This window comes from Lissotriton vulgaris, chromosome 5, assembly GCF_964263255.1.
Source record: "Lissotriton vulgaris chromosome 5, aLisVul1.2, whole genome shotgun sequence".
In the NCBI taxonomy this organism is placed as follows: Eukaryota; Metazoa; Chordata; class Amphibia; order Caudata; family Salamandridae; genus Lissotriton; species Lissotriton vulgaris.
Genome location: NC_141693.1, coordinates 1,114,588,812 through 1,114,732,990, shown reverse-complemented (window position 1 = coordinate 1,114,732,990; position 144,179 = coordinate 1,114,588,812).

The following is a 144,179-nucleotide window of genomic DNA, read 5'->3' as shown; positions in this document are numbered from 1 at the left end:
GTTCATTCTGAAAGTCCATATTCAGGTGAATTAGTTATTTAAGTTTATGGAGCAATATTTTCAGAAGATTTGATGCAGGGCTGGAACTGTTTGTTTGTGTATGAGGCAGCCGCTTATTAGTGCATGAGTAGACAGAGCTCTGCATAGAGGAGGAGGGAGTATTTTTAAAGCAGAGTGGATTTGATCAACATGAGCTCTGAAGATTTACAGGTTGGTTAAACAGTCCTTCCTACATATTGTGGAATGTATGAAGACAAAACTGGTGCCACACATGAGTATTTGCACAACAGAGTTCCCAGTGTTAAGGTTTTTGTCTAAGCTTCATTTCAAGGCAAGTGGGTCATTCCAGTCCATTCAAACACCAAACACAATGCTCTTAACCTCACTCTTGATGTAACAAATGACTTTCTAACTGTAAAAAGTGATCTCACCAAGGGCATGACATTTTAACTTACCAGCAGCATTGCTAATGAATAAAACTCTGGATACATTGTGAGCTCTTTGTTTGGCATGTGTTGTAATTGGAAGATGTGGTTCGAATTCTTCTTTTTCATTGTTATAAATATTGTGATACTACAAATACACAAAAACCTGGGGGTCTAGCATGAAACAAGTATGTTTCAGGAACCATACACTATATAAAGTCTATAAAATATTAGCTAAATATTAGAATGGTCTTAGTATAAAGTTTAACAATCCAACGCATGTAACCACCAGCAAAAGTAGGTGAGACCCAAGATCCAGAGATGGATTACCATCAAAATCTTTTTGGTGATCTGCTTTTTCTCATCTGGTCATCCACAGGGCTGGTGTGTCTCTAGGTCAGTGAGACTTCTTCCAGGACCGCCTGGTAGGACTGGGGTCAAGCCCACAATCGCTTGTTTGACCATGCGTGGGATCACCAAATGGAACAAAGTGCAGTGCAAAGGGTGAAAGTGTAAGGAAAAGTGAAGTTAAAAAAGAGTAGAGAACTCACAGTAAGAAAACTTTAATGGCTATCAGTCTCTTTCTATTTAAAAACAAGAACAGCGCAAAAATGCAGTATAAACAAATGACTGCTTAGGGGCCAACATGTTTCTGCCAGATAGGGGAAGTACTCCCTTGGCTTTCATCAGGGCCTCTGTTCTTAAAGACTTTTGCTACTGCAAGTGCAAACCACACTCAAAAACAGAAAAGAAATCAAATTACAGTGACATCTTTAAAGGATATATCTTCCTATCCTGCTTGTCAGCTGGTGTGTAAATCACCTACAAAAATGCTAAATGGTATAAGTGCATAGGATATTTAACAATATAATACAGTTTAAAGAAGGAGCATGATAGTTCCTTACTCACCCTTCTCGACAGGGGAAATTACCTCACCTGGATCAAACTCAGAGAAGGGAGGCCACGCTCTAGGGATAAGAAAAGGCAGTCCAAATCAAGATAAAGCAAAGAAGAAACTGGGCTTATCTGCTTGTTTAGAGTCCCTATCAATGTCTTATCCTTAGCTTAATATTCTGACAGCCAGTATCCAGCTAAGCTCACCCAGAGGTACAAGAACTACATGATCTTGGTAAATAACTATCTTTAGTGATATAAGCTAGGGCTCCCAGAATATCTCAGCCCCATATCACAGAGGTTACACTCACTTCTCTGTCGTTGCCCCGAGCTAACTCTGAGGTTGGGGGAGGCAACGTGTGGGAGGAGTAAAGCTACATTTATTGGTGCATCTGGCATAGTCTGTTCCTATCGCTGCGTGCTGTAAGGACACGCCTCTATCAGTGAACAACAGCTAGAACGCGCCAAAACTAGCCCATTTAATGGGCTCCTATTTTTAAACACTCATGTTTTCAAGACGCCGCTTTGTTGGTCTCTCGCGCCCGCTAAACAGAGGTTTGTTTTGATTTATGCGGCGTATTGTGTCAATGCTTCTCGACACGTATTAGCCCGAGATCTAGATTGAACTACCAACGATGGGAAATGTAGTTCAAGTCAAAATCGCGCGCAAGCATGGGACATAGAACTACAAGTAATGGTGCCTATTTCTAAAATAGTTTTTAGGCATTGTATTAATTTATTTGTTGTAATGTATCTTTGGTGTTTTTGAAATTTAGTATTGATGGTGTACATATTGAACACTTGTATTTATTGCGCACATTGTTTTCTGAATGCGTTGTTTGATAACTGTTCTTTTGATGACATACAAAAAAAGAAACAAAAAAGTTCAAGAAGATAAAAAAACATAAATAAAACATTGATCGCTCAGTACTTACAGGCTTGGTGTGATCAAATGAGAAAAAAGTAAACCTGACTGGTCATCTGTTTTGTTTGGTATATTTGAGTGGTCCAAGCCCGTCAGAGACAGGACCCTAACCTTCCTTGTTGCCCTGCTTGTATACTTACACAGCAGGGTACCTAACATGTAAAACAGTGGAAAACAATGGTTGTCATCCAATGCGAGTCGGACCGGCTTCTGTGGTATTGTCGGAGTCGGATGGGCCCCCCGGTACGTGGTCACTATGACTGCTGCATTATAATACATGTGAATGCACAGAAATCCATCCACCATGACCGGTCCGACCCAGACAGAGTATTTCGACCGCAGTGGTCTCGGAAGGGACCAATGGAGGCTGTCGTACAGCGCAGCTGCGTACGGACTGCTCACCCAATTCCAATGCGTCATCCAGATGATCCAGGATTGGCGGTCCAACCACCTCATGAAAACAGGCAGAAATGTAGGGATAAAAACAAGACAAGCACCTTCACGTAGCTGTCAACTACCTATGCCACAATGGAGCCCATGTTACATGCGATACCAATACTCTACCTATTTGCTCACGGACAAAACACTATTCATCGTGGACACCACCACTGGTAAGTGATAGATCACCATGGCACTGGGCACAAGTCGGGGGGTAGGAGTCACATACCCCTCATAGCTCACTGTGCTATATTAGAAGGATCACAATATATGAACTCGTAGCAGCAAAACTATCTCTGGCTACAAAGCAGTAGCCACGTACTCATTGACATAAAATGAAAACCTGTCATCTACATATAACATGATGTGTTTTGCAGAAGACACATGAACCTACAATACTACTTTTATTCATATCTTGGACTAGACAAAACACAAATTTCTCCATCCAAAACGTTAACCTCAAGGCAAGGCCTATGTCAAATCTCAATATGCACTCAAATGTACTCATAATATACCTGATAAACTTATGTGTCATCGCTTAACATCTGATGTTTCTTATTGTGAGGTCATTTCGAGTGTGCTCATATTCGGTGATGCCACATGGGATCTCATGCATCAAGAGGCACCTAGGAAGTAGAATACAGGAGCAAGATTGAGCAGAGAAAGATGAGTACAGGGATTTGGAGTATGTTAAAGGATACCTATGCACTGATGGGTGTGAGGATAGGTGAGTAGAGGGAGAGGATTATGGAAGGGTGAATGCAAAGGATGAGGACATTCAAGGATGAGTATGAAGAGAAAGGAAGGTGGTCAGAGAGAAGGGTGATGAGCAAATGGCCAGTGGTGTGTGAGGGACTAGAGAATGAGTGTAAAGATACTAGAGGTTCATCATAAAACAAAAGGGACAGTCTTGGAGAAAATTCAATGAGAGCAAAGTGCCAATGAGTGCCTTGTGTGAAAGCGGAAGAGATTTTGATGTAGGCAGCAGCACATTTCCACTAAGTTACATATGTCATCAGCAGTGCATTGCGTGGCCGCAAGTTATAGTTAGCTCTACTAACTATAACGGCCGAATTTCTCCGGTTTTGTCTGAGTGAAATATCCAACTAACTATAACGTCCCTAAACCTATGTTTTTTTCGTAAATTTCCAAGGTTTTTTGAATGCTAATTTCTAACTATACCTTCCCCTGAAACCTATGGGTTTTTCAGTGAATTCCTAAGGTTTTTCAAATGCTAATTTCTAACTATGACGTCTCTCAAATATTTTCTAACCATAACATAGCAGTCATGTTTGCAAAGTGGTGGATAAAAGTGACCATGGCCTCCAAACACCTCTTAGCAATCCCACTGTGTGGGATTTACTGGAGGTAATAGGATGGGATAGTTAGCCCCCATCGTCAACCTTGGGGGCCAACTACCCCTCCTATTACCTCCAGTAAGTCCCACACATCTGGATTGCTAACTTCTCATACCAGGCCTCGCCCCCTTTCTCCACCACTCTGCAGACTCACCTGCTGGTGTGTTCGGGGTTGATGGATTACGTCCCCTTGAATGCTGAGTGTCCCTGGGGGCCAACTAGCCCACCAGGTACCTCCAGTAAGTGCCACACAACTGGATTGCATGGAGGTGGTCCGAGGCCACACCCCTTTTTACACCACTCTGCAAATGAGGCTACCAGCACACTGCTGCTCAGAGGATGAAGCCCACTTGAGTCCTAAGGTTCTCAGGACAAAAGAGGACCTCATCGCCCACCAGCATTGTGCCAAAAGGAGTGTTTGTAGAGTGGTGTAAAAAGGGACGTGGTCTCGGACCACCTCTCTGCAATCCAGCTCTGTGGCGCTTACTGGAGGTACCTGGTAGGCTAGTTGCCCCAATAGAAACTCTCAGTAGTCAAGTGGAATAATTCCCCAACTTCAAACACAACAGGGGGTGCATTTGCAGTGTGGGGGTGGGCCTCCGGCAAGATGCCTTATTTTTTTTAATATATGTTTTAGAAGGAGGCTATGTGGCCCCCCTTCTTTTAGCATATATGGGGTCCCGGTGACCCCATCCCCCAGGGCCCACCCTTAGCGTTGGGGACAGTGAGGGGAGCCCCAATGCCCCCACGGTCCCAGCCGGCTCCCCACCTCCTGCGGGAGCCGGAATTGCTTTTGCACAAGGGGAGCTGCTGACATGCAGCTCCCTTTGTGAAAAAGCAATCTGCTTTTCTTCTTGGAAGCGACGTGTCCAAAAAGCAAAGCAGAGTTTGCTATGTCAGGGTGGGAGTTGTGCTACCAACCTGTCATAGCAAACAGCAAGGTCCTGGGGTTGGACACCCCGGGACATTGCAGCAACCGGCCCTTGGGGTGGTAGTCCCCAGGGCCATTAAGGGCACCCCTCCCATCATTTGAAAAGCCCTGGGAGGTGGTGGTCTCTAGAGCTAGGGGGCCATCACAGACCCCCGAATTTAAATAAATAGTGCCCTAGGGAGGTGGTGGTCCATAGGCCAGTGTGGGGGGGCTCGAGCCCCCCACACACATTATTTATTTCATCCCTGAGGGGTGGCAGTCCCTGGGGCTTTGGGGGGCCCACGAGGTCCTCCACCCTATTATATTAAAGCCCGGGGAGGTGGTGGTCCCTGGGGCTGCGAGGGCTACTGAAATGAGAATTGCCCAAGGACCTGGCCCACCATGGGCTTTAAAAAAAAAAGCGTGAAAGCCTGCGCTTCATTTTATTTTCATTTTCGACGGGGTTCAAGCACCCAGCAGGACCTTGCCAAGAATAGGGGGAAATATGCTTTTTCTGGGCATGGGGGTCCCTGTGGCACCCCTGATCAGGTCTGAGGGCGGGGGGGGGGGGGAGGGTGTTTTTACCCTGCCCCCTTATTTTGTTTTTTAATGTATCTCTCCCCTTTTTTTTCACTCGTTCCAAGGCACAAGATGGCTGCCAATACTTCCTGGTTTAAAGTGTTGGCAGGCAATCAGAGGCAGGCTCGTGCTCAGGAGGGCTCAGCCAATCAGATCTCACAATTCTCTAATATCTATTTCTGTAAATCTTTAAATATCTCAAAAACTACTGAACGGATTTACACCACTGAAAAAAGAAAAACTTGCTTTCTGGACTAAGAGCTATTGCTCTGCCAAATTTGGCACACAGGCTTGCCACTTGGTGCAGTGAACATAGGTACCCCTGCTACGGGCTTCCATATTGTTTCTGGCTGTCTGTTCATGGTGGGATGACCGCCGCAAAAAGACAGGCGGAAAGGGATATCGTAATCCCTACAGAGGTGTCTGCTACGGGCCCCCAAATCCGTTTCCGCCTGTCTTTTCACGGTGGGATAACCGCTGCAAAAAGACAGGCGAAAAGGGATATCGTAATCCCTTCGGAGGTGTCTGCAAGGCACTGCCGCATTGCTGCCCTATGTTTTGGTTCCACAAGGTGGGTGGAAAAGGACCGCTGTGCGGAACAATGGCGGGCGGTCTTTGCATCTGCTAGGCTTCCCTGAAGATTCCCCCACCATCATAATCTGGCAGGGGGAAAACTGCTCTCAGATGGCGGAGGACCAGCCACCACACGGCTGGTGGTGGAGGTCCCTCCGTCATCGTAATGAGCCCCTAGGTTCTAACTATAACTACCTTCTTGCGACTGCCAGTAGGTAATACATATATATATATATATATATATACTCAGTCAAAATCAGGAAATTGTCATAAATAAATCTGACAAGGGGGGCAATATAGTCTTGTGGAGAAAGGAAGAGTATATGGCCGAAGCCATGAGACAGCTTAATGACCCCTCCTGCTACGAAAGATCAAATGGAATGGCCTATAAACGGGCCAAAGACAATTTGAAAAAACTGTTAATGTCTTACAAAAGAACCAATTTGATCTCCCAAGCAGAATTTGACTACCTTCATAGAGAACATCCGGTCATACCGATATTGTATTTGATCCCAAAAATTCATAAGCAGAAAATCCCCACCCCAGGCCGCCCCATCATAGCGGCCATTAACAGTGTGGGGGAAAACATCTCACATTATATAGACTTTTTTCTGCAAGACATTGTCAAAGAGTTGCCCAGTTACTTAAAAGACACAGGGGACTTTCTCAACAAACTCAATTCCATTCAATGGCGTGAAAATTGGTGTATTTTGACTCTAGACATAGAGTCCTTATACACCTCCATAGATCACACGAAAGGATTAGACGCTATCACACACTATCTTGGTTTTCGATCATGTGAATATTATGCACACAACAAGATGTTATGTGAACTGATAGATTGGTGTTTAAATAACAACTACTTTATGTTTGCTAAGAATGTCTGGAGACAGGTGCGAGGTGTGGCGATGGGATCGTGCTTCTCCCCCAGCTACGCATGTTTGCATGTGGGCTGGTGGGAGGAGCGCGGTCTCACCGGTACCCCCGGATTCGATAAGGTTAAATACTGGAAACGGTTTATTGATGACGTTTTTTGTATTTGGGAGGGGGATGAGGAAAGTGCGAAAGTTTTTGTTGATGCATTGAATCAGAATAATGACAACTTGTTCTTCACGGCCCACATCAGCAAGGAAAAAGCAGATTTCCTAGATGTTCATGTTACTGTTACCAACAACATTGTAGCTACGTCATTATATCGCAAACCGACGGCTGGCAATAGCTTATTACATGCTAGTAGCAAACATCCCCAACACGTCATCACCAATATTCCCTATGGGGAGCTGCTTAGAGTTAAGAGAATTAGCAGCACTCCTGAAACCTTTGAACATGAAGCTCAGATCACTATAAATAGACTGAGAGCTAGGGGATATAACAACAAGGTCCTCAATAGCGCACTGAGACGATGTCGAGCTAAGTCTCGGGAATCTCTTCTGACTTCTGAATCCGTGGACATGGAATCAGAGAACCCTGCCCCTCGCCTTGTGCTAGCATTTAGCAAGCAAGAAAAACAAATAAGGTCCATTATGAGGAAGCACTGGTCCATTTTGCGCACTGACAGTATCCTGGGTGACATCATCCCCAGTACACCTGTCATTACGTACAAAAAAGCACCCAGTATGCATAACTGTCTGGTCAAGAACAGCCCTGAACTAGGTAATGGTAGCGCTTGGCTGAAACAAAAAGGTTTCTTTAAATGTTCCTCGTGTAGGGCATGTAAATTTGGTGTTAACACATCATATTATTTTACACCATTCAGCCCTAAGAGGAAAGTCATCCGGGGTTACTTTAATTGTCATAGTGAGTTTGCAATATATGTCCTGACGTGCACCTGTGGCCTACGATATGTGGGCAGTACTAAACTACAGGTGCACGCCAGGATTTTGCAACACTTGCGAGCAATTGTAAACAATGACAATACGTACCCTGTAGCACGTCATTTCAAATCCACTCATAATAATGATTTGTCCAATCTTTCATATTATGTTATTGATGTGGTTGCGCCACTTGTTAGAGGAGGTGACAGGGAAAAACTGCTACGAAAAAAGGAAACTGAATACATAATTGAACTAGACAGCAAGTACCCGAATGGGCTGAACACCACTGAAGACTTACATCATTTGTTATAGTCTCACTATTCCTATTGATCTCATATGGGGTTTTCTCTGTATTTTTCTCCTTAAGGTCCTTCTGAACACAACAACTGATACCAGATGGTGCCAGGCCTGGCACCACATGGGAATCTACAAAAGATTCATTTATCATACGGACCTTGATGTATATAGCTTTCCTGTATATAGCTTTACTCAATCCATTAATAGAATAATTTGGGGACTCATGATTTTCAGTCTACCTATAACATGTTTTTATGTTCACAAGGGTGCACGTTCACCAGATTTTTAATTTAGTTCACGTTAAGATTCATCACTAGTGAGTAACGTAATATCAGTCTTGATTTACTATTAGCACATGTATATATTGATTCATTTCATTTTCCTGAAGCACACACATTGATATGTTTACTTTTCGAATATAATGTTATGCAAGTCGAAAAGGATGTAAATTTTGTAAATAAGCAAATAGTGTATATTTTTGTAAGATATAAATATGTAGATTTGTACAGAAGTAGGTACATGTACATAATTTTGTATTTTTGTATATAGATAAAATATATATATTCATATATTTTTCTAAATGTACTTAGCAGGATTCGAATTCAATGGAAACATTTGTGTGTAGAATTGTTATATATATATTAAGGATGTTTTATACATGGCTATAGATCAATATGATATTGTAAATGCATTCATGCAGATATAATTTTTCAAAAGTTTATCAACTCTGATAAGTTATTTAATTATATATACAGAGGTGTGCACGTATTTTCTCAATGAAATACGTGTTTTTTCTATGTCTACACCTTTGAAACTCACGTCAATGGGTGGAGCATCACTAATTAGAGAAAAAATCTGTATAAATTTGTAACTGACCAGGTGCGCAGTGTGTGACCAAGAGCACGAGTTGCTCGAAACGCGTAACCGGAGAGGTTTGAAATAAAATCTCCTTGAATGCAACCTTGGGTCCGTGTCTTCGTTCCACAGAAGTGTGGTGTTTTTGAAGATTGTTTCTGTTCATATATATATATATATATATATATATTCCACAAACAGTCGTTCTCCTTTCTCTCCAAAGAACGATGTCCAGGCCACAGCTTGATTCAGAAAACTGTTTTATTCACAAACGCACTCGACACGTTTCGGGAACTGAGTTCCCTTGTTCACATCAGTGATATCATTTCAGATGTCATCAGTGATGTCATGAGTGATGTCACTGACCATGTCATGAGTGATGTAGTATATGACGTCATCAGCAGTGCATTGCGGGCACGCGAGATATAGTTACCTGAACTAACTATAATGGGGGAATTTCAATGGTTTTGTATGAGTGAAATGTCCAGCTAACTATAACGTGTGAAACTTATGGTTTTTTCAGTGAATTTGCAAGGTTTTTTAAATGCTAACTCCTAACTATAACGTGGCTCAAACCTATGGTTTTTCCACGGAATTTCAAAGGTTTCGTAAATGATAATTTGAAATGTGTTAATTATTATATTTCTTTCTTTTTATACTAAATTCCTAAATTTTTCTTACAAATACTTATATATATATTTTAAAAGTTAGATTTCATATTTTTAATGTAAAATAATAACAACAGTAAATTCAAAAAGTTTTTTTTATTACTGTTTTTATTCCAATATATTAAAATTAAATTCTATATAATTCCTTTGCCATTGTGTTTTTTTTGGTTAATCGTACCGTACGCGTACAGTGATCGCACCATCCTTTGTACGGTAAATCGTCGTTACGAATGCGCTTTGACGTTACGTGTCGCATCAACGTTTCCGTGTGACGACATATACGGCACCTCATACGAGTACGGCGTTTAAGTTTCTAATTGTTTAAAAACATATATTTATGTATTTATTGAACATATTAAGGGAAGACATTATCTGACATTGTAAAGCCCTGCGCCAGTAGGAGGCTTTCCTGCACAGGGGTGGGGGGTAGTGTTCTGCAGCTTGAACGCCTCCTAAAAGTGACTTAGTGAAGTCTATAAGATTACATTCAGTCACTTTTTGGCTTATGCTGCGTCAAAACCTTGCACCTGCTTGAAGCAGGTGTCAGGATTGACACAGCATTGTGAGCATAGGGACCCAAGAGCTTTGGTGGAGCTGTGTTACGCTTGCAACCCAAGTCAAGCAATGCGTCGCCTTCACAACACAAATACATCACATATCTGTGTCGTTTTTGCCCCATAGTACACCGCATTGTAAATATGGTGCATCGATACTGCTGATGTCACAGTACACAATAACTGGCATATCTCAAGGAATGTACTACTTATTGTACATCTGTTGATTAGTGTTTTAATGTACTGAATGGATTATTACACACTGATCAATTAGTCACTACAAAACTATAATAGGAGTTACAGAGTGTTTAGTGGAACTGTAAGAATAGAGATTGGGGAATTGAACATATAAAAGACAAATTTGCAGCTGCATAGAACAGTGCATGTATAGTCTATAGGCATTTAAAGCACTCCATGCCCTAAGGCCCACTTTGCACCATGAGTACTCGAGTACTAGCTGAATGATTACAATTCAGCAAGGAGAGTGTCTGCCTCAATGTATAGCAGCTTCACCTTTTAGAACAATGTATAGATAAGCACATACTGCTCTATGATTAATTTCAATACTGAAACAGTAGTGTGAGAGTGTTTGATGAAACTGTAACAATACAGACTGGGGAATTGAAGGTATAAAAGGCAAATTTGCCGGTGTATAGAACAGTGGATGCACATTCTATAGGGATTTGAAGCAGTTTATGCCCTAAGGCCTACTTTGGTGCATGAGTACTTGGGAGCCAGCTGAATGCTTACAGTTTTACAAGAAGACTGTCTGGCTGAATATATAGCACGTTCACTTTTATAGTGCATACATAAGAACATACTGCTGCATGCTAAAATACTAAAATTACTTGGGTACTGAGTGCATGATTACAGTTCTGCAAGGAGAGTGTATGATTGAATTTATAAGATCTTTATTTTTAGCACAGTGCATAGATAAGCACATTCTGCTGAATAGCTCAGTTATGTTATGTTATGTTAATGGGCATTTGTTGAGCGCACTGTCACCATGAGTTTCCTGGCGCTGATAGGACACTGAAACTGAGCAGGAGGGATTTTATTAGGGGTGTTGGAAGAGCAGATTTTTTTGGAGACTTCCTAAATGATACAAGGGAGTATGAGGACGTAAGTGAGAGTGGGAAAGAGTTCCATAACTTGGGGGCCAAGTGAGAAAAACTGAGGCCACCTAATTTGGTAAGTTTGAACCGGGGAATGGCTAGAAGCTGAAGGTGAGTGGACCTCAAAATTCGGGAGGGGCAGTAGGGGGTAACCAGGGACTTCAGAAAAGCAGGTGAGGGACCAGTCAAGGCTTTGAAGACCAGGCAGCCGACATTAAAGGCTATTCTTTCGCTAGCTGGTGGCCAATGTAATTGATGTAGCTGACTGCCATCTGGGGATTTTAAATGCCAGTCTGGCAGCCTGGTTTTGAATGATCTGTAACCTAGACAGCAGAGATTTGGAAAGGCCGAGATACAAAGAATTAGAAAAATCCAGACGAGACATCACCAATGCTATTAGGACTTGTAGCAGAGCTTCAGGGGTCAAGAGGTGGGCAGCTTTCCGTATCCTGTGTAGTTGGAACATGCAGGAAGATGTTACGGCGCTCACCTGGGCCTTAAGAGTGAGCTCAGAGTCAATAATGACACCAAGACTCTTTACGCAGCCAGCAGGGGAAGGAGATGGACCAAGCTCAGATAGCCAGTATTGTGGGCCCCAGTGGGAAGCGCTTCTCCCAGGGAGAAGGAGCTCAGTTTTCCCAGGGTTGAGCTTTAGTTGATTTTGGTTCATCCAATGCTGGATGTGTATCATGACCGCCTTGAAGTTGGTGACGGCGTCAGGGGAGGAAAGGGGAAAAATTATTTGTAAATCGTTCGCGTAATTGAATACGGTGACGTCCCAACTGCCCAGGGAGTGGATGAGAGGCTGAAGGTACAAATTAAAAAGGAGGGGGGAGAGAGAAGAACCCTGGGGAACCCCGCAAGATGAAGGTGCACTGGTGACGCTGAAGGGACCCAAACTGACTGCTTGGAATCTACCCTCCAGGAAAGACTTGACCCAGGACAAGGCAGGCCCGCAGACTCCGGCGGACTCGACACGGTGGAGTAGGATGTTGTGGTCCACCGTGTCGAATGCCGCCGACAAATCCAGTAGGACCAATGCCTGGGGGCGACCTCTGTTGGCATTACATCTGAGGTTGTCCAGCACGGCAAGGAGCACAGCCTCGGTGGAATGGGCTGGTCTGAAGCCGGCCTGGTTCATTTCCCGGAAGTTGGACTCCTCGATGAATTGCGAGAGGCAAGTAGTCACGTGTGCCTCCAGGATTTTCGATAGGTAGGGCAGGAGAGAGATGGGCCGATAGTTGGCAAGGACCGCTGGGTCCGTGCCAGGATTATTTAGCAAGGGCACCAGTACAGCCTCCTTGAAAGATCTAGGGACTGTGCCGGAATTGAGGGAAGTGTTGAGTAGGGGTAGGATGCAGTGCAGAAAAATGTGACAGATGTCACGGAACACAGAAGGGGGACAGCAATCCTTGGGGGAGCCAGATTTCACCTGAGTGGCCAGCTTAGCTAGGGAATCGGGGTCGAGTGTGGGAAAACAAATCAGAGTGGAGGTGTTAATGGGAGGAGCTGCAGCTGTGACTGAGAAAGGGGAGTGAGGGATGGAGTTTTTAATTGCCAAGATCTTGTCGATGAAAAAGGTGTTCAAGGCATTGCTTTACTCTGTGGAAGGGGGCAGGTTCGGGAGTGTCCTGGTGTCCGATGTTAATTCGCCGAGGACCTTGAATATCTCTTTGGATTTGTTGGGGGCTGTTGATATTCTGTCCGAGAAGAAAGCAGACTTAGTTGTGATAATGGCTTTTTTATATGCTTTGCGTGCGAGCACGTACACCTCCCTGTCTGTACTGGAGTAATTAAGCCTTCACCTGCGCTCCAATTGGCGCAGCTCAAGGTGTTGTAATTTCAGTATTGAGTTGAACCATTTGTGGGATTTACTATGGCGTGAGCGGGGGAAACGGGACAGAGGGGGCGAATTTGTCACTAGCGGTAGTAAGCCAATGGGCAATATTAGCATCCAGTGTGTTGAAGCCTGGATTGTTACTGGGTGGGGGCCGAGTCTCCGCAAGGAAGGAGAGAAAGGCAGAGGACTCAAGAGCGTTCCATTTCCGAGCAATCCCGCCCTCCAGCGGGGGTGGCTTGACCAGGCCCTTTACAGAAATGGAGAAGTCGATCAGCGAGTGATCAGACCAGACGCAGGGAGAGATATTCGAGCCAGTGAGAGATACCCCCTGCGTCCAAATGTGATCCAGGATGTGGCCCCCGGTGTGAGTGGGGGTGGTGACATGCTGGGTCAGGTTTAAACTGAGGAGTGCCTCGAACAATTCAGTCGCGTGGGGGCCTGCATCGGCATGGTTGAACCAGTAATTGAAATCACCGAACATGGCGATGCGAGCAGAAGAGGTCATCAGAGCGGCGAGCTGTTCACTGAGGGCGGCAGGGAACAGGGGCATAGAGGTGGGGTACGATATAGGACGATGAGAGTCAAGGCACCTGCTTCCGTTGCCAGGCTGATGACAAGATTATCAACCTCAGGAAGACATAGCGAGGAAGACGCAATGAATGTCAGATCCTTCCGTATGATTGCCGCCACCCCCCCCCGCCACGGCGAGCTGTAGGCCGGTTGGCATTCAACATGTAGTAGTTAGGGGGCAGAGCAGCCAGAATGTCAGGGAGGGAGAGGTCAGACAGCCAGGTCTCAGTAAGCAGCAGGACATCGGGGTTCTCAGCTGTCAGCAGGAGAAAGATATCAGCGTGGTGTTGGGGAATGGAACGTGTGTTAAGGTAAAGTATACGAATAAGAGTCTCGGACGGGGTGGAGACCAACAAGGGTTTATGGGTAAGCCTGGGAGAGGGTATATCAGCCGAGATGCAGAGGGATACAAGGCGGTCCCAGAGTGTAGACAGAAGGGTGCAAGGAGGGTGCCGTAGGCCTCTAAGTGTTGCAGAAGAGAAAGTGATGGAGGGGGCGGCGCCCCGGGGCCCTGGGCCCGTCTGGCCGCGGACGGGCGCAGACGGGCTGGACTTTGGCGCGACTTCGGCGTGCTGACGGCGTGCCCGCTGCGCCCGCCCGCTGTGCTTCCTGTAGGGGGGCGCCATTTTATAGGGCTGATGGCGTGAGGGGCCGAGCGCTATACCGCTCGCCTAGTGACCCTCCTCACCCAAGATGGCGGCCAACTACGAGTCCCGGCAGGACTTTGATCTCCTGCAGGGGCCGAGTGGTGAAGAAGGGGAGTAGATGCAGCGCAAATAATGCCCAGCGCGCTACAACAGGAGTACCTGCACAACAAAAATTTAATTAGAAGCACAATAGGTAAAATTGCATTAAAATGCGCGGAATGCGCGAATTACATCAAGCGAGTAGCAGAAATCCCATAAAGTCACTAAAGTAAGCCTCGAGCATCCAATCAATTGGGAGGCCGAGATGTTATGACTTTTATAGGGCTGATGGTGTGAGGGGCCGAGCGCTATACCGCTCGCCTAGTGACCCTCCTCACCCAAGATGGCGGCCAACTACGAGTCCCGGCAGGACTCTGATCTCCTGCAGGGGCCGAGTGGTGAAGAAGGGGAGTAGATGCAACGCAAATAATGCCCAGCGCGCGACAACAGGAGTACCTGCACAACAAAAATGTAATTAGAAGCACAATAGGTAAAATTGCATTAAAATGCGCGGAATGCGCGAATTACATCAAGCGAGTAGCAGAAATCCCATAAAGTCACTCAAGTAAGCCTCGAACGTCCAATCAGTACAATACGGAATCAGCAATCACAGAGAGTTTGCTGGAAGTGTAGGATATAGACTGGGAGATAGAAGCTATGAAAGACAAGGTTGCCAGTGCATTGAAAAAAACATACGTAGTCTATAAGGGTTTGAAGCAATCCATGCCCTAATGCCCACTTTGCACCATGAGTACTTGAGTAGTAGCTGAATGATTACAATTCTACAAGCAGAGTGTCTCAAACCATTATTATTTTATAATAATACATTTATTATTGTAACATCTCATAATGTAATAAAGCTTCTAAAATAATTTCATCAGGTATTTCATTTTCCTGGTTATCAGTTTCAAAAATCATCTGATGAATGTCAATGTCATCTACTCCTTCCACAAAAGCATCATCCAAGGTTCCATCTAGAAAATCACAGCTGATATCTCCAGCATTCATTTCTTCCTCTTCAATGTTGCTGTTGTAAAAGGTATGTTCGGCTCTTCTACGACACTGCTATCAATTTGGAAATATTCATCCATATTGTTTTGTTGATTTTCCATAGTGAATTTCTTATATTGTAGATCCTTGTACAAAATTATAAACACTTTTTTTAATCAATTTTCCTAATACAAAACACACAACTAGCTTTATCGACTAATTTCCCTTTAAAAAATATTATAAAAATACCATTGTCAACTATTTTATAACATTATATAAATAGAATCTTTAATATGAATGTTCAGTTTTTAAGGTTTCTTAAATTATCAAACCGATATCACTATCGAAAAAAACCCAGGCTGTTATTATAATATGCAGTACTAAAAAAAGTACAATTTGTCTATTTACCTTACCTGGTCGAAAGTATCAGATGTGTTGTAGTAAAATGCAAAGAATTCTGGTACACTCAGTATATTTATATTGTAAATCTTTCAACTGTATATAAAAGATACAAACCATCTTTGAACACTTATGCACTCTATCCATGTTTTGTTATTTCACCTCTGTAGAAGCACACTCCATAGGCCATTTTTAACAGTTATTTATACTTACCTTAAACATAACAAATATTAATAAAATTATATATTATAAAATTAGCATCTGTGGAAGACAAAAAAAATAAAGTTACAATATATCCTTTACAACACCAAATAATTTGTAAAGCATTTCATTTGCCTCTTTTGCTGTTCTCAGAATATATTGAATTTCACTAGAAATAGTGAGTTTAATAGTACTCATCACATAACAGCGGGCAAAAAAAAGACAATCAATAAAATTATCTTTAAAAAAACCCATTCAACATTCTCAATAACAATCGAAAAAATTGAAATAAAACATATGTTAAATGTTTTTTTCAAACAACAATTTCCTATGTAACTATGAGATATCTCAAACAATCCTAAAATACCAAAACACTATCATTAATTTTCATACATCGTAAACAAAGTTACTTTTAAATATATGCTGAGAAAATATACAACAAATAGTCCTTAATGGTGTTACATACTTTTCAAATAAAAAAAAAGAGAGGTAGGGAAAGAAGTGAACACTCTTAGTCCCCACTGTAACTAGAAAGAAAACAACAAAAGAGTGTTCCTTGGTTTGGAGACACAAAAGTGAAGGAGCACAAGAGACCAACAACACCAATTAGGTTTGTTTAGAAAGCCCTCACTCACCGACCTGGTCGGTTACATGCTTCATCATCGTGCCCCACTGGGTGTGACCGAATGTCACCCCAGTGTGCTTCAACGCCAGATTTACTGCGGAGCGGGTAATGTGAAGGTGTGAGGGCTAAGTGGTGAGTTACGTGAACAGAGTGAAGTGGTGAGTTAAAAATGCCTTTGTATGTATAAAAAATTGATTTAATGACTGATCAACAAGGGCAAAATTGAAAAATGTGTTGGTAAACATGGCCAACTAATTTGGATGGTCTGTTTCCAATAACATTAAGTGATAGTGAATGGTCAACATGTTTCTGGCAATGTTGGTATAGTTAACCTGGCATTCGTCAGGACCTAAAGTGAATAAACCCCGGCGGTATGGGCACGCTAAGGCCCACCCTACCAAGGGACGTGAAAGTAAAAAATGTCTGTCGAAGTGCAAAATAAAAGGGGGGCTTCACCGAACAAAAAGGCGGGAGGCACACACCCTACTTGTCTCAAGGTTAGAGACAACAAAAATTAAATGCATCTGTGAATGCAAGAGGGTACAGACAGACACAGAGAGACAAACAAACAATTAGTTCTTAGTCAAAAGACCAACAAATTTAAAACCGGTGACTTGTACTCACGTGGGCTACCAAGTGCACAACACACGACTAGTAGCAGAGGTGCGTGGCTCTGCCTGTGGCTGTATCTTAATTATATTACTTGATAGCATTAACAGTGTCAAGCCAGTCTCACATGAAGTACGTATCATTTGAGCACATAAATACAATGCCCATCAGTGCGTGTGTGAAATGTCATGCGCTGCGAGGATGATACGTGACATAATGGGGAATGGCGATACGATAGTGAACCTGAAACGTAACACGCTCACTGTAAACAACCAAGCGATCAATGGGCCAAAGGCCAGTGACCACTAACCCCATTCAAGCGTGGTGAGATAAACAGGTTCTCACTTCAAAAGGGATGAATTTTCACCCCATAGGCCGCGGGAGGGGGCTGACGGCGTATTTGGCACATCCTGTAAAATGGGAAACGAACCAACAAAGGAACGGGCTTACTATAGAAGCTTCAAAGTACTTAGCTCTTGTGGTAGAATGTGGCCGGGACAGTACTCACGCCCACGACGCCAGGCACCCGAATGTCCACCTGAGCAAACCTCAGAACTGGGTCTCGCCGATCCGGACCTGGGGAGACAAGCCGGTATATGTAGCGGGGCTGGGTGAGCAGCGCGCGCTCTTCCGGGTTTGGGCGTGGCCTGAGGCGCGCATGCGTGGAGATTAGCCAATAGGCGTAATCGCCCGGGATAAACAAACCCGCAGAGACATTCATAAACTAGATAGCGCAATGCGTTGTATCAACATGGAAATGAAGTAGCTATCGATAGCGCAATGTGTTGAAGTGGCTCTTAGCGGGAGGCATAAATATGATATGCCCATGCTGATAAAGATTCCGAATATTTGCAATATTTATGTCGGCAAAATTAGCACAGTCGGCGGGATCTCACACTATTTGAATGGTGTGGCATCATATGGGATGTATCTGATCAGAGTCTGACTACTGGGGACATAACTGTTGACATCATGTGTCAATGTCAATGGAGGGAGAATGAATTGCCGGTATGGTGCCCTTACAACAGCTACTCATAGATGTTAACTGAGTGTGGTGCGTGGAACAGTTCGCACAAAAAATGTAACTGGCAGCAAAATATGGCGACAGACCATCTACAGATAGTCAAATCAGTAGTCAGAAGTTTTACCAGGGACATTTTACTTGCGAATAGAACCCCAAGGAATATCATCATTAAGACCATTTAAGTGGGTGCCGAGCCGATACACCCATCGTGGTAAACAGACATAATATCGATTCCAAAATATCGATTGGACAAAATATCGAGTAAAAAATATAGACTGGACAAAATATAGACTAGACAAAATATAGACAACAAAAATATTGAGTAATATCGACTAGAATAGCCAAAATATCGAATCAAAAATATAGACTAGACATAATATAGACTAGATAAAATATAGACAACAAAAATATCGAAAATAAGGTAAGTTATTAATATTTAATAATATTTGTGTAATATAAATCTGTAGCGGGTTGTGGGTTTATAGGGGAATAGGGTGGGAAGTAATTTAATTATAAATATTAATTATGTAAATTTAATCTAATTGTTAATTAAATAATAATTGGTAATTAATTAAAATCTAATTGTTAATTAATTAAAAATGAATAATTGATAAATAATTAATTTTTAGTAATTTATTTTCTGTAGCAGGTTGTGTGTTTATAGGGGAATAGGGTGGGAAGTAATTTAATTATAATTAATAATTATGTAAATTTAATCTAATTGTTAATTAAATAATAATTGGTAATTAATTAAAATATAATTGGTAATTAATTAAAAATAAATAATTGATAAATAATTAATTTTTAGTAATTTATTTTCTGTAGCGGGTTGTGGGTTTATAGGGGAATAGGGTGGGAAGTAATTTAATTTTAAGTAAATAATTATGTAAAATAATTATATTTTTAAATTAATTATTAATTGGTAAATAATTAAAATATAATTGGTAATTAATATAAAATAATTAATTGGGAATAGTAATTTTCACCCCTACGCTATCCAACGCTTTCCCTACTGTTGCACCCACTGGAGTTGGAATAGTAATTTTTACCCCTACGCTATCCAACGCTTTCCCTGCTGTTGCACCCACTGGAGTGGGAATAGTAATTTTTACCCCTACGCTATCCAACGCTTTCCCTACTGTAGCACCCACTGGAGTGGGAATAGTCATTTATACCCCTACGCTATCCAACGCTTTCCCTACTGTAGCACCCACTGGAGTGGGAATAGTAATTTTTACCCCTACACTATCCAACACTTTCCCTACTGTTGCACCCACAGGAGTGGGAATAGTAATTTATACCCCTACGCTATCCAACGCTTTCCCTACTGTAGCTCCCACTGGAGTGGGAATAGTAATTTTTACCCCTACGCTATCCAACACTTTCCCTACTGTTGCACCCACTGGAGTGGGAATAGTAATTTTTACCCCTACACTATCCAACGCTTTCCATACTGTAGCACCCACTGGAGTGGAAATATTAATTTTTACCCCTACGCTATCCAACGCTTTCCCTACTGTAGCACCCACTGGAGTGGGAATAGTAATTTTTACCCCTACGCTATCCAGCGCTTTCCCTACTGTTGCACTCTTTGGAGTGGGAATAGTAATTTTTACCCCTACGCTATCCAACGCTTTCCCTTCTGTTGCACCCACTGGAGTGGGAATAGTAATTTTTACCCCTACGCTATCCAATGCTTTCCCTACTGTTGCACCCACTGGAGTGGGAATAGTAAATTTTACCCCTACGCTATCCAACGCTTTCCCTACTCTTGTACCCACTGAAGTGGGAATAGTAATTTTTACCCCTACGCTATCCAACGATCTCTTTAATGTAGCACCCTCTGAAGTGGTTACATTAAATTTAAACCTTTTGCTATGCTACAGTAAATATATTCTATATGTTTTATTAATAACATGTATTTATATATATATATGTATTATTATTATTAATTTTTAAAGTTACATTAATTATGTAATAATGTTACATTTATTTATTAATTTTTACAATGTTTATATTAAATATATTTAATATTATAATAGTTTTAACTTATTTTAAAGACATAAAAAAATCGATATTTTGACAGTCTATATTTTTAACACTCGATATTTTAAACTCAATATTTTTGTACTTACCTTAGTGAAGATAGAAAGTCGATATTATGTCCCTCGATATTTTTTCATCGATATTATGGGAACTCGATATTTTGGTAGTAGATAGTATTTCAGTGATCCACCCATTGTTGCTCCTTCTCAAAGAGCCTATCAGTAATGTTGGGGCCCCCGGTGAGCTGCTCGATGACAGTTCATCTCAGGTCATTGGTGGTATGGTTGGCTTGTAGGAAATGGTCGCTCATCTTGGTGGTGGTTTTCTTGCACCTAATGTTGCTCCTATGTTCACATACCCTCTGTTTGACCTTCCTGGTAGTCATACCCACGTAACGGAGTAGAAAGGGGCATGTGATAAGGTAGACAACATTGGTAGAATTACAGTTGGTGTGTGATTTTTGCCACCATGTTTTGCCTGGTTCCAAAGACAGTGATTTGGTGGCCGTCGTCAGATGGCACACAGAGCAATTAGCACAGGGATAATGGCCGGTGACCTTGGGTAGATTCCATGCGTCAGTGATGCTGTGTGTTGGCGTTGCAGTTGGTTCTTTTGGTCTGGTATGAACCAGAGAATCTTTTAGACTTCGTCCTTTCTTAAATGAGAACAGGGGTTTCTGCCAGTCCTTCTTGGTACTAGAGATGATTTCCCAATTTTTATTAATGGTTTTTTTCATTAAGTTGGACGAGGTACTGTAGGTAGTGACACATGTGAGAGGAGGTTCCGCCGTGGTTCTTATAACAGGTTCCAATAGGACTTCACGTGGCTGGTTGCGTGCCCGTTTGAATCCTTTGTTTAGGATATGGTTAGGGTAGCCTCTTTGTTGTAATTTCTCAGTTAAATCCGTTGATTGTTGTTTGAAGTCATCTGTGCTGCTACAATTACGCCGAATCCGAAGATATTGCCCATAAGGTAGGTTTTCCCTCAACGGGGGCGTGGGTAAAAGCTGGAAAATTGCAGCAGGTTATTTTTTTCAGTGGCTTTATAGTGAGTTTTGGTGGTTAGAGTCGTCCCACTGTTAGTTATCACTATATCAAGAAATACCACCTCCGTGGTGCTTACTGTATGAGTAAATCTCAGATATCTGTCAATAGTGTTAATCCATCCGAGAAATTCCATACTTCCTTGCCATATGAGCAGCACATCATCTATGTAGCGTTTCCAAAAGCAAATGTTCCTAGCAAAGGGGTTGTTAATAGACTGAATGTTCTTGGCCTCAAAATCAGACATGTACAGCCCCGCCACACTAGGGGCAAAAGTACTGCCCATCGAAGTCCCAGAGCATTAAAGGAACATCTGTCCTTTATACGCGAAAAAATTCTCTTTGAGTGCGATGGTGGCACAGTCTATTATGAATTCTCTTGGAGTGGTATAGTCCCAGGAAACTGCGTTGAGAGCTGCACTTAGGACTTTGATCGTCTCATCTTGAGGAATACTCGTATACAGGCTCTCGATGTCTAGAGTAGCCAGTATAATTGAGTTTGCTTCAAAGGACATGGTCTGTAGTTGGTGGAGCAGACTCTTGGTGTCATTTAGGTATGTGGGTGTATTTTGAACAATGGGTTGCAGAAATTGATCACAGAAAGTGGACAAGGGTTCTAATAGAGACCCAATGCCTGACACTATGGGTTGGCCATGGGGCGGTAGTTTGTTTTTGTGGGTCTTTGGCAGTGTGTAAAAATAAGGGACTATGTTTCTACTGGTGGAAATGAAGTCCGCCTCATTTTTTGACAAATATCCATTAAGTTCAGCTTCCTTGACCATGTTGGTGATTCGATTTTGAAGATCAATAGAGGGATCATCAGTGAGGGGAGTGTAGTTGTTAGTGTCATTCAGCAGCTCTTCACATACTCTCTCGTAGCCAGTGGTATTCTGGATTACGATCCCTCCGCCCTTATCGGAAGGTTTTATGGTGATTTTGTTGTTGTTTTTGAGTGTTTCCAATGCATGATACTCTTCAGTACTGAAATTCCCATATGTCTCAGGTTCTAGGCTAGTTTCCAAATCAAGGAACACTGCTTGTTCAAATGCTGTAATAGCAGCAGGTACTGTGTGGGGAGGTGGTATAAATGTCGATTTTAGTCTCAGGCCAGTGTCACCTTTGCGTAAGTCTGCATTAGGGTCTTCCTTCCCTTGAAAAAAGGCCTTCAATTTCAATTTCCGGAAGAAGTTAGTTAGTTCACAATGTAGCCTGAATTTGTCTGGGCGGGCTGTTGGTACAAAGCTTAGTCCTTTCTCTAGGACCTGTTGTTCAATGCTTGTCAGTTGTAGATCCGACAAGTTTGTGATTAGACTTGTTGGTTGCTTGTCCCCGGTTGTGGTGTTTTGCTCCTGGTGTGGTTGCCGACTGGATCGTCTGTCTGCCAGGATACTTGGTTGGGTGTTCGTCTGCTTTTGCCTCTCCCTCTCCGGCCCCTCTCTAAAAAAGGCTGTTGGTATTGATTCTGGGGATGTGGTTGGTGCCACCCTGGATTCCAGCCCATCATAGGGAATTGTGGGTGGGGGAAGGGGCAAGGCGGGGGTCCAAACCCAGCATGTGGTGCCATTGGCCAATTCGGTACATGATTATGGTTCTGGTATCTCTGGTTCCCTCGGTTGCCCCTATTCCCTCGTCTCCGTCCTTGTTTGTAGGAACCGGTACTGGATCCACTGCTGTTGGAGGAGTTGTCATCTGAGAGGTCTGAGTGATTGTTGCTCTTGGCTGTCACCGTGAAGTTGGGATCAGCATAGGGGTAAATTTTATTAAATTCGAACTTTTTGAAGTCCTTCTGAAATTTTGTTATTTTTGCCTGCATCAGATTTTCTTTATACTTGTTGAGTTCACGGTTGATCTCATCAAGCTTCTTCTTGTATCCGGTCACTGTCGTTCTAAATTGTGATTCGGTTTCTTGAATTTCTATTAGCAGGGCCTCTGAGAGACGTAGGGCAGTTTTGATTATAAGGACAAGCCAATCTCGCGTGCAATGCCACGCGATCATGGCCCATTCTTTGCGAAACGTCGCATACCTTTCCACATGGCCAAATAGAATTTCTCAAATGTTTAGTAAAGAAGTTCCTCAACAGTAATCCTCAGCATCTGTCTCCCACCTTTCAGATCCAAAACCACCAACATTATTTGCAACGTCCTTCAGGGCTCATCCCTCAACTTGATGCTATTCAACATCTACATGACATTCTTACACAAGTGGCCCGCCATTACAACCTCAACATTATCTGCTAAGACGACGACACCCAACTCATCTCCCTCACCAAGTAGCCACATACCACCGAAAGACGTAACTAACTGCATAAGAATCAACTCTCTAAATCTCATCCCGGACAAACACCTACAACGAGTCCAACGACTCCAGAACACCTCTGCCTGACTGATCATCAATGTCCCCTGCCGCAGCCACATCCCCCACCACCTCAGACACCTACACTGGCTCCACGTCGACAAGAGGATCAACTTCAAGCTCCTCACCCTCACTTACAAAGTACTCTACAACACCAGTGCAACCTACCTTAACAGCAGTAATCCTGATAGGCCAAATTTTGTTTTTAAAATTTTGGCTTTAAAAATATTAGGTAAGAATTTGGTAACTCTTTAGGAAAATGTTGTTTAAAAACCAATTGCCTATCTTTACAATGTATCTAACCTTTCAGACATTCTAAATAAACAGTGTAATGTCCAGATGTTGTAGAAGGTCCATCATGAAAAATAATTGCAACAGCTACAAAAGTTCTTCCTGATATTGATACTTGAGCAGCTACAACATTTTTAATTAAAGTTTTTAACTTTCTTCCATCAGTTCTACAACGTTACAGCAGTAAAATGACATACTGTCCATACATTTGTATAAATAATGTTGATGACATTTCTTATTTACATTGGCTACAATCCATGTTTTGACTTGCTCTTCTAATTAGATAGTTAAATGACACTGATTCACAGTCAGGTAAAGTCAAATATATAAATCTTTCACTGTCAATGTTACTGCTACATGTAAACAAACAATTTTCACAGTCATGTTGCCATTTATAAGAAAGCCCAAAAAGGTATTCAATATCTATACCTTCATCTTCCAATACAACAAGCATATACATTAGAAATTCCTGACAATCTTGTAGAACCAGAACGTATGTCCAAAACATTTCAAATATCAGAAACACTTTGTATTTTACTTTTATTACTACTACATTTCTCATAAACAGAATACAACAACGAACAGAATATTTTACAGATAAAGTTCTCACTCGAGACAAAGCAACATATGCCACACCTTCTTTAAACACAGTACTTCCAATATTCAATAAAGCACTATCTACACTTAAACCTTGAGATTTATGAATGGTCACCGCGTACGCCAAAGAAATAGGAAACTGTTTTCTGCGAGCATACAAATCTTTTACAAGCAAAAACCGAGCTGAACAACGGCTAAATTGTTGTACTTCTTCAATTTCATCAAATATGATTTTCAAAAATTCTAATCCATCTCTATTTACATAATTAACAAAATCAATAATTTTACCCATTGCTCCATTTACTAAACCTTTTTCCACATGCAAATTAGGTCTTAAAATTAACCTACAGATTACACGTGAATATAAATTCTTCTCTAAACCATCAGTGTTACTTATCGATTTCTATAAAGAATCCAATTTCCTCTTCAACATTTCAGTCAAAATAATAGTGAGTCCTTCATGTTCTATTTTATCAATAGCTTCCAATTTTATAATTTCTTCATTTTCCAACTGTGACATTTCTTCATTGAATATAGAACATTCACGCAGTGTTGGCATTAAGCAGATTACCGATTTGTTTTCTGCAATTCTCATATATATTTTCTCTGGGACAATATTTTCATTTGGAAACAAATTAGAAAGTAATCGTCTCTGTAAAGCTTCTTTGCCATATTTATTCACCTTTCCAATTCTTATATCTTGAAGAATAGTTCCATAATCAGCATCATTTGCCTGTCACATATTTGTAATAAGTTCCTTGTACTCAAAATATGACCAAATGTTTACATTTCCAATGCTCCCCAAAGACTTTCTGGTATCTTCATGCGCCAGTGTTTTAAACAATGGTTGTCCTTTTACAGGATTAAGTTATAGTAGATCTCCAAAAACTATGTCGTGTTTTCCTCCAAATAATATGTCATACTCTGTTTTAAGAATTTGCTGCATTCTTAAATGCATAAAGATCAAGCATTAAGTTTGATACCATGCTTACCTCATCAATAATGACAAGTTTCATTTTCCTCAAGACTCTTAAAACTTCACAACAAGCTTCTGCAGATAGCTTGTGGTATTCTAATTTGTTTTCATGCTCTACTGGTAGCATTAATAAACAATGTAAAGTAATTCCTTTAATATTGTGGGCTGCCAACCCAGTTGGAGCAGAAACAACACAAGACAAATGTGACTCAGTTGTTTTCAGTAGAAAAGTTGTAATTTCTTTAATTAAAAAACCTTTTCCTGTTCCAGCTTGTCCACTCACGTACATTCGGATAGGTTGAAATGATGAGCAAGAGCACTCTTTCTTCTCATGAAGTAATCCATGGTCAATCAATTCTCTTATTTGCTCATATATTTGATTCTGCTCAACATTTAGTTGTTCTTCCAAGTTTCCTAAGTTTGTTACATCTCCTTGAGCTTGATACATTGCTGTTTCCACCTTTTCCATAGCAGTTGCTACTTCATTTTGAACAATTGGTTCTCCTAGTGGTTCCCGACTCAACGGAGCAGAAGTTTGACTGTCTTGAGAACTGTCTCTAGCAATCTCAGCTGCAATTGTAGCTTCTTGCTCAATTTCGTCGTTCAATATTTTCACATAAATTAGCAAAAGCAGGACATTCTATAGTATATTTACTTGCGTTGAACACATCTTCATAGCTCTGAATATCTCCAAGTAATTCCAATTCTGAACGTAACTTCTAGAAAAGTTTCAAAAGAGCTAAATAGTAAAATTCCCATTTGTCTTCAGTTTCGCAACTCAGTTTGCGGTGATTAATCAAATGTCCTTTTCTTTGTTTCACCAAACATCCTTCAGAACCAAACACAGCATATATACCATTATTGATGTTTTCTATAACATTCTGTTAAAAAATATAATTTTGAAGCACTTCATAAAGACACATGTTTTCAAGATAATTACTTCTATTTGGATAATATGTATCCAACATATTTGTTTTCACAATATCTGTACTTTCTGGCTCTTTTTCAGCTAAATATTCATTTTCCTGTACAGATTTAAGTACTCAATTTCGCGTTGCAGCAAGACCTAGACTCACCCAAATGATTCTTCTAGATTTGGAGTAAAGACTTGCAAATGATAAGCGATCTGAACATTCATACGCTCCAATTTCTCGATGAGATAACATCTTCAAATTCTAACTATATCATTTCTTACTTAGACTCTTCTCGTGGGAAATCTCTTCCCACATCTCCCTAAATTCTGTCTTTTCTGATTTTGTTATGTAGGATGTTATATATCGAGCAGCAGCTATGGAATTGTCTGCAACATATTGAATGTCCATTTTAGCATTCCACATGGACAAAATGACTGGGTTGTAGTCATTTATGTATTTTGACTCTTCATTTCTTTTTAAGTTGTAGGTATTTTTGGGAAACTTTCTTGTGATAGTATGGCGCAAAGATGACATAAAACTGTTCACTCTTCCTTCGATATTATAGGACGTGGAAATCCAAAACGAAATTTTGTGTAGAACTTGTCCTTAGATTTGTACTTTCGGCGACAATACTTCCCACAACGATGGCTTTGGAATCGTAAGACTTGTTGTCTTAAGTCCTTATCTTGTGTACTTTTGGGTATATCACATGTAGCATATTCTTCAATAAAAGATAGCACAGTATCATCTAATTCAGTTCCAAATTTTGGAGCATCTTTGATCCACATTAGCATATGTATGTGAGGAGCACCTCTCGCTTGATACTCCTTTCTCCAAAAGAAATCCAAAACCTCTCCAAGAGGAGGATTTTTTTTATTGGTGATAAAAGATATCATAGCTTCAAATCTATGATTGAAGTACCTGCATACATTAACTGGATCCAAAGAGCACAATTCTCCAGTTGTCTTGTATTCAATATTTAGTATATTTGGATTTGCTTCACGAAGAAATTGAAGTAAATCATCCTAAGCATATTCAGCACAGCTTAGAGTAAGGAACCATGTAGAAGTTCCTAAGTTCCTTAGCATACATTTAAGTTCTCCATGACGATGGTTCCAGTACTCATTAGTACCATGCTGACATGCCATTAGATTAATTAGCTGAGATTCCAAAACATTATCTTTCTGCTGTACTTTATCCATAAATTCCTTTGCCGAAAATGTTGATGGTGTACACCTGTTTTCAATATATGATTCACTGCATGAGAAAGTCCAGTCAAGTCACTCTCGAACAAAAGATGAAACCAATACGGAATACATTGTCGAAATCTTGGATCTTCTGCATACAACCTTGATGTCCGGTATTCAGATGCAGGAATCTGCACAGGTCGGTCATCATATCGTCCTCCTTTTCCTTTTGGAAACAACTGAGGGAAACAATGAGCTTCCAAGCTTTTTTCCCATACACTAATGGGACTTCCCTTTGCTTTGCTTCTTTCATTTGGAATAACTCTATTATATTCCCTATCACTTCTTTAGAATGAAGTGGATGAATATTATAATGTTCTTAGATCTCTTCAGTTCCGGACTTCTCTACTTTTTCAATTTGTCCAGATGTGGAATCACTATTTTCTTCTACATTTATTTCTTCTTCTCCCAAACACACATATTTATAGTATTGATTATTTTTTACAAGATACAACGTTGCCTTTTTCACTTTCCTAACATCCACTAATTCTTGCCAGATTTTCTTACTCTTAGTAGGAGCGTCATTAACTAAAACAACTAGAGGTTCATCTTCAACGTTTTTTATACCAATTGTTTCAATATTTTTCAATAAATCTAAAGGCAAATACACAACTCTTCCCTTTAATCCTCTCTGTAAATCTGAAGGAGGCAATTTCCCTGTCTTAGGCTCCATTCGAACAATAGACTGAAATGGATGCACACATTGAATAGGAATATACTCACAGATATTTAAATCCTTTAGTGCAGAAGGAATATTTACCAACTCAAAATTATTATGCACAGCTCTAGCAGGCATTTTGGTCTCGTCTAATTTGTTATAACAATATTTACAAATACGCTGATCAGAACCCAGATCAAAACAATTCTCTACCAACAAATAAGTTGTAAAATCCTTCCACTCATTTTTATTTTCCTTTTCACTTTTTAAATACAAATCATTAGTCCTGGTCTGATTTTTATAATGAGTTTGTCGACAACAGATACAGGAATATTTTGTTTGGCCTTTTACCTGAAATCACCTTAAACTTTGTAATTTCTTGCTCAAAATGTTCTACACTACAACATTGTACATTCTCTTCCACATTGTCTTCTATTAATGTCTCAGTTTCTGCACTATCTTCCTGAGGACCAAAGTAACTAACCTGAATTTCATCACAAACATTTCTTACATCTGATACAGGTCCATGCAAAAGAGCACTGTTCAACTTTTTTAATATTAGTGCTGGACTTTTTGCATAGTACAACATTCTGACTAATTTCCTCATTTAAGTATGATAACCTGCTAACATCCTGAAATGGTGAAACACACTTTGACATACTTTTTTAGATAGACAAGCCAGAGAAGGACCTTGCAATCCAGTATTTTCTCTCACTCTGCAAGGGTGTAGTCTTTGCAACATCTTAATCTTTTGTTTAACACTTTCCTTAGTATAGTTATGTAAATATTGCCTAAAAAACAAATAGGTTCCTGCCGTACACTACAAATACTACTGCAATTCCAAGTGTACACTGGAGCTTTAGGATGTCTCCCTAAAACTTCAGCAGTTAACACCTTTTCTGCATTTCTAGGAACAATGTTCTCTTTCTCAATAGGACAACCATTTCTAACCTCATAAGCACGACCACTAGTGTCAACTGCATGCAACAAATCATTACTCTGAAAATGACTCTCTTCATTAAAAAAAGCTCAGAACTTGAACTATGTTTCAATTCACTCAAAAACACTTTTAATTACTCTTCTCCACTTACTTTTGGCCTTCATTAAATGGATTGGCTTATCTAGTGATCACATTTTATTGATTACTAAAACAAATAATTTCTTTTTCAATTCCAAAGCTTTCCCAACTACATTTTCTATATGTTTCTTCTTATTATAAAATGCTGTTTATTTTTACATTTCTTAAGTTCCTTTATCAATTTTGACACAACTCTATTCTAAAACATTTGTTTCCTAATTTCCAGAACTAGGTTTTTCCTCCTTTTACTATACACTGTTTTTTCTGAAGTTGATTTTCCATGATTGTTCTCTTTATTCTTCTTTTTCTTTTTCGTTGCAGATATACTAATAGTATTTTTCTCTTTGTGCACACTACTCTTAGTATTTAATATTTTCCTCAGAAAAGTCTTCGTTCTCTTACCAGGACTTTTTTTCTTTTTGTTAACACATTGTTCTTCACGTAAATTTTGTGGATGACTTCTCTTTAAATAAACACCTTTCTTTTGTTGTTTCATCTTTTGTGCTTTTGTAGACGTGATGATTTTTTTTCAGTGTTGATAAACAGAATCTAATATAAAAAATATATATAACATTACAAAAATAAATATAAAGAGAGACAGAGACAAAAATGTGGAGAAAAGACATATATAAGAGAACACTGAGTGTATACAGAGAGAGGGAGTATTATGAGGAGACAGTAAGAACTATGAGGACAGTGGTGAATATAAAGACAACAGAGAATATAAAGAGTAGGAGAAATATGCAAAAAGAGGAGCAAGTATAAAGAAAAAAAGTTAAAGAAAAGGAGAATATAAGAAAAAGAAGATAGTATAATGAGAGAGGAAGGAGTAAGACGAGAGAGGAGGGAGTATGAAAAGAGAGTGTAGAAAATATGGAAAAAGGGGCGAATATAATTCCTTAATGTACACATATGCACAATGTGATATTAGACAAAAAACATATGAGACCATTCAGTTTTCTATTTACTACTGAAAAACGTTTAAGTGACTAGACATATTCCATGTATATAATTATTACATTTCAGTGAACAACCCTGACTCATTTTCCAAATACATATGCAATTCTCTACATTAATTCTGCCAACATTACATCAAACAGACACAATAAAACAACAAAGACTCACAAGGGGCTTGTAAATCTGCCCAGAGTGTATACAGTGGGAGAGAAAGGAGAAAGAGGACGGAACAGGGAGTATTAAGAAAAAATGAAATATGAAGAGAGACAGAAGAAAATGAGGAGACAGACGGAATAAGAGGAGAGACAGGGAAATATAAAGACAAAGAAGGACAATATGAAGACAGAGGACAATATAAGAAAAAGAGGGTAATACCAGCAGAGAGGAAGGAGTAAGAGGAGAGAGAGGGGAGTACGACAAGACAGGGTAGAAATTATGGAAAAAGGGGCAAATTTAAATCCTTCATGTACACAGATGCACAGTGTGATATTAGAAAAAAAATACAAGACCATGCATTATACCAAAACACATTTACGAATGTAAAATGTTTAAGTAACTATACACACTCTATGTATATAACTACTACATTTCAGTGAACAACCCTGACTCATTTTGCAAATACATATGCAATTTACAACTTTATTTTTGCCAACATTACATAAAAAAGTGACACAATAAAAAAAAACAAAATGCGCAAGGGGCTTGTAAATCTGCCCAGAGTATATATATAGAGAGAGAGAGAGAGAGAGAGAGTAGAAAGAGGAGAGAACAAAGAGTATGAACAGAAAAATGAGGTATGAAGAGAGAGGTAAGAAAATGAGGAGACTGCTGGAATATGACTTGAGACAGGGAAATAGAAACACAAAGAAGGGCAGTATGACGACAGAGAAGAATATAAGAAAAAGAGGGTAGTATCAGAAGAGAGAAAAGCGTAAGAGGAAAGAGGGGGAAGTATGAGAAGAGAGGGTAGAAAATATGGAAAAAGGGACAAATATAATTCCCTAATGTACACAGAAGCACAATGTGATATTAAACAAAAAAAATAACACCATGCATTATACCAAAACACATTTACTACCATCAAACGTTTAAAAAGGGGGGAATATAATTCCTTAATGTACACAGATGCACAGTGTGATATTAGACAAAAAAATATGAGACCATGCATTTTACCAAAAAACATATTCAGTACTGTAAAACGATTAAGTGACTGTAAACATTACATGTATGTAATTTCTACATTTCAGTGAACAACCCTGACTCATTTTGAAAATACATATGCAATTTACAACATTATTTTTGCCAACATTACATTAAAAAAAAGTGACACAGTAAAACAACAAAAACGCACAAGGAGCTTGTAAATCCCCCAGAGTGTATTTTTCCAAGAGAGAGAAAAGGAGAAAGAGGAAAGAACAGAGAGTATAAACAGAAAAATGAAGTATAAACAGAGAGGGGAGAAAATGAGAAGACAGCTGGAATATGAGGAGACACAGGGAAATATAAACACAAAGAAGGGCAGTATGAGAACAGAGGAGAATATAAGAAAAAGAGGGTAGTACCAGAGAGAGGAAGGAATAAGAATAGAGAGAGGGTTGTATGACAAGAGAGGTTAGAAGATTTGGAAAAAAAGGGCACATATAATTCCTTAATGTACACAGATACACATTGTGATATTAGACAAAAATATATGAGAACATGCATTATAGCAAAACACATTTACGAATGTCAAACGTTTAAGTAACCATACAAATTCCATGTATATAACTACTACATTTCAGTGAACAACACTGACTTATTTTGCAAATACATATGCAATTTACAACATTATTTTTGCCAACATTACATAAAAAAGTGACAAAATAAAACAACCAATATGCAAAAGGGGCTTGTAAATCTGCCCGGAGTATATATAGAGAGAGAGAAAGGAGAAAAAGGAGAGAACAGAGAGTATGAACAGAAAAATGAAGTATGAAAAGAGAGGTGAGAAAATGAGGAGACAGCTGGAATATTAAGAGAGACAGGGACATTTAAACACAAAGAAGGGCAGTATGAGGACAGAGGAGAATTTAATTAAAAGAGGGTAGTACCAGGAGGAAGAAAGGAGTAAGAGAAGAGAGGGGGAAGTATGACAAGAGAGGGTAGAAAATATGGAAAAAGGGACAAATATAATTCCTTAATGTACACAGATGCACAGTGTGATATTAGACAAAAAATATGAAACCATGCACTTTGAATTTAAATATGAGAAAGGAGAAAGAGGAAAAAACAGGGGGTATCAAGAAAAAAATGAAATATGAAGAGAGAGGGAAGAAAATGTGGAGACAGAAGGAATAAGAGGAGAGACAGGGAAATATCAAGACAAAGAAAGGCAATATGAAGACAGAGGACTATATAAGAAAAAGAGGGTAGTACCAGAAGAGGAGTAAGAGTAGAGAGAGGGAAGTATGACAAGAGAGATTATAAAATATGGAAAAAGGGGCAAATATAATTCCTTAATGTACACAGACACACAGTGTGATATTAGACAAAAAAATATGAGACAATGCATTATACCAAAACACATTTACGAATGTAAAACATTTAAGTAACTATGCACATTCCATGTATATAACTACTACATTTCAGTGAACAATCCTGACTCATTTTGCAAATACATATGCAATTTACAAAAACATTTTTGCCAACATTACATAAAAAAGTGACACAATAAAACAACAAAAACGCACAAGGAGCTGGTAAATCTCCCCAGGGTGTATTTTTCCAAGAGAGAGAAAAGAGAAAGAGGAAAGAACAGAGAGTATAAACTGAAAAATAAAGTATCAACAGAGAGGGGAGAAAATTAGAAAACAGCTGGAATATGAGGAGACACAGGTAAATAGAAAGACAAAGAAGGGAAGTATGAGAACAGAGGAGAATATAAGAAAAAGAGGGTAGTACCAGAGAGAGGAAGGAGTAAGAATAGAGAGGGAGAAGTATGACAAGAGAGGTTAGAAAATATGGAAAAAGGGGCAAATATAGTTCCTTAATGTACACAGATACACAGTGTGATATTAGACAAAATAATATGAGACCACGCATTATAGCAAAACACATTTACGAATGTAGAACGTTTAAGTAACTATACACATTCAGTGTATATAACTACTACATGTCAGTGAACAACCCTGACTCATTTTGCAGTTATTTATGCAAGTTACAACATTATTTTTGCCAACATGCCATAAAAAAAAGTGACACAATAAAACAACCAAAATGCACAAGGGGCTTGCAAATCTGCCCAGAGTACATAGAGAGAGAGAAAAAGGAAAAAGAGGAGAGAACAAAGAGTATGAACAGAAAAAAGAAGAATGACGAGAGAGGTAAGAAAATGAAGAGAGAGCTAGAATATGACGAGAGACAGGGAAATTTAAACACAAAGAAGGTCAGTATGAGGACGGAGGAGAATCTAAGAAAAAGAGGATAGTTCCAGGAGAGAGAAAAGAGTAAGAGGAAAAAGGGGGAGTATGACAAAAGAGGGTAAAAAATATTGAAAAAGGGACAAATATAATTCCTTACTGTAAACAGATGCACAGTGATATTAGACAAAAAAATATTAGACCATGCATTTCACCAAAAAACACCTTTAGTACTGTAAAACGATTAAGTGACTGTACACATTACATGTATATAATTACTACATTTTAGTGAACAACCCTGACTCATTTTGAAAATACATATGCAATTTAAAACATTACTTATGCCAACATTACATCAAATAAAGTGACACAATAGAACAACAAAGACACACAAGGGGCTTATAAATCTGCCCCAAAGTATATGAAAGGAGAGAGGGAAGAGTAAGAGGACAAATCAGGGAGTATGAAGAGAAAGATGAAGTATGAATAGAGAGGCGGGAAAATTAGGAGATAGAAGGAATATGAGAAGCAACACTATTAACTACTCCACAACTATTAACATTCTACATTTTTTAGTACTGCACTTTATTACACAAAGGTGACTCACTAAACAAATTAAATTATCAAATGATTTTATCACAATAGTTATTCAAATGCAGAGAATACATTACTTTAACTAAAAAAAAAAATGAACCACATACCTTACCATACAACTTATCACCTCACCTTTGAAATTGATTTCTAGATTAAGAAGAATGCCAATCACACAGTAGATATTCTTATACAGAATCTCTCTAGTTCAGTGTTTGCAGCAGAACCAAGAAGTGGTACATTTTCCCTCTCAATTTACACATATATACATGTTAATAACAAATGAAAATCCTTCACACATTAATTCAAAACGAAAGACACATTTCTATTGGTTCAACATTTCAAACCTTTCCCACTGACATAACTCTCCACCCTACCCCCAACAGATCATGCAAAAGTCAACTATCAACAAAGGTCAAAAGTTCAGCACTCTATAAAACACGGCTTCTCAACTTATTTAGACTATGCATAAGCACTTACTTATAAGTACCAACAAAAAGAAAAGGTCCCATTAGAACCAACCAACACATAAACTCATAAACTTGATAGATATCTATAAATTATATATTTTTTATTGATTTTTTCTTGCTTCCGTACACTTATGGAACGACTTACAGAATTCGCAGTGTTTGTTGTCCATACGTGCATGATACGCATACGGTAAATCTACTGTAAAAAATAAATAGCCTCTATCACTCATTTTCTAAAAATCCCCAGGGACCCAATCCCTCGGGGCTCAAATATAATGTTCAGGACTGTGGGGGGAGCCTCAAAACCCCCACAATCCCATCCAGCTCCCTGCGTCCTTCGGGAGCCGGCTTTGCTTTTCGTCAGAGAGAGCAGCTTACATGCTGCTCTCTCTGACGAAAAGCAATCTACTTTCCTACTTGAAAGAGAGCTCTCACACTACCATAGAAAACAACAGTGTCCTGGGTATAGACACCCCGTAACTCTACATTTGCCGGCCATGGAAGGTGGTAGTTACCAGGACCATCAAAGGCTCAGCAAAAGCCATCAAAGATTTTGACCTTGGGGATCATTGTAAAACCCCTTAAGCAGTCCTAGGGGGTCAAGAAGTCCTATAGCAAATAGCTAACTTTTCCTATCAATCTACACACTCAATCTACATACCTTTATAAATAAAATAAAAAATCACATTTATTCCCACATTAAATCAAATCGAAACACACTTTTATATTGCTTGAACTTTTGAACCCTTTCCAACTAACAAAACTTTCAACCCTTCCCCATTCCTCATTCTGCCAGTTACCATAGAAACACTTCAGGAACACCTAACTGAGCACACAGGTGAAAAGTTCATCATACATTGTTGCAAATTAAAACAGCAAGTGTGCTTGACTTGAGAATATACCAGCTTATCTTATGTAACGTTATTTTCTATCAGTTTTTATTAACCAATAAAAATCAGACTTTTAAAAAACAGAAACATGCATCCTAGTTTTGTGTAGAATATTGTCAAACAACCAATCATTTCTTTTCTTTTTTCAAAACTGCATGCTGTCCACCATTTTAGAAAATCTTACTTTTCAAACTGCCATTTCATTTACAGAGACCATTTGAGTGCATCCAGACCTCTCTTCAAGATGCTTAGAGTGTGGATTGTGAGACACAGCTATATTTTCTGGAGCCAAAGGTACGCAGAACAGAAAGGAATTCACAAAGACCTAGGTTTACCAAATGTACACATTAAATGGATTGGACAGAGAGGATTAAAGTGGCACCAATTGATGCCATTGGTGAAATCCTTTTTACATCTCCAACACCCTGACCTCATAATTGTGCACTGTGGTGGCAATGACCTAGGCACTTTGACAGGGGTAGGTCTGGAAATGCTTATGAAAGACACATTTGGACAATTGATGACACTTTTCCCCAAAACCACCTTTGTCTATTCTAATATATGCCAAAGGCAGAAATGGAACTGGTCCAACCACTATTGTCCACAGATTGAAAAAGCTAGGAAACATGTGAATCAATCTGTTTCTGCCTTTCTCCGAGACTATAGAATGGGGTCCATCTGCCACAACAATCTCTGTTTCAATATGCATGACATCTATAGGAGAGACGGTGTACATTTTACAGATGAGTGAAACAGAGTCTTCCTCTTGAACTTTAGACTCTGCATTGGTACTTACTTGTAGCTAATAAAATCTCCCAATAAACACAAGGGTTCTTTTTAGAGTCACCCAACATCTAAACACATACACTTCATAAATATCTGACTACTCTTATGGGACGACTTCCAATCTTCACACTGTACGTCGTCCATACGTGTATGATACGCGTACGATAAATCTAACTTAAAATAAAATAGCCTCTATCACAAAATTTTTATAATCCCCGAGGACCCCATCCCCCGGGGCTCAAATATAATGTTGGGAACCGTGAGAAGAGCCCCAAGGCCCCCACGGTCCCAGCTGGCTCCCCACTTCCTTTGGGAGCCGGCATTGCTTTTTGTCTCAGAGAGCAGCTTACATGCTTACATTTTTCTTTCAAAGATGACTTCAAGAGTTATACATTTTATAAAATAATATAGTACTGCACGCTTAATGAGAAAAGTCAGCACAATTATGATAGAATATAAAAATGAAAAAAAATTCAATACTTTTACACTCAACAAACTCGTAAACAGAGTACACAGTTTAAGTTAAAAGCACCCTACCACAACTAGTTTTTGAAACGCACTGTACAATAAAATACGTCACAAAATAGGCTACATACATGGTGACTGTATCGTAACTTCACATAGAAAAAAGAAAGCCAATCAAAATTAGCATGAAGAACATAGATGGAAGTAGCCAACAGCCAATCAAATTTTTTGCAAAATCTGTCGAAGGAAAGGGATTAGTCGCTAATACGTTTTCTTATAATCCTTCACAACCGATCAAAAACAAGTGTAAAAAGTTTTTGTTTTTAACATACGGGTAATCAGATATATGGAAAGGGGCGACCATTCGGTCCCCCCGAACGTATGGTGGAGTACCACGATCCCCCCGGGAAGCCATCTTGGGCGGGAGGCGAGTCTCGGCTGGTATGCCCGAAGCGGCGTAGCCGGGGCGCGCCTTTTTCCCGCCCTAGAGTGGGTTGTCCTAGACACTGACGCGGCCGGCCACGCCCTCGGAGGCAGGCGGGGGCAGGTTTACGCCCGCCCTGAAGACGGATAAAAGGAGCAGAAGCCAAGAAAGCATCCTCTTGTTCCTGTGCTCTGAAGCTGCACCTCCCCGCTGCACGTGAGCTCGAGACGGAACGAAGAGCCAATTTTGAGCGTTGTAATCTTTCTTTTGTCTTACAGATATTCCGTCTGAGAATGCCCAAGAAAGTCGGGAAGCGGGTCAGTACCGATCAGATGCTCCGCATGCTCATGAAGGAGGTAGCCGATTTGAAGAAGCAGGTGGCGGCTAAGGACGGGGAGGGAGGACCGAAACGGCCTTTGCCGGGAGCAGTCCCCGGTGGGAGAGGCAAGAGGTCCAGAAGGGGGGCACTCGGGGGGGAAACCCCGGTTCCCGATACCCCACTTGAGGAGCCAACCCCGACGCCGAAAGAAGGGAATCCGATCCCCGTGGCGGTCACCCCTGTGAACGGGGAGGATATGCCTCCCGAGTTAGCGGCACAATTGGCAGCGTGGTTGGGAAAAGATAGCGAGGGCACCACGGCTGACGACGCCCGCGCAGTAATGACGCAACTGCGGGAATCTAGGGAGGCTGCGAAGGCACCATCTTCTGTTAACGCATCAGGCCCAGGTTCGGTGGCAGATGCAGCGTCTGGTTCAGGTAAGCGGCCATTGCCGATTGCGGGGGAGGGGTCTGTACCTTCACGAAGGGAAAAGGTGGCTCAGCATGTTCCACTGGAAGTTAAGGAAAAGATTTGGGCGAATAAGTATGTGAACATTTTTTCTTTACTTACCGATCATTACGAGATGGAGCATGTAAAGAGCCAAAAGGAGCTCATGCATCCGAGTGTTTGGCGCGCAAAAATGGCCGCCTTTAAGGTTGACGAAAACATTGGTACTTGGGGCAGAGCATGGGGCATTTTTACCTCCATCATGGGAGAGCGCAGGCCCGAGTTGTTGACCGAGTTGCCAATTTATCAATCACGTATCATGGAGTATTCCATAGCATATGGGGGCAATCAGTGGTTCTGCTATGACAATCTTTTTAGAAAAGCTAAGGAACACGACCCGATTTTGACTTGGGATTGTTACGACTCCGTGTCATGGCAAAAAATGGAGAGTACAGGAATGTTGAAGGTACCATTGTTAGGGAGTAACGGGGGGGAATCTTCCCGCCAGAACTCTGGGACACCCTTTCGGACGGGTGCAGGTAACGAGTACCACTCGAAGCCGAGTGGCAACACAGGTAAAAGGGGGATCTGTTGGAATTTTAACAGAGGGAAATGTACGAGGCCCCAGGGGTCATGCAAATTCAGACATGAGTGTGGGGGGTGTGGGCAGCCATCCCATCCTGAGTCCATGTGCAGAGCCAAAACGGGTGATAACGGTGGTAAGGGAGGCGCCAAACAGGTCTGATATAGTCCGAGGGGCGCCTTTACCTACCCCGATTGATACCATGGCAATGATTCCTTGGCTCAACGAATACCCGGATCATGCTTCCGCTGGGGTGTTACGAAACGGGTTTTCATATGGTTTCCGCATCCCAGTGGGGGATTTTCAAGGTGTAGCAAATTGTAAGAATCAACTGTCGGTCTTGCAGCACACGGCGGTGGTACAGGTAAAGATTGGGAAAGAGGTGACGCGAGGTCGCGTCGCCGGTCCATTCGATTTGCCACCGGTTGCTAACTTTGTTTGTTCCCCTCTAGGGGTGGTCCCCAAGAAGGACCCGGGTGAGTTTCGGCTGATACATAACTTGTCAGCCCCACGTGGTCTTTCCGTGAATAACGCGATAGACCCGGAAGTGTGTTCGGTGCGGTACGCATCTTTCGATGAGGCCGTTGCCATGTTGAATCGCCTGGGGCCCGGGACGCTGATGGCAAAATCGGACATCGAGTCAGCGTTCCGGTTGCTCCCGGTACACTCAGACGATCAGCGTCTCCTTGGTTTTCAGTTTCAGGGTCGCTATTACATGGATAGATGTATGCCAATGGGGTGCTCGATTTTCTGTGCCTATTTCGAGAAGTTCAGTTGTTTTCTGCAATGGGTATTCACAAGGAAGACAGGTTTTCAACATGTTATGCACTATCTCAATGACTTTCTGTTTTTGGGGGCAGCCGGGGATCCTGAGTGTGGACAGGCTCTACATGAATTTCGTGTCTTAATGAATCAATTCGGTGTGCCATTGGCACCAGGTAAGACTGTGGGTCCCTCGACCTTGCTCGAGTTTCTGGGGATCGAGCTCGACTCGGTAGAAGGTTGTTTTCGATTACCCAAGGAAAAAGTGTTAAAATTCAGGTTATCCCTTGAGACATGTATTCGTGCAACAAAAGTAAACCTGCATCAATTGCAACAGGTGGTGGGTCAGTTGAATTTTGCCCTGAGAGTGATGCCGATGGCGCGCCCCTTTTCCCGTTCGATTGCACAAGCCATGGTCGGCCTGAAGGAAGGTCATCATCGCACGAGGCTCTCGGCAGAGGTTCGCCAGGACATGCGCATTTGGTTGGCATTCCTGGCGGATTTCAATGGTCGAGTTGTCTGGAACAGGCCGGCGATGTCCTCCGAGGAGCTGGGGCTGTGGACAGATTCGGCGGGGAGTATAGGTTTTGGTGCCATATTTGGCGCACAATGGTCGGCTCAAAAATGGCCGTCATGGTGGCACGAGTGCGGTTTGACAAGTAACATTGCTTTTCTCGAACTTTTCCCTATTTTGGTGGCACTGAAAACTTGGCCCGAGGGGTTCCGTGATCACTCTGTGGTGTTCTGGTCTGATAACATGACCGTGGTTGAGTGTATAAATAGTCAGGCAGCACGATGCAAATTGATTCTGAGACTGCTCAAGGAAATTGTATTGTTATGCATGCAACTGAATGTACTGTTTAGGGCAAGACATGTGCCGGGGGTGATGAACCAAGCGGCTGATGCGCTTTCTCGTTTCCGTATGCAGGCCTTCTGGGGTTTTCTGCCCACAGCGGACCCGGTGGCGGCACCCTTTCCCGAAGCTCTCTGTTCTCTCGGTGCCCCGAACTACAAAACCTCGTGGGAGAGAGTTTAGCACCTAGGACGAGGAAGGCATATGAAGGGGCGTTCCGTTCCTATTGGGCCTTTTTGGGTACTGCTAGGGGGGAACTTTGGGGTCAGGAAGAGTTTGTAGTGAAATTTCTGCTCTCCTTACGTCAGGCAGGCAAATCAGTAGCTACGGCCCAGAGGCATCGGGCCGCCATTTCCTTTATGGCAAAGGCTCATGGGATCCAGGACCCGACAGCGTCTTTCGTTGTGCGGAAAGCGCTACGTGGGTGGCAACGCCTTGAGGGTCGCAGAGTAGATGAGAGGCACCCGATAGGTCTGGATAGGCTGACCCTCTTATGGTCCATACTCCCGGCAACGTGTTCATCCCAGTACGAAGCAGTGTTGTTCCGAGCCGCATTTGCACTAGCATTCCATGGGGCTATGCGGGTAAGCGAATTAGTGGCGAAGAACAAGCGGGATACGATGGGGGGATTGTGCCGGGAGCACATTCAGGTCAGGGGGGAGACGATGACGGTCTCGTTTGTTAAGTCCAAATCCGATCAGGGTGCAATCGGGGACTCCGTAATCATTCAGAGGATCCCCGGTTCTTCCATGTGCCCTGTGGTGTGCGTAGAGGAATACTTAGCGCAGAGGGTGGCAGCATGGGGGGGGACCTTGTTGCGACACGCTGACGCCACCCCACTGACGAGGTTTCAGTTCCAGAGGGTGCTTGCAATGTCGATTTCGGCCGCGGGCTTGAACCCCGGCGAGTTCGGGACCCATTCCTTTCGGATAGGGGCTGCTACTGAGGCTACAGCCAAGGGTCTGAGTGTAGAGGAAGTAAAACGTGTGGGGCGTTGGTCCTCGAACTGTTATAAAAGGTATGTGCGCTTGCACATGTTGTGAAGCTGTAATGATATACTCACGCTTCTTGTCTTTGTTTGGTTTTCAGTTGTGCAAGCTTACGAAGCGGGGCGGACTGTGCAGTCGACCCGACACCTGGGGACCAGCGGTCAGAAATCACCGACTCCGGAAAAGGAGGTGTGGGTCGTGGGCCACTCATACGTGAGGCGTGCCGCGGACGTATTCAAAGCAGGTGATATGATTCACGTGGCTGGGGAATACGGGTACAGGGTGTCCTTCTACGGAAAGGGCGGGCTCTGTATTGACCAGTTTCAATCCTTTTTCGAGGGTTTGTTAGGGCGGACAAGGTCACCGCCGTCTATAATCATAGTCCATATTGGGGGCAACGATCTGGTGGCCACTGGTAGACGACTTCTTCTTGAGGCAATGCTTTCCACAGTAAGTTGGTTGGCAAGAAGAGTTCCAGGGTGCACAATCGCATGGTCCCATATGATCCCACGGAAAGTGTGGCGGGGGGCTATTTCGGTTTCTGCTCTGAATCATTCCGTAAGGAAAATAAATAACAAAGTGAGTAGATTGTTTCGTTCAAGTACACTGCATTCTGTTTCGCATGGTTGTATCAAAGGGGACAGTATGTATTCGGGGGACGGGGTTCATTTGTCCCGGGTGGGGAATGAGTTACTCATAGGAGACCTCATAGCTTGGTTGAAGGGTTTAAAACATGACCTTTAGGCAGGAGTGGGGGGTCCGGATAGCCGGTCAACTATCCGGCCTGTGGCGGTAAGGTCATGATCGGTGAGCAGTAATTGGAAGATCCCTATGGGGGGCGTCACCCATTACGGATGGGAGCGCTCGGGGGAGGTGGCCAATTGGCCCCTCAACGGGGAGGCGGTCCCGTCTAAGGATAGGCCGCCGGAAGGAAAGGAAAGGTGGTCAAGGCCCCTTCCTGGATAGGAGGGGCTACGGGCCCTCCTGGGGAATTTCCCGGGGCCAGGACATCTGCGACGGCAGATGGGTAAGTTGTGTGGGGTGCGGGAGGGGGTTTATGCTACCTTTTAGACACCTCACACGAGTCCTCGAACGACCGTTAAATGGCGTCGAGTTCATTGGGGCCCCCGTCAAGTCCAAGGGAAATTGGTAGATGCACTTGAGGTACGCCTCTGTGCGGTCGCTCCCCTCACAAGTGAGGGTGGTATTTCTGGTTTAGGGATCTGACACCGGTTACGACCTTGCCGTTGGCCCTTAACGTTAGGATGTACAATTTCAAGTCAAATGTTTTGTAGGATGTTAGTTCGGCTAGGAGAACCTTTGTATTAGAGATCTGTTAAGGTTAGCCAAACATCGTAATGTGGAAATGAAATTGTACATAATATGAAACTGTTATTTTAATGTTTTGATTTTGTTTCATATTTTAATAAATACGGCCGGGAAGGGTAACTCTCTTCCCGCCTTCCAAAAGTTCAAGAACTGTTTCCGGTTTCCCAATTCTTGGGGATTGTGTTGAGAGGGGGTGGCGGGTATCTCAGCCATATGGAAAGGGGCGACCATTCGGTCCCCCCGAACGTATGGTGGAGTACCACGATCCCCCCGGGAAGCCATCTTGGGCGGGAGGCGAGTCTCGGCTGGTATGCCCGAAGCGGCGTAGCCGGGGAGCGCCTTTTTCCCGCCCTAGAGTGGGTTGTCCTAGACACTTACGCGGCCGGCCACGCCCTCGGAGGCAGGCGGGGGCGGGTTTACGCCCGCCCTGAAGACGGATAAAAGGAGCAGAAGCCAAGAAAGCATCCTCTTGTTCCTGTGCTCTGAAGCTGCACCTCCCCGCTGCACGTGAGCTCGAGACGGAACGAAGAGCCAATTTTGACCCACCCACCAGCCCCTGAGGACAGCGAGTTGTTTTGAATAAAGTTGTGATATAGTAACTGTTAGAACGGGCTGTCTCTAGTTGGCAGAGGTATACGCTTCTGACAAATAGGGACACTCCTTTTCTAGTCAGGGCAAGGGGATCACACCCTTCGATAACCCCTGCTCACCCCCTCGGTAGCTTGGCAGAGCAGTACAGGCTTATCTCAGAGGCTGTGCGTTAAGCAATTATGACCACATACAGTAACACAGTGAATACACTACAAATGGACACGACACCGTAGTATTATAAAAAGAAGTATTTTTATATAAGACTTAGCACAAGACCAAATAACGGCAAAACTGTACACAATCGGAATAAATACGTTCGGGAAGGAAAAAGGATAGTTCAAAGGTAGTTTCTTCTTTAGCACAAATAGTCTTTTAGTAACAAGCAAATCTTCTTCTTGGAAACACAGTTCTTTAGCAACAGGGTAACCCACACGGGGGCTACACGACGTCAAGGCAAAGTTAATCCAAAGGTTCGACGTCGACCGCGAGGAGCGCTGCGTCAAGCCTGGAGTCACACGGACCCCCAACAACACAGTACCTTTAGGAAAATGAAGCACACGATGATCAGCGGCGTCGAGCAATCCGGCGTCGCGTCTTCGGTGTCGATCAGGCCTCAGCAGGCGTCGTCGATGATGCGGTTGCACAGAGTGAGCAGCGCTCACGGCGTCGAAGGGCACACGGGTGATGCGATCAGCAGCGGCGCAGACACGAGGTCCTCTGGAGCTAGAGCCGTACTCCCACTCACTGGCGTTGCTGCTGGCGTCGGTCGGGCCCACCGTCCGGTCGTCGTGATTGCTGTTCCTTTCAAAGGTGCTGGATTTACACTTCCAGCGAGATAGCACTTTTAGCAGATGAAGTCCTTTAGCCCTGTGACTTCAGCAGGAGACTGGCACTCTTCCAGCCCTTGGAGATTTTCTTAGCAAGCGTGAGAGTACACACACAGTTCCTCTCTCCTGGTTCCTTGGCAAAAATAAAGAAGCACTGCAGGATTCCACCAACAGCAGCACACTGGCAGAAGGGGTAGGCAGTCCTTTAGATCAGCAGGCTTCTTGTCCTTGGTTACAGGGTTCCTTGTCAGAAGTGATCTGATTTCCTAGTTCAGGGGTCCTTCTCTTATACCCCTTTTCGTCTTTGATCCCTTTGTCTATGCCGGGGGTTTCCCAACATCCTGGGTCTGTGGTGGGTGGAGCTAGGCAGTAGCACCTGGCCTATTCATTGAGCCTGGCCGGGTCCTCAGACGCCCCGCAGGAGGTGGAGCCAGCATTGATACCGGCCGGAGCAGAGCTATCGCCCTCCTGGCAGGAGGTGGGGCTAGGATCGTCCATGGCAGGTACAGAGCCATCAGTCGCTTGGCAGGAGGTGGAGCCAGCATTGTATCAGGCAAGGCAGGCTATCAACAACTACTCTCCCCCTACTCTCAGCGTAAATGTCCCACTCATCCCACACTGACTCATCCAGACCTCTTGGAGCCACCCAGCTCCCGTCACACACATGCAAGACCAGCAGAGACCAGATATGGTTAGACAAGAAAATGGATACTTTCTAAAAGTACCATTTTCGAACCCAGAGTCCAAAAACCATCCACACCACCGGATGCGTAATTAAACCCCGAGTTCAGGGATACCAAACTCGACATTGCACCGTACTCTCCGAGCCAGCTAGGATCATAGCATTAATAATCCCGGCGGCCCATTCTAAGCAATGGAGAGCAGGCTACCTCGCAATAGTGAAGCACGAAGATGGCGGCACTTCACTATCAGGACATGCCAACTTGGTCAGGCTTGTCCTACCTTACGCTTACAACGCACCCTGCCCACGGCCTACCATAGGGGTGACTAACATGAAGGTAAGGGAAGGTTGGGGCTGGCAAGTAGGTATACCTGCGCAGCCTGCGTGACAGTACAAGACTGCACGTGGGTCTCGCAATGACCGACCCGTAGACATTCTTTTACGAGGCCGCTCCTGTGGGTGGCACAACACGTGCTGCAAGCCCACGAGCGGCATTTGCATTTACAAGCCCCGGCACTCCTGGTGCACTAGACTAGGGACTGACAGTAAACCAAATAAGCCAAACATGGATACAATAGATACATCAATTTAACATCTGGAGCACTTGCGCTATGGCACTGAACAGCAGTGACACGGCGCCCAAAGCATATACCAGCAAAACATCGTAAAACAGTAGAGGCAAACAGAAAAAATGGAGGAGAGACTCAAGCCAATGATGTCAGGTCTAACACGTGTCCCCTCCAGCTGAAATGTGGGGAGAACTACCCTTAACCTAGGGAGTCCTCATCACTAAGGCGGAAAAATCTGGACAGACCATCAGCATTGGCGTGATCTGTACCAGGGCGGTGTTCCACCGTAAAGTCCATCCCCTGTAGAGAAATGGACCACCTCAACAGTTTCGGATTTTCACCCCTCATGTGCATCAACCATCTGAGGGGCCTGTGGTCTGTCTGAACCCGGAAGTGAGTCCCAAACAGGTAGGGTCTCAGCTTCTTCAGCGCCCAGACCACAGCAAATGCTTCTCTCTCTATCGCACTCCACCTCGTTTCCCTGGGAAGTAACCTCCTACTGATGAAGGCTACAGGGAAGTCTCGGCCCTCTTCATTCACCTGAGCTAGAACAGCCCCCACGCCATGCTCTGAAGCGTCCGTCTGAACAATGAATTCTTTCGAAAAGTCGGGTGCCTGGAGTATAGGTGCTGTGCACATTGCAGTTTTCAGGGTGTCAAAGGCCGTTTGACAGGCATCAGTCCAGATCACGTTTCGTGGCTGCTTCCTGGAAGTCAGCGAAGTCAAGGGGTGCACAATGTTACCGTAATCCTTGACAAATCTCCTGTAATAACCCGTGAGTCCTAAAAAGGCTCTCACCTGCGTTTGGGTTTTGGGCGGCGCCCAAGCCAGGATGGTATCAATCTTGGGTTGCAGGGGGGCAACCTTGCCGCTCCCTACTTGGTGCCCCAAGTACACCACAGAGCCCTGCCCAATCTGGCACTTACTGGCTTTGATTGTGAGGCCTGCTCCGCGCAGGGCCAACAACACTTCCTGGAGGTGGCGCAAGTGTTCCTCCCAGCTGGCGCTGAACACTGCGATGTCGTCCAGGTAGGCGGCACTGAAGTCCTCCAGTCCAGCCAAGACCTGGTTGACCAACCTCTGGAAGGTGGCGGGGGCATTCTTCATCCCAAAGGGCATCACCCGGAACTGGTATAGCCCATCTGGTGTGGAGAATGCTGACCTCTCTTTTGCCCCATCAGTCAAGGCGATCTGCCAGTACCCAGACGTTAAATCGAACATACTAAGGTACCGGGCAGCCCCCAACCGATCGATGAGCTCATCAGCTCTGGGGATGGGGTGCGCGTCAGTCTTCGTGACCGAATTGAGCCCTCGGTAGTCCACGCAGAACCGGAGTTCTGGTGAAGCACCAGGCGCCGCAGCCTTCGGGACCAAGACCACTGGGCTGTCCCAAGGACTGCTAGAGGACTCAATCACCCCTAACGCGAACATTTTGGAGACCTCCTCCTTAATGTACGCTCGGACCTTGTCAGTCACCCTGTAAGCCTTGTGCTTCACAGGAGGGCTGTCTCCGGTGTCAACGTCATGGACACACCAATGCGTGACACCCGGAACCAAGGAAAACAGATCCGGGAATTGTCCCAACAGTTGGCGACAATCCTGTTTCTGTTCAAGGGTCAGTGTGTCAGAGAGGACCACACCATCCACTGACCCGTCTTGCTCTTTAGCGCACAGGAGGTCAGGAAGAGGCTCACTCTCCTCCTCCATTCCATCATCTGTAGCTAGGAGCATGCCCACTTCGGACCTTTCTAAGTGGGGCTTCAAACGGTTGATATGCAGGACCCGCAAGGGGTTCCTGGGAGATTTCAAGTCCACCAAGTAGGTGACATCGCTCTTCTTCTCCACAACCTTAAACGGACCAGTCCACCTGTCCTTGAGCGCACAAGGTTCCACAGGGGACATGACCCACACTTCCTGACCAGGCTGAAGCTCTACCAGAGTGGCATTCCGGTCGTACCAACGCTTCATCTCCTCCTGGCTGGCCTCCAGATTTGCCTGAGCAAGTTCTCTGAAGCGCCGAGTCTGGTTCTGAAAGGCCAGCATGTAGCTGTATACATCCTGGGGAGGTTTCCTGGGAGATTGCTCCCAGCCTTCCTTGACCAGACTCAGAGGTCCTCTTACCGGGTGACCGTATAAGAGCTCAAAGGGGCTGAACCCTAGAGACTTCTGCGGCACCTCACGGTAAGCAAACAACAGGCATGGCAAGAGGACGTCCCATTTCCGCCTCATTGGTTCTTCAAGACCCATAATCATGCCTTTCAGGGTCCGGTTGAATCTCTCAACCAGCCCATTCCCTTGAGGGTGGTAAGGAGTGGTGAACCTGTAGGTTACCCCACACTCCTTCCACAGAGACTTCATATAGTTCGAAATGAAGTTGGTGCCTCGGTCGGACACCACCTCTCTGGGGAACCCCATTCGGGAGAAAACACCCATCAGTGCCCGTCCCACCACGGGGGCCGTCACTGTTCTGAGAGGGATGGCTTCCGGGTACCTTGTGGCATGGTCCACCAAGACCAGGATGAACCTGTTGCCCAGGGCTGTCTTGGGGTCCAGGGGCCCAACAATGTCAATACCCACCCGGTCAAAGGGGGTGCTGACCACTGGAAAAGGTTGGAGGGGAGCCTTCTGCTTCCTTCCGCTTTTCCCACTTGCCTGGCAAGTGCGACAAGTCTTGCAATGGATGTCTACATGCCTACGCATCTGAGGCCAATAAAAATGGGTGACAAGCCTGTCATAGGTCTTGTCCTGCCCCAGATGTCCAGCTAACGGTACGTCATGAGCCAAACCCAGTAGGAAGGCTCTGAAGCGCTGGGGTACCACCAGCACACGGGCTGACCCAGGCTCAGCAGCCTTAGGCTCGCTATACAGGAGGTCGTTCTCCCAGTACACAAAATGTGATCCTGACTGATCACCTGAGGATTGGGCCGAGGCCTGCTGCCTCATGCCCACAAGAGAAGGGCACTCTTTCTGTTCCGCACAGAATTCCTCCCTGGAGGGACCACCGTCCTGCTGCCAATGGGTCAGCTCGGGCAGATCTCCCAGTTCGGCAATTTGTTCCCCTGTGGGCTCCAGGGCATCCCCCTCAGGGTCTACCTCCTCCTGGACCACGGGATCTACGGGGGCCGGTTTCCCGCGCCTCCTGCCTCTTCCCTTTACAGCTGGGTCCTGGGCCGTACTTTCAGGCTCCGGGACCCCATCAACACCCTTACTCGCTGTCATCGAACGAGTGGTTGCACACACCCACTCTGGCACACCTAACATCTTTAAGTGCGCTGCTCTCTCCACCTTAGCCCAAGGTGAGTCTTCTAAATCATTGCCCAGGAGACAGTCGACAGGCATGGCGGGCCTCACAGCAACCTGAAGAGTACCTGAAACTCCCCCCCATTTAAAGGAAACCTGAGCCACCTCACACTCTTTCTGGGAGTTGTCGGCAGCTATCACGGGGTAGAATGCGTGGGGAACCACCTGCTCTCGGGACACCAAGTGACACTTGACAGCTGTCACACTCGCTCCGGTGTCTCTGAGGGCTTCCACTCTATGGCCATTAATGGTCACCCACTGCCTATATTTACTAGTGTTACTAGGCAGAGGGGGTGGAGGGACCATTTGCATGTCTCCTAGCGAGACCAGGGACATTTCTGCGGGACCCCTCCCACCATGGACAACCATCTCTTCCCCTCCCAAGGCTACACTTGCCAACTGACGAGGGGGTGCACGCGGCGGTGCATTCGAATCCTTTTTGGGACACTGGGGGTCATAAAACCGGTGTCCCACCTGCCCACAACCGTAGCAGGTTAGGGGGCCCCTATGAACAGGTTTACTCGTCGGGGCCCCTGACTTCTTCTCAGGGGGAGGCTGGGAACCCTTCCCTTGGTTCCCTTGGGGATTACTGTGGGGCCCTTTCTGAGACTCCTTATGTTTTCCCTTGTCCCCCCCACTCTTCTGCTGGGGACCCTGCCCACCTTTGGCTGAGTCTCCCACTGGACCCTTGTGGACCCTGGTACTGACCCAGCGGTCCGCCTCCTCAGCAAGTTTTCTAGGGTTAGATATCTTGCTATCAATCAGGTGCTGGCGCAGCTCTTGAAAACAGTTATTAGACAAGTGCTCCCAAGCAAACAAATCATAAAGAGCTTCATAACTTTCCACGTTGCTGCCCTTTACCCAACCATCCATGGCTCTGCAAAAATAAGACACATATTCAACCCACGTCGTACCAGGCAACTTCTTACATTCTCTAAAAGCTTAGTCTGTACTGCTCGGGGGTTAAGCCATATCGCAACATTAAAGCATCTTTCATATGAGCATACGACATCCTATCCGCTACAGGCATGTCTAACAGGGTATCTCTTCCCTCCTTCACAAAGCGACCCCACAACCCCGCTCCCCAATTCTTCTCAGGGACCTGGTGGGCCAACAATGCTAACTCATATGCTTTAAACCATTGACCAATATCTTCATTCTTATTGTAATCTTTGATCACATCTTTCGGGAAGTAAAACTTACTTTCTGCAGGCTCGGATGGAATGCTGCCACCAGAGGGATTCAACTCTAACTTTTTAGCTTGGATATCCAGTTCCCTCAACCTGGCTTCACGCTCCAAAGCTAACTTCTCTCGTTCAAACTCCAACTTTTTGATCTCTAAATCAGCTTCCCTTCTACCTCTCGCATTTTCTAACTCCAACTGCCCATTTATCTTTAGCCTTGCCATCTCCATGTTGTAAGCTCGCTCCTTCGCCCTTTCTTCTCTTTCTTCAGGGGAAAGACCTTTGGAGGAAACACTGCTTCCGGGAGAGGGCACAGGTCCATTCACTGGCACCTCCTCATCCCCTTCCTCTGTGGGTACCACCACCACATCAGAGGGATTTCTGGACTCCCACCAGGCCTGTAATGCTTTATAAAAATCATCTTTTCTCGAGAGGCCGGAGGTAGGAACTTCGAACTGGTTGCAAAAGTGTTTCAGCTCATCTTTCTTGTATTTCTTTAGCTTACTCCTCTCGAACTCTTCCACAACAACGATAGGAGGGGCAGTGACTCCGTTGTCACTCATGGTTAAAACTGGCAGTGTTCAGAAAATCAAGTTTCAGGAAAGCGGAGAACAAAAATAGAATCCTTCCAAATCAGATTGTGACTGCGTTATGGTCTGCTTTCACTATGTAGCGCACACTAATCACTGTACATGGGTCATAAATGCAAAGTCCAAATCCTCACCGCTGACCCACCAATGTTAGAACCGGCTGTCTCTAGTTGGCAGAGGTATACGCTTCTGACAAATAGGGACACTCCTTTTCTAGTCAGGGCAAGGGAATCACACCCTTCGATAACCCCTGCTCACCCCCTCGGTAGCTTGGCAGAGCAGTACAGGCTTATCTCAGAGGCTGTGCGTTAAGCAATTATGACCACATACAGTAACACAGTGAATACACTACAAATGGACACGACACCGTAGTATTATAAAAATAAGTATTTTTATATAAGACTTAGCACAAGACCAAATAACGGCAAAACTGTACACAATCGGAATAAATACGTTCGGGAAGGAAAAAGGATAGTTCAAAGGTAGTTTCTTCTTTAGCACAAATAGTCTTTTAGTAACAAGCAAATCTTCTTCTTGGAAACACAGTTCTTTAGCAACAGGGTAACCCACACGGGGGCTACACGACGTCAAGGCAAAGATAATCCAAAGGTTCGGCGTCGACCGCGAGGAGCGCTGCGTCAAGCCTGGAGTCACACGGACCCCCAACAACACAGTACCTTTAGGAAAATGAAGCACACGATGATCAGCGGCGTCGAGCAATCCGGCGTCGGGTCTTCGGTGTCGATCAGGCCTCAGCAGGCGTCGTCGATGATGCGGTTGCACAGAGTGAGCAGCGCTCACGGCGTCGAAGGGCACACGGGTGATGCGATCAGCAGCGGCGCAGACACGAGGTCCTCTGGAGCTAGAGCCGTACTCCCACTCACTGGCGTTGCTGCTGGCGTGGGTCGGGCCCACCGTCCGGTCGTCGTGATTGCTGCTCCTTTCAAACGTGCTGGATTTACACTTCCAGCGAGATAGCACTTTTAGCAGATGAAGTCCTTTAGCCCTGTGACTTCAGCAGGAGACTGGCACTCTTCCAGCCCTTGGAGATTTTCTTAGCAAGCGTGAGAGTACACACACAGTTCCTCTCTCCTGGTTCCTTGGCAAAAATAAAGAAGCACTGCAGGATTCCCCCAACAGCAGCACACTGGCAGAAGGGGTAGGCAGTCCTTTAGATCAGCAGGCTTCTTGTCCTTGGTTACAGGGTTCCTTGTCAGAAGTGTCGTAAATATTTAATTTACTATCTTAATTTCTATGCAGGTAAGTACTTAATCAATAATAACTCAATCGGAAAGAAAGAAAACAGAGTCCGTGGTGTTAGAGTTCTTAGGGGTTTTATTCCTTAAAAAGGAATTATTCCGGAATAGGATATCATGTTCCTGCAACCACACGGGGTTCAGGAAGGGATAGAGCCAAGTTTTATTGACAATACATAGCTTATATACTTAATTTACATCATAGAAAGCAATGTAGTAGGCGTAACAGCTGAGAGTAGACAAGATAACAGCATCCACGTGTTACTAGCACGCAATCAGAAGGCGTGGACTAGTCGTAACTGGAGGTGTGTTCTAGAAACGTCACAGGTAGGTGTCACATGTGGGTGGCACTAAAACAGAAATGTTGCAATGTCAGCAGAAATCAGAAGCTTGGATGCGCGCGCAGCTGCATGACGTGTGATTCGGCGTGAAACTGGAGGGTGCAGGGGGCTTGACATTTACACTGACGGAAAGAGACAGAAGTCTGGCATGTCAGATCAACTTGTGCTTCTATCATATCTGATATCTGATGTTTAGGAACTGAGCTATCTGGGCGGAAAGGTCTCTGGGGCAGAAGCTATTCTATACTGACTGTGAGCGCGTGTATAAGCGCCTGAGTGTCTGCATAAGAAGCGTGGGGACATGGGCCTTCCATGTGAGCATGGTAACAGAGGCTATGAATTATTTGCACGGAGACAGGCCGGCCCTTTGGCTCTGCAGCTGGGGAGTGTTTACTGAAACTAGTAGGCAGGAATGTATCTTCGAGGAGCGGAACAGATAACTCGAAGGTTGTAGTCAGTCTTGGCAGGCAGCAGGCTGAGCTGAGCGTGGTGGGCCGCGCTGAAAGTAAGGCAGAGTTCACAGGTACGGGGGCAGCCTGGGCTGAGGCTTTCAGAGTCAGAAGGAAGGAAAAGGCTCGATGGCAGAAATTCTGGGCCTACTTTGCCAGAGCTGAAAAAAACATGTAGAGTACACTACAAAAAGACGTTGGCATAGCATACTTAGGAACGGACTATTCATCCCATTCAGGGTGGGTCTGAAAGAGGACATGTTAACGTTGGACGCAAATGTATTTGCGTCTTCATAGCTGGCACAGGAGGGAAGTTACATGCACTTTAACTCGTACATGGAGACGTGGGGTACACGATAGGGAACATAACTTGACCAAAAATTTATATTTCCTCATTCCCTCCTTGTTCCCTACGGACCCTTCATGATATATCGATCATCATAAATTGATCAGTTTGTTCTTGTAACATAATTTGTTCGTCTCTCTTCCGTTGTCTGTTTGAGAGAAAACTGGAATGTTCAATGCACGATGTGGCACACAGCCCACATATCGCCGGCCCACACTGTAGGCACAGGCAGCAACTGAATACTATGACAAGGCCAAGGCCTAGGAAGGATAGGATCTTCCATCCCCAAGCGGACAACGTTGTCCAGAACCAACCGGACCAAGTCCAGGTGCCTGGATTCTGATGTATTAAACTTGCAATTTTGTGAAGACGTGTAATAGCTTTGTATACAGATGGCGCGTTTTCTGGAATGAAAACACAGCAACTTGACCCGATGACCTTACAGGCTCCACCTCTATCTGCCAAGATGACGTCAATAACAAGACGATTCTGAAGGACAACAACCCGCATGGCGGACTGTTCCTCTGTTAGGTTACCTAAGGCGGAGGCAGTTTCATGTACTACAGCTTCAAGGGTTCTAGTTAATCTACATATTAATTTACTGTTTTGGACGGGGCCTAAAAAGAAAAAGAATCCTTTATTAAAATCGGTGTATTGTTCCCATGCCGTTTCTGTATAGTCGACAAGCGGGAGATCTCTTCGGAGTCTATTCTTTACTAGATTTGTGTTTCTGTGGTAATCAGGAGGGGCTAGAAAAACAGGTGGCAGAAGGAATGCAATATAACAGGTACCATCCCAATCTGGAGGCAGACGTATGTATGCGGTATGACCACAAACAAAATAAGAATGACGGGTAGCTTTAAAGGATGATTTACCATGATCACTGAATTCGACCACAGTAGTACATTTACTATGACCTAAGTGTACTGAACCTTTCTTTCTGACACATAATTCACCAGTGACTGGTAATACTGACATCGCGGGCAGAACTGGTGCAGCTTCGGATTCAACAGTAAGAATCATAAGGTTAATTGTGTAATTACTTAATCCATATACTTCATTTTCTAGATCAGTTCCTATTCTAATGGGGAGTCCCTCCTTATCAGGGTAACAGACGTTGAGCAGGACTAAGTTCAGGTTTCCCCAAACCCAGCTCCCGTCGAGAACAGCAATATCAGGATCTAAGGAATTAATTATTTTGAACCATGCACCACAGGAGCCGTTGTGGGTGAACGGGTATGGAAAGAGGGGCAGAGCTCCCTTGTAATTCTGGTAGGGAGGGAGTCGGCCACATATCCAGCAGTTTGTAGCGTTATTAGTCTGGTGGGAGTGATGTAACATACTAATGAATGTGTTGTTGCGCAGCGCAAGTCTGTAAGAAAGTTCATGTGGAGGTAACTCGCTAAAAGAATGTTCAGCAGAAACATTGTAAGCAGATTGTTCATGCTTGAAAATAGGGCAATAGATTGGAAGAAGTACACTTGCAACAATGATCAGAATACTTAGAAAAAACATAATTAATAATGTCACTATACAGTGACTACGCAGTGATTTGCAGTATGTACGTTTCTTGAATTGTCTCTCTCTCTCTCTATCTCGATCTAGGGGATACATGTCAGAAACTATTTAACCGATTCACCTAGGGGAGGACTTAAACAATTAAACTGTCTGACTTGCTAGATCGAAGCTTGAGTCGGTACTCCTCTTGGGGAGTTTTCTCTCGTTCAGGTAATTTAAAGTCACTAGGTTTAATACAGTCTTTGGTGGGGGTGGGCGAGTCAAGGTCTGGTTTCAGTTCATTGCATAATTTAATATGACTCGTGTGGACCCACCCCTTTCTGCCCTCCAACTTCACAGCGGTCCTCGTAGTAAGAAGGACGGTCTTCGGCGCTTTCCAGCGGGGCTCCAGCGGGCTTTTCCTGTCAAAATTCCTCACTAGGACTATGTCGCCAGGACGGACATCATGTGGCTTTACATCAGTGTTGTCAGGAAATGCTGCGGCAACCTGTGAACGACATGATTGGAGTGCAGACATCAAGGAGGCAAGGTAATCTGTTAACATGTTACAATCAACATCGGTAATTTTCTTAGGAATGGGCGTCCCCCACATATTCGGTGGTCTGCCAAAGACCACTTCGTACGGGGATAGTCCTGATCTCGAATGTGCAACCATTCTCATATAGAACAGTGCAACTGGCAGGGCGACTATCCAGTCGACCCCTTTCTCCTGGCATATTTTGGCAAGGCGTATCTTGAGTGTCTGGTTATGCCTCTCTACAAGGCCTGCGGCTTCGGGATGTCGGACACAGTGGAATTTCCACTGATATCCTAGTAAAAGGGAGACATGCTTCATAAGTTCGGATGAGAACGGCTGTCCGTTATCTGAGTACACGACACGAGGCAGGCCGTATCGTGGGAAGAATTCTCGAACCAGCTGCTTGGCAGTGGTCGGAGCGGTGTAATCTGAGACTGGGTATGCTTCGGTCCAACGAGAGAGTGCACAAACAACTACGAGGACATATTTGAATCCTCGACAACGGTCCATCTGGATATAATCCATCTGGAGGACTTCAAAAGGGTGATCGGGAGGATGAAATCCACCTTGCTCTACGGGGACGCTTTTACCTGGATTGAACTGACAACAGATCATGCAAGTACGCACTTTCTGTTTTGCTGCTGCTCGTAAGTGTTTGTTGTACCAGAGATTCTGTAAACTGTCTAACATAGCTTTTTCTCCTAGATGTGCAGGACTATGTGCTGTATTTATCATGATTTGAACCATGGAGTCGGGGAGGAACCATGTAGGTTTTCCCTTTGTGACCCATCCTTGATCTGTCTGGATCCCTCCTAGTTCGGTCCATTTCTTTATTTCATCTGAAGTGGCATGTGTCTGGATATCGATTATGTCTAGGGTGGGATCCCTGACTGACATACACTGAGTTGGTACTATTGTCTTTGTCACATCAGTAGTCTGGGTGTGAGTCAATGCTGTATGTTTCGCTGTCTGGTCTGCCAGGTCGTTACCCTGGGAAACAGAATCTGTAACCTTAGTATGTGCTTTACACTTCATGACTGATATGCCTGAGGGCAAATGTATTGCCTCTAATAATGCTTGAATGAGGGGACCGTGTTGGATCTTGGCACCATGAGAGGTCAAAAAACCTCTTTCTTGCCATAACATGCCGAAGTCGTGTACGACTCCGAACGCATAGCGGGAATCAGTGTATATGTTAACATTTCTGTTCTTGGCTAGAATACAAGCTCGGGTCAGAGCGATGAGCTCCGCTGCTTGAGCAGACAATGTGTCAATACGGTGTGTTTCTTTAACTTCAGTTTCAGTGGTCACTGCATATGCGGCCACTAATTCTCCTGTACTTGTTCTCATGCATGAACCGTCCACATAAAGTGTCAGGTCTGGATTTGTCAGTGGAACATCTGTTAGGTCTCGTCGAGGTTTTGTTACTGTATTAATGATCTCTATGCAATCATGCGGTGTTGGATCGGTCATAAGTGCAGGTAACAATGTTGCGGGGTTCAAGATGCTACAGCGTCTGATTTCTATGTGTGGCTGGAATAGTGTCAATTCATAACCTGTCAATCGTGCTATGGTCAAGTGTTGAGTCTGGGTTCTGTTTAAAAGAACCTCTACGGAATGTGGAACTTGAACTGTTAATGGATGTCCTAAAACAATTGAATCACTCTGTCTGATTGCTAATGCTGTTGCTGCTACTGACTTTAAGCACGCAGGGAGTGCCTGGGCTACTGAATCCAATGTACTCGAAAAATAAGCGCAAGGCTTGTATGAACCTGCTTGGTCTTGAGTGAGGACAGACAGTGCTGTACCTTCACGTTCTGTAACAAAAAGTGTAAAAGGTTTGCTGTAACATGGTGTCGCTAGAACAGGTGCTTGACATAATGCTTTCTTTAATTCCTCAAAGGCTTGTGTATGTTCCTGAGTCCAGGGAAGGACAGTCGAAGTCGCTGCCTCCTGTGTTGTTAACTGAATGAGTGGTTTGGCTAGAAATGCATACTGAGGAATCCATTGTCTACAGTACGAAGTGAGGCCTATGAAGGCCCGCACTTCCTTTTGTGTCTGAGGTTGTGGCATATTTGCAATTAACTGAATGCGATCGGGAGTGAGCTGTCTCCCCACTTTGGACAGCAAGTGACCCAAGTACACAACTTGCTGAACACAGAATTGTAGCTTCGAAGGAGACACCTTGTGTCCCTTGTCGGCCAGAAAATGTAAAACTGTCAGTGATGCTTGTTCACATTCGGGCTCACTTCGTGCGGTGATCAGCAGATCATCGACGTATTGCAGTAAAGCGGTGTTAACTGGCATTGTGATACAATCAAGTTGTCTTTTCAGTGCTTGGCTATAGATGCTGGGGCTTTCTGTGAATCCTTGAGGTGCGCGTGAAAATTTGAAACTGCGTCCATTTAAACTGAATCCGAAGAGATATTGGCTCTCTGGATCAATAGGTACGCTGAAGAAGGCGTTCTTGAGGTCAATTACAGTAAAGAACGTCGCTTCTGAATCAATAGCAGTCAATAAGGATGAGATGTCGGGAACCACAGGGTACTGTGGAATAATGCATTTATTCATTTCTCTTAGATCAATCACCAGCCGATATACTGGCGGTGCATTGGGATCAGTACGTTTAAGAATCGGAATGATGGGTGAATTACAGATATTGGAGTCGGTCTCTACGACCACTCCCTGGGTAATGAGCTCTTCAATGATTTCCAGTAAAGCCACTACAGCATCGGGTGGTAACTTGTATTGTCTGATTCTGGGTAAAACTACACCCTGCTTTAGCGTAACACGGTATGGGGTAATGTGCATACAACCTACATCAGTTGGGCCTTTTGCCCACAGGTGATCTGGTACATTTTTCAATCTGACATCAAACTCACGTAACATATAATGACCCTTGAAATCCCGCAAAAAAAGTCTAACTCCCTCCGGGGAACAGCAGATCACGGCTCCTAGAGCCTTCAATGTTTTAATTCCTAACAGGTTCTCTGGACATGATTTCGTAAGTAACAAGTCTGTAACACGTGATAATGGACCCACAGCCAGGGGAACTGGTTCTGATACCTCATTTACAATGGGCTGTTCTGAAAAACCAAGGGAAACATTCTGTGAGCCTGAGAGGGGTGCCCCTGGAACTTCCTCATGACTGATTGTGGTGCGACTTGCCCCTGTGTCAATTAAAAACTTTCTGTCTTTTCCCAATACTTGACTGTGTACATAAGGACCCTCTTGATCTACAGGAATCTCAATAAGAGGCAAGCCACCCTCCCTCTCTAGGCTGTTTCATGTATATCGTGGATAATCGGGGTAAGCGGACTGGGCATACTGGTACATCTGTTGTGAAACTTGCTGTGTTGCGGCAATGGGCTGTGGCTGTGATACCACTACTGTCTGTGCTGTAGGAGATGAAGCATGCGTAGGCTGTGTATTCTGCATGGGCTGCATATTCTGTGAAGACTGATGCTGATTATGGTCTTGTCTAGGCGGATGCGGTCTTTCTTTAGTTTTACCTGTCGCTATGTTATATTTCAGAACTGGGCATTCATGTACGTAGTGACCTGGCTGCTTGCAATAGTTGCATGTCCCTTTAACGGGAGCTGCGGTGTGACCTGTCTGGGTCGTACCCTTTCTGTGGCCATCGGTTGCGACCGATTGGGCTACTAGCATTTTAATTTTCGTGTCTTTCATACGTTTCTGTTCCTGATCCTGCTCTTCTCTAATTCTGTTCTGATGATATTGTAACATTTGTAACATCTGGGATGGCGTATTGGCTTGCCATGTACTCTCGACCTTGTATACACGGTTTTTAACTGCTAACAGGGAATTTTCGACTAACTTTGATACAAAAAGATGCGGGTACGACTCGCTACTTGGTTTAAGACCACTATTAATAATGAAACATTTCTCGAATCTTGAATAGAAGTCACTAGTATCTTCGTCGGGTTTCTGTTTACAGGCTGATATTGCATCCCAGTCTTCCTTTCTAGTTGTCAATAATCTTGGCAGAACCTGTACTATCAGACCTGGTAAGGCTTTAGTTTTCTCCCCAAGGCCTACCCCTGGGACCCGTTTGTTCTCTTCGTCTTCTATTTCTGTCCATACAATCTTTTTCTCTCCCACCTCCCATTCTTTTTCCTTTAGTTTCTCGTAAATGCCCGTGGGCAGCAGTACTTTTAACATTTTCGTGATATCTTCGTACGTATAATCCCCCATCAGTAACATGTCTTTAAGCTCTCTATGAAAACCTGCAGGGTCTTTATCATGGCACGGGACTAGTTTCTTCATTTCTAACAGTTCTAACTTAGTCAGAGGCGTGTGTACATACACTCGTTTTAAGGTATGATCGTCACCCATAACTGGGTGCACTTCTCGTAAGGGGTTCTGACTTTCAATGCCATGCCGACGTTCCATATGATACATTTTTCTTTCTGGGGGCGGGGCGGGGACATATTCGGAGCTTATGAAAGTGTCATATCTATGGCGTTGTTCTAGAATTATTTGAATTAATTTGGTACTTAAACCTCTCCATCTGTCCATGAGTAGTTCTTCTAATGTTTCGTGTAAGGGACCTGGATCAGAATGTTGATTTCTGTATTTCGTGAGAAGGTGCTGAATCATGTATACGCCTGCTAATTTCTGCTCGTCTGGGGAAAGGTTCAGGAATGTCTGTGCTACGGTGTCATCATTATATATATCCGGATTGTCAGTCCATAATATGGCTGACCGGGCTAGTTCTTGTTCATCCATAGAATTGAGTACATGGTACCCTACTCGATCTCGAAGCCTTTTATCAGTCTCCTGGAACTGATGTTCAGCAGAATTTGGGTTTGTCAAGGCAGAGAAAAGAACTCTCTTGCTTTCTGGACGGATGCCTTTCCTAAGGTAAGTTCCCTTACCTACATACGCTATAGTGTCTGTAGTCTTTTCTGGTTCTTCAGGTTCTTCTTCCCCCTCGGAGGAAGCCTTCTCTTTCTCTTCTTTGTGTACGTCTATCACTGCTTTTCTTATTTTCTTGTACATACTGGCTATGCAAGTCCCCTTGTCGTGTTTTCCTTCAGATATATTTTGACCCCATCTGTTGAGTGCATCTAATTCACCCTGATCTGTCTCGGGCCTGTCTCGTTCTCCTATTAGGCAATTTATGAAAAAACGTAATATCTGTCCTTGAACGTCAACTTTCTGATGCTCCATGGCATCCTTAATACTGTCGGGGTCTTTCCCAGTCTGAATAAACTGATATATTCTATCTAGATGCTCGTTCATTCCTGGAAACATCAGCAGGAAATCAGAAGCAGATCGTAACCGTAGTGATGCCATTATCATTCTATCGTCTTTGCCGGGTACTGGATCATATCTGCAAACTGTAAGTTGTCCCTTGAATATATCGAGACGGGGTGATTTGTACGTGTAGGGACTCTGCAAGTCCCGAGCTGTAACCTGCGTGTTAATGGCGGGGTCTGGGGACCCCCCATCGCACCTCCTGAGGCGGAAGCTTGGACATTATCTCTCTGTGGAGTCTGTATCTGTACTTGAATTTGTCCTTTAGTAGGGTCAGGTAAACGTGGCTTCGGTATATTAACTTTAGGTATGGGAGGCGGTGGAGGGGGTGGAACAGGCGGAATCTGATCTTGGGGTGGGTTACCACCCCCGTCCCTGTCGTTAGGCAGGGCGCGGACAGGCAGATTGGTGTAAGCGGGTGCTACATCCTCTAGATAGGAATTCAGGAATATGTCTTTAGTAGTCTTGTGAGTTACTTTAGTTGGAACCAATGGTGACGGTAGATTTTTCGGTATTTCTGAAATGGCCTCAGGCGAACCCTCGGCCGCGAGATACATACCGTTTACGAGGTTATTTCATGCACGGTCTATCTGTTCCGACTTTACTCGGATCCCCTCAGTAATTAGTTCGTTTTCTTGGGCTTTCTCTGATTCTTTAAGTCTGTCCTCTCTACGTAGTTCTTTTTCAGCACGCTTACGGGATTCCTTACGCCAAAACTCTATGGCGTCTTTCTGAGATTGTCTGGCTTTCTTTTTCCATAATGCTTCCTCTACCTTCATGATGCACTCGGCATCCCATGTTCCAGTAACTGGCCATCTGTGTCTCTCGTCTAGATGTTTAGTATAGTCGGCCCATAAATCTAGATACACTATGGCATCTATGCCATGCTTGTGGTACATAAAGTTTCCAGGAGTATCCTTAGGGGGGATAGGAATTTCTTCCTCTAGTATCCCTTTCCTAGTTCCTATCTGCTTTAACTTGTTGAAAAACGGCATCTTGTTTACTCAGTACTGAACGCTCAATCCTTGCTACTTAATACTAGGTACAGCTAGTTATACAAGAACACAATAATGCACATAAAAACAGTCACACTCATACCACGACATTAATCACAAAAAAGACATTTGCAACATATACGACTACCCCCTATATCAGATGTACTGTTAAACAGCACAGATACACTGCTGAAAACAGTGCATGAACTTGAATCATCGGATGTACTGCTAAACAGTACAGATACACTGTCTAAAACAGTGCAGACCGGACTTGTGTACCCAAACCCGTCTAGATACGTCCCAGCAATGGTACTCACCGGGAAGCACGGAAAACAGAAGGCCTCGGAAAACTGGACTGGACTGGACCGGACTCGACTCGACTCGACACGTGGATACTTCGGAAAACTGGTGGGCATCTTGACACCTCGGACCTTGCTTCTTTCGGCTAGGCTCTGGTCGGGATCCTCCGCACTCCTCACCGCCTCGTCTGGGTACTGATCGCAATCTTCGTCACCTCCGTGGGCCAGAGGGAGATACAGGAAATCCTGCCGGTACGCGTAGTTTCCTTCTAACTGATGGCAGGGGACAGAGCTTGCAACGCACCAACCGGCGCGTGAGGTGGGGGAGGAGTCCCTATTCGGGCGCCAAAATGTCGTAAATATTTAATTTACTATCTTAATTTCTATGCAGGTAAGTACTTAATCAATAATAACTCAATCGGAAAGAAAGAAAACAGAGTCCGTGGTGTTAGAGTTCTTAGGGGTTTTATTCCTTAAAAAGGAATTATTCCGGAATAGGATATCATGTTCCTGCAACCACACGGGGTTCAGGAAGGGATAGAGCCAAGTTTTATTGACAATACATAGCTTATATACTTAATTTACATCATAGAAAGCAATGTAGTAGGCGTAACAGCTGAGAGTAGACAAGATAACAGCATCCACGTGTTACTAGTACGCAATCAGAAGGCGTGGACTAGTCGTAACTGGAGGTGTGTTCTAGAAACGTCACAGGTAGGTGTCACATGTGGGTGGCACTAAAACAGAAATGTTGCAATGTCAGCAGAAATCAGAAGCTTGGATGCGCGCGCAGCTGCATGACGTGTGATTCGGCGTGAAACTGGAGGGTGCAGGGGGCTTGACATTTACACTGACGGAAAGAGACAGAAGTCTGGCATGTCAGATCAACTTGTGCTTCTATCATATCTGATATCTGATGTTTAGGAACTGAGCTATCTGGGCGGAAAGGTCTCTGGGGCAGAAGCTATTCTATACTGACTGTGAGCACGTGTATAAGCGCCTGAGTGTCTGCATGAGAAGCGTGGGGGCATGGGCCTTCCATGTGAGCATGGTAACAGAGGCTATGAATTATTTGCACGGAGACAGGCCGGCCCTTTGGCTCTGCAGCTGGGGAGTGTTTACTGAAACTAGTAGGCAGGAATGTATCTTCGAGGAGCGGAACAGATAACTCGAAGGTTGTAGTCAGTCTTGGCAGGCAGCAGGCTGAGCTGAGCGTGGTGGGCCGCGCTGAAAGTAAGGCAGAGTTCACAGGTACGGGGGCAGCCTGGGCTGAGGCTTTCAGAGTCAGAAGGAAGGAAAAGGCTCGATGGCAGAAATTCTGGGCCTACTTTGCCAGAGCTGAAAAAAACATGTAGAGTACACTACAAAAAGACGTTGGCATAGCATACTTAGGAACGGACTATTCAACCCATTCATGGTGGGTCTGAAAGAGGACATGTTAACGTTGGACGCAAATGTATTTGCGTCTTCATAGCTGGCACAGGAGGGAAGTTACATGCACTTTAACTCGTACATGGAGACGGTGGGGTACACGATAGGGAACATAACTTGACCAAAAATTTATATTTCCTCAGAAGTGATCTGATTTCCTAGTTCAGGGGTCCTTCTCTTATACCCCTTTTCGTCTTTGATCCCTTTGTCTATGCCGGGGGTTTCCCAACATCCTGGGTCTGTGGTGGGTGGAGCTAGGCAGTAGCACCTGGCCTATTCATTGAGCCGGGCCGGGTCCTCAGACGCCCCGCAGGAGGTGGAGCCAGCATTGATACCGGCCGGAGCAGAGCTATCGCCCTCCTGGCAGGAGGTGGGGCTAGGATCGTCCATGGCAGGTACAGAGCCATCAGTCGCTTGGCAGGAGGTGGAGCCAGCATTGTATCAGGCAAGGCAGGCTATCAACAACTACTCTCCCCCTACTCTCAGCGTAAATGTCCCACTCATCCCACACTGACTCATCCAGACCTCTTGGAGCCACCCAGCTCCCGTCACACACACGCAAGACCAGCAGAGACCAGATATGGTTAGACAAGAAAATGGATACTTTCTAAAAGTACCATTTTCGAACCCAGAGTCCAAAAACCATCCACACCACCGGATGCGTAATTAAACCCCGAGTTCAGGGATACCAAACTCGACATTGCACCGTACTCTCCGAGCCAGCTAGGATCATAGCATTAATAATCCCGGCGGCCCATTCTAAGCAATGGAGAGCAGGCTACCTCGCAATAGTGAAGCACGAAGATGGCGGCACTTCACTATCAGGACATGCCAACTTGGTCAGGCTTGTCCTACCTTACGCTTACAATGCACCCTGCCCACGGCCTACCATAGGGGTGACTAACATGAAGGTAAGGGAAGGTTGGGGCTGGCAAGTAGGTATACCTGCGCAGCCTGCGTGACAGTACAAGACTGCACGTGGGTCTCGCAATGACCGACCCGTAGACATTCTTTTACGAGGCCGCTCCTGTGGGTGGCACAACACGTGCTGCAAGCCCATGAGCGGCATTTGCATTTACAAGCCCCGGCACTCCTGGTGCACTAGACTAGGGACTGACAGTAAACCAAATAAGCCAAACATGGATACAATAGATACATCAATTTAACATCGGGAGCACTTGCGCTATGGCACTGAACAGCAGTGACACGGCGCCCAAAGCATATACCAGCAAAACATCGTAAAACAGTAGAGGCAAACAGAAAAAATGGAGGAGAGACTCAAGCCAATGATGTCAGGTCTAACAGTAACTCTTTTTCTTGCAGGTTGTGATGATGTCGTGAAATTTTTGAATATGCAATAAAGAATGGTTATTTTCAGTATGTTTTGCAAATAAAGTAATTTTGCGCTAGGATTGATCAGTATTTTTGCTTGTAATAAGTTATGTTTGTTTTGTAATCTTAGTAAGTTAGGTAGAATTGTCGTATTTATTTTGGTCGGGCGGTAAGGTCATGATCGGTGAGCAGTAATTGGAAGATCCCTATGGGGGGGCGTCACCCATTACGGATGGGAGCGCTCGGGGGAGCTGGCCAATTGGCCCCTCAACGGGGAGGCGGTCCCGTCTAAGGATAGGCCGCCGGAAGGAAAGGAAAGGTGGTCAAGGCCCCTTCCTGGATAGGAGGGGCTACGGGCCCTCCTGGGGAATTTCCCGGGGCCAGGACATCTGCGACGGCAGATGGGTAAGTTGTGTGGGGTGCGGGAGGGGGTTTACGCTACCTTTTAGACACCTCACACGAGTCCTCGAACGACCGTTAAATGGCGTTGAGTTCATTGGGGCCCCCGTCAAGTCCAAGGGAAATTGGTAGATGCACTTGAGGTACGCCTCTGTGCGGTCGCTCCCCTCACAAGTGAGGGTGGTATTTCTGGTTTAGGGATCTGACACCGGTTACGACCTTGCCGTTGGCCCTTAACGTTAGGATGTACAATTTCAAGTCAAATGTTTTGTAGGATGTTAGTTCGGCTAGGAGAACCTTTGTATTAGAGATCTGTTAAGGTTAGCCAAACATCGTAATGTGGAAATGAAATTGTACATAATATGAAACTGTTATTTTAATGTTTTGATTTTGTTTCATATTTTAATAAATACGGCCGGGAAGGGTAACTCCCTTCCCGCCTTCCAAAAGTTCAAGAACTGTTTCCGGTTTCCCAATTCTTGGGGATTGTGTTGAGAGGGGGTGTCGGGTATCTCAGCCATATTGGCATGTACATGAAGCGAGAGGGGATTATTAAAGATGACTAGCTTTCGCAAGACCCCGAAAGGCATGTTTCAAAAAAAGTATGTATGCACCTATTCTGCGATGATGCGTGCCCATTGCAACAACGACTGAGATGCCTGCTTCCCTACGTGGGGTACCATATTAGAATGATGGCAACGGCACAAGGTGAGCAAAGAATCTTGTTTCCAAAAGAACAACAAGTTATCTGTGAAAGGAGAGAGTGCGTACCTCTGAACAGTGACAACAGATAGGTTACAACAGTCTAAGGAACATATCTATAAGCTTATTGCGCCACTTTTGTGACACTTTTAACATGTGAAATGTGGCGCAAGAAGCTTGTTAATCTGCGTCTGACTTTTCAAGAAAAACTCTCAACTCCAGACTCTGTGAGTTAATGGGGTACAATAGTACAGGTACGCAAGTTTAAAAACTTATATTAAAATTCACTTTTGTCAGAAGTTTTGCAACTCAGTTTACGGTAATTAATTAAATGTTCTTTTCTTTGCCTTCACCAAACATTCTTTAGAAGCAATCACGACATATCGAGCAACAGCAATGAAATTGTCTGCAACGTATTGAATATACTTGGACGTATAGAAGCAGTGTTTAATTCAAATTGGGAATTCTGGTGGCTGCAATGTTTATAAAAGGTAAGCATGGCGGCCTAGATGTACAATGCCTCCATTGCAATGCATTAGAAATAAATCGGCGTATTTACAATCCCGTTGTGCCACTTTTGTGTCAGTAACACAGTAGCCACTTCCATATAGACACCAATTAAACGCGGGACTATAACAGAAGTGAAATGTACTAGACACACTACACACGTATAATCGTAGTGTTACCTTCACTTGTAATGCTTCACCTTATTTAGTCACATCTACATAACTTTAAACTCTAGTTTTCTTTTTTGTTTTGCAGATTACCTATCCTACATCTTTTGGAGTCCACATCATAATTTGTTTATATTACTGTTTTATTAAAGTTATTTTTCTAGTTGTTTATTATATTATCTTTAAGATAATTACTTCTATTTGGATAATATGTATCCAACATATTTGTTTTCACAATATCAGCTAAATATTCATTTTCTTGTACAGATTTAAGTACTCAATTTCGCGTTGCAGCAAGACCTAGACTCACCCAAATGATTCTTCTAGATTTGGAGTAAAGACTTGCAAATGATAAGCGATCTGAACATTCATACGCTCCAATTTCTCGATGAGATAACATCTTCAAATTCTAACTATATAATTTCTTACTTAGACTCTTCTCGTGGGAAATCTCTTCCCACATCTCCCTAAATTCTGTCTTTTCTGATTTTGTTATGTAGGATGTTATATATCGAGCAGCAGCTATGGAATTGTCTGCAACATATTGAATGTCCATTTTAGCATTCCACATGGACAAAATGACTGGGTTGTAGTCATTTATGTATTTTGACTCTTCATTTCTTTTTAAGTTGTAGGTATTTTTGGGAAACTTTCTTGTGATAGTATGGCGCAAAGATGACATAAAACTGTTCACTCTTCCTTCGATATTATAGGACGTGGAAATGTAAAACGAAATTTTGTGTAGGAACTTGTCCTTAGATTTGTACTTTCGGCGACAATACTTCCCACAACGATGGCTTTGGAATCGTAAGACTTGTTGTCTTAAGTCCTTATCTTGTGTACTTTTGGGTATATCACATGTAGCATATTCTTCAATAAAAGATAGCACAGTATCATCTAATTCAGTTCCAAATTTTGGAGCATCTTTGATCCACATTAGCATATGTATGTGAGGAGCACCTCTCGCTTGATACTCCTTTCTCCAAAAGAAATCCAAAACCTCTCCAAGAGGAGGATTTTTTTTATTGGTGATAAAAGATATCATAGCTTCGAATCTATGATTGAAGTACCTGCATACATTAACTGGATCCAAAGAGCACAATTCTCCAGGTGTCTTGTATTCAATATTTAGTATATTTGGATTTGCTTCGCGAAGAAATTGAAGTAAATCATCCTAAGCATATTCAGCACAGCTTAGAGTAAGGAACCATGTAGAAGTTCCTAAGTTCCTTAGCATACATTTAAGTTCTCCATGACGATGGTTCCAGTACTCATTAGTACCATGCTGACATGCCATTAGATTAATTAGCTGAGATTCCAAAACATTATCTTTCTGCTGTACTTTATACATAAATTCCTTTGCCGAAAATGTTGATGGTGTACACCTGTTTTCAATATATGATTCACTGCATGAGAAAGTCCAGTCAAGTCACTCTCGAACAAAAGATGAAAGCAATACGGAATACATTGTCGAAATCTTGGATCTTCTGCATACAACCTTGATGTCCGTTATTCAGATGCAGGAATCTGCACAGGTCGGTCATCATATCGTCCTCCTTTTCCTGTTGGAAACAACTGAGGGAAACAATGAGCTTCCAAGCTTTTTTCCCATACACTAATGGGACTTCCCTTTGCTTTGCTTCTTTCATTTGGAATAACTCTATTATATTCCCTATCACTTCTTTAGAATGAAGTGGATGAATATTATAATGTTCTTAGATCTCTTCAGTTCCGGACTTCTCTACTTTTTCAATTTGTCCAGATGTGGAATCACTATTTTCTTCTACATTTATTTCTTCTTCTCCCAAACACACATATTTATAGTATTGATTATTTTTTACAAGATACAACGTTGCCTTTTTCACTTTCCTAACATCCACTAATTCTTGCCAGATTTTCTTACTCTTAGTAGGAGCGTCATTAACTAAAACAACTAGAGGTTCATCTTCAACGTTTTTTATACCAATTGTTTCAATATTTTTCAATAAATCTAAAGGCAAATACACAACTCTTCCCTTTAATCCTCTCTGTAAATCTGAAGGAGGCAATTTCCCTGTCTTAGGCTCCATTCGAACAATAGACTGAGATGGATGCACACATTGAATAGGAATAGACTCACAGATATTTAAATCCTTTAGTGCAGAAGGAATATTTACCAACTCAAAATTATTATGCACAGCTCTAGCAGGCATTTTGGTCTCGTCTAATTTGTTATAACAATATTTACAAATACGCTGATCAGAACCCAGATCAAAACAATTCTCTACCAACAAATAAGTTGTAAAATCCTTCCACTCATTTTTTTTTCCTTTTCACTTTTTAAATACAAATCATTAGTCCTGGTCTGATTTTTATAATGAGTTTGTCGACAACAGATACAGGAATATTTTGTTTGGCCTTTTACCTGAAATCACCTTAAACTTTGTAATTTCTTGCTCAAAATGTTCTACACTACAACATTGTACATTCTCTTCCACATTGTCTTCTATTAATGTCTCAGTTTCTGCACTATCTTCCTGAGGACCAAAGTAACTAACCTGAATTTCATCACAAACATTTCTTACATCTGATACAGGTCCATGCAAAAGAGCACTGTTCAACTTTTTTAATATTAGTACTGGACTTTTTGCATAGTACAACATTCTGACTAATTTCCTCATTTAAGTATGATAAACTGCTAACATCCTGAAATGGTGAAAAACACTTTGACATACTTTTTTAGATAGACAAGCCAGAGAAGGACCTTGCAATCCAGTATTTTCTCTCACTCTGCAAGGGTGTAGTCTTTGCAACATCTTAATCTTTTGTTTAACACTTTCCTTAGTATAGTTATGTAAATATTGCCTAAAAAACAAATAGGTTCCTGCCGTACACTACAAATACTACTGCAATTCCAAGTGTACACTGGAGCTTTAGGATGTCTCCCTAAAACTTCAGCAGTTAACACCTTTTCTGCATTTCTAGGAACAATGTTCTCTTTCTCAATAGGACAACCATTTCTAACCTCATAAGCACGACCACTAGTGTCAACTGCATGCAACAAATCATTACTCTGAAAATGACTCTCTTCATTAAAAAAAGCTCAGAACTTGAACTATGTTTCAATTCACTCAAAAAAACTGTTAATTACTCTTCTCCACTTACTTTTGGCCTTCATTAAATGGATTGGCTTATCTAGTGATCAAATTTTATTGATTACTAAAACAAATAATTTCTTTTTCAATTCCAAAGCTTTCCCAACTACATTTTCTATATGTTTCTTCTTATTATAAAATGCTGTTTATTTTTACATTTCTTAACTTCCTTTATCAATTTTGACACAACTCTATTCTAAAACATTTGTTTCCTAATTTCCAGAACTAGGTTTTTCCTCCTTTTACTACACACTGTTTTTTCTGAAGTTGATTTTCCATGATTGTTCTCTTTATTCTTCTTTTTCTTTTTCGTTGCAGATATACTAATTGTATTTTTCTCTTTGTGCACACTACTCTTAGTATTTAATATTTTCCTCAGAAAAGTCTTCGTTCTCTTACCAGGACTTTTTTTCTTTTTGTTAACACATTGTTCTTCACGTAAATTTTGTGGATGACTTCTCTTTAAATAAACACCTTTCTTTTGTTGTTTCATCTTTTGTGCTTTTGTAGACGTGATGATTTTTTTTCAGTGTTGATAAACAGAATCTATAATAAAAAATATATATAACATTACAAAAATAAATATAAAGAGAGACAGAGACAAAAATGTGGAGAAAAGACATATATAAGAGAACACTGAGTGTATACAGAGAGAGGGAGTATTATGAGGAGACAGTAAGAACTATGAGGACAGTGGTGAATATAAAGACAACAGAGAATATAAAGAGAAGGAGAAATATGCAAAAAGAGGAGCAAGTATAAAGAAAAAAAGTTAAAGAAAAGGAGAATATAAGAAAAAGAAGATAGTATAATGAGAGAGGAAGGAGTAAGACGAGAGTTGAGGGAGTATGAAAAGAGAGTGTAGAAAATATGGAAAAAGGGGCGAATATAATTCCTTAATGTACACATATGCACAATGTGATATTAGACAAAAAACATATGAGACCATTCAGTTTTCTATTTACTACTGAAAAACGTTTAAGTGACTAGACATATTCCATGTATATAATTACTACATTTCAGTGAACAACCCTGACTCATTTTCCAAATACATATGCAATTCTCTACATTAATTCTGCCAACATTACATCAAACAGACACAATAAAACAACAAAGACTCACAAGGGGCTTGCAAATCTGCCCAGAGTGTATACAGTGGGAGAGAAAGGAGAAAGAGGACAAAACAGGGAGTATTAAGAAAAAATGAAATATGACGAGAGACAGAAGAAAATGAGGAGACAGAAGGAATAAGAGGAGAGACAGGGAAATATAAAGACAAAGAAGGACAATATGAAGACAGAGGACAATATAAGAAAAAGAGGGTAATACCAGCAGAGAGGAAGGAGTAAGAGGAGAGAGAGGGGAGTACGACAAGACAGGGTAGAAATTATGGAAAAAGGGGCAAATTTAAATCCTTCATGTACACAGATGCACAGTGTGATATTAGAAAAAAAATACAAGACCATGCATTATACCAAAACACATTTACGAATGTAAAACGTTTAAGTAACTATACACACTCTATGTATATAACTACTACATTTCAGTGAACAACCCTGACTCATTTTGCAAATACATATGCAATTTACAACTTTATTTTTGCCAACATTACATAAAAAAGTGACACAATAAAAAAAACAAAATGCACAAGGGGCTTGTAAATCTGCCCAGAGTATATATATAGAGAGAGAGAGAGAGTAGAAAGAGGAGAGAACAAAGAGTATGAACAGAAAAATGAGGTATGAAGAGAGAGGTAAGAAAATGAGGAGACTGCTGGAATATGACTTGAGACAGGGAAATAGAAACACAAAGAAGGGCAGTATGACGACAGAGAAGAATATAAGAAAAAGAGGGTAGTATCAGAAGAGAGAAAAGCGTAAGAGGAAAGAGGGGGAAGTATGAGAAGAGAGGGTAGAAAATATGGAAAAAGGGACAAATATAATTCCCTAATGTACACAGAAGCACAATGTGATATTAAACAAAAATATATAACACCATGCATTATACCAAAACACATTTACTACCATCAAACGTTTAAAAAGGGGGGAATATAATTCCTTAATGTACACAGATGCACAGTGTGATATTAGACAAAAAAATATGAGACCATGCATTTTACCAAAAAACATATTCAGTACTGTAAAACGATTAAGTGACTGTAAACATTACATGTATGTAATTTCTACATTTCAGTGAACAACCCTGACTCATTTTGAAAATACATATGCAATTTACAACATTATTTTTGCCAACATTACATTAAAAAAAGTGACACAGTAAAACAACAAAAAAGCACAAGGAGCTTGTAAATCCCCCCAGAGTGTATTTTTCCAAGAGAGAGAAAAGGAGAAAGAGGAAAGAACAGAGAGTATAAACAGAAAAATGAAGTATAAACAGAGAGGGGAGAAAATGAGAAGACAGCTGGAATATGAGGAGACACAGGGAAATATAAACACAAAGAAGGGCAGTATGAGAACAGAGGAGAATATAAGAAAAAGAGGGTAGTACCAGAGAGAGGAAGGAATAAGAATAGAGAGAGGGTTGTATGACAAGAGAGGTTAGAAAATTTGGAAAAAAAGGGCACATATAATTCCTTAATGTACACAGATACACATTGTGATATTAGACAAAAATATATGAGACCATGCATTATAGCAAAACACATATACGAATGTCAAACGTTTAAGTAACCATACAAATTCCATGTATATAACTACTACATTTCAGTGAACAACCCTGACTTATTTTGCAAATACATATGCAATTTACAACATTATTTTTGCCAACATTACATAAAAAAGTGACAAAATAAAACAACCAATATGCAAAAGGGGCTTGTAAATCTGCCCGGAGTATATATAGAGAGAGAGAAAGGAGAAAAAGGAGAGAACAGAGAGTATGAACAGAAAAATGAAGTATGAAAAGAGAGGTGAGAAAATGAGGAGACAGCTGGAATATTAAGAGAGACAGGGACATTTAAACACAAAGAAGGGCAGTATGAGGACAGAGGAGAATCTAATTAAAAGAGGGTAGTACCAGGAGGAAGAAAGGTGTAAGAGAAGAGAGGGGGAAGTATGACAAGAGAGGGTAGAAAATATGGAAAAAGGGACAAATATAATTCCTTAATGTACACAGATGCACAGTGTGACATTAGACAAAAAATATGAAACCATGCACTTTGAATTTAAATATGAGAAAGGAGAAAGAGGAAAGAACAGGGGGTATCAAGAAAAAAATGAAATATGAAGAGAGAGGGAAGAAAATGTGGAGACAGAAGGAATAAGAGGAGAGACAGGGAAATATAAAGACAAAGAAGGGCAATATGAAGACAGAGGACTATATAAGAAAAAGAGGGTAGTACCAGAAGAGGAGTAAGAGTAGAGAGAGGGAAGTATGACAAGAGCGATTATAAAATATGGAAAAAGGGGCAAATATAATTCCTTAATGTACACAGATACACAGTGTGATATTAGACAAAATAATATGAGACCACGCATTATAGCAAAACACATTTACGAATGTAGAACTTTTAAGTAACTATACACGTTCAGTGTATATAACTACTACATGTCAGTGAACAACCCTGACTCATTTTGCAGTTATTTATGCAAGTTACAACATTATTTTTGCCAACATGCCATAAAAAAAAGTGACACAATAAAACAACCAAAATGCGCATGGGGCTTGCAAATCTGCCCAGAGTACATAGAGAGAGAGAAAAAGGAAAAAGAGGAGAGAACAAAGAGTATGAACAGAAAAAAGAAGAATGACGAGAGAGGTAAGAAAATGAAGAGAGAGCTAGAATATGACGAGAGACAGGGAAATTTAAACACAAAGAAGGTCAGTATGAGGACGGAGGAGAATCTAAGAAAAAGAGGATAGTTCCAGGAGAGAGAAAAGAGTAAGAGGAAAAAGGGGGAGTATGACAAAAGAGGGTAAAAAATATTGAAAAAGGGACAAATATAATTCCTTACTGTAAACAGATGCACAGTGATATTAGACAAAAAAATATTAGACCATGCATTTCACCAAAAAACACCTTTAGTACTGTAAAACGATTAAGTGACTGTACACATTACATGTATATAATTACTACATTTTAGTGAACAACCCTGACTCATTTTGAAAATACATATGCAATTTAAAACATTACTTATGCCAACATTACATCAAATAAAGTGACACAATAGAACAACAAAGACACACAAGGGGCTTATAAATCTGCCCCAAAGTATATGAAGGGAGAGAGGGAAGAGTAAGAGGACAAATCAGGGAGTATGAAGAGAAAGATGAAGTATGGAAAGGGGCGACCATTCGGTCCCCCCGAACGTATGGCCGAGCACCACGAGCCCCCCGGGAAGCCATTTTTGGGCGGGAGGCGAGCCTCGGCTGGTATGCCCGAAGCGGCGTAGCCGGGGCGCGCTGTTTCCCGCCCTCGAGTGGGCTGGCCTAGACACTGACGCGGCTGGCCACGCCCTAAGGGCAGGCAGGGGCGGGTTTACGCCCGCCCTGAAGACGGATAAAAGGAGCAACAAGCCAAGAACGCATCCTCTTGTTCCTGTGCTCTGAAGCTGCACCCCCTCGCTGCACGTGAGCTCGAGACGGAACGAAGAGCCAATTTTGAACGTTTTAATCTTTCTTGTTTATTTTACAGATATTCTGTTCGAGAATGCCTAAGAAAGTTGGAAAGCGAATGACTACCGACCAGATGCTGCGTGTTCTTATGAAAGAGGTGACCGACTTAAAGAAGAGAATGGCAGAGAAAGATGGGGAAGAGGGACCGAAACGTCCGTTGGCTGGAGCAGCTCCGGGAGGAAAAGGCAAGAGGCCCAGAAGGGGAGCAGCTGGAGGGGACATCCCGGTTCCCCCTGCCCCACTCAAAGAGCCAACTCCGGTGCCGGCGGAGGGGAATCCGATTCTCGTGGTGGTCACCCCCGTGTCCGGGGAGGATATGCCGCCCGAGCTGGCAGCACAATTAGCAGCGTGGTTGGGTAAAAATAACGAGGGCGCCACGGCTGACGACGCACGGGTCTTGATGAGGCAACTGCGCGAAACAAGGGAAGCGGCTAAGGCAGCATCGCCAGTCATCACGCCGGCCGCGGCAGGAGGAAAGCCACCTGGGATAGGCTCAGCCGCAGATACAGCTTCCGGTTCAGGTAAGCGGCCATTGCCGATTGCGAGGGATGAGTCTGCCCCGTCAAGAAGGGAAAAGTTGGGTCAACATGTCCCTCTAGCTATTAAGGAGAAGATATGGGCAGATGAGTATGTAAACATCTTCTCGTTACTTACCGATCATTATGAGATGGAATATGTTAAGAGCCAAAAGGAGCTCATGCATCCGAGTGTTTGGCGCGCAAAGATGGCCGCCTTCAAGGTAAATGAGAACATTGGCAATTGGGGCAAGGCGTGGGGGATTTTTACATCCATCCTGGGCGAACGTAGGCCCGAATTACTGTCTGAATTGCCGATTTATCAGTCACGTATCATGGGGTATTCCGTGTCACATGGGGGCAATCAATGGTTCTGTTACGATAATATTTTCAGAAAAGCGAAAGAACATGATAAAAACTTAACTTGGGATTGTTACGATTCTGTGTCATGGTCAAAAATGGCGGATACTGGTATGTTGAATTTGCCATTAGTAGGGAGTAGTGTTGGGGAGTCCTCCCGCCAATATTCTGGGATCTCCTTTCGATCAGGCGCGAGTAACGAGTACCAGTCCAGGCCGAACGGCGCCACTGGTAAAAAGGGGAGTTGTTGGAACTTTAACAGGGGTAAATGTACGAGGCCCCAGGGGTCATGCAAATTTAGGCACGAATGTAGCGGGTGTGGGCAAGCGTCCCATCCTGAGTCCATGTGCAGAGCCAAAACGGGTGATAACGGGGGTAGAGGAGGCGCCAAACAGGTCTGAAATAGTCCGAGGGGCGCCTTTACCTACTCCGATTGATACCATGGCAATGATTCCTTGGCTCAGCGAATACCCGGACCACGCTTCCGCTGGGGTGTTGCGGAACGGGTTTTCATATGGTTTCCGCATCCCAGTGGGGGAGTTTCAGGGTTTAGCGAAATGTAAAAACCAAATATCAGTCTTGCAGCACACGACCGTGGTACAGGAGAAGATTGGGAAAGAGGTGGCTCGAGGTCGAGTCGCCGGTCCGTTTAAGGTGCCACCGGTTGCTAACTTTGTTTGTTCCCCCTTAGGGGTGGTCCCCAAGAAGGACCCGGGTGAGTTTCGGCTGATACATAATTTATCAGCCCCACGTGGTCTTTCCGTAAACGATGCGATAGACCCAGCAGTGTGTTCAGTACGGTATGCATCTTTCGATGAGGCCGTAGCCATTTTGAATCGCCTAGGGCCCAGTGCGCTGATGGCAAAATCTGATATCGAGTCAGCGTTCCGGTTGCTCCCGGTACATCCAGACGACCAGCGTCTTCTTGGTTTCATGTTTCAGGGACACTATTACATGGATAGATGTATGCCAATGGGTTGCTCTATATCTTGTTCCTATTTCGAGCAGTTCAGTTGTTTCCTGCAATGGGTCTTCACAAGAAAGACGGGGTTTCATCAGGTTATGCATTATCTCGATGACTTTTTGTTTCTAGGGGCAGCCGGGGACCCGGAATGTGGTCAGGCTTTGAATGAATTTTGTGTCTTAATGAACCATTTTGGTGTGCCATTGGCACCCGGTAAGACGGTGGGTCCTTCAACTTGCCTCGAGTTTCTGGGGATCGAGCTCGACTCGGAGGAGGGTTGTTTTCGTTTACCAAGAGAAAAAGTGATTAGGTTCAGGGCATCCCTGGAGACGTGTATTAGTCAGTCTAAGGTTAAGTTGCAGCAATTACAACAATTGGTGGGACAGCTGAATTTTGCCCTGAGAGTAATACCGATGGCCCGCCCCTTTTCCCGCTCGATCGCTCAGGCCATGGTCGGCCTGAAGGAGGGTCACCATCGCACGAGGCTCTCGGCCGAGGTTCGCCAGGACATGCGCATTTGGTTGGCATTTCTGGCGGATTTCAATGGTCGAGTTGTCTGGAACAAACCGGCGGTGTCCTCCGAGGAGCTGGGGCTGTGGACAGATTCGGCAGGGAGCATTGGTTTTGGTGCCATCTTTGGCACGCAATGGTCGGCTCAAAAATGGCCGTCATGGTGGCATGAGCATGGGTTGACGAGTAACATTGCTTTTCTTGAACTGTTCCCCATTCTGGTGGCCCTGAGAACTTGGCCTGAGGGGTTTAGAGATCACTCTGTGGTGTTCTGGTCTGATAACATGACCGTGGTTGAGTGTATCAATAGCCAGGCTGCACGATGCAAATGGATCCTGAGGCTGCTGAAAGAAATTGTCTTGTTGTGTATGCAATTGAATGTCCTATTTAAGGCAAGACATGTGCCGGGGGTGATGAACCAAGCGGCTGATGCGCTTTCTCGTTTCCGTATGCAGGCCTTCTGGGGTTTTCTACCCACAGCGGACCCGGTGGCGGCACCCTTTCCCGAAGTTCTCTGGTCTCTCGGTGCCCCGAACTACGAAACCTCGTGGGAGAGAGTTTAGCACCCAGGACAAGGAAGGCATATGAAGGGGCGTTCCGTTCCTATTTGGCCTTTTGGGGACTGCTGGAGGGGAACTTTGGGGCCACGAGGAGTGGGTAGTAAATTTCCTGCTGTCTTTACATCAGGCAGGCAAATCTGTGGCTACTGCCCAGAGGCATCGGGCAGCCATTTCCTTCGTGGCTAGGGCTTATGGGATCCAGGACCCGACAGCGTCTTTCGTTGTACAAAAAGCGCTACGTGGGTGGCAACGCCTTGAGGGTCGCAGAATAGATGTAAGGCGCCCGATAGGTCTGGATAGGCTGGCCCTGTTATTATCTGTACTCCCTTCAACGTGTTCATCCCAATTTGAAACAGTGTTATTCCGAGCCGCTTTTGCGCTGGCATTCCATGGGGCTATGCGGGTAAGCGAACTAATGGCGAGGAACAAGCGGGATGTGACGGGGGGACTGTGCCGAGAGCACGTTCAGGTCAGAGGGGAGGCAATGTCCATCTCGTTTGTCAGGTCCAAGACCGACCAGGGTGCGATAGGTGACTGCATAATCATACAAAGGATTCCCGGGTCCTCCATGTGCCCGGTAAGTTGTGTAGAGGAATATTTAGCGCAAAGGGTGGCATCATGGGGGGGGACATTGTTGCGACACGCTGACACCACCCCACTGACGAGGTTTCAGTTTCAGCGGGTGCTTGCGATGTCAATCTCCGCTGCGGGCTTGAACCCCGGCGAGTTTGGGACCCATTGCTTTCGGATAGGGGCTGCTACAGAGGCTACAGCCAGGGGTCTGAATGTCGAACAAATTAAACGGGTGGGGCGTTGGTCCTCGAATTGTTATAAAAGGTATGTGCGGCTGCACATGTTGTGAAGCTGTAATGATGTACTCACGCTTCTTGTTTTCTTTGGTTTTCAGTTGCGCAAGCCTACGAGGCGGGGCGGACTGGGCAGTCGACCCAACACCGGGTCAGCGGTCAGACATCACCGGCTGTGAAAAAGGAGGTGTGGGTCGTGGGCCACTCATACGTGAGGCGGGCCGCGGACGTATTCAAAGCAGGTGACATGATTCACGTGGCTGGGGAATACGGGTACAGTGTGTCCTTCTACGGAAAGGGCGGGCTCTGTATTGACCAGTTTCAAACATTTTTTGAGGGTTTGTTAGGGCGGACGAGGTCACCGCCGGCTATAGTCATAGTACATCTTGGGGGCAACGATTTGGTGTCCACTGGTAGACGACTACTTCTTGAGGCAATGCTTTCCACTGTAAGTTGGTTAGCAAGAAGAGTTCCAGGGTGCACAATCGCATGGTCCCATATGATACCGCGAAAAGTGTGGCGGGGGGCTCTTTCAGTTTCTGCTCTGAATCATTCAGTAAGGAAGATTAATAATAAAGTGAGTCGATTGTTCCGATCAAGTACACTGCATTCTATTTCGCATGGTTGTATTAAAGGGGACAGTATGTATTTGGGTGATGGTGTTCATTTGTCCCGGGTGGGGAACGAGTTACTCATAGGAGACCTGATAGCTTGGCTGGGGACTTTAAGACATGACCTTTAGGTAGGAGTGTGTGGGGGGTCCGGATAGCCGGTCAACTATCCGGCCTGTGGCGGTAAGGTCATGATCGGTGAGCACTAATTAGTAGATCCCTATGAGTGGGCGTCACCCATTACGGATGGGAGCGCTCGAGGGAGGTGGCCATTGGCCCCTCAACGGGTAGGCGGTCCCTTCTAAGGATGGGACGCCGAAAGGAAAGGAAAGGCGGTCAAGGCCCCTTCCTGGGTAGGAGGGGCTACAGCCCCCTCCTGGGGAATTTCCCGGGGCCAGGATATCTGCGACGGCAGATGTGGTAAGTTGTGTGGGGTTTGGGAGGGGGTCTACGCTACCTTCTAGATACCTCACACGAGTCCTCGAACGACCTTTAAGTGGCGTCGAATTTATTGGGGCCCCCGTCAAGTCAAGAGAAATTGGTAGTTGCACTTGAGGTACACCTCTGTGCGGTCGCCCCTCACAAGTGAGGGGGATATTTCGGGTTTAGGGATCTTGACACCGGTTACGACCTTGCCGTTGGCCCTTAAACGTTAGGATGTACAATTTCAAAATTTCAAGTTAATGTTTTGTAGGATGTTAGTTCGGCTAGGAGAACCTTTGTATTAGAGAATATGTTAAGGTGAGCCAAACATCGCAATGTGGTAATGAAATTGTACATAATATGAAACTGTTATTTTAATGTTTTAATTTTGTTTCATATTTTTAATAAATACGGCCGGGAGGGTCACTCCCTCCCGTCTTCCAAAAGTTCAGAACGGTTTCCGGTTTCCCATCCTTGGGGAGTGTGTTGAGAGGGGGTGGCGGGTATCGCGGCCATATGGAAAGGGGCGACCATTCGGTCCCCCCGAACGTATGGCCGAGCACCACGAGCCCCCCGGGAAGCCATTTTTGGGCAGGAGGCGAGCCTCGGCTGGTATGCCCGAAGCGGCGTAGCCGGGGCGCGCTGTTTCCCGCCCTCGAGTGGGCTGGCCTAGACACTGACGTGGCTGGCCACGCCCTAAGGGCAGGCAGGGGCGGGTTTACGCCCGCCCTGAAGACGGATAAAAGGAGCAACAAGCCAAGAACGCATCCTCTTGTTCCTGTGCTCTGAAGCTGCACCCCCTCGCTGCACGTGAGCTCGAGACGGAACGAAGAGCCAATTTTGAACCCACCCACCAGCCCCTGAGGACAGCCAGTTGTTTTGAATAAAGTTTTGATATGGTAATTCTATTTCTTGCAGGTTGTGGTGATTGTCGTGTTATTCTTAGTATGCAATAAAGAATGGTCAGCTACAATATGTTTTTCAAATGAAGTAATTCTGCACTAAGTATCGAGCAGTGATCATACGTGAAATGGTTTATGGTTGTTTTAATTGAGTAATTTAGTTAAATTGTCGTATTTATTTTTTGGTCGGGCGGTAAGGTCATGATCGGTGAGCACTAATTAGTAGATCCCTATGAGTGGGCGTCACCCATTACGGATGGGAGCGCTCGAGGGAGGTGGCCATTGGCCCCTCAACGGGTAGGCGGTCCCTTCTAAGGATGGGACGCCGAAAGGAAAGGAAAGGCGGTCAAGGCCCCTTCCTGGGTAGGAGGGGCTACAGCCCCCTCCTGGGGAATTTCCCGGGGCCAGGATATCTGCGACGGCAGATGTGGTAAGTTGTGTGGGGTTTGGGAGGGGGTCTACGCTACCTTCTAGATACCTCACACGAGTCCTCGAACGACCTTTAAGTGGCGTTGAGTTTATTGGGGCCCTCGTCAAGTCAAGGGAAATTGGTAGTTGCACTTGAGGTACACCTCTGTGCGGTCGCCCCTCACAAGTGAGGGGGATATTTCGGGTTTAGGGATCTTGACACCGGTTACGACCTTGCCGTTGGCCCTTAAACGTTAGGATGTACAATTTCAAAATTTCAAGTTAATGTTTTGTAGGATGTTAGTTCGGCTAGGAGAACCTTTGTATTAGAGAATATGTTAAGGTGAGCCAAACATCGCAATGTGGTTATGAAATTGTACATAATATGAAACTGTTATTTTAATGTTTTAATTTTGTTTCATATTTTTAATAAATACGGCCGGGAGGGTCACTCCCTCCCGTCTTCCAAAAGTTCAGAACGGTTTCCGGTTTCCCATCCTTGGGGAGTGTGTTGAGCGGGGGTGGCGGGTATCGCGGCCATATGAATAGAGAGGCGGGAAAATTAGGAGATAGAAGGAATATGAGAAGCAACACTATTAACTACTCCACAACTATTAACATTCTACATTTTTTAGTACTGCACTTTATTACACAAAGGTGACTCACTAAACAAATTAAATTATCAAATGATTTTATCACAATAGTTATTCAAATGCAGAGAATACATTACTTTAACTAAAAAAAAAAATGAACCACATACCTTACCATACAACTTATCACCTCACCTTTGAAATTGATTTCTAGATTAAGAAGAATGCCAATCACACAGTAGATATTCTTATACAGAATCTCTCTAGTTCAGTGTTTGCAGCAGAACAAAGAAGTGGTACATTTTCCCTCTCAATTTACACATATATACATGTTAATAACAAATGAAAATCCTTCACACATTAATTCAAAACGAAAGACACATTTCTATTGGTTCAACATTTCAAACCTTTCCCACTGACATAACTCTCCACCCTACCCCCAACAGATCATGCAAAAGTCAACTATCAACAAAGGTCAAAAGTTCAGCACTCTATAAAACACGGCTCCTCAACTTATTTAGACTATGCATAAGCACTTACTTATAAGTACCAATAAAAAGAAAGGTCCCATTAGAACCAACCAACACATAAACTCATAAACTTGATAGATATCTATAAATTATATATTTTTTATTGATTTTTTCTTGCTTCCGTACACTTATGGAACGACTTACAGAATTCGCAGTGTTTGTTGTCCATACGTGCATGATACGCATACGGTAAATCTACTGTAAAAAATAAATAGCCTCTATCACTCATTTTCTAAAAATCCCCAGGGACCCAATCCCTCGGGGCTCAAATATAATGTTCAGGACTGTGGGGGGAGCCTCAAAACCCCCACAATCCCATCCAGCTCCCTGCGTCCTTCGGGAGCCGGCTTTGCTTTTTGTCAGAGAGAGCAGCTTACATGCTGCTCTCTCTGACGAAAAGCAATCTACTTTCCTACTTGAAAGAGAGCTCTCACACTACCATAGCAAACAACAGTGTCCTGGGTATAGACACCCCGTAACTCTACATTTGCCGGCCATGGAAGGTGGTGGTTACCAGGACCATCAAAGGCTCAGCAAAAGCCATCAAAGATTTTGACCTTGGGGATCATTGTAAAACCCCTTAAGCAGTCCTAGGGGGTCAAGAAGTCCTATAGCAAATAGCAAACTTTTCCTATCAATCTACACACTCAATCTACATACCTTTACAAATAAATAAAAAATCACATTTATTCCCACATTAAATCAAACCGAAACACATTTTTATATTGCTTGAACTTTTGAACCCTTTCCAACTAACAAAACTTTCAACCCTTCCCCATTCCTCATTCTGCCAGTTACCATAGAAACACTTCAGGAACACCTAACTGAGCACACAGGTGAAAAGTTCATCATACATTGTTGCAAATTAAAACAGCAAGTGTGCTTGACTTGAGAATATACCAGCTTATCTTATGTAACGTTATTTTCTATCAGTTTTTATTAACCAATAAAAATCAGACTTTTAAAAAACAGAAACATGCATCCTAGTTTTGTGTAGAATATTGTCAAACAACCAATCATTTCTTTTCTTTTTTCAAAACTGCATGCTGTCCACCATTTTAGAAAATCTTACTTTTCAAACTGCCATTTCATTTACAGAGACCATTTGAGTGCATCCAGACCTCTCTTCAAGATGCTTAGAGTGTGGATTGTGAGACACAGCTATATTTTCTGGAGCCAAAGGTACGCAGAACAGAAAGGAATTCACAAAGACCTAGGTTTACCAAATGTACACATTAAATGGATTGGACAGAGAGGATTAAAGTGGCACCAATTGATGCCATTGGTGAAATCCTTTTTACATCTCCAACACCCTGACCTCATAATTGTGCACTGTGGTGGCAATGACCTAGGCACTTTGACAGGGGTGGGTCTGGAAGTGCTTATGAAAGACACCTTTGGACAATTGATGACACTTTTCCCCAAAACCACCTTTGTCTATTCTAATATATGCCAAAGGCAGAAATGGAACTGGTCCAACCACTATTGTCCACAGATTGAAAAAGCTAGGAAAACATGTGAATCAATCTGTTTCTGCCTTTCTCCGAGACTATAGAATGGGGTCCATCTGCCACAACAATCTCCGTTTCAATATGCATGACATCTATAGGGGAGACGGTGTACATTTTACAGATGAGTGAAACAGAGTCTTCCTCTTGAACTTTAGACTCTGCATTGGTACTTACTTGTAGCTAATAAAATCTCCCAATAAACACAAGGGTTCTTTTTAGAGTCACCCAACATCTAAACACAAACACTTCATAAATATCTGACTACTCTTATGGGACGACTTCCAATCTTCACACTGTACGTCGTCCATACGTGTATGGTATGCGTACGATAAATCTAACTTAAAATAAAATAGCCTCTATCACAAAATTTTTATAATCCCAGAGGACCCCATCCCCCGGGGCTCAAATATAACGTTGGGAACCGTGAGAAGAGCCCCAAGGCCCCCACGGTCCCAGCTGGCTCCCCACTTCCTTTGGGAGCCGGCATTGCTTTTTGTCTCAGAGAGCAGCTTACATGCTTACATTTTTCTTTCAAAGATGACTTCAAGAGTTATACATTTTATAAAATAATATAGTACTGCACGCTTAATGAGAAAAGTCAGCACAATTATGATAGAATATAAAAATGAAAAAAAATTCAATACTTTTACACTCAACAAACTCGTAAACAGAGTACACAGTTTAAGTTAAAAGCACCCTACCACAACTAGTTTTTGAAACGCACTGTACAATAAAATACGTCACAAAATAGGCTACATACATGGTGACTGTATCGTAACTTCACATAGAAAAAAGAAAGCCAATCAAAATTAGCATGAAGAACATAGATGGAAGTAGACAACAGCCAATCAAATTTTTTGCAAAATCTGTCGAAGGAAAGGGATTAGTCGCTAATACGTTTTCTTATAATCCTTCACAACCGATCAAAAACGAGTGTAAAAAGTTTTTGTTTTTAACATACGGGTAAATTAGATATATTGGCATGTACATGAAGCGAGAGGGAATTATTAAAGATGACTAGCTTTCGCAAGACCCCGAAAGGCTTGTTTCAAAAAAGTATGTATGCACCTATTCTGCGATGATGCGTGCCCATTGCAACAACGACTGAGATGCCTGCTTCCCTACGTGGGGTACCATATTAGAATGATGGCAACGGCACAAGGTGAGCAAAGAATCTTGTTTCCAAAAGAACAACAAGTTATCTGTGAAAGGAGAGAGTGCGTACCTCTGAACAGTGACAACAGATAGGTTACAACAGTCTAAGGAACATATCTATAAGCTTATTGCGCCACTTTTGTGACACTTTTAACATGTGAAATGTGGCGCAAGAAGCTTGTTAATCTGCGTCTCACTTTTCAAGAAAAACTCTCAACTCCAGACTCTGAGAGTTAATGGGGTACAATAGTACAGGTACGCAAGCTTAAAAACTTATATTAAAATTCACTTTTGTCAGAAGTTTTGCAACTCAGTTTACGGTAATTAATTAAATGTTCTTTTCTTTGCCTTCACCAAACATTCTTTAGAAGCAATCACGACATATCGAGCAACAGCAATGAAATTGTCTGCAACGTATTGAATATACTTGGACGTATAGAAGCAGTGTTTAATTCAAATTGGGAATTCTGGTGGCTGCAATGTTTATACAAGGTAAGCATGGCGGCCTAGATATACAATGCCTCCATTGCAATGCATTAGAAATAAATCGGCGTATTTACAATCCCGTTGTGCCACTTTTGTGTCAGTAACACAGTAGCCACTTCCATATAGACACCAATTAAACGCGGGACTATAACAGAAGTGAAATGTACTAGACACACTACACACGTATAATCGTAGTGTTACCTTCACTTGTAATGCTTCACCTTATTTAGTCACATCTACATAACTTTAAACTCTAGTTTTCTTTTTTGTTTTGCAGATTACCTATCCTACATCTTTTGGAGTCCACATCATAATTTGTTTATATTACTGTTTTATTAAAGTTATTTTTCTAGTTGTTTATTATATTATCTTTAAGTTATGTTTACATGTATTGTTGGTTTAATAAAAGTTAATAAAAAAACAATATACTCGATTTTTTTTGGGGGGGGATAAAGGTCCACAACTAAAATAATATTTATAATTTGAAGTACTATAGTAAGATGTTTGACAGTAGGGTTGAAAAGTACTGGCTGTACAATAAGGCATATTTTCTCTGGATGGACTACAACATAGAAAGGAAATCAAAGTAAAACAAGACAATGTGTATCACATTTACAAACCTCTTGCGACATTTTCGCGTGCAAACCTACCCCCCTACAAAATTAACTGTATGGGCCTCAATGACGCCCCTTAAACGACGAAAACAACCACCCCCCGGAGATTTCTATATTGTATCGGGGAAAATGCGTGGCCCACTGCCTGATGTCCTGGAGTCCGCCACGCCCAGACCCTGTTGCTGCAGTGTCCTCGGATGAAACAGCCATTACAATGCAATCATAACCACTCGTGACCGTCACCACAAATTCATTAGCACGCATATGCCTTTACCACGCATGCTTTTTACAACTACCATACATTTACCACGCACGATAAAGGGATAAACACGGTAATAGGTTTGTGGTGATGGACACGCGTTGTAATGATTGTGGCTCACGTGATTCAAATTAGTTTTTAGGTATGAGTGTGACCAAGTCTGATAAGATCGGAAGCCAAGGACAAACACCATGGTGTCTGTGGCAGGATATCTCATGGATCACAGAGAAGATAGGCGGGGTTAAATTGAAAGTAGCAGGTATAATGAAAATAACGGAGGAACACTACTAAAATGGTAGACAACGGAGTATGTAATTAATGTTTGGCGCCTCAGCAATATGTTTCAAATGAATATAGATAGAATATGATTATTAATATATTACAAAAGTATAGCAGCGGATGAGGCACGCGACCCGGCAGAAGAAAGCGGAAAATGTAATACCTGAAATGAGGAGAGGTTTGCTTGGCGAACTTGAAGAAAAACAAAGAAGCGTGGGTTTGGAAAGGAGGCTGCACATACGTAGAGAGAACAACTGGTGCCAAAAAAAACAGAAAGTTTTACATACTATCATAAAAATATAGCTCTTATTTTGACCAGTAAAGTTATACTTGAAAAGAACTGTTTTTTATGAGCCCCAAGCCCCCATGGTCCAAGCCGGCTCCCCACGTCCTTCGGGAGCCGGCATTGTATTTCGTCACACCAGGCACTGCAGAAGGCGGCACTGTAGGCACCCCGGGACACTGCAGAAGCCGGCCCTGAAAGGTGGTGGTCCCCAGGGCCATCAAAGGCTCCAGGAGGGGTGCCGCGCGGCCCCCTCCCAACATTCAAAAGCCCCGAGGGGTGGTAGTCCCCGAGGCTTGGTGGTCTGTTTCCCCCTATTTTCTATTTAGAGCCCCGGGGAGGCGGTGTTCCCCGGGCGTGTGTGGGGGGCTTGAAACCCCCCACACAGTCTTTTTTTAAAATAGAAAGAGGCCCCAGGGACTGGCGGTCCCAGGGGATCGGTGGGGGCCATGAGCCCCCCCTGCATACATACAGTTAAAGCCCCAGGGGATGGCGTTCCCCGAGGCAGAGGAACCCCTCTAGGCACCCCATTCTAAAAAAAAATTGCCCCCGATATTTGGAATAAAACGGACTTCTATTTTTTTTTTCTATTTTTTTTTCCTTTTCCACCGTGTAGGAGTACCATACGCGTACGCCACGATTTTTTATTTTTTAAATCCATGTAGGACCCTCTAAGCAACCCTGGAGGGTCAGGATGTTTCTACCCTGCCCCCTTTCCTTATATTTCAACTTTGTTTTACTGTTTTCTTGTGACTCGGTTCTACCGAGGCACAAGATGGCTGCCAACACTTCCTGGTTTGGAGTGTTGACAGACAGTTGACAGCCAATCAACATGCAGCTCGTGCTCATAATTGTACGGATTTCTGTACGCATACAGTACCTTGTCTCTAGATATCACTATGATACGTCCGACGCGTTTCGGGGCCAAAAACCCGCCCCTTATTCATGGACTTGCTGAGGAAGGAGCCAAACTCTACTCACACTTCTCAAGCGCTTAAATGCCTGAGAGGGGCGTTGTCCGCCCTGAGTGGGTGGGATTATGACGTCGGGGCTTGTGGTACATGCAGTCCTGTGAGTAAAATGATTCATGAACCCTTAAGTAGGGTGGCTCTGTCCTTCTGTTTCCAGTCTGTTTTCCAGTGAATAATGCAGCGGTGTGTCAAGAATTACCCTCGCCTGTCAATTCAAGGTTTTTAAATGACATTCAAACAGAAGGACAGAGCCACCCTACTTAAGGGTTCATGAATCATTTTACTCACAGGACTGCATGTACCACAAGCCCCGACGTCATAATCCCACCCACTCAGGGCGGACGACGCCCCTCTCAGGCATTTAAGCGCTTGAGAAGTGTGAGTAGAGTTTGGCTCCTTCCTCAGCAAGTCCATGAATAAGGGGCGGGTTTTTGGCCCCGAAACACGTTGGACGTTCAGTAGCAACAAGAGGGAGTCCTGGTGCATCGCTTTGGGAGCCATTGCAAAAACCGGATGGTTGGAAGGACGTGGTGAGCCTTTGCCAAAGCGCTTGCGCACTTTGCTGTAACAAAATTCCTAACGGCCTGCCTTGGTCGTGGCAAGGGGCTCCGCTTCCAGTGCGGAACAAGGATCCAGCAACAGAAGCCTGAGGCGGTCTGAATCGGCATCGCCTGTCAGCACAGATTTCCAGTGAATAATGCAGCAGTGTGTCAAGAATTACCCTCGCCTGTCAATTCAAGGTTTTTAAATGACATTCAAACAGAAGGACAGAGCCACCCTACTTAAGGGTTCATGAATCATTTTACTCACAGGACTGCATGTACCACAAGCCCCGACGTCATAATCCCACCCACTCAGGGCGGACGACGCCCCTCTCAGGCATTTAAGCGCTTGAGAAGTGTGAGTAGAGTTTGGCTCCTTCCTCAGCAAGTCCATGAATAAGGGGTGGGTTTTTGGCCCCGAAACACGTTGGACGTTCAGTAGCAACAAGAGGGAGTCCTGGTGCATCGCTTTGGGAGCCATTGCAAAAACTGGATGGTTGGAAGGACGTGGTGAGCCTTTGCCAAAGCGCTTGCGCACTTTGCTGTAACAAAATTCCTAACGGCCTGCCTTGGTCGTGGCAAGGGGCTCCGCTTCCAGTGCGGAACAAGGATCCAGCAACAGAAGCCTGAGGCGGTCTGAATCGGCATCGCCTGTCAGCACAGATTTCCAGTGAATAATGCAGCAGTGTGTCAAGAATTACCCTCGCCTGTCAATTCAAGGTTTTTAAATGACATTCAAACAGAAGGACAGAGCCACCCTACTTAAGGGTTCATGAATCATTTTACTCACAGGACTGCATGTACCACAAGCCCCGACGTCATAATCCCACCCACTCAGGGCGGATGACGCCCCTCTCAGGCATTTAAGCGCTTGAGAAGTGTGAGTAGAGTTTGGCTCCTTCCTCAGCAAGTCCATGAATAAGGGGCGGGTTTTTGGCCCCGAAACGCGTCGGACATTCAGTAGCAACAAGAGGGAGTCCTGGTGCATCGCTTTGGGAGCCATTGCAAAAACCGGATGGTTGGAAGGACGTGGTGAGCCCTTGCCAAAGCGCTTGCGCACTTTGCTGTAACAATATATATATATATATATATATATATATATATATATATATATATATATATCTTTTTTTTCTTTGCTCACAAAGGTCACCGCCGCCCCACCATTTGTCCTGGGTGCAAGCCTACGCGGTGGTGAGCCGCGATATATTTCAACACAGCGGTAAGTCGTACCAGACAAACAGGCGCACTCATTAATTTTCTTCAGCCCGATTTTATTTTTCAAGGTTTCCCCCCCCCCCCTCTCATGCCGACAGACGCGTTTCGGCGTAAAACGCCTTTCTCAATGTCAGTTCAATAAAGTTCAAAATAAACTTAAATACAGGTGATTGGTGCATGTGACTTTTTGTAACTACAGAATGCAGTAAAAATAGAAAAGGTGACTGTACATAAAATTTATAGTAGCCATCTTATAATGTGCAAATCGTGCAAAGTATACAAGTGTTCAACTTTAAAAGAAAATGCTACATAATTGTACGTGTGTGTGAATAATACAATTCATTATTATAGAGAATGGTTGAGAATACATTACTCATAATGAGTAAATCTTGAATCACACATTTCGTACTCAACCAGCCTCAACAGTGTTTTCTGTCCAAATTCACATGTTTGACATATTAGTGCCCTGAATGGGCTATGAGCTAAATTGCTCATGATGTTAAGTTCAATAGTACAGGACCTCTATAGTGCCAAACTCCATTTGAATTAATGCCTCAAATAGGCATGACGTAATTAGGCCCTGTATGGGCCTGGAGCTTCCTAATTTCCAATTGGCTTAAAAGAGAGTTCTTATTAGATCCTACAGTCCCACAGTTTAATATCAACAAAAATCAGAAAATAATTCCTCAATTTTGTATAGTTACCTAATACAGCGAAAAAGGGGAGAAAAAGAATAGAAAGAAGAGAGAAGAAAGGAAAAGGAAGAAAACCTCCTACATCTATCTAATCTCAATTAAATTCATTTGCAATTTAGTATACAATACCCCTCTAACACTATTTAGATTATAATGGGTCTTTAGACTAGTCAGCAGCAGATTAGTTTACAAAAAAAGGGGAAATGGGTGTGATAACTGTCCAGAGGGGTCAGCCCAGATGTACCCACATCTCTTCATCCCCATTATGCCCAAGCGGCATCATGGTTTAAAGCTTGATGATTTACTTGGATTCCAAGGTCCGCATTTTCTTCAGTCTGTCCCCTCCTCTTTCATTCTTAGGGACTTGGTCCAGGCTGAAGAAACTCAAAAGATCCCTGTTACTTTTATGATATTTCTCGAAATGGCGAGCTATAGGATAGTTCACATCTTTGCTGTTAATTGCTCGCATGTGTTCGAGTATCCGTTTTTTGACTGGATGAATTGAACTGCCGATATACCTCTTATTACTGGGGCAGATCAGGCATTATACTGTATACTCTGAGTTACAGTTCAACAGTGAATTGATTTTCCAGAGGCTTTTAGGGTCATTGACATCTGTTCTATATGCGGTAACCTTTTTGCTAAATTTACAAGCTTTGCAGCTCATGCAGGGATAAAACCCTAAAGCAGAATCCTTCTTCATCGAATTTATTTGAAAATGACTGTGTACCAAATGGTCGCCCACACATTTCCCACATCTGTAGGTGATCAATGGCTTAGCTGGAAGACTGCCCCAAAGGACTTGATCTGTCTGTAGAATCCTCCAGTTTTTTCTGAAGATTCTGATAATTTGGGTAGATTTACAGGTAAACTGTTTAATCATTCTTGCCGGTTCCCCTTTGGTGTTATTGGGTTTGGTTGCAGTTTTATTTTCACCCTTCCCCTTACAAATGAGGAGGTCCCTTCTCTGTACTTTGTCAGCTCTGCCCTCCACTGTTTTGAGACTGTTTGTTGAATAGCCCCTTGCAATGAAACGGTCTACTGCTTCTGATTTCGCCTGCTGGTATTCTTTCTCCAAGGTGCAATTGCGCTTAATGCGCAGTAGCTCTCCATAAGGGATATTAGAGATAAGACTCTTGGGGTGATGACTTTCAGCATGCAGAGTCACATTTCCTGCGGTTGGCTTTCGATATAGCTTAGTCAACAATCTGTTATTCTCAATGTATACTGTTAAATCTAAGTAACAGACTGTCCCACTACTTGTATTGGCTGTGAAGAACAAATTTGGACTGTTATCATTAAGGCGATCGATATATTCCTCAGCCGAGGAGCGATCTCCTCGCCAAATGACGTAGAGATCGTCGATATATCTTGCCCATAAGGCAATCCTGTCCACCCACAGTTCATTATCACCTGCCCAGGCCACGTGCTTCTCCCACCAGCCGACGAATAAATTTGCGTAGCTGGGGGTGAAGCACGTGCCCATCGCAGTCCCCCTTAGTTGTCTGTACAATTGTCCTGAGAAGATAAAAATGTTATGCTCTAAGCAGAACTTGGTCATATTAACCACCATCAAGTTATGGTCTCTATATTTCAACGGTCTCTTCCCCAGGAACCAGTTGATGGCTTCTAGTCCCTGTTCATGATGGATATAAGTATAGAGACTCGTGATGTCCAGAGTTATGAGCAGCATATCTGACTCCATCGTGCTCCCCTCAATGAGTCGTAGGAAGTCCCGTGAATCTTGTACATATGATGCCAAGTCTTTCACCTTTGGAGATAAGAACAAATCTATGTAGATGGAACAATTCTCCAAAAGACTCTGGTTAGAGGCCATAATCGGTCTCCCGGGGGGACAAGTCAAATCTTTGTGCACCTTGGGCAGGTGATAAAAGGTGGGCAGGGTAGGACTCTCACAGTACAAAAGAAGAAAGTCCTCATGGTTAATCATTCCAGCAGTTTCCCATTCCTTGAGAAGTTTATGAAAGTCATGGATGCTGTTATGATACTCTGTTCTGGAAATAGTCGTGTAGCAATCTTGATCTTGTAATTGCCTAAGTGCTTCCTTCAGATATTGCTCTTTTTCAAGAATGACGATGTTACCTCCTTTGTCTGAAGGCTTAAAAATCAGACTTTCGTCATTCTTCAAGCCTTGTAACAGATCCCAATCTTTTTTGGTGAGATTGTATTCATTTCTCATAGGGGCTCTGCTCATCATTAGCTTTTTGAGATCTGTGATCAGTGCTTCATTGAAAACATCCATGGCATGTGGTGTCTTAGGTATTGTCCTTGATTTGCATTTCAGTTGACTATTGCCTCCACACTGGGTAACATTCATTCTTATGACATGTTCTTCGCCATCTCTTGTGTATTCATGCCTCTAGTGTCTTCGTTTTCCTCATCTTGTAGCCTTAAGTGTGTTCCCAAGGCAGTAAGATCATTGCTTGCCAACATATTCGAATCATCTTTCCTCGTTTCTTCATTTTTAACAACTTTACGAGGATGAAGCAAGTGGATTTTTTGCAATTTCAGTTTTCAAATATATTTGAACAGATCAACCCTGATCTGGGTGTAGTCCGGTTCCATGTTTGGGCAGAAAGTCAGTCCATATTGTAGCACTCGTGTCTCGTCGGTATTCAGGAGTCTTTTTGAGAGGTTGATAATGGTCATAGTATTTTCCTCATTCACCATTTTCCTCTCCGTCCCCGACTGCGTGTAATCCGTTGGGGTATTTCTTTGCCCCCGTCTTTTGTGGCCCCTCCTTGTTTTACGTTTTTGTTTTGTTGTGGGGGGGTGTCCTGGGTGGTGGTCATTGATTAGTTTCGCGCATAAGTTTGTATTCCCGAAAATAACTTGGTTCATTGGACGTTGTTGCTTCATCTATGTCCACAGTTTGTTCATTTTCGGAGTTCTCCACCTCTGATTCTGAGGTATCTCGAGAGACGGTTGCCACACTTTTTTGGGCTGCCAGCTTCTTTCTTTGGGCATCATATTTCCGTGCGAAGGTTAGCACTCTTCCAGAGCGATAGTCTTGTTCGTCTCTCTGGAATTTGGACTGTTTTCTTCTTCTAATGACCATTTCATAGTCTTTCAGTCATTTTGTCTTTCTTGTTCTCAAATCCTCCGCTTGTTTGATATCTTTTTCTTTTGTAACCTGTTCTTCTATTGTTCTTCTATTCTATTTTTACTGCATTCTGTAGTTACGAAAAGTCACATACACCAATCACCTGTATTTAAGTTTATTTTGAACTTTATTGAAGTGACATTGAGAAAGGCGTTTTACTCCGAAACGCGTCTGTCAGCATGAGAGGGGGGGGAACCTTGAAAAATAAAATCGGGCTGAAGAAAACTAATGAGTGCGCCTATTTGTCTGGTACGACTTACCTCTGTGTTGAAATCTATACTACTATTATAAAGAAAGAACTTTGAACCTTTGAGGTGGGTAAACTCGGGAACCACAGCGCCAATCCACACACCCGATACATCGTTGTAATCGTCAGGGTGTGCAGATGGACATAGGCTATATAAACTTAATAAATATACGTTATTTAAAAACTTTACCGAAAAAAAAGTAGTCCCTTGGAAGAAGCGCCGGCTGCGACGTGCGTGCCTGACGTGAGAAGCGCGGGGAGGAGCGGCGTCCAGGAGCGCGAGGAGGACCGGCGGACATGGCGCGGTGAGGAGCGGTGAGGAGCAGCGGACAGGCAGTGAGGAGCGGCGGACAGGCGGTAAGGAGCGGAGGACAGGCGGCGAGGAGCGGTGAGCGGCGAGCGGCGGATGAGGTAGGTTATTTATTTATTTATTTAGGAGCGGCGGAAAAATGAAGCAAAAATGAAAATCGTGAGTAAAAGGAAGCAAACGGAGCATTACAAAAGTGAGCCAAACGGTGCATTACAGGAGGAAAAAGTTGCATGTGCAGGTTACAAAAGCGTACATCGTGAGCAAGAGGAAGCAAACGGAGCATTACAAAAGTGAGCCAAACGTTGGATTACAGGAGGTTGGGCGTGGCTGAACGCGCGATGTAGGCAGAAGTGCCCGGGCAGAGCTCCGAGTGAAGCTTCCGTACCGCGGGCCATTTCTCCGGTCCTATTATCCTGTAACCGGCTCATACTCACACCGAGTGTGCCCGGAAGTCGTGGCCACCTGCTGGGAAAATTTGAGGTGAATCGGAGACTTGGACCCTCCGACCGGTGAGAGTCCCCTTTCAGTTGCCCGGCCAGGGCTCATTTCCGGCCGGCGGCCACCGCTACCAGAGCCCGGGGATTTGGCCTACACACTAAGCCGCGCCGTGGTCATCGCCCGCGCCGCACAGCACACAAGAGAGGAACGCTGCGCAGTGTTTGCGCCACCGATGACCAACTGCCTGGGAGCCCGCCCGGTGTGAACAGCGGAGACGGTGCCCTTGACCGGCCCGGGCCCTTACTAGTTGCCCGACCCGGGGCGGCTTCCGGTCGGAGGCGGCTCCAGCCCAAGGCCGGCGACCCGGCCCACGCTCTGGAGCATGGACAATTACACTGGTTGTGCCCATTGCTGAACAGCGAGCAAGCCATGATTCCAGTGACGAGGTGCCTGCCTGGATTGCTGGAGCCGATTGTATAACGGAGGAGAGACTACCCTTGTGGGTGAGCGGCCTGTGTGTGATCCCACTCAGTTCCCATGCGAGCCCCCCCAGGACTTTTACGCTGCACGGGTGCACTGAGGTGAGCCACCTAGCCGGTCGCTGTGTCACAGGCGGCTGGGTGGCACAGTGCTGCTGCCCGGGGATTTGGCACTGCCCGGGATGGCGGGCTGAGGTGGCTGGGGCCCACGTGAAGGTGCTCCGTCTCTGGACGTGGCCTAAGACCCACAACGTGGCTGCGACCCGCTGGGACAGCCAAGAAGGAGCGGACGGTGGGGGTGGCCAGATGGCCTGAGTCGGTTGATTCCCTGTGATCCTGTGTCGAGCGAGGGGCAGCATTAGTGGACCCTGGGACCACGTTTAGCGGCGATTGCACACCCCTGCACTGTGCATCGAGATGCCCTGCACCACCATTGGCAGCACCCCGAGTCGTCTGGACTGACTGGTCTCCTCGAGGTCGGCAGGACTGGGGCGGGGAGATTCCCCGGGCGGCCTGGACTGACTGGTCTCCCCGAGGCCTACTGTGTGGTGGAACGGCGCTGGACACTCCAGAGTGGCACTTAGCAGCGCACGGACACCCCTGCACTATTCACGGCGCAACCCTTGGGCCCTCCCTTGACGGCGACACTACGTGGGATCCCTGGTGCTTTGGTGGGACCACCGTCTCATCACCAGACACAAAGTGCCCGGCGGAGGTGACACAGAACACCGGACCCTGAGGTTGGTCCGCCTGAGACCCCGAAGTGCCTGTTGCAGAGGCCTGCCGACCTAGCCGCCTTGCAGTGCTGACCAGTCCCTTGTCAGGAGGGACCAGAGCGAGGACCGGAACCGGAGGGGCACAAAATAAGGGGAAGATGGCGAAAAACTCGGAGGCTGACCAGACTGCCTCTAAACTGGACACCATGCTGGCGGCAATGGAGCGTCTGGAAGAGTCCATGCAGCTGACCCGTACCTCCCTGGAGACCAAGATAGACAAGGTGGCAGTGGACCTGACGCATCTCAGGGCAGATCACAAGAAACTGTCTGAACGGACGACGGTCTTGGAACATACGATGGCGGAGGCCTCGCCCAGGATGACACTGGCGGATAAACACATACGGGACCTCCTCAACCGGGTGGAATTCCTTGAGGATAGGGCAGAGGATGCGGAAGGACGTGCCCGAAGGAACAACATTCGTATAGTGGGTCTGCCGGAGCGTTGGGAACGGAGGGAAGCGGCGGAACACATGGAGGCCTGTTGCCGGAGGGCACGCTGTCGCCACACTTTGTGGTGGAGAGGGCGCACCGGGTGCCGTCCCGCCCGCCCCCTGTGGGCTCCAACCCCAGGCCCATGCTCATGCGGGTGTTGAACTACCGCGACCGGGACGACATCTTGCGTGTGACCAGGAAGCTATCAGACATCAAGGTGGACAATGCAAAAATAATGTCCTTTCCCGATTACACGGTGCAGGTCCAACGTCAGCGCCACTCATTCATGGCAGTGAAGCAGAGGCTCAGGCGACTGGCCCTCAAGTACTCTTTACTATTTCCAGCTCGCCTCCGTGTGGCAGCACAAGATAAAACGCATTTCTTCGACACTCCTGAGGCGGCTGAGGCCTGGCTGGATTCTGGGATTGACACGGAACGAGGGGCCGCACCGCCGAAGCCTCGTAGAGACCGTGGTGCTCGCAGACGAAGACACCGGTGACCCTCACCCGCTAAATCGTCCACAACGGATAAAGAGGTGGGCCCCACACCGGACCAAATACAGAGTGAACAACAAGAGGCCCTCCAGATGGTAGCCGAGCTCAATGGGTCACAGTCATCCATCCTGATCTCCAACGCCAGTCCCAGATCACGTGAGAGTGAGGATGATGAATCTTTATATGGCTTACCGGATGAACAGGTAGCGGAGGATTTACCAGATGTCACACCTCAAACTGCGGACTTGATAGCGTAGCAGGGTCTCTCAATCCACCTCTGGACAGATTGCAGTGGATGATGCCACATGGGCGTGTGCACGCAGGATTTGGTGGACTGCCTGGAGGGCCCCCCAAGGCTCCTGGAGACCTCAGTCTTTGATATCTACATTAACCTCATGGCCCGAACCCTGCTCCCGCCTACTGACCCTGGTGACCCTTGATTTGCTCCCGCTACCTAGTGGGAAGACGGAGTTGCAATACCGGCGGTGCAGCAGAGACATTGTGTTTAAGGGGTGGTCGGACCCCTAGAGGTGAGTGTCCCTCAACAAGCAGAGGTGGGGGCCTCTAGAGCCAAGTGTCCCGACCTCGTGACGACAGGCGCTTCGAACCCTGAATGTAGACACTGACATTGACTTCCGGTGGCCATTGACTCACTGCCTGCGGCGGGGAGACACCACCGCTCTCCTGGCATGGTGAACTGTTGTGTGTTGTCTATTACTCGAACTCAGTAACTCCCCCATTGAACTCACGTATTAATTGAGCTCACTAGAGCGTTTGGGCGACGACATGTTTCGTTGTTGTCCTTTTGGCATTATGGTTATATTGGTGTTCTTCTTGGGACTAGTGCCAGCATTGCAATGTCATATCCTTTGTTTTCACATTTGCATGGGGGGACGGGTTGCGATTACAGTATTCGATATATGCTTGTGTGGCTGGAATGGGCTGGGGGGTGGGGAGGGGCGTTGGGGAACTTGGGAATTATGGAGAATGTGATGGCTGCAGTTAGGTTTTGCACCTGGAATGTGAGGGGTATGCACACACCCTCGCGTTGGTATCAGGTGTACTCCTATCTTAGAAGACATCAGGTACAAATCGCTCTATTGCAAGAGACCCACCTGACGGCTGCGGAGGTCCTCATGCTCCGCCGCAGATGGAGAGGGCAGATATATGCCACAGGCTTCTCGGCTTTTGCACGTGGGACTATGATCTGGATACGGCCGGGGGTTCCATTTGCGCTGACACACAGTAACATAGACACAGAGGGGCGTTATGTATTCATACAGGGCAGACTGGATGGGCAACAGATAGTCATAGCCTCCATTTATTCGCCAAATGTTGAACAAGGAGGGTTCCTGACGAGACTGTCTACGGTGATCGCACCCTGGTCTGACGTGCCACTGTTGTTGGGCAGAGAATATAACAGTGTGTTGGATGTTTCCCTCGATCGCTCGTTTCCTCCTGCGGTTGTCACCCCGGCCCAGGCGACTTCCCGGGCCCTTCTTGATTGGGCGACGCAGTGGAACCCGCAGGACGCTTGGCGTGTCAGGAACCCTAACACCCGGGTATATTCCTATTTCTCTGGGGCTCACTCATTACATGTTAGACTAGACAGATATATAATGTCCCAGGACCTGTTTCCTCACATGACTGATACAAATTACTTGGGGCGGACACACTCTGATCACAACCCCAACACTTTGGATTTCGGGTGGAAACGCCCACGTCCGCCTATACCCACATGGCGCCTCCAGCCTGATCTTTTGCTCGACACGCATTCCGCGAGGAGATGTCCAGGAGAATAATACAGTACTTTGAGGACAATGGCGACTCTGCCTCGTCCCCGAGGATAGAGTGGGATGCCTTTAAGGCAGTGACCGAGGTGGCTGCCTTGGGTACAGACAGGCCTGCGTAGGCAGGTAGAGCGGGATCTGACAGACGCGGAGGCCGCCCTGCTAGATAAGGAGCGGGATGCGGTGGAGGGTGATGACTCCCAGTTAATTGCTGCCAGGACGGATCATGCCCTTCTGATGGAGATGTTGAAGAACCTTAATTATGCAGCACACTCTGCGCGTACCCACAACACGGGTGACAAGCCTGGCAGGCTCCTGTCCTGGCTGATACGTCAGGATACTCAATCAGCGTCGGTGCTCTCGATTCGCACGGCTCGGGCGCTGAAGTCTTTACCCAACAACTGATTCATGAGGCGTTCACGTCCCACTACAGGTCTCTGTACAGCTCACAACTGAGAGCTACCGAGGAAGAGATTACAGACTATCTGACGACACTGCAGCTACACGTTGCCACCCGCGCCCAACAAGCAGAGCTGGGTGCAGATCTCACTGGAGAGGAGCTGCGCGAGGTGATTTTCTCCCTCCCTAACGGCAAAGCGCCGGGCCCGGATGGGCTCCCGGCCGAGTTTTACAAGGCCTACTACTTACTATTAATACCGGAACTGTTGAAAGTGTATAAGACGGCATTCGAGAATGCTGAACTTCCGGCGTCTTTGAACGAGGCCAATGTGATCTCGCTCTTGAAATCACGTAGGGAGGCACAAGAGCTTCGCTCGTACAGACCATTGGCGCTCCTTAACACCGACTACAAGATTCTGGCGGCGACACTGGCTCGGAGACTTGCGCCCCTAGTACCCACCCTCGTACACGCCGACCAGAATGGGTTTGTGCCTACCCGCAGCACGGCGTACAATCTCCGTTGCTTCTTTAGAGTCCAGCGCTACGCGGTCTCTGAGTGGCCGTGCTCGGGATGCATAATACTCGACCTGGAAAAGGCGTTTGACTCGGTAGAATGGCCCTACCTGCTCCAGGTGCTTGAGAGGTATGAGCTGGGTGATGCCTATATCCAGATGGTGGAACTCTTGTATCAGTCACCCGAGGTGCGGGTTCGCACCAGGTGGCTATTCTCCAACAGAATACGAGTCAGGAGAGGCACCAGGCAGGGATGCCCCCTCTCTCCCCTGACATTTGCGCTCGTGATGGAGCCATTGGCGGCGCTGCTCCGGACCTCTGGAGCCGCCTGGGGTATCCCGCTGGCGGACGGGACGCATTCGGTGTCTTTGTATGCCGATGACCTGCTGCTATATATTAGGGACCTCACCTGCATACCTGCGACACTCACGGACATCTTTCGGGTGTTCGGAGATATGTCGGGGCTCCGTGTCAACTGGTCGAAGTCGGGTGTCTATGCGCTCAGTGAAGACATGCCGCAATGTGAGGTACGGATGATGGGTGAGACGCTTCAGTGGCACCCGACAGTCTTCCGGTACCTGGGGATCCTCTTTTTTCGGGACCCAGTCGACTTACTGGAGGGCAACCTCGTAAGAGCCATCTCCTCGCTGACAGCCCCGGTCACGTTCTGGAACTCCCTCCCACTGAACGTGCCGGCCCGCGTAGCGTTAACGAAGATGATAATGCTCCCTAGGCTCCTATACTTTTATGCCAACATGCCGGTATATGTGCCGATGCACATATTCAAGGGATTGGAAGCCTTAACCAGGCGCTTGATTTGGAATAAGGGGTGCCCCCGGGTGGCGCTGAGGACCCTTTATGCGGCCACGGAGGCTGAAGGTCTGGCGGTTCCTAATCAAGAGCTTTATTACCTGGCGGCCCAGCTTCAGTGGGTTGCCTATTGGCTTAGCGGCATGAACCTGAATGACACTGCCACTGGGGTCACGACTCTGACCCAGTCCCAGGTTGTCACGCTCTTTCACCCCCTAACGCGGGGCCGCCCCCCCGACCAGATCTACCTAGCGGTTGCAAGACAGTGCTTTGTGCGAGGTCTCAAACTCACTAAAGACACAGTGCCATATGCCCCGAACCTGCCGCTGCTGGGGACCCCCTGGGGGGTGGCCTGATGTCTCATTCCGCGCTGCGTAGTTGGACCATGGCGGATCTGGACAGTCTGGGTGACCTATATGGAGAAGGGGAGTTACTGTCCTTTGCGGCTCTGACCACCAGTAGTGAGCTACCCGCGGGACAGTATCTGGCACATGCTAAGCTTCTCCGTGTGCTGTCCAAGGCGTGGGGGTATTTGTCTCAGGAGCTGAACACACATGTGCTGATACAGTACCTACACATAATGGGTGATGGTTCTCATCTGGTGCACTGGCTGGCACAGGCTTTACACCATCATACGTAATTCTCCTCCCAGCGACTGAGGGATAAGTGGACGGCCGACCGGGGCAGTGCATGGTCGGACAAACAATGGGCCATGATACTGGCTGGAGCAGGGAACGTTCCTCGGAATGCACGATTTAAGATCATCCAGTATTTCATAATACACCGAGCATACTTGTCTCCGGACAAACTGAATCGATACTTCGGCCTCACCTCTTCGGCGTGCCCCAGATGCGGACTCTTAAACGCAGACCTACTACATGCATTCTGGAGTTGCTCTCGCCTTGGCGCGTACTGGTCGGCGGTTACTGCCATATTGACAACGGCCACGTGCGGCACCCTTCCCAATACGTGGGAGGCATGCCTGCTGGGGCTCTCTAAGAGGTCCAAACAGAACAAATTACAGGCACGGTTCTGGGACCTGGGGCTCATAACAGCTAAGCGGCTCATTACGAAGCGCTGGAAAAATAGCGCCCCCGAGGCCGGTAGACTGGCGTCACTCATTTGCTAACTGGGCTAGCGCGGAGAGCGTGGCACTACACAGGGAGGAGACAGCGGGGCTCCGCATGTACCCAATTGCCCAAGAGTGGGACACTACTCTGACCGCATACCATCAGGCCTGCCTCCAGTCAGGCGTTGCATGAATGTTTAGACGTGGTGGGGTGATAGCCCGGTCACCTTGGCATTCTGGAGCCTGGCTCCTTTCCCCTCCCCCCCGCCTCACCCCCCCCGGTCATCGGGGCTGTGCTCCACCCGAACCTGTCTGCTGCTTTCCCCCCCTGCTGCCACATTGCTACAACAACCTTCAATACACGACTATTCCCTCCCCCTACTAGCCACATCCGATGTTCCCCAGAATGTTAGCGATACTGACACAATGCTGTACATGCGAACACTAGTCTTATAGTTGTTGATGTGTTTTCCCCTCCCCTTTCTTTTCTTTTCTGTTTGCGGTTGGCGATGTTTCTGCTGTGATCATGATTTCTGCTTTTGCTTTTTTTAGTTCTATGTAATTATGTACTGCCATGATCACATGACTGTGGCCCCGCATCCCGCAATGTATTGCGGGAAGTTGCTCTGTCCAATGTACCATCTGTACTGCCCAGGGAGGACAGTCCGGAACAACTGATATTGACCATCATGGACACTTTTGCCCTCCTGCAGTGGCATACGCTGCAGGTACAACATTCTTATGTTATCCTAGATACCGTTAACTGTGGACTAATGCATCTTCCCTGGCTACTATTTACTTTCACTTGTACACATCCGAAATGCCGGATACGTTGCCGATTACGAAATGATGGCTGTTTATATGACATTGTATGATTGATTGGCTTAATGTACAATTTACTTTGTGAAATTAAATAAAATCTGAGGCCATGGGTCTCAAAAAAAAAACGGTGCATTACAGGAGGAAAAAGTTACGTGTGCAGGTTACAAAAGCGTAGAAAGTAAACCTAGAGGTATAGGAGGAAAAAGTGACGTGTGCAGGTAGCAAGAGGAATCAAACATAGCATTAAAAAAGTGAGCCAAACGGTGCATTACAGGAGGAAAAATTTACGTGTGCAGGTTACAAAAGTGTAGAAAGTAACCATAGAGGTATAGGAGGAAAAAGTGACGTGTGCAGGTAGCAAGAGGAAGCAAACGGAGCATTAAAAAAGTGAGCCAAACGTTGCATTACAGGAGGAAAAAGTTACGTGTGCAGGTTACAAAAGCATACAAAGTAAACATAGAGGTATAATACTACAATATATGGAGGAAGGCTCCGGGGGACCCACGGACAACGTCGGGGCGGGCGGGGGCCCTGAAGCCTAATTGCTCCCGGACCACGTCGGGATGGGCTGCTAGTATATATATATATATATATATATATATATATATATATATATATATATATACATATATATTCACTGAAAAAACCATAGGTTTCACCCATGTTATAGTTAAAAATTTGCATTTAAAAAACCTCAGAAATTCACTGAAAAAACCATAGGTTTCACGCATGTGATAGTTAGCTGGACATTTCACTCATACAAAACCATTGAAATTCCCCCGTTATAGTTAACTATAACTTGCGCGCCCGCAATGCACTGCTGATGACATCACATATTACATCACTCATGACATGGTCAGTGACATCACTCATGACATCACTCATGACATCTCAAATTACATCACTGATGACATCATTGATGACATCATTTAGTGAATGTGTGTCTTTCTGAAAAATAAATATGTTTTATATATGTATATCTAAAGGTCGATGGAAGAATAAATGTGTAAATAAGTGTCTAAATGGATGGTTTTTTTTGTAAAAATTATTGTAAAACTGACTTATTAAGTGTATCTTAGTGAATACATGTATTAGCGAGTAATGTTTAAATATGTAAATATCTGTATCAGTGTCTCATTTTGTGTATAAGTGGCTGCATGGGTTGGTGACTAGCTACATAAGTGTCGATATGGGTTATTAGTTGTTTTTTGGAGTATCAGTATGAGTGTCTGTATGGTTTGGTGGGGGGTAATACTTACCGCATAGATGCATGAATATGCGACTCACTGTTTTTATGTGTTTTGAAGACAACATGTGTGCAGGACTGTATGGTTGGATGACTGTGTGTATGAGTGAGGGAATCACTGTCTCAATAGTATCTTTATGAGTAACTACATCTGTTTTAAACTAGTATATGTGAGTATTGAAGTCTATAAGTGATGTTTATAAGTGAGTATATGTGAGAACGAGAGATTGTAAGAGTCCCTGTATAAATAAGTGTGTGTTTCTATAAGTGATTGTTTAAGAGAGTAAGTATGTGTACAATTCTGTAGAAGTAAGTGTAGTAGTGCCTATATAGAACTGTTAGTGAATGACTGGATGTGTATGTAGATTTTAGAATTACTGAATAGGTTGTTCTAATTGGAATTGGTATTTCCATTTTTTTTTTAAATGTTTGTTTCTATTTATGAATGTGTGTATCAAGGGTTATATTACGCTATTACGCTAAGAGGAGATCTGTCACTCTTTCACAAGGATGCTGTCATCAGTGATGTCATTTGAGATGTCATCAGTGATCTCATGAGTGATGTCACTGACCATGTCATGAGTGATGTAATATGTAATGTCATCAGCAGTGCATTGCATCTGCGTGAGTTATAGTTAGCTGATCTAACTATAACAAGGGAATTTATATGGTTTTGTATGAGAGAAATGTGCAGCTAACTATAACATGGGTGAAACCTATGTTTTTTTCAGTGAATTTCTAAGGTTTTTTAAATGCTAATTCCTATCTATAATGTGTGTGAAACCTATGTTTTTTTCAGTGAATTTCAAAGGTTTTGTAAATGATAATTTTGAAATATACTAATTATTCTATTTCATCCGTTTTATTGTAATTTCCTCAATTTGTTTTATAAATACTTATATTTATTTTATTTTTAAAGTTACATTTCATATTTTTAATGTAAAATAATAACAAAAGTAAATTCAAAAAGAATGCACTGCTAGTGTAACTACCTCGGTGAATTTGTGAGTGTTTGTTAGAGGCAGATTTACTACACGCTTGTTCCTCTTTTACACCACCGTTGCATCACTTTTCTGATGCAGCAGTGGTGCAAAAGATGCACCACAACATGTGGTATTTAGAATGTGACGTATCTGGGAGGTACGTCACATTGTAAATTCCTGTACCAGAAGGACACATTCCTACAAGGGGAGGCGTTCCTGCGCAGAAACACCTTTTAAAAGTGGCTGACTAAAATCTACAAGATTTCACTTTGTCACCTTTGCGCTCATGCTGTGTCAAAACCCTGCACTACCTTGAAGCAGGTGTAAGGATTGACACAGCAGTCTAAACATAGAGCCCCCAGACCATTGCTGGAGATATGTTTCACTTCCAACATAACTCAAGCAATGCACCACCTTTACAGCACAGATCCATCACATATATGTGCCATTTTTGCCCCATGCTACACCACATTGTAAATACGACGCATCCATGGTGGTGGTGTCACGGAGCACAATAACTGACTTATTCCTGGGGACATGCCAGTTATTGTTCATGTGCCCATTAGTGTTTTAATGTAGTGATAGGATTACTACACACGGATGAATGAGTCACTACAAAATTAAAACAACAGTAACAGAGTGTTTGCTGGAAGTGTAACAATACAAACTAGTAAATTGAACGTAAAAAACACAAATTTGCAAGTACATAGAAGACTGCATACATGGTCTATAAGGGTTTTGAAGAAGTCTATGCCCTAAGGCCTATTTTAATGCATGAGTACTTAGATAGTGAGTGGATGATTACAAGACTGCAAGGAAAGAACCTGATTGAATTTATAACAGCCTCAGTTGTACCACAGTATACAGATAAACCCATACTGCTGAATGGCTCACTACAATATTGAAACAGTAGTGTGAGAATGTTTGCTAGAAGTATTAGGATACACATTAAGGAATTGAACGTATAAAACATAAGTTTGCTCATTTACCACAGTACAATGAAAAAGAACATACTACTGACTCGCTCACTACAATACTAAAACAGCAGTGTCACAGTGTTTGCAGGAAGTCTAAGGATACAGACTGGGTAATTGAAGGCGTAAAACACAAGTTTGCAGCTGCATACAAGACTGCATGTATAGTCCATACAGATTTTAAGCAATCGATACCCTCAAACCCACTTTGCATATTTTAAATCAATACAAACATTTAAAGAATATATAACTAAATCTATAAGTGCTTCACTTTTAGTACAATAAATATAATTAGTAGATAGTGCTCAAACCTTTGTTATTTTTCAACAATAAATTTATTCTTGTAACATCTCCTAATTTAACAGACATTCCAATGCAACTTCATCAGATATATCATTCAGATCAATTTCCTCGTCAGCAGTTTCTGATTTAATTTGGACTAAAATTTCAACATAATTTAAAACTTCCAGAAAATCTTCATCGAAGCTTTCGTCTTCAAAATCACAATTCATGTCTACAGCACTAATTTCTCCTTCTTCACTCTCATTGCCTGTGATAGATATGATAAGTTCTTCAATTATACTCAAAGCAATATCCAAAATCTCCTGAGTATGAGGCTGTTCTCTTTCCATAAGTTTCCTTTATGTTCTTGCTCCTTGTATAAAAATATAAACAGTTCATTTTATCACTTTTCGTAATATGTAATACAAAACTACTATTTTCACCTATTTTGGCCTACAAAAAATACTGTATAAATACTATTATCTAATAACATTCTATTAGTAGAGTTTTAGCCCTTTGCAAAATTATACAACTATAATTACATAACATTCATTAACCAAGGCCTCTCAGTTTATTGTCTAATTTTGATGTTATTAATTTCCTCGTATTCTTCTACTAACTTTTCTTTATGCAGTTGCTCGTTATCTATTCTCTCAATCCTTCAATATCTTATGTTTTTCATTAATGTTCCTTCTTAATTCCAAAGTCTTCCTACTATTCCTCACTCAATCTGTTCTTTTCCCTTAAGACCTTCCTTAACACGAATGTTATTGTTTCTTGTTTTAAGTTAGAGAAAATACATCGACTGAGTACATTCAATATTGTCTATAATGTTAGGTAAGTTTACTTACTCACTAACTTGTCAAACAACGTTCTTTAACTCTCACAGAAATATTTCCACTTTCTCTTCACAAATGTCTAAGGAGCAATTGAATATGGGTCTGAACTCCGGAACGTCTTCGGTGAAGTACGCACTCATTAGTAAGCGCGCGTCTCACCAAGGATTCCCCACAACTCTGTGGTAAAAGACTAGATCACAACCGCGTCTTTCAACCATGGCCCGTGGAGGGACTTGCGATGGGGCAGGCATGGGGGGGCAGAGCAGGGGCAGTGTGAGGGGTGATAAACAACGGAATCTGGATGATTGCAGGTAAGTAAACAATTACAATAATAAAACGAATTTCGAGACATATTATCAACAAAACGCGATATCAACAAAAAGCGATACATTATCCCTGCTTTTATCAGCAGGAAAGTGGCGATAAAGCGGCGATAATCTATCTTGTTTTGTTGATAATATGGTCCGAAATGCATGCTAATGGCCTTGTGGTGACGATCACGCGTGGTTAAGACCGCGTTGTAATGGCTGTTTCCCCCAGGACTCTGCAGCAACCTGGTCTGGGCGTCGTGGATTTCAGGGCAGTAGGCGCAGGGCCACACAGCTCCTCATACAATATAGAAATCTTTGTGGGGTGATTGTTTTCATGGTTTGAGGGGTGTGATTGAGGCCCAAACATTTAATTTTGTAGGGGGGTAAGTTTGCATGGGAAAATGTTGCAAGAGGTTTATAAATGTGGTACACATTGTTTCGTATTATTTTGATTTCTTTTCTACGTTGTAGTCTATTCAGAGGAAATAGAAGTCATTAGTTTTCAATCCTAGTCTTGAATATCTTACTATACTATTTCAACATTATTTCTACTGTGGACTGTCATACACCCCTCCCCTCCCACAAAATAAAAGAAGTATGTAGTTTTTTAAAATTAACTTTTATTAAAACAATAACTAAACGAAACTTAATTATGACTATATTGCAAACAAGTAGAAAAATAAGTTTAATAACAAACAATATTATAAGCAAATTGGTAAATGGACTTCATAAGATGTCCGATTGGTAATCTGGAAAACGAAAAAGAAAATTAGAGTTTAGAATTATGTAGATGTGAGTAAATGAGTTGAAGCATTACAAGTCAAGGTAACTCTATGGTTTTACGTGTGCACTGTGCCTCATACATTTCACTTGTTATAATTCCACGTTCTAGTGGTGTCTATATGGAAGTGCCCACTGTGTTACTGACACAAAAGTGGCATAACGGGATTGTAAATATGTCCACTTATTTCTTTTTTTTTTGTTCAAAATGATTTTATTGAATTTTAGCAGAGAAAAAACACGATACATACAGAAAAATTACTAGTTAAATCATTAAATTACATGCAAGTGAATAAGAACAATCATAAATAAGCAGTCATAAAAAAAGTATAATGCAAAGTACAATCGTCAACCAAAGGATAACTAAAAACAGGAAGGGAAGGAAGGAAAGGGGGGGAAGAAGGGAAAGGGGAAATATACATTTCATAGCATAATAAATTAAATAAATAGAGTTACCAATAATAAGCTAAAAAAGAGTATAATAATTAATAAATAAAATAGTAACAATGAAAAAACATGAATCATAACTTTAAATATGAATCAATAGGAGACCAAAAAGATTGAAAATGCATAGAATTATGATGAACACCTTGTAATGATAATTGAGCACCTCTTCTTGTAAAGATAATCCAAGACCACCAAGCATGAACTGAGAGAGAAGTGGCATCCTTCCAACAAAAAGTAATTGATTTTTACGCAGCCGAAACCAAAAAATTAAATTACTTTGCTTCAGCATCTTCAAGAGGATGAATCAAAACAACTGATTTACAAATTAACAATTTATAAGAAAGCAGATAAGAAATAGGCAACATTTTCAATATTACATTCCAAACTTCAGACCAAAATTTCATAATAATAGAACAATCAAATAACATGTGACGTAAAGATCCAGGATGTAAATTACAATGCCAACATAGGTTAGAAGGTAATAATTTAGCTTGAAATAAACGTAGTGGAGTCCATAAAGAATTAAACATAATGTAAGCATTGGTTTGATAAAGTGAGACTGGTAACTATCCAGAAATACTATTAGTCCAAATTAATGACCACGAGTCAGTTGATAGGGAAATGGAAAGTTCAGTATTCCAAAAAGTGGAAATTATATCAACGTTGGAGCCTAATGAAAAGGTAAGTTTTTTATAAAATACAGAAACTGCTTTAGAAGATACAGAAACAGTATTGAGGTAAATTAAAACATCAGCTGAGGATATAGATGGAATACCAGTTGGGAAGTAATCTAAAATGGAATTACACAAAAATTGATATTTTAGCAAATCGGACTTTGGTAGAATGAATTTTATTTGGAGTTGAGCAAATGAAATAAATAAACCATCTAAGAAAACATCCTTAAGATAGAAAATGCCCTTGTCAATCCATGAAGACCAAAAAGAGACATTTCTATTTAATTTTATTAAAGAGTCCAAATCAGTAAAAATGAATCTTGATGATTTGATTATGGATGAGGAATGTACAACCTTAGAGGTATGAGACATAGTTAAGAAGGAGGGCAATGGAAAAGGTTTTACAAGGGAGTTTTCAATATGAAACCAGATAGTAGGATTAATAATAGGTGAAATATTAAACCACAACGAGCTTTGTTTTAAGATGAAAGCCTTATGGTATAGATAAAAATCCGGTAGGGCAAAACCAACTTGGCATTTAGGAATCTTCAATTTTTCATAAGCAATACGAGGAGGTTTATTATTCCAAAGAAATTTAGACAATAGTTTATCAATATCTTTATAAAATTTGAGTGGGAATTGAGTGGGTATCATTGCAAGAGAATAAAATATTTTCGGGGCAATATTCATTTTTATAGATTCCATTCTCCCCCACCAGGAAAGATGAAGGGAAGACCATTTGGAAGTTTTCTGTTTAACATAATCAAGTATAAAATCACAATTTAATTTCAAGGAAGCATGCAAGGATGATGAAAATAATATACCAATGTAATTCAACTTGCTTTTTTGCCAAACAATATCAGGTGAAGGTAACATATCGGGAGTGCAAAGCATATTTAAAGGGAAAAATTCACTTTTACTAACATTTAATTTATATCCTGATACAGCTGAATATTTGGAAATAATATCAAGCAAAAATGGTACAGACGAATTAGGATAACTAATAAATAATAACACATCATCAGCATATGCTAAAGTTTTAACAGTAACATCTTTGATGGTGATACCCTGAATATCCTCACACTTATGGATGGAATTAGGAAAAGGTTCTATTCCCAATAAAAATAAGAGAGGGGAGAGGGGGCATCCCTGATGTGTACCTCTAAAAAGGGAAAATTGGTTAGAAATGTGACCGTTAATAAACAATCAAGCAGTGGGAGCATACTATAAAGCCAAAACCATACGAATAAAAGAGGGTCCAAAATTAAAGGATAATAAAGTTTTAAATAAAAACTGCCAATTGATTTTATCAAAGGCTTTTTCTGCATCTAAAGCCATAACACCAGCAGGGACAAGGAGTGTGGAACTTTGTTCAATGACATGTAATAACGTTCTAGTATTGTTAGCAGAATATCTACTCTTCATAAAACCAGATTGGTCAGGGTGAATAATAGAATGGAGGACAGGAGCTAATCTAGAGGCAAGGATTTTAGCATATAATTTACAGTCTTGATTAATCAAAGAAATGGGACGGTAATTAGAGACAAGGGTAGGGTCTTTATCAGGTTTGGGAAGTACAACAATTAAGGCTTCTGAAAAAGAGCCCGAAATGGCACCTGAGGAACCAAAGTGAGAAAAATTTTGTACAAATGAGGTAATTGAAATTCTTTATAAAATTCAGCAGGGATGCCGTCAGGACCAGGAGATTTATTTTTTGGGAGGGATTTGATGGAATTCAGGATTTCATCAGTAGTAATTGGTAAGTCTAACCCAAGTCTCTCAGAAGGAGAAATATGAGGTAAATTAGAAGTATTTAAAAAAGCATCAATTATGGAACCATCACAAAGATCTGGTTTATTATATAAGGTAGAGTAAAAATGTAGAAATTCTTGAACAATATCATTATGGGAAAGTGCAACTTTACCTTGAGGGCCTTGAATGGAGGTAATTTGCGTTTTATCACTTTTGATACGCAAGTAATTGGCAAGGAGTTTTCCAGACCTATTGGAATTAAAGCGGAATCTAGCATTGGATTTAGAGAGCTGGATCCCAGCCCTAGTACTAAGGATAGTATTAAATTCATATCTAAGTTTTTGTAATTTAATTTTATATTGAGGATCACCGGAAGTAATAAATAAACGTTCAAACTGGGCTATTTGCTTCTCAAGAAGTTTGATGTTATTGCTATTTCTTATTCTCATGTGCCATAATAGAAATTGTGGAACCTCCAATATAAGCTTTAAACGCATCCCATTGATTAACAATAGAGGTAGAGTCTTCCGGATTGAATATAAAATAATCCTGAATCGCTTGTAACAGTTTGGGTTTGTGAGTGTCATTGAGGACAATGTCAGCATTCATACACCATCTGGATTGCTTAGCAAAAGAGGTCGAGACATTCAAAACAAAAGAAATCATGGCATGGTCTGAGAAATCAATAGTACCAATCGTAGGATTATTTGCAGATTGAATAAGAGTGGGGGAAAGTAAAAAATAATCAATTCTGGAATGAGAATTATGAGGGTTGGAGAAAAAAGAAAAATCTTTACCAGTGGGATAGTGTAGTCTCCAAATGTCGGCTAACTTGGTGGTATGAAGAAAAGTTTTAAAGGCATGGAAAATCTTGGATGGACGAAATCTAGAGGTATATAATCTATCTAGCAAGGGGTCAGCAATAACATTAAAATCCCCTCCAACAATCAAAGGAACTTTTCCCAACTTTAAAACTTCAGTAGTAACTGTAGCCCAAAATACAGGATCATCTGCTGTAGGGCCGTAAATATTAAACAAAAAGAAAATAGAGACATGAATTTTGACTTTAACTATAACGTATCTCCCTTCAGAATCTGAGATCTTATTAAGAATTTGACAATGCAGTCTTTTAGCAAAGAAAATAGCGACCCCATTTTTCTTACCTTTAGCAGGTGAGGAGACAATAGAATCTACCCATTTTTTATTCATGTACTGTAAGACTTTATCTTCAACTTGTGTTTCTTGAACAAAACAAATATCAGCTTTGCAACTACCTAGATAATCTAGAATTTTCGTACGTTATATTGGATGTCCCAAACCCTTTACATTAAGAGAAACAATTTTCATATTATGAATATTAGCCATTAAGACATAGAAAGAAGGAAAGAAAGGAATCAGGACAGGAAGAGGAAAGAAATAGCCAAGTTAAAGGAGTAACTCTATGTAGAACATATGGAAGGGAGAAACAAAAAAGAGAGAAGAATGAACAAACAAGAAACATGAATAGAAACAATGAAACGCACACCCGTTCCTCAAGCATGGCCAGTAACCGTTGAAGCCCATGAATAAAGATTATGCAAAGATGTGACAAGTGAAGTCAGAAGAGACCAACTCAAGTATTAGTATCCTGAGTATCCATGGATGGAGGAGCTTGCTGATCAAGGAACAGCCGAAGATCTTCCGGACGTTGAAAAGACTTGGAGACATTGTCTTTCCACACACGCATCGTAGACGGATCAAAAAGTCCATATTTGAAACCATGCTCCTCAGCTGAGGACGAAGGGAAGAAAACTCTCTACGAATAGCCACAGTTTCTTTAGCAAAATCCTGGTGAATAAAGATTTTGTTCCATTCACCAACAATGATGGAATTTCTCTCACAGCTTTTCAAGTGAGAACCAAATGATGATGACACAGTACCTTGAATATCATTTGCCTGGGCTTAGTATGTCGAGGATTCCGATTTGACGGGACTCATATTTTTCTGAGAATTTAATATTCAAAAGACCAGGTAGAAGAGATTCTAGATATAGTCGACAATTTGTCCCTTCAACGTCTTCAGGCAAATTAAAAATACGAAGATTATATTGCCTATTACGATTTTCCATGTCCAACAGTTGAGTAAGCATTGGAACAATTTTGGCCATTAAAGGTGTGAAAGCGTCCAGCTTATTTTTGTTATCCTGAATTTTAATGACATTATCTGAAACCTTCATTGAAATAGAAGCCATATCTTTACGGACATTTTTGACTTCTGAGGCAATAGTGTCAGTATTCAGACGCAATGCTTTAAGTTCCTCCAAAATTAGCGCAAGAGAAGGTTCTGAGGATTCTACCACCTTAGATTTGGTTGGAGGAGGAGAAACCTGCTGCTTCCTTTTATTTAAAAAATATTCAATAATACGTTGGAATAATAAAATGAAGAAAAACCACCTCAAAATGTGAGAGAAATGACGTAAATAGTGACAAAAACACCAAAAATCTCTTCAAAAGTACAGGTGCAGCAGCTAAATTGGACTGTAGGCATGGCTAGCCCCAAGCCAGGCTCTATCATAGATATTACTCCACCCCCAGGCACTCAAAGCTGGTAGTACCTGCAAGTGAAGCTGGAAGCAGGAACCATGGAGCCAGAAAAAGCACTTCCGCCGAAGGAATTAGTCCAAAAACCACTCCACAGGTAAGGAATAGCATGTGGAGGCAAGTGCCGCTATTTTCGCCGACCTTTTGACACGAAAATCGTCGTCAAAGGAAATTTCGGCCCGTATTATTCACGGAGCTCCGGTGGCGGCAGCCATCTTGGTTGACGCGCTCGCGCGTCTCCATGTCCACTTATTTCTAATGCAATGCTATGCTGTGCTTACCATTGTATAAACACTGCGGCAAAAGAATTCAGCCAGTGGAATTCACAACTTCAGTTGGGCTGTTCTTCTACTTGTGCAAGTGGACAGCAGTGTCTATAAGTTTAAGAGAGAAATAGAAATTATATCACAGAGAGTGAGAGAGTGAAAGAGAGAAAAAAGAACATTAAAACCATCTCGCAGAGTATGGAGTTTAGATTTTTTGTTGAAAAGTGAGGCGTAGATTTACAAGCTCCTTGCGTCACTTTACCCATGTTAAAGGTGACTCAAAAGTGGCGTAATAAGTTTGTGGATATGTTTGTCAGACTGTTGTAAGGTATATGTTGTCACTGCTTGAAGGTAATTATAGATTTTACAGAGACGCTGCTGTACACTACACACTCTGGGCCATATTATCAAGCCTGGGTGACAAAATTATCGCCACTTTATCGGCAGGAAAGTGCCGCTAAAGTGGCGATAATTGGTTTGATAATATCAACACTCAAAACCAGGAAGTGTTGGCGACCATCTTGTGCCTTGGAACCATGGAGCCAGAAAAAGCACTTCCGCCGAAGGAATTAGTCCAAAAACCACTCCACAGGTAAGGAATAGCATGTGGAGGCAAGTGCCGCTATTTTCGCCGACCTTTTGACACGAAAATCGTCGTCAAAGGAAATTTCGGCCCGTATTATTCACGGAGCTCCGGTGGCGGCAGCCATCTTGGTTGACGCGCTCGCGCGTCTCCATGTCCACTTATTTCTAATGCAATGCTATGCTGTGCTTACCATTGTATAAACACTGCGGCAAAAGAATTCAGCCAGTGGAATTCACAACTTCAGTTGGGCTGTTCTTCTACTTGTGCAAGTGGACAGCAGTGTCTATAAGTTTAAGAGAGAAATAGAAATTATATCACAGAGAGTGAGAGAGTGAAAGAGAGAAAAAAGAACATTAAAACCATCTCGCAGAGTATGGAGTTTAGATTTTTTGTTGAAAAGTGAGGCGTAGATTTACAAGCTCCTTGCGTCACTTTACCCATGTTAAAGGTGACTCAAAAGTGGCGTAATAAGTTTGTGGATATGTTTGTCAGACTGTTGTAAGGTATCTGTTGTCACTGCTCGAAGGTAATTATAGATTTTACAGAGAAGCTGCTGTACACTACACACTCTGGGCCATATTATCAAGCCTGGGCGACAAAATTATCGCCACTTTATCGGCAGGAAAGTGCCGCTAAAGTGGCGATAATTGGTTTGATAATATCAACACTCAAAACCAGGAAGTGTTGGCGACCATCTTGTGCCTTGGTAGCACTGAGTCACAGGAAAACAGTAAAACAAAGTTCAGATATAAGGGAAGGGGGCAGGGTATAAACATTCTGATCCTTTACGGTTGCTCAGGGGATGGTATATGGATGTTTAGTCTCTTTTTTTTTGTTTTTAAAGAAAAATCGCGCCGTACGCGTACAGAAATCCGTACAATTACGAGCAGGAGCTGAATGCTGATTGGCTGTCAATACTTCCAACCAGGAAGTGTTGGCAGTCATCTTATTTGTCACAACAGCCGAGTCACAAGGAAACAGTAAAACAAAGTTGAGAAATAAGGAAAGGGGGTAGGGTAGAAACATTCTGAACATATAGTGTTGCTCAGGGGGTGGTAGATTTATTGTGCGTGTACCAAGCACATATGGAAAACGTACAGCTGGAATGTTGAAAGTCGTCACATAACCGTACGTAAGCAAGAAAAATAAAAATAATTTTAGATATTTATGAAGTGTATTTGTTTATGTGTTTTGTGGCTCAATAAAGAGACGTTGTGTTTATTGGGAGATTTTAGTACCTACCAGTAAGTACCGATGCAGAGTCTTAAGTTTATGACGAAGACTCTGTTCCCCTCATCTGTAAAATGTACACCATCTCTCCTATAGATGCCATGCATATTAAAACGCAGATTGTTGTTGTAAATGGACCCCATTCGATAGTCTCGGAGAAAGGCAGAAACAGATTTATTCACATGTTTCCTAGCTTTTTCAAACTGTGGACAATAGTGGTTGGACCGCTTCCATTCCTGCCTTTGGCATATATTAGAACATACAAAGGCAGTTTTGGGGAACAGTGTCATCAATTGTGCAAAGGTGTCCTTCATAAGCATTTCCAGAGCTACCCCAGTCAAAGTGCCTAGGTCATTCCCACCACAGTGCACAATTATGAGGTCAGGGTGTTGGAGATGCATAAAGGATTTATCCAATGGCATCAATTGGTGACACTTTAATCCTCTCTGTCCAATCCATTTAATGTCCACATTTGGTAAACCTAGGTCCTTGTGAATTCTTTTCTGTTGTACGCACCTTTGGCTCCAGAAAATAGAGCTGTGTCCCACAATCCACACTGTATGCACTTTGAAGAGAGGTCTGGATGCACTCTGATGGATCTGTAAATGAAATGGTAGTTTGAAAAGTAAGATAGATGTTTCTAAAATGGTGGACAACATGCAGTTTAGAAAAGAAATGATTGGTTGTTTGACAACATTTTGCAGAAAACTAGGTTGCATATTTCTGTTTTTTAAAAGCCGTATTTCTATTGGTTAAGGAACAGTGATAGAAAAGAACGTTACATAAAATAAGCTGGTATATTCTCCAGGCAAGCATACTTGCTGTTTCAATTTGCAACAATGTATGATGAACTTTTCACCTGTGTGCTGAGTTAGGTGTTCCCTGAAGTGTTTCTATGGTAACTGGCAGATTGTGGAATGGGGGAAGGGTTGAAAGTTTTGTTAGTTGGAAAGGTTTAGAATGTTAAATCAATAGAAATGTGTGTTTTATTTTGAATTAATGTGTACAGGATTTTAATTGGTTATTTGTATGTATGTATGTGTAAAATGAGAGGGAAAACGTTCAATTTGACGGTTCTGCTGCAAACACGGAACTAGAGAGATTCTGTACAAGAATATCCACAGTCTGAGTGGTATTCTTCTTAATCTACAAATCAATTTGAAAGGTGAGTTGATAAGTTGTATGGGAGTGTGTGCGGTGCATCTTTGTACATTAAGGAATTATGGGGTATATCAAGACAGGCGATAATATTATTGCCGCTTTATGGGTAGAAAACTGCTGATAAAGCGGCAATAACGTTAATGCCTGTCTTGATAATATGCCCCTATATTCGTCCGTTGTTAAACGTTTTATAGTAGTAAATGTGTTTTGCTATAATGCATGCTGTTATGTTTTTTTGTTTAATATCATTTTGTGCGTCTCTGTACATTAAGGGATTATGGGCCATATTATCAAGAAAGGGTGATACATTATCGGCGCTTTTATCGTCAGGAAACTGCCGGTAAAGCGTTGATAATTGTCTCGATAAGATATCCTTGTGAATTCTCATAGAAGCCCAGGCTATGGTCTTACCCTGGGCTTCTATGGGAATTCACAAGGATATATTATCGAGACCATTATCGCCGCTTTAGTGGCAGTTTCCTGCCGGTAAAAGCGGCGATAATGTATCGCCCTTTACTGATAATATGGCACTGACGGGCATATTATTAATGACCGGTGTTAAAATTATCGGCGTTTTATGGGCAGGAAACTGCCGATAGAACGGCGAAAATGGGCTTGGTAATAAGGGGCATATTACCAACAAGTAGCGATATTTATCGCTAAATAGGCTTAGCAACGATTTTTTTATCACTGCCTATCTCTGGATATGTTAGCAGAGAAAACATGCTATTAGCAACGTTTTTCTCCATTGTGCTGAAATATCCAGCAATAGCTGCGAAATGCGTGAATATCGCTGAGAATACAGTGATATTCACACATTAGCGACTAAATGCTCTTAGCCATGTTATCCACATCCCATTGGATAACATGGCTAAGAACCGGTCTGGGCAGGTGTTAGTATTTGGAGATATTCGCGCTTAGTGCAAATATTTCCAACACTACGCCTGACTTGCTAATAGGCCGTAGCGACGTTAGTGACTGCTTTCAGTCGCTAAGTGGTTGGGTACCCCCACTTTGCATGTCATTAGCGATAAACATTGATGACATGCAAACCGGACCCCAAACCGCTCGCTATCACCTAAAATCTGTTGCTAAAAACAGTTAGCGACAGCTTGCTAATAGGGCGATAGAATTATCGCCGCTTAGCGGCTGAAAACGGCCGCTAAATCGACGATAATTGCCTATCGCCCCCCTTGATAATATGCCCCTAGGTTCTTGTAAATTGCTATAGGACCCCAGGTTCTGGTGTTAACCTGGGCTGGTATGGGAATTCTCAAGTGCATATTATCAAGCTCACTATCATCACTTAATCGGCATTTTCCTGCTGATAAAAGCGGCGAAAATCTATCACCTTTTGTTGATAATATGTCCCGAAATTCGTTTTATTAATTTAATTGTTTACTTACCTACAATGATCCACATTCCGTTGTTTATCACTCCTCACCCTGCCCCTCCCCCGCCCCACCTGCCTGCCCCATCGCAACTCCCTCCACAGGCTGCAGCTGTTTCTTTATTCAGTTATATTGCAGTGTCTATTTATACTCTCATTTTTTATTATATTTTCCTTGTTTCATACTCCTTGTTCTTTTGTTGTAAGTCCTTTTATTTTTATAGTCCGAGGTTTGTCCTCATAATCCTCCCTCTGTTCTTGTAAGTAATATAATAGAATATTTGATATACTTTTTTTTGTAATGTTATAGATATTTTTTATTATAGGTTGTATTTATCAATACTGAAAATACTGTATGATGCCAACGAAGTTCCAAAAGCAGAAGCAACGAAAGAAAAGTGTGTATTTGAAGTCATCAAGAAGATTTACATGAAGAGAGATGTCTTAACAAAGAGAAAGAAAGTCATGGTAATAGCAGGAGCACTTTTTTGAGGAAAATATTAAAGACTTGGGGGCACATGCATCAATATTGCTTTTTGTGATTCCTTAATTGCGAAAAATAAGGAATCGCAATTAAGGAATTGCAAATTGCAATGCATCAAGAAATCACCCAAAAAATAGTGATTTCTTAAAATTCCTTAATTGCGATTCTCTAATTGAGAATCGCAATTAAGGAATACTTCCCCATTCATTCCTGTGTTGCCCTAGAGGCCCATAGGAATGAATGGGAAGACATTCTCAATTTGCGCTATTTTTTTAAGTTTGATGCATTGCATTTAAGGAATCTCAATTTGAGATTCCTTAAATGCATTTGCGATTAAGAAATCGCAATTTTGTGATTTCTTAAATTGCGAAAAGTACAAAAATGATGATGCATCCCAAAAGTCGAAATTGCATTCGCAAACGGACGAATTTGCGATTCGCACCATTGCGAAAGCAAATTACAATGATGCATGTGCCCCTAAGAGTAGTGTTCAGAAAGGAAGATGAAGTGCAGACAAAACTGTGTATAGTAAAAGGAGGAAAAATCAATGTATGGATATTAGGAAACAAATGTTTTATAATAGATTTGTGACAAATTTAATTAAAGAAATTAAGGTATGTAAGAAAAAAACAGTATTTTATAAGAAGAAGAAAGCTATAGAAAATGTAGTTGAGAAAGCTTTGGAATTGAAAAGAAAATTGTTTATTTTAGTAATCAATAGAGTTAGATCACTAGATAAGCGAATCCATTTATTGAAGTCCAAAAGTAAGTGGAGAAGATTAATTAACAGAAGTAATTTTTATGAGATTTTTTTGGGTGAATGGAAACATAGTTCAAGTTCTGAGCCTTTTTTTAATGAAGAAAGTTATCTTCAAAGAAATGATTTGTTGCATGCAGTTAACACCAGTGGTCGTGCTTATGAGGTTAGAAATGGTTGTCCTATTGAGAAAGAGAAAATTGTTTCTAGAAATGCAGAAGAGGTGTTAGCTGGTGAAGTTTTAGAGAGACGTCCTAAAGCTCCAGTGTTCACTTGGAATTGTAGTAGTATTTGCAGTGTGTGGCAAGAATCTATTAATTTTTTACGCAATTTCTTACGTAATTATACTAAGAAAAGTGTTAAACAAAAGATTAAGATGTTGCAAGGACTAGACCCTTGCAGCGTGAGAGAAAATACAGATTTGCAAGGTCATTCTCTGGCTTGTCAGTTCAGTTCAAGAAGTCTTTATTCGATTAGTTCATCATAAAAGATATAAAATACAATATATACATATAAACAGTTAAAACAAGTATTAAATCAGTGACAAGCTAATCAGCTTCTTGTGCAAATATACAAAACTTTACAGAGACACTCGAGTACAACCTTAGATCAACAGGTTATAGGTCAGGATGTAAGGCAGTCACAACTTTTAAGTCCCCATTTGATTATATTTAATGAGCCTGCTTCTAAGCACCCAAGCCCACCCAAAGAATTTAGCCACCCCCACAACAATAAGGGGATCCAGGTTGGTTTTTAACAATCTAGTTGCTTCCACAGCCGATCTGGTGCCTAGATTTCTGCATACCGGTCTTAGCCATTTGGCTCTGGGGGCAGAGTATAATGGACACACATACAAAAAGTGATTCAGGCTTTCCCCAATACCTTGACAGTTAGGACAAAACCCCGACCTTTCTGTTCCCCATTTTTTAGTGAAGTCCCCAATGGGAAGTGAACCGCATCTGAATTGAAAAAATAGTTTGCGGTCCAAGGGTTTAGTTATGGTATCCCAATACCCTTCTAACTTGGGCGTATCCTTATATACAATAAACAGTCCAGTGAGACTGCTCGAGCTCATTTTCGAATACATGTTGTGTGTCACCCATTCCCAATAACATTGTTTAAGTTCCTTTTTTGAGGGGAAATTGGCTGACTCAGGCGAGGACCACAGATCACCGTAACCCAGAGCTAATAAGGTAGCCTTAAGGTCTCTAAACCATCCAATACTTGCGGCACCAGAGCTATTTTTTACCTCCAAACAAGCTTCTGCATAATGATGGAGTTCTGGCGTTGTCCACAGACGGCGCCAGAATGTTAATGGGCAGAGTCTTGCTAGATCCTCCACCGAGTGGCACCCTAAGTCATGGAGAAGGGGGGTTTGTGGTGTCGACTGTGGCAGACCTGTGGCCATTTTTAAGAATTTATTTTGGGCATGTTTTAGCGGATCCAAATTGCTACCACCCCAGAGTTCCGCACCATACAGGACTGCTGATAGAACCTTACCACCGTCGATCTTAATAAGCGGGGACATTGGCCTCATAAATGACCCTTTATGTTCCTTGATCAGTGCCCTGCCCAACTGTTGGTGTTTCATGGTCATGAGCTCGATCTGATGGGTCCAACTCAAGGTGTCACTGAAGGTACTCCCAGGTAGGTGAAATGCTTTGTCAGCTCCAGGGGGGTGTCCCCCATGGAAACCCTGGCATTTATTTGTTTGTGCCCCCTTAAAACCATGAATTTGGTTTTGGACACGTTCACCTCCAGCTCATGTTCGCTGCAGAAACTCTCGAACCTAGACAGTGCTTTCTGCAGACCCTGTCTGGTTCGTGAAATCAGGAGAGTATCGTCAGCAAACATGAGCAGGGGGGTTTTCATACCAGCCAAACTTGGAGCGTCCGTGGAAAAGTTGTCATAGTACTTGGTAACTCTATTGATATATAGAGAGAACAAGGTGGGTGCCAAAACACAACCTTGGCTGACACCTTTAGCCACTGGAAAGTTCTCCGTCACCTCACCCGGTTTACCCCATCGTACAAATGCAAATGTCTGTGCATGAAGGTTCACTATAAGTCGTACCAAAATGGGAGGCATGCCCAAGTCTAATAGGCATTTCCAAAGGCCGGCCCTCGGGACAAGGTCAAACGCAGACCTTAGGTCCACGAAGGCCGCATATAGGTTGCCTTTGCCCAAGGTGACCGTCTTCCAATGCAAAAGCATGAAACGGAATGCCTGATCCAGGGTGCTCACATGAGGTCTAAACCCAGCTTGGAGAGGAGTAAGGATGTTATGTTCCTCTATCCAAGCCTGGCCCCTTGACAGAACAAGACGGGTTATGATCTTCTGGACCGCGTCAATTAAACTGATCGGCCGGTAGTTCGATGGAACCGACCGGTCACCCTTCTTAAAGATAGGCAATATTTCAGCGCCAGCCCAAGAATCAGGTACCCTGGCACCCATGGCCAGCACATTTACCAATCGCACTAGGTACGGTACCCATAGATCTTGATCCTGTTGGAATATGTCCGCTGGGATACAGTCCGGACCAGGCGCTTTACCCCTAGGGATGGCATTCAAGACTGTTTCAACTTCTTTGGCCGAGAACACAAGTGTATCAAAAGTTATTGGCCAACTAATGGAATCTTGCGTGGTGCTATGGCATCTAAATTGTTCCTCAAAATGGGACACCCATTTCTGTTGTTTAACGGATGCGGGGCTTGGGCGATCGTCCTGTGACTGACCCCACCTAAGAAGGTGCCAGAACTCCTGTAGATTCCTGGAGCCACAGGCCTCGGCTAATGATGTCCAGCGCTCGTCATCCCATGCGGCTTTAGCCTGACGTTTGGCTTCATTATACGCCTTCCTACTGGTTTTAATTAGGGCTGGGTTCTTTAGTTTTAAAGCCTTAAACAGAAACTAATGGGTCTCTCGACAAGCTTCGTTGTACCAGTTTGCGGGTTTCTTAACCTTCCCTCTTCCCTTATTGGCAACAAATGTAACAAACAGTGATTTTAAGGACAGAAACAGTCTGGCATGAATGTCTGTGATATTTGAGATCGTCGTTTCCTGGTTTTCACACTTATCGATTTCCATTAAAGAGTTGGAAACCAGGGTTCTGATCTTTAAGCGTGCTTCCACATCTACAGAAACCTTTGGCCAGCGCACCCTCCTCATGTCATTTGTAAGTACCACGGCCTCCTGTACAGGGTTGGGCTGTCGTTCGATCGGCCCTGCAAAGCTAAAGTCCTTCAGCTCCGCTATGAGTGGTTCGTGGTCACTCTCTGGTCGTGGCTTAACTATCATGTCCAATACTATAGGCCACATTTTGATGTCAACTAGGATGTAATCAATGCGACTGCTATGTCTGCCATTGAAGAATGTGTAATTGCCCATCCTATCCGAGCTTACACGTCCGTTTAGGGCACGCAACCCCCAGTTCAGGCAGAGACCTTTAATAAATGTGGCTGATTGGGACCACTTAGTGATCGGGGGTAAATCAAGTTGTGGGATCCCCCAGGTCAGATCCTCTGCTTCAGTTAATAACCCATCCTCTTTACTTAAAGGTTCAAAGCAAGTATTAAGGTCACCCATAACAACCACATGACCTGTTATTAGAGTAGAACCTAAGAAATCATCCAAACAAGTGAGGGTGGTTGAAACTCGGCCGCCCGCAATTCCTCTAGCGTATACATTGATCAGTAGTATATCCAGCCCACTATTTGTTTTCATACTAATTATCAATATATCGAGGCAGTCAATAAAGATTTCCTTAACAGATACACCTGCAACTTGACGAACCCAAGTAGTGAGGCCACCCATGGCCCTACCTCTTTGGCCTCTAACTGCTAGTTTGTTAAAGTTCAAGAAGCCTGGAAAATACACTGGTAGGGTTGCCCAGGTCTCCTGAAAAGACCAAACATCGCCTTGTCGAATGAAATCAGCCCAATCAGGAATGCATATACAGGATTCAATTCCTGCAACGTTTCAACATCCCATAGTGGTACCCTTTTCACATACTTGGTCACACATTTTTGTTACGGCTAATGGGTAGGGTTCGTTGTACTGGGGAGAGGATTCTACAAGCACAGGTGCATCTGTAATCAAACCTTCCATTGGCAAACAAATTGACCCAGCCTGAGTAAATGACTCAGGGTTTGCGCCCACACTAATTACATCCATGAGAGACATAGGGGTGGGTACCAAAGCTAGTATATCTGGCTCTCCTGAGTAAACCATATACCCCTCCACACAATGAGGTTGGTCTTCATGACTTTCAACAATACTTAATAGGATACTCAAGTCATCTCCCACACTCAGACACTCAGAATTAGGTTCATCATCCCTTGTCGAAAGTGCTGGTCAATCATTAGTCGACAGCCCTGATAGTGGGTCATATAGGTTTCTCAGTGGAATATTCCAAAACTCTTTAGGCTGAGTGAACCTATTGGGATAAAGATGTGCTGGGTAGAAATTTGGGGGCTGTTGAATCTGTGTAAAAGCAGGTGCTGTGGGAACCATTGGATACAGGGACTTATTGGGGAATGGCAGATCCAATAAGGCTGGAGGACCAATGGGCTGGGTATTGATTTTAGCCCAACCCGGCGTTTGTACGGGACAATTGTAGCTAGATTGAATGTAGGAGCGAAACTGTGCCTCGGGGTTAAATTGGGGTCCGTGGAAGCTAGGTTTAAAGTTGGACCATTTGAGGAGGCTTTTAGTGTTTTTGTTGCTTTTAGCTGGAGGTTGATCTGTTGGATTGATCAGGGTCTCAGGATAGAAATAACTGAGGTTCCTCGTGGAGATCCCTCCCTCATTGCTTCCCACATACCAGTCTGTGAGATGGGATACTACTCTATGGTCCCTAAAATTAATAATCACTATATCCCCCTCTATATCCTTAGGGCGAACCCCTACCCAATGACATCTTCTGACCGTAACAATATCCCCATTGAGATGAACGGGAAGGGGTCTATTTGTTTTCAGCCCAAAGATGACTTTGTTTTTTAAACTTTCGTTATTTTCCCTATCCCCTTCCGCAACTGGTGGCACACCCGTCATAACAATAACATAGTTCATGGAATCCGGGGGCAGGTCTACATTTTTCTTCTGTGGTAGGGGTTTATTAGTTTTACTAATGGAGTAGGCAGGTTTACCCATCCCATTCTTTGTCTGTGGCACTTCTCCCTTAGCAGATGGTTTATTGGCTACCACCCTAGGATTTGCTTTGGCATTGCTGGTTTCTCTAGGAGGTTTAGCAGCCAAAGCCGAAGCTTTATTTGTGGTAGTGACTGCTTTGATTACACTTTTAGGTTGTTGGCTGGTGGAACTAGTTGTATTGCCAGCAACATGGGATGTACCGGGAGGTTTTTTGGATGAACCCTTGACCTTATCCGGGCTAGAGGAATGTGTTGGCTCTATGATCGCCAGTAGGCGGTCCAATTTGTCACCCATTGTCCTAACACGCTCCAACAAGGGTAGCATATATGATTTAATGAGCTTCTCTATAATAACATAGGACACCTCATTAACCCCCTCGATAGCTAACTCAGGAGTTACCAAATCCTGTATGTCTGGTGGCAGTTGCTCTGCATTGGGTGGGATCAATAACTCATGGTTTGGTTTGGGTAGAGATTGTGATGGTGACTGGCAACTTTGGCCTTTCCTTTTTACCCCGCCCTTTCTCCTTTTTTTCCTAGGTGGAGAATGCACAACCCTCTTGGCCTTGTCAGGCTTGGTTCTAGAGTTACACATACTCGTTGGAGGTATACTCTCGCCTGGGTCTATACAAACCAGTGACAGGTTGGGCGACATAGGATGAGGTTCCGAATCCGTAATTTGGATGTCGGGGATGTTTGTTTCAACAAAACTAGAATGATCAATAGGGGGACAAACTAAGTGGCCTCCGCTGGTAGCACTGGCACATGGCGGGGAAATAATTGGGAACCTAAATATACTGGGGGTTCGGTTAAAATCAGTAGCATCGTCCTCAATAGAGCTCAGCCCTTGGGCAGCCTTGTCATGGGTAAAATTTGAAGCTGACTGTGTGGGCAGTGGAATTTTCTTTAATTGCTCAATTGAGCGTTGACGCTCTGCTCTTCTCTCTGCAAGGAGTAGATCCATATCTACCTCCTTGGTGGATTTCTTAAAAAATGTATCTAATGGGCCAAGAACAGAGATACCTACACCTGGAGGAGCAGAGTGACTCATATCCAAAGAGGACAGATTAAGCTTTCACAACCCAATGATACAATCTTAATACACTACTAGCAGAAAACAAAGTGGTGGTCAGTGACACAGTATGCAGAAACAAGATAAAAATGACCTGGCCCAGCCCGGCCTCCTGCGGCCCCGGACGGCCACAAACGGTCCCGCCCTTGTCCCGGGCTTCTCCCGGCGCCCTCCCACGCGCTCCCGCGCAGCGGGAACTATGATCAGTTTTATACGCTGTTGGTACCTCTCATAGGTTGGTGGACAGGGGGGTGTGGCCAGCGGGGAGAGCAGCCCAGGTGTGTGGAATGGGCACGCAGGGGCTCCTGGAGACTGGAGTCCCTGCCTGTGCTCGCAGCCCCGCCGGCTCTTCTTCCTGCCCGCGCCTCCGGTGCTAGCTCTCAGCAAAACAGCAGCCTCTGTGTCACAAGGCGCTGCGGGACCCGCGTAGCGGGTCCGGCGAGGTCAGCAAAGTTCCCGAGGATTCAATGCAGGATTTCCCTCTGGGGCGGTCGCTTTAATCCGGTGAGTGGCTTGGCAGCAACAAACTGTTTGAAGGAGATCCGTGGATCTGTGGAGGAAGCCGGCTTATCAGACAGAGAAGCGGGGGCGTGGCCAGCGGGGAGAGCAGCCCAGGTGTGTGGAATGGGCACGCAGGGGCTCCTGGAGACTGGAGTCCCTGCCTGTGCTCGCAGCCCCGCCGGCTCTTCTTCCTGCCCGCGCCTCCGGTGCTAGCTCTCAGCAAAACAGCAGCCTCTGTGTCACAAGGCGCTGCGGGACCCGCGAAGCGGGTCCGGCGAGGTCAGCAAAGTTCCCGAGGATTCAATGCAGGATTTCCCTCTGGGGCGGTCGCTTTAATCCGGTGAGTGGCTTGGCAGCAACAAACTGTTTGAAGGAGATCCGTGGATCTGTGGAGGAAGCCGGCTTATCAGACAGAGAAGCGGGGGGCGTGGCCAGCGGGGAGAGCAGCCCAGGTGTGTGGAATGGGCACGCAGGGGCTCCTGGAGACTGGAGTCCCTGCCTGTGCTCGCAGCCCCGCCGGCTCTTCTTCCTGCCCGCGCCTCCGGTGCTAGCTCTCAGCAAAACAGCAGCCTCTGTGTCACAAGGCGCTGCAGGACACGCGAAGCGGGTCCGGCGAGGTCAGCAAAGTTCCCGAGGATTCAATGCAGGATTTCCCTCTGGGGCGGTCGCTTTAATCCGGTGAGTGGCTTGGCAGCAACAAACTGTTTGAAGGAGATCCGTGGATCTGTGGAGGAAGCCGGCTTATCAGACAGAGAAGCGGGGGCGTGGCCAGCAGGGAGAGCAGTCCAGGTGTGTGGAATGGGTGCGCAGGGGCTCCTGGAGACTGGAGTCCCTGCCTGTGCTCGCAGCCCCGCCGGCTCTTCTTCCTGCTCGCGCCTATGGTGCTAGCTCTCAGCAAAACAGCAGCCTCTGTGTCACAAGGCGCAGCGGGACCCGCGAAGCGGGTCCGGCGAGGTCAGCAAAGTTCCCGAGGATTCAATGCAGGATTTCCCTCTGGGGCGGTCGCTTTAATCCGGTGAGTGGCTTGGCAGCAACAAACTGTTTAAAGGAGATCCCTGGCTTGTCTTTCTAAAAAAGTATGTCAAAGTGTTTTCCACCATTTCAGGATGTTAGCAGTTCATCATACTCAGATGAGGAAATTAGTCAGAACATTGTATTACGTGAAAAGTCCAGCACTAATGTTAAAAAAGTTGAACAGTGCTCTTTTGCATGGATCTGTATCAGATGTAACAAATGTTTGTGATGAAATTTAGATTAGTTACTTTGGTCCTCAGGAAGAAAGTGGGGAAAGTGACAGATTAATAGAAGAAAATGTGGAAGAGAATGTAAGAAAGTGCAGTGTAGAAAATTTTGAGCAAGAAAATATACAGTTTAAGGTGATTTCAGGTGAAAGGCTACATTTTTCTTGTATCTGTTGTTGATGAATTCATTATAAAAATCAGACCAGGGCTGTATATCTGTATTTAAAAAGTGAAAAGGAAAATAATAATGAGTGGAAGGATTTTGCAACTTATTCGTTGGTAGAGAATTGTTTTGATTTGGGTTCTGATCAGCGTATTTGTAAATATTGTAATAACAAATTAGATTTGAACAAAATGCCTGCTAGAGCTGTGCATAATAATCTTGAGTTGGTAAATATTCCTTTGGAACTGATGGATTTAAATGCCTATGAGTCTATTCTTATTCAATGTGTGCATCCATTTCAGGCTATTGTTTGTATGGAGCCTAAGACAGGAAAATTGCCTCCTTCTGATTTACAGAGAGGATTAAATGGAAGAGTTGTACATTTGCCTCTAGATTTAAAGATAAATATTGAAACTATTGGTGTAGAAAATGTAGAGGATGAACCTTTAGTTATTCTTGTTAATGGCCTTCCTACTAAGAGTAAGAAAATCTGGCAAGAATTAGTGGATGTTAGGAAAGTGAAAAAGGCAACGTTGTAGCTGGTAAAAAATAATCAATATTACAAAAATGTGTATGTGGGAGATGAAGAAATAACTGTACAAGAAGATAGTGATTTGCCATCTGGACAAATTGAAAAAGTGGATGTGTCCAGAACTGAAGAAATCTACGAACATCACAGTGTTCATCCATTGCATTCCAAAGAAATGATGGGGAATGCTATAGAGTTATTTCAAATGAAAGAAACAAAAGGAAGTCCCATTAGTGTGTGGGAAAAAAGCTTGGAAGCTCGTTGTTTCCCACAGTTGTTTCCTACAGGAAAAGGAGGACGATATGATGAACGACCTGTGCAGATTCCTGCATCTGAATACCAGACATCAAGATTATATGCAGAAGATCCAAGATTTTGACAATGTATTCCGTATTTGTTTCATCTTTTGTTTGAGAGTGATTTGTCTGGACTTTCTTATGCAGTAAACCATATATTGCAAACAGGTGTATATCTGCAAAATGTTTCGGCAAAGGAATTTATGGATAAAGTACAGCAGAAAGATAATGTTTTGGAATCTCAGCTGATTAATCTGATGGCATGTCAGCGTGGTACTAATGAGTACTGGTACCGTCGTCAGGTAGAACTCAAATGTATGCTAAGGAACTTAGGAACTCCAACATGGTTCCTTACTCTAAGCTGTGCTGAATATGCTTGGGATGATTTACTTCAATTTCTTCGAAGGACAAATCCAAATATACTAAATATTGAATACAAGACACCTGGAGAATTGTTCTCTTTGTATCCTGTTAATGTATGCAGGTATTTCAATCATAGATTTGAAGCTATGATGTATTTTATCACCAATAAAAAAAATCCTCCTCTTGGAGAGGTTCTGGATTTCTTTTGGAGAAAGGAGTATCTAGCAAGAGGTGCTCCTCACATACATATGCTATTATGGATCAAAGATGCTCCCAAATTTGGAACAGACTCAGATGATACTGTGTTGTCTTTTATTGAAGAATATGCTACATGTGAAGTACCCAAAAGTATACAAGATAAGGACTTAAGACAACAAGTCTTACGATTCCAAAGCCATCGTTGTGGGAATTACTGTAGTCAAAAGTACAAATCTAAGGATACATTCTACAGCAAATGCCGTTTTGTTTTTCCTTGACCTGTAATATCGAAAGGAAGAGTGACCAGTTTTATGTCATCTTTGCGACATACTATCACAAGAAAGTCTCCTAAAAATACCTACAACTTAAGAAGAAATGAAGAGTCAAAATAAATAAATGACTACAACCCAGTCATTTTGTACATGTGGAATGCTAATACTGATATTCAATATGTTCCAGACAATTCCATTGCTGTTGCTCGCTATGTGACATCGTACATAACAAAGTCAGAAAAGACGGAATTGAAGGAAATGTGGGAAGAGATTTCCCATGAGAAGAGGCTAAGTAAGAAATTATACAGTTACAGTTTGAAGTGTTATCTCATTGAGAAATTGGAGCGTATGAATGCTCGGATCGCTTATCATCTGCAAGTCTGTACTCTAAATCTATAAAAATCATTTGGGTGAGTCTAGGTCTTGCTGCAACACGAAACCGAGTTCTTAAATCTGTACAAGAAATTGAATATGCAGCTGAAAAAGAGCCAGAAAGTGCAGATATTGTGAAAACAAATATGTTGGATACATATTATCCAAATAGAAGTGATCATCTTGAGAACATTTGTCTCTATGAAGTGCTGCATAACTATATTTTTTAACGGAATATTACCGAAAACATCAATAATGGTATATATGCCGTGATTGGTTCCGAAGGATGTATGGTGAAACAAAGAAAAGTACATTGGATTAATCAACGTAAACTGAGTTGCGAAACACCTGACAAAAGGGATTTTTACTATTTAGCTCTTTTGCAACTTTTCATGCCATGGCGTTCAGAATTGGAATTACTTGGAGATTTTGATACCTTTGAATATTCCTTCAATGCAACTAAAGATCCTATAGAATGTCCTGTTTTTGCTAATTTTGTGAAAATGTTGAATGAGGAAATTGAGCAAAAAGCTACAATTGCAGCTGAGATTGCAAGAGACAGTTCTCAATACAGTCAAACTTCTGCTCCATTGAGTCAGAACCCATTAGGACAAACAATTGTTCTAAATGAAGCAGCAACTGCTATGGAAGAGGTGGAAACAGCAATATATCAACGTCAAGAAGATGTAACAAACTTAGGAAACTTGGAAGAACAAATAAATCTTGAGCAGAAAGAAAAATATGAGCAAGTGAGAGAACAGATTGACCATGGATTACTTCATGAGAAGAAAGAATGTTCTTGCTCATCATTTGAACCTATCCGTATGTATGTGAGTGGACAGGCGGGAACATGAAAAAGTTTTTTAATGAAAGTAATCACAAGTTTTCTACAGAAAAGAACTAAGTCGCATTTGTCTTGTGTTGTCACTGCTCCAACTGGATTAGCAGATTACAATGTTAAAGGAATTACTTTACATCATTTATTAATGCTACCAGTAGAGCATGACAACAAATTAGAATACCACAAGCTATCTGGAGAATCTTCTTGTGAAGTTTCAAGAGTGTTGAGGAAAATTAAGCTTCTCATTATTGATGAGGTAAGCATGGTCTCAAACTTAATACTTGCCTTTATGCATTTAAGAATGCAGCATATTCTTAAAACAGAGTATGACGTATTATTCGGAGGAAAACACGCCATAGTTTTTGGAGATCTTCTACAACTTACTCCTGTAAAAGGACAGCCAGTGTTTAAAACACTGGTGCATGAAGATACTGGGAAGCCTTTGGGGAGTATTGGCAATGTAAACATTTGGTCATATTTTCAGTATAAGGAACTTACTACTGATGAAGCGAGTTTTTAAAATTAATTTTGTTTTCACTTGCTGAGTTGAATTTCCATAATAAATAATAATATTAATGAGTTTTGCATGATTTGTATTAATTCAACCTAGAATAATGTGCATTTACATGAACACGAGGGAATTAACATCATGTGCTCTTGTTGCATTTGCCAGTTCGTTCAAAAATAATAAATTAACTTTGTCTTTCCTTTTTGTCAATATTAATTGCGGCTGTTTAAATAATGGCATGTGCTTATTTTTAAATGTGCATTTGTCTATGTCGTGTCTTTTATGTGGCAGAAGCTCGTGGAGAATCCTGAGGCTCGTGTGTAAAGTCTCTATGTTCGCTCTTTTCTCTGTGCTTAAAGCTAGGTAACATAAACTAATGGGTTAACATTAGTGAAGGGGGTGGGTAACAGAATGACTTTCATTACTCAAATTAATTAATGTTTTGTGTTTCCTTGCATACTAGTGCTACGAAAAAGAGGCCTGAGGTCAAGTTTTAAGATGGATATTTTGGAGTCCTGTCATGATGAGCCGAGTCCAGCAGAGAATAAAAAAGTTTGTCGTTCATAATCATCAGTAAACAAATACGAGGAACTGTGCAGGATGTGCTCCGTGTTATAATATTTCCAAGGACAGGATATGGCAGAAAAGCCAAAGCTGAGGAAGCAACGAACTGTTATTCAATAAATTGATGTAAAGACCTCAGAAGCTAATGTCACTTGCAGACAGCGATATAACTAAGACCTGTGGAGTTATACCCTTATCATTCTTTACACTCTGTGCTGCTTTCTCATGCCTTCAAACTAGACACTTTACTGGCACGTTTCTCCCTACTAAACTTTAGGCTATGACCTGATTAGCCTCCAAAACTCCCCCCATATTAAGGTCCTGTGAACAAAATATAGAACTGTTATTTGTTTGTTCACCACTCTAGAATTGGAATATTATGAAAGTGCTATATGACATAATTTTGACATGCTTAATATGGATGTTTGTTATTTGTCTTCCTTTATAGAAATTTAATTTATTTCAACCAAGTGTTAAGAATTCTGACACTCTCGAGAACTACACAAATGGTGTGAGTACTTATATGTTTTGTATGTCCTGACGAATGCTCTACAGACCCGGCTGGGCCCAAGGAGCAGAAACATGTCGACCGTTTTGTAAAGATATCAGGTGATCTAGTAACCCGATCCACCATAATATCGTAATTTATTTTAAACAACACTACCTCTCCTTTTATATTAAAGAATTTTGTGTGGAGAACTACTGTTTTTTATAAGAAGAAACCCTTTTTTCACTTCTTTTGCACCCTCCATCTGGGAGAGTTCTTCCAATTTCTTGACACTGCTACCCAGACCAGAGGTTGCCTCAGGATGAGGCTGGCATATAGCACAATATTGAACACCCGATGACTATGCCATAACGCTGATAAGGGGCGGACAACAGATATACACCGCATTTAATATCAAAGCGTTTATGAGGGTGCTTCAACTGCAACCAAAGGTTATGAAGCTACAAGTGTCCATTCTTCCTTTTGATAAACTTGAATATTATATTGGGGATATGAATGGACCCCTTTTCCCTCCTCCCTACTGATTGATTAACCTGTTTTGGAGTCCTATCATGATGAGCCGAGCACAGACAAGAATAAAAAAGTTTGTCGTTCATAATCATCAGTAAACAAATACGAGGAAATGTGCCCCGTGTTATATTATTTCCAAGGACAGGATATGGCAGAAAAGCCAAAGCTGAGGAAGCAACGAACTGTTATTGTTCGCCTTACTACCGCGGCGGAAAAGCTCTAATATGGAGGCGGTGTCTAACAGACACCGCCAGCCATATTAGGATGGGGTGAACAGATGCATTTCCGCGGCGGCTTCTCCGCCGTGGAAAGGCATACAGTGATTTCTTTGGGGGCCCATTGCGGGACCCCAGGGTGACGGGGGGGGGGTGCACATGGGGGTACCTACGGTACCCCCATGCATTTGCATGCACAAAGCGGCAGGTACCGCGCGGTGCCTGGCGCTTTGTGCATGCAAATGGGAAGCATGCAGTTTTAACATTGCGGCGGGTGCTGCTTCAAGCAGCACCCGCCGCAATGTTAAACATACAGGATGCGACCGCCAGGGTGGCGGTCACATCCTAATTTGCACAAAGGGACCGCCGCTGCGGACGGTCCCTCCTCCTCTGGGGTGGCGGACGGACGCAGGTCCGTCCGCCATCCTAATAGGGCCCTTAGTTGGTGACGTCCTTCATTGTATCGTGGAAGTTGCCTTTGGTGGTATGTGGCTTCTTGGTGAGGAAGAGGATGAGGTGGGTGTTCTTTGTTTAGGAGATGTTGTTGAAGTTGTGATGGTGGGCTACTTGTGTTAGGGTGGCCATGTAGTTGTTGAACAGTGTCGGACTGATGGATGAGTCCTGGGGGACCCGTAGAAGATGTCGGTGGTTTTGGATCAGAAGACTGGGAAGCGGACGTTCAGGATTACTATTGAACAACTTCCAAACAAAAGACTTAATCCATACTATTTGGCCGTAAGGAAAAGTGTGTGAAACCATTAAGGAGTTTTTGCTGTGTAGTTTGTCAGCATATATTTGTAAGTAACATTATTTACAGTGTACGAAAATGAATCATAATGTTTTGTTATTTTATGATTGTTTCAGATGTGTCATATTTACGTAAGAAATTGCTCTTAGAAAAAAACATTTAAGATATGTTTTATTTCTATTTTTTATATTGTTATTGAGAATGTTGACTGGGTTTTTTTAAGATATCCTTATGGATTGTCTTTTTTTTGCCCGCTGTTATGTGATGAGTACTATTGAACTCACTGTTTGTAGTGAAGTTCAATATATTCTGAGTACAGCAAAAAAGGCAAATGAAATGTTTTACAAATTATTTTGTGTTGTAAAATATATATTGTAACTATGTTTTTTGTATCTTCCTGCATCCAATTTTTTTTTAATTTTTACCAGAGCCTATCACATATCTAGTTACTTATCCTTTCAATACCTAATGTTATTCACCTGCATATCCACATTATACAATAATATATATATTTTTTAAACTTGGAGCACACTTCAATTTTAACTGCCTTTTATTTTGAAAACTGTCTCATTCAGGTATGGCATTCTCCTGTCTGCTACTGCTGCTTAACTTCAAACTGGTTAGATTGTGGATTGTAGGCCAGAGATATGTGTTTTCAGCCAGATAGTCTGCTAGAAAGAGTGGCATTGACTGGGACTTGGGTTTGGCGAATGTGGACATTACTTGGATTGGCCAGAGAGGATTCAAGTAGCATTAATTTCTGTATTTTGATTGCCAACCCTGTTACCATAGGAGTGTGCACTGTGGTGGCAGTTACCTAAGCATGCTGGGTTAGAACTGGAAATTCTAATCAAGGATACCTTTGCACAATGATTGACACTTTTCCCACACAGTACATTGGTGTATCTAACATTTACCAAAGGCAGAAATGGAAGTGGTCAAACAAATTATGCCCACTGATAGAAAACACCAGAAACATGTTAATACAACTGCGTCTCCATTCCTCAGAGACCATACCATGGGCTTTATCTACAACAACTTGCGTTTTGACGTGCATGGAAGCTGTAGAAGTGATGGGGTTCACTTCACAGACGAAGGCAACAGGGTGTTTCTCGGCAACTTAAAACTCTGCATCCTGTCTTATCTGTAACTGGCATGCATACACAATGAACATAAGGCGTTCCTCAGAGCCACCCTTACTCCCCAAAATGTTTTCCATTTTCTTTAAAAAAAATTAAATTTTTTTAAACATTTTTGAATACATTGTGAAAACGCAAAACAAAAGCAGATATTCAATAGACACCAGCTCCGCCGACCTCGCCCTGGTAGAGGTCTCCTGCATCCACAGAAACAAAATTGGCAGGAAAGCTTTCTCCTACATCACAGACAAGACCTGGAACGAGCTCCCTGTGAACATCAGATGTTCCCTGACCCTGCACACATTCAGGAAGGACCTCTCAAGACCTGGCTTTTCGACTGAGCCAGAGCCGCTCCCCCCAGCCAGCGACTTGAGACCCTAATGGGTGAGTAGCGCCCTATATAAAACCCTGATTGATTGATTGACATTCTACATTCCTAACTATATAAGTTATTCTGTGCACCACACTGGGTACCTCAGTGTCTAAATTACTATATTTGTGCATGGAGGAGTCTCTCAGTGTGTCTCTGAATGGGTCTAAATATGTTTGAGTGAGCCTGTAAGGGGGCGTATTAGTGTCTTACAGGTCTCTCAGACAGTCTTTGAGTGTGTGCATGATTGTCTGAATAGGTCTGTGAGTGGGTGCATGAGTGTCTGAGTGGAGCTACAAGTAAGTTATATGTGTGTCTATGTGGAGCTACAAGTAAGTGTATGAGTGTGTGAGTAGGTCTGTGAGGGTGCACATAAGTATCTAGTGGGTGTATGAGTGAGTGCATAAGTGGGTCTGTGAATGGCAATGTGAGTGTCTGAGTGTATCTGTGAGTGGGTGTGTAAATGTCTGACTGGGTCTGAGTCAGTGTATGAGTGTCTGAGTGGGTCTTTGAGTAGGTACTCAATCTGTGAGTGGGTGTGTGAGTGGGTGCATGAGTATCTGAATGAGTCTGTGAGTTAGTTCATGGGTGTCTGAGAGACTATGTGAGTGGGTATATGAGTGTACGAGTGGGCCTCTGACTGGGTGCATGAATTTTTGAATGGGTCGATGAGTGGCTATATGAGTGTCTGAGTGAGTCAGTGAGTGGGTGTGTGAGACTATGAGTGGGTCTGGGTGGGTCCTGAGTGTCTGAGTGGGTCTGTGAGTAGGTGTGTAAGAGTCTGAGTGGATCTGTGAGAGAGTGTTGAGTGTCTGAGAGATTCTGAGTGGGTACATGAGTGTGTCTGGTTCTTTGAATGGGTACATGAATGTTGGAGTGGGTCTTTGAGTGTGTGCATGAGTGTTTGAGTGGGCCTTTGAGTGGCTGTGTGAATGTCTAAGTGAGTGGATGCAAGGGGCCTGAGTGGGTCCCTGAGTGTCTGAGTTGGTCTCTGAGTGGGTGCATAAGAATCTGAGTGGATATATCAGTCGGTGCATGAGTGTCTGAGTGGGTTTGTGAGTGAGTGCTTAAGTCTCAGAGTGGGTTTGTGAGTGGTTGCGAAAGACTCTATACCTATGAGTGGGTGCATGAGTCTTTGTAGGTCTGTGAGAGGATGCGTGAGGGTCTGAATGGGTGTGTGAGAACCCTGAGTGGATCTGTAAGTGGGTGTGTGAGTATCTGAGTGGGTCTGTGAGTAGGTGCCTGAGAATCTCAGTGGGTCTATAAGTGGGTGCATGAGTATCTGGGTGGGTCTGGAAATGGGTGCATGAATGTGTCTGTTAGTAAGTGTAGAAGTATCTGAGAGACTCTGTGAGTGGGTACATGTGTGTCTGAATGGGTCTCTGAGTGGGTGCATGAGTATTTCAGTGGATCTGTGAGTGGGTTCATGAGTGTATGAGTGGGTCTATGAGTGGTTGCATGAGTCTTTAAATGGGCCTGTGATCAGGTGCATGATCACCTCAGTGGGTCTGTCACTGGGTGCATGCATGTCTGACTGAGTCTGAGTAGATGAATGAGTGTCTGAGTAGGTCTGTAAGTGAGTGTATGAGTCTCTGAGTGAGCCTGTGAATGGATACATGGGTGTCTGAGTGGAGTCTCTGAATAGGTGCATTAGTGTCTGAGTGAGTCTGTGAGTATCTGGGTAGATCTATGAGTGAGTGTGTGAGTCTCTGAGTGGGTCTGTGAGTAGGGACATAAGTCTCTGAGTAGGTGTGTGAGTGGGGGCATAAGACTCTGAGTGGGTACATGAGTCTCTGATTGGGTCTATGTGAGTGTATGAGTTTCTGAGTGGATATGTGAGTGGATGCATGAATGTCTAAGTGGGTCTGTGAATGGGTGCATGAGAGTCTGAGTGAGTCTCTGAGTGGGTGCATGAGTGTTTGAATTGGACTGTGAGTGAGTGCTTCAATGTCTGAGAGAGTCTCTGAGTGGGTACATGAGTGTCTGAGTAGGTCTCTGAGTGAGTGCATGAGAATTTGCTTGGGTCTGTGAGTGGGAGCATGACTGTTTGAATGGGTCTGTGAGTGGGTATGTGAGACTCTGTCTGGGTCTTTGAGTGGGTACATGAGTATCTGGGTGGGTCCATGAATGTCTGAGTAGATTTGTGAGTAGTTGTGTGAGTAACTGAGTGGGTCTGTGAGTGGGTGCATAAGTCTCTGAGTTGGTATGTCAGTAGGTGCATAAGGCTTTAAGTGGGTATGTGAATGGGTGCATGAGTCTCTGAGTGGGTCCATGTGGGTGTATTAGTATTTATGTGGGTCTGTGAGTGGGTGCATGAATGTTTGAGTGGATCTATAAGTAGGTGTGTGAGACTCTGTGTAGGTCCCTGGGTGGGTACATGAGTGTCTGGGTGGGTCCATGAATGTCTGAGTGGGTCTGTGATTATGTGCATATGTGTTTGAGAAAGTCTCTGACTGGGTTAATGAGTGTCCAACTGGGTGTTTGAGTGAGTGCATGAGCATCTGAGTGGGTCTATTAGTGGGTTTATAAATGTCTGAGGGGGCCTATAGGTGGGTACTTAAATGTCTGTGTGGTCTGTGAGTGGGTGCATGAGTGTCTGCGTGAGTCTATGATTCACTGTGTGACTGTCTGAGTGGAACTTTGAGTTGCTGCATAAATGTCTGAGTGGGTGTGTCAGTGGGTGCATGAGTCTTTAAATGGGTCTGTGAGCTGGTACATGATCACCTCAGTGGGTTTATCAGTGGGTATGAGTGTCTGAGTGAGTGTGAGTGGATGCATGAGTGTCTGAGTAGGTCTGTGAGTGGGTGCATACGTATCTGAGAGGGGTCTCTGAATAGGTGCATGAGTGTCTGAGTTGGTATGTGAGTGGGTGTGCGAGTATTTGACTGGGTCTGTGGTTGAGAGTGTGAGTCTCTGAGTTGGTCTGTGAGTGGTTACATACATTTCTGAATAGGTGTGTGAGTAGGTACATAAGACTCTAAGTGGGTACGTAAATGGGTGCATGAGTCTCTGAGTGGGTCTGTGTAGATGAGTGAGTATCTGAGTGAATATGTGAGTGGGTGCATACATATCTGGGTAGTCTGTAATTGGGTGTGTGAGTGTCTCAGTGGGTATGTGCGTATCGTAGACGCATGAGTGCCTGAGTGGGTCTAGGAATCAGTGTATGAGTATCTTAGTGGGTTTGTGAGTGGGTTCATTAGTATCTGAATGGGTGTGAGATAGGGTTCATGATTAGGTCTATGAGTTGCTGCATGAGTTTCTGAGAGGGTGTGTGAGTGGGTGCATGAATATTTGAGTGGGTGTGTGAGTGGATAAAATAGTGTTTAAGTGGGTCTGTGAGTGGCTATGTGAGTGTTTGAGTGGGTCAGTGAGCAGGTGCATGAGAGTCTTCTGAGTAGGTCTGTGAGTGGGTGCATGAGTGTCTGAGTGGGTCTGTGAATGGGTGCATGAGTGTCTGAATAAATCTGTCAATAAGTGCATGATTGTCTGAGAGACTCTGTGAGTGGGTCCATGAGTGTACGAGTGGGCTCTGAGTGGGCGCATGAGTGTTCGAGTTGGTCTGTGAGTGGATGTATGAGTAGCTCTTTGGTTTATGAGTGACTGTGTGAATGTTTGAGAGAATCTATGAGTGGCTACATGAGTGTCTGAGTGGGTCTGTGAGTGAGTGCTTGAGAGTCTGACTGGGTCTATGATTCAGTGCATGAGTGTTTGAGTAGGTGCATGCATGAGTAAATGCATGAGTCTTTGGGTAGATCTGTGAGTGGGTACATGAGTGTCTAAGTGGGGCCATGAGTGGGTGCATGAATGTCTGAGTGGGTCTATGAGTTGGTGCATGAGTGTTTGTGTGGGTCTGTGAGTGACTGCATGAATGTGTAAGTGGGTCTTTGAGTGAGTCTGGGTTAGTCTCTGAGAGAGTCTGTGAGTAGTTGAAGTGTTGACAGGCACACAGATCTCATCACAAGATCTGGAGTGTTCGCTGAGCCTTCACATCCCTAGAGATACAAATTTGGATTTCTTTTAATAAGTAAAACAGATTTACACCACATAACAAAAAGCATGATCTGCTGAACAAAATCTACCTTTTTCCCAAATGAACTGTAGTTCTGTGGAGCTTTTTGGGCTGTAATCATATTCAAAACCCTAAGGGCATTAACATGAGAAATGCTATTTTTTTACCTCCTTTTTTCTGTGACCCTATTTTGATGGATCACCCCGAAACATTTCATGCACAACAAAATCTAACTTGATACTTTTTATGGAAAATATTAGGAGGATTTGTCAAATGGCGCCAAAGTTATAGGCAAGTCAAAAATGCTTCCTATGAAAATATGGTACTAACTATATATATAACTATATATAGATTCTATTGGTGGTCGCCATTAGGTAGTAGGTAATCCTAACTATAACTACCTACTGGCGACGGCCAGTAGTATCTATATATAGACACTACTGGTGGTCGCCAGTAGGTAGTTATAGTTAGTTATTTTCTGAAGATAAGCATTTTTTACTTTTGCACCCTTTGACAAATCTTCACAAAATCTTCCCCAAAAAGTGAGTGCTTGAGTCTCTGAGTGGGTCTGTGAGTGGATGCATAAGACTCTAAATGGGTATGTGAGTGGGAGTATGAGTCTCTGGGTAGGGCTGTGAGTGGATACATGAGCATCTGGGTTGGTCTGTCGATGCACATGACATCGACTGTCGGGTCATGCTTTCATGTGCTTGAGCTTCTAAGGAAGGTATACCCCTTTCTACCGCTATACATGCGGAAAACACTCATCCAGGCACTCATGCGTCTACGATACGCACATACCCACTGAGACACTCACACACCCAATTACAGACTACCCAGATATGTATGCACCCACTCACATATTCACTCAGATACTCACTCATCTACACAGACCCACTCAGAGACTCATGCACCCATTTACGTACCCACTTAGAGTCTTATGTACCTACTCACACACCTATTCAGAAATGTATGTAACCACTCACAGACCAACTCAGAGACCAACTCAGAGACTCACACTCTCAACCACAGACCCAGTCAAATACTCGCACACCCACGCACTAGGTTATTGCAATTCCTTGATGATTTCAGCAAATGAAGCATCTTTGAATAGGCTGCAAGTGGTTCAGAACACCGCTTCTGTTTCGTAGCCAACCGCCCCCCTCAAAATTCTTATCTGCCCCTTCTCTGACAGCTACACTGGCTACCAATACGAATGTGAATCAAGTTTAAGATTTGTTGCATTGTGCACAAATCTCTGAATGTGAAAAGCCTCAGCTACTTAGCGATGAAATTGACCAACTACCTGCCGACCCGATCTCTTCGAGCAGGATCCAAATCTCTCCTTGTCACTCCTTGCTATAATAAAGAGCGCTTGGGAGGAAAAGCTTTCTCCCATGTAGCCCCTACCCTTTATAATGCACTACCGGTGCACCACAGACTCTGTCCGGATTACTTACAGTTTAAAAAACATCTTAAAACCCTACTGTTGTAAGCCTCCTATACATGTGATTGGTAGTAGCAATCCGACAGTGGGGAGATACCCCTAGGGGAGTGATTTAGGCGCTCTGTAAGAAATTAAATGAAATCAAATCAAATCTGTAAGTGGGTGCATGAGTGTCTGAGTGGGTTTGTGAGTGTCTACATGGGAATCTCAGTGGGTGTGTAAGTGGGTGCATGAGTCTGACTTGGTCTGTGAGTGGGGGCATGAGTGTCAGAATGAGGATACATATATATGTATGTGTAGTCACCAAAAAAAACTGTACAGGGACATTAGAGTTAGGAAATAAAATTATAGAATCCAAAAAACTTACAGAAATTCACAGAAAAAAACAAAGGTTACAAGATGTTATGGGATGTAATAGTTAGCTTCTGATCACTGATGACATCATCCACTAATTGTGAGTGGTAAACATGTATACTAATATACTACAAAAGTTAAATTACTATATGTCCCGAGGTGGTTGGGACGTTGGGGTTTGAACTGGGTGCTGTTTGTTCTACAGGTGGAGCTGATGAAAAGAGGAACACAGGCGCCTTCAGTAACGGTTTTAACAAAGGCTTTATTGGGACGTAAGTTTTTTTCATGAAACACAGTCTTTTGAAATGGGACAAAGAAAAGTAATCCTCTTGCGTTGACTCTTTGGCTTCGGGATGTCAGGTGGTCGGGGTCCACACCGGGAGTCGTCTTTTGGTTCCGCTCCGGTACCGGCAAAGGAAAGGAAACGAGGGTCAGGACAAAATAATGTTGTGATACTTTCTCAAGGGTCCGGGAGTGAGGGAATAACCGTCGTGAGCTCGTGCACTACTTAATCTACCCCTAACAGGTGGGGAAAGGAAGTGCTCGTGCAGGGGTGGAGGATAGAGGGCTTTTCTACAGAAACATTCACTGCTGTTTCTTCCGCCCGACCTAACCCGCTACCCGGCCCCGTACCTCTTGGAGCCACGCTCCTCTCGTGGGAACGTGGCGGGGCAAAGCGTGAAACCGTTGGCCTCCTGGCGTGTCGTTCTCCTTCTGCTCCAACTCCTGGAAACTCCCGTCGTCTTCCACTTGTGCCCCCGCTCCTTGGGAAACGCCGTCCGATGAGGATTCTGTCTTTCCGGCTTTTGACGCCGCTACGCCCTCAGGGGGTGGAGACTCGTTACCTGGCTCAGAAGTTTTAAAGGGACCTTCCGAATTACTAATCGGACTCCAGACTGAGTCGTCCTCTTCGGTCCACGAGGCTGGTGTATTCTGTGGGGACAAGGTGCACGGTAAAAGAGGTGTGGCTGTCCACCATTCGGCAGTAGTCTGAGGTTCCGGCCCCCGTGCCCCGTCACACTATACTTTGTGTACTTCTAATGATTGTTATTATTTCTAACATATAATATGTGAGTGGCTATGTGACTGTGTGTATCCACACGTGAGTGAATTGATGAGTGGCAATAGAGGTGTGTTTGTGGCTGTATGAGTGAATAAGTGAGTGTGTGAGTGGATCTATGGATCAGCAGGTGGGTGTGTGAATGGTTGTATGGGTGTTTGAGTGGGTGTATGAGTTGTTGTATAGGGTTGTGAGTGGATGTGTGAGTGGTGATGTGGATGATGTCATCAGTGCAACACCCAGTAGGTAATATATAATTCAAAGTTCCCGGTCCGCTGAGTTGGGACCCTACAGCCATGGTGTGGGTTCTGTTGAGGCACCCGTACAAATAGAATCACACTCCACCCTTCATGGAGACACTCACTCCAGTGCAGGAAAGCAATGATGCAGAAATCCAGTACACAAGTTTATTTCAGTGCCATCAAAACCCCCCAAAAAAACAACGTGTTTCAGCGTCTTGCACGCCATGATCACAGATTGACTTACACAGTGAAAATCCCCATAGAAATAGACAAAGTGGCAACATGAATGATGGGTGGGAGTTCGTACATGCACGTAGTGGCAGGAAATGAAGCAGCCATTTTGTTGTATTGTTGGTCATAGTGAAACACTGCAAGTTGACAAACAATACAGTTTCTCTAAGGAACTAAGAGTGTCTCCAGTCACAACATTGACACAAGTTAAACAGTTTATTCACCATCTGAACTAAATAAACTAAACATATAATTTGTCATATGAATTTTTATTTCAATTTCATGCATCATTTTATACATAATTTTCAAATATTTTAAACATACATTTTCACATAATTTTCTCCTACTATTTTGTGTAATATTTGTGTAATTTACCCCTAAATTAAGAGGCAGCCCACATAGATGCACATTAATCTGTAAAGGTGCAACTGTGAAATAAAATAGGAATGATATAGCCAAATTCAGATAGGCAAGCCAAGCAGCATTGTTAACATCTGTAGAGGCACTTCATTGCCCACAGAGTAAACATGTTATAGCCAAACTCAGCCCCAGTGGGCAGACACACATATCACAAAAATGAGTCTGGTCCATGGAAGTTAGGGGTTACTCCAACTGCAATGAGAAATCATCCAGCAATTAAATTTCACAAAACAGACACTGTTGACAACTCAAATGTTGTGGGTGCGTGACTAAGGCCATATGTTGGATGGTGTGTTCATAAATAGTAAGTGCAAAATGGTAGACATTCACCTAATTGTGCCCAATTGGGAAGATTCCAAACATGGTAAAGTAGGTGTGCAACACACATATACCCAGCCTTCTATATTAGCAGGGAAACTTAATCAGGTGTAAATTGCACCCTATGTGTCCAACTATTCTATGTCAGATACCCAGATCATAGACAAATTGGAAGATAAATGAAAAGAGAAAAGAAGAAATAGCAGAAACATTGTCTTATCTCATCGATTCCCCTGGACAACAGGAGAAGAGAAGGAAGTGACCAAGCCCGACATTCAGAAATACATAGAATTAGGTCCTACAGCTATGCCGCATCGAGACAGCGACCTCAACCTAGTGTAAACATTAAAAAAATAGTTAATTTACAATAACTTTGCTGTGGAGCAGAAGCAGATTGAAAATATACACTTTTCAAATTCTAAGTAAACCGCTAATGTTTATGAAGAGACCACTCAGAAGTCATGGTTAAGATGATAACTGAAAAGGAGAGAAAAATGACTGGGTGTGGGGGGACAAAGGACGGAACCACCCAGTGAGGCCCAGAACTAGCCAGAATACTAGTTAATCCCTCAGATGTACAGATAATTCCTTATTGATTTTGAGACCATCTGAAATTTTGAGTTCAAGAATGTATCTTGATTGCAAACGTCTCAAATTTTGTGTGGGGTTCACCCTTTGGGAGACATGGGCACCCTGTCCATTTTCTTATGGAAAATAGCAAAGTGTCAGGTCACAGGGTACTATTTGGCCAAGTTCTTAATTGTCCGTATGTGCTCCAATCACTCGCTTCTTGACAGGATGGATAGTACCACCCACATAGAGCTTGTGGCATTGGCAGATCAGGGCATACACATAGAAATCAGACTGACAATTAAGAAACGTGTTGGGGAGAAAAATTACTTCACATTCGGGCTGGATTTGCTGGCTTTGCAGTTGGTACATGTGTAAAAGCCTTTATGTCATTTACCCGATTTCGTAATGTTAGAGACAACCTTCTTTCTACTTAATCTGTCTTTCAATGAGACCCCCCTTTCTTGAATGATATTTTCAGACGGTCTTTAATTAGTTCAGAAAGATTTTCCTCAGTGGATAAAATGTTGCTATGCTTGTTTAAAATATTCCTGACTGCCCTAGCTTTGTGATTGAATGTGATAATAAACTTCACCTGTTTTTTTATTTTGATTATTGGGGCTGTACCTTTTGTTAGTAAGATCTCTCTGTTGACATTCTGTGCTTTAGTGAGGGCAGAATTTAACACATTGTCCTTGTAACCCCTTTCTCTGAAGCGAACAATCATGGATTTACAATCAATGTAGAAGGCATCCTGGGTACTGCAATTTCTGCGATCCCGCAGAAATTTTTACTTAAGGGATGCTGTTAATGAGTGATATGGTGGCTGCTTTGCACCTGCAGAAAGATATTTTCTACAGTGCTCTTCCTGAAGTGTTTGAAATGAAATGAAATGAAATGGAAATTGCACTTATATAGCGCGTAACTACCCGGAGGCCTCGCAGTGTTTGGAGGTCTGTTTGTTGCATTCCACCCGACTCTAATGTCCAAAAAGTCTACACTCACATCACTCATAGTCCTCTCAAATCTTTAGTTAACATGATACTCGTTGAGTCTGAAAATGACCTTAGATAGCTGTTCCCTACTACCCTTTGATGTCAGGAATAGGTTGTTGATATATTGTCTCCAAGAATGACATGGCTGTTAAAGTCCTGGATACCTGCAGCTCCCACCACCTCAAGAAGGGGTTGGCGTAATTACGAGCAGAACAGGCGCCCCTTGCTATGCCTTGTACCTGTCCATATAGATTGGTGTTGAACCAGAAGATGTTGTTTTCCAGGTAAAACATGTATCATGATCAGGATCATCTCTGTGTGGAAGAGAAGGGCAAGGATCTTTCCCTAAGAAAATATCTGCATGCTGAGATCCCGTCATTGAGCTCGACACTTGTTAACACGCTACTGACATCAAGAGTGATAAGAAGATTGTCCTCCTCCAAGGAGATATCATAACTACTCCTCAAGAAATCCTTGCTGTCCTAAGTTCGGAGGGGTGGGAGGTGACAAAAGGACAGAGGGAAAAATCAATATATCTAAATGTATTTTCTAGAAGGAACCCATGTGACGACACTATGGGTCTACCCAGGTGGATTGTCGGGAATTTTGTAGATTTTAGAATGTAAGTAGAGGACGGGTATCTTGGGAAACTTGTTTAAAAGAAATTGCTACTCCTTCTATTTTATAAGGTCACAGTCCCTCCACTCAACCAGCATTTCGTAATACTTAGCAATGGAAAAATAAACCTCATCTTTAGAAACCAAAACATAACAATCACCATTGCTAAATTGGTTGAAACCCTCCTTCAGATAAGATGAAGTTGAGAGGACAACATTTCCCTCTTTATCTGAGTGATTGATGACAATGTTGTGGTCCTCCTGTAGGTTTCTAATAGCTGTTCTTTTTTTCTTGTTCAAATTGTCAAATCTGACATTTGGCCAGAGTCTTGAAGTCCCAGACACTAGGGCTTTAAAAGTATTGTTGGCATTGTGAGGAGGGCGGGGGTCGGGTTGAAAATCGACTTGGGTTTGAAGCTGCTCAGTTTACTATGATCCAAGTTGGTCCTCAAATCATCCAGCTCAAGATGCCTATCTCCACTGCTGGTACTGTCTATGTTCAGCTTTGCTAAAGTGCAAAGCAGATCAATATCTTCAATATCAGGATTGCGGAGTGATCTTCTATTACTTGATGTGAAGGATTATTTGCTTCCCTTCAACGCAAACCATTTAAGAAACTTAAGGTTCCTGGTAAAGTGGAGCAGGTCTACCTTGCTACGGACATATTCCAACTCATTGACTGGGCAAAAAAAGAGCCCTAGTCCTAAAACCTTTACCTCGGACGGAGACAGAGCTCGATTAGGGAGATTTACGACATTGTTGGGTAGCATCTTCATTGTCATGTCCACTGGCCTCATGTTGTCATTCCCATGGGGGTTTTGTCAGTAGCATCCTCTCTTTGTCTTCTGTTCCTCTGCC